This window comes from Ixodes scapularis, unplaced genomic scaffold, assembly GCF_016920785.2.
Source record: "Ixodes scapularis isolate PalLabHiFi unplaced genomic scaffold, ASM1692078v2 PGA_scaffold6__148_contigs__length_123643588, whole genome shotgun sequence".
NCBI classification, from domain to species: domain Eukaryota; kingdom Metazoa; phylum Arthropoda; class Arachnida; order Ixodida; family Ixodidae; genus Ixodes; species Ixodes scapularis.
Window position 1 is genome coordinate 65,953,367 of NW_024609881.1, and position 144,179 is coordinate 66,097,545.

At 45.0% G+C, this 144,179-nt stretch overlaps 1 protein-coding gene across 1 annotated transcript; it reads left to right on the forward strand.

Moving 5' to 3' along the window:
* Positions 1 to 6,184: 6,184 nt before the first annotated feature.
* Positions 6,185 to 55,158, forward strand: LOC121838507 (venom metalloproteinase antarease-like TpachMP_B). The gene is made up of 11 exons (XM_042294794.1): positions 6,185 to 6,233; positions 8,609 to 8,766; positions 9,787 to 9,879; positions 10,268 to 10,385; positions 11,408 to 11,449; positions 11,869 to 11,996; positions 12,136 to 12,207; positions 22,386 to 22,519; positions 53,450 to 53,505; positions 54,644 to 54,755; positions 54,987 to 55,158. Exons 1-11 carry the CDS (start codon positions 6,185 to 6,187, stop codon positions 55,156 to 55,158), a joined length of 1,134 nt encoding a protein of 377 aa, XP_042150728.1.
* The last annotated feature ends 89,021 nt before the right edge of the window (positions 55,159 to 144,179 follow it).

Consider the following 144,179-nt stretch of genomic DNA (forward strand, 5'->3'; position numbering starts at 1 on the left):
TGCGGGCATGTTCTAACTCCAATTCTCACAAACCCTGTCTCCGGATGAATATGACACTGCAATTCTTCGGTCCCGGCAAAAGGGTTTAATCACTCACTCATTGCCTGGGGAGGTTTCGGGATCGGGGGACGGTCATCAGCGAGGCCGGGGGGAAAGTCCGCTGCCACAGCAGCTTCTGCTAGTCCCAGCGGTGGTCGTTCATACCGCGTCACGGGGACGTCGTCGTTCAGGGTCGCTGTCCGGTCCGTTTGTCGAGTCCGCCACTCGACGTAGTTCCCGCGCTTTCCCCGCGCCTGCGTCCGTCTCCCGCAAAACCCCGCGCCAGCGTCTTCGTTTCCTGTCACCGCTGCACCACCCTTCGTGTCCCGCAGTTCGAGCGCGCTGCCGTCCAAGAGAGGCCCTTGCTTTGTCCGGCTTCCGCTTTTCAAGCCTTGGGTCCTTCCTTCTGGGAAGCCAGTCCCGTGACGTCAGACGGCTTAGGGGAGTGGTCCAGCCGGACCTTGTGCTGCGCGAGGCCATGGCCGGTCCCCCGAGGCATGACGCATGTCGGAGGCACCGAGTGCCAGTTGCCGGAAATTGGGGTCCGGAGGTTCGGCGCGGGTTAGGGAGCCAGATCTCCACAAACTATAATAGTTGCGCGTCGCTCTTACGTATACCTGTGGGATAAGTTGCCGTCACAGGATCAATGGGAACTTCAATCAGCTTTACTAATAGCGAGTTCGTTTCACACGCACTGGCACCGTTCGAGTTCTCTCCCAGAATGCATCGCACTCACAGAGTGTTGCACGGAAAACTGGACTCAAACGAACTCGCCAAATGCACCGAGTGCAGAAGACTGATGCTGCCGCCATCTATGTTGTAGAAAAGGTACCGACTTCAAACCGAAACTAGCACCTTTCTGTTCCGAGTGATGCGTGGGAATGCGAGAATGCGGTCGCTACCAACGTTTATCTACAAACGTTGGCAACTGCAACCTGTAGATTATAGTTGCGATGTCTTCAAGCAGCTCGGCTGCCGTAGAGATAGTTACAGTAGGCGTAAATTTCCGCAACCAGCTGTCTACAAAGCAGATGGTTGCGATCTTTCAATCCTTATAACTGTTTACACTGAAGAAAACTGATGCTGTCCGAGAAGAAGCTTGATCGGTTTGAGCATGGTATTATGCGTTAATCACTAAAAGGGTACGGCTTAAAACTAGCCTGTTGGAATATCCAGCAAAACTGTGACTTTCGATTTGGATCGTCAGATTAGATATTAGCCTTGGTGAGGGCGTCGAGAACGAGAGCTTTCTCGAACAAAATACGACGGGGCAAGTTAGCTGACGTAGGTAAATGTTAAACATGATGATGTTGCCCAATCCTCGGGTAAAGTCACCATCTTTAACTTTCTCTGATGCTTATTCGGCAGTCAGAGGTTTCTGCTGGGGGAGTTTTATCGACAAATTTTAAATTTTCCACCCGCACACGGATGGTGATAGGCACCCCGGGGGCCGCAGTTGCGTTTGTTCTGAGCATTTCTTTACACACTGGTATATTTCAGCGTTTGTACGGCAACAGAGCGATTTAAAACCTGCAAATAAAGCACGGGTTGTCACTTGCTTCCTTCGTGAAATAGCAGACGCTCACAATTCAAGCTCGCGTTTGATTTCGTTGCCCGCGGGACGCGATTTCTATCAGAAAATCTTTTTTTTTTTTCCGTTCGGTTCCGCGACACATCGTAGCAGACGAACCCTCGTCGTCTGCTCCCGCCCCTCGCCGGCCCCGCCGGAGCGAGGCATGACGGGATTGCATTTTGGCGCACTCCCGATTTTCTCGGTGCAGCGAGTGCATGCACGCGTGGGGTGTCAGCGCTGAAACGAACTCGGAAAGTGCAACCACTCGTGGAGCGCCGGCCGAAACGAACCCGTTCCACGCTGCGAGTGGGCACGCGTGGGCACGAGTGCCGTGAAACGAACTCGCTATAAGCCAACACATGACGAAAGTATGGTCCTGCTCGAGGAGGCTCGGCGTGAAAGCGACGGAGTTTTGGACTCCGGCAGGGACATGTACCGATGTATCAGTACACCACAGGCGCAAAAAGGTCCCTTTGGATGAAAAGCTGAATGGATGTGCCGGAAAGATTGCGGCGTGCTAAACTTGGTATGACGGAAGCTTTTTTTTAAAATGGACCCTGATGAGTATTGGAAACTGCAGTGGCGACAGCCTGGAACAGTTTCTGCAACTCCATTCGAGCGCGGAACTAAGAGCCGCGCCACAAACCGAACAGAACACAATGATTTGCCAATTTTGTTTTTCCTCAAGAAACAAAAAAACACAATTTGTTTACCTGTACCACACTAAATGCTCCTCAGGAGACTGAAGCGGTTTTGTATTTAAGGAAATTCACCAAAACTGTCTTCATGTGGCCTCCAAGATCACGAATATCGAGATTATTTTTCAATTTGATGCATGGAGGTTGCAGAAATTATTTTTGAAAGTTAATATCAAAGTGCACGGGGCGTGGCGCGATACTAGGAGTTTTCGGAATTCCTGCTGTGACGCATCTTCAGCACCTGTCAAAGCTATGCGCGTGCATTCTTGCTCTCTTCGAAAAGGTCAGAAATAGACGTCACGACTGACGTCAGTGTGGAAAAATACACCTTGCAAGCTTCCGATTGCACGCGCTGCCCAAAGGAGCGACACGCGTTTGGCGGCCCAAAGATCCTAGTACGACGTCACTACTGGCCGGAGGATTTGGAGGTTTTCTCACGTTTAGTATAAATCTTCATGGAAATTAACGTGGTATTTAAAATCACGGGATAAAAATACTCTAGAATTCTCCTCTAACTCGTTTTTATTTTTTTCAAGCATTGTTTTAGCTTCCCTTGAAAGGCTCTCAGCTATTCAGTCTGCAGTAAGGTTGACATTTGGGCTAGTTGGTAGTCTAACATATTGAGGTATTTAGCGCACAAGGTAGAAAGAAGAAGTTGCATGCTGAGGGTACCACAAAACCCACGTGCACCAAGAAGCATGCAAACGAATTCCTACCATGCGCTTCGGGCGTCGTGTATAAGATACCTCTTTCGTGTGGCAAGAGCTACATAGGCCAAACGGGCAGATGCCTCAATGACCGCCTCCGGGAGCATGATTACTCCTTGAAGGCTACAGTGGGCGGAAATCTTCCTCTCCATTGCAGGGAATGCAAATGCAGACCATTATTCCGTGAGACCAACATCTTGGGGAAGAACAAAGACAAATTGACCCGCGAGGTATTGGAGGCCTTCTACATCCTTCGTGAGGACAGGAACTGTATTAGCGTTGAATCCGTTACGCTAACAAACAAGGAAAGGAAATTCCTTGAACAAACAGTGAAGGGCCCGCACGAGCCTGGATGAACTAGCCGCTATCATTCACGGGGCTGTGGCAGGTGCACGAGTCCGCGGCGGATTATTTAGGTGTTTTCTTTCTCTTCCCTTTTTATCAGTAAACGTAGTTGTGAGTAGCGCTCTTTTCTGTCCTGTCCTTCTTCTTTCTACCTTGTGCGCTAAATACCTCAATATGCTATTCAGTCTCTTCACTCCGCGCGACCGCGGACTGAAATAATATTTTATTGTAATGTAGCAATTTGTTATGTCAAGAACATAAATCTTTTGTTCTTACCAAGTAAGGAATAACACGAAATATTTTTTGACAACTTAGGATCAAAAACGAGTACAAGAAGACTCCGTTCATTTCGACCAATCGCCCGACGTGCCTCAATTGATGTCACGGTTCACGGCATTCATAAGCTGGATTTTTCCGCAGTCTCGGGCGTCGCTCTCACCGGTCCCGATGTGATTGTTGCTGGTTCAATTCAATTAATTTGTGTGACGCGCAAGCACTTGGCGTTCATATCAATCGTTTCACTGAACTTTAAAGTTGTCTTCATAGTCCCTTCAAGGTTGTTTTTTTTTTTTTTTAAGAGATTTGCGTTTGAGTAATGACGAATTCCACTCGTCGTTTTGGCGTGTTCCGGCATCCACTTTTTGGGAGGGCGCGTTCGCCACTGGTCGTTTGAGATCAACCCGGATGTCTTTCGCACGTCCTTTAGGGCAGCGCCGAATCTGATTTAGGGTTCGGAACGCCCTCACTCTCAAGAAAAAAGGGTGTCGAAAGGTGTGTCGTTACACCCTTTGTCCCATATAATACAACCCAAAATTTCAATTCGACGTACAGCGCCCTACAGTCAAACTGACGGCCCAAAATGTTACGAGGGTCTTGATAGCCGTGTGGTACAACATTTTAAATAGCTAAAGTACGTAACAAAGACCACATAAAGGAAACACCGAGTTTTTACAGTAGGGCCAAGAAAACCCGAATTATTTTTCTTGTTGTCAGTAAAACGTACATTTTACGTTTTACTTCTCGTAAAATTTCGGGCCGTCTGTTTGACTGTAGGGCGCTGTACGTCAAATTGAAGTTTTGGGGAGTATTATATAGGACAAAGGGTGTAAGAATACACCTTTTGACACCCTCTTTTCTTGAGAGTGCTGATCTCGATCGGCTGATCTTCCCGGAGCCGAGTGGAACCCAATCTCTGGAAGATGAAACTTCCTGCCTCGCCGAGCATGAGGGGAACGGCGATCGACCGACGCGTGATCACGCTTTCCAGAAATGAGGATAGCCCAGCGCTATGGGGAATGCCGGGACGACATTTGGTCACTGCCGGAAGCCTATCGTCTTCCGCAGGTGGAGTCGGAGGCGCGGTGGCTCCGCGCGAATCGGATGCTCCGTAGTGGATTTAGGCTAGTGATCCAAAACGACCAGGCGAATGGTCGTTTTGACACGCCTGCGACCGCTTACAAAGAATGAACACAGTGGCGTCATCTACTGAGCAGCCCTGGATACCTCCCGATCTTCCTACAGTTTTGGGTGTCTTCCCTGGGCATTACTGTATTATCACGGATAAAATAGTAGGTTCATTTAAAAACTGAAAATAAAGGTACAATAAGGTGAACTCGCACCCGTAACTAAAGCAAAAAGAACAGCGTGCATCCCGTGACGGTGACTAGGGACAAGTGACCCAATGTTGCCAAATTCACCTTCTTCTGTACATAGTCTGCATTCTAAAACATTCCGAACATGAACGAGCGATACATTACAAGATAGGAACGTTCTAGAAGAGAGGAGAAAGATAAAGCGAGAAATTTGGCTAGTGGGGCCCTAGCGCCATGCCTTCCCGCGGGAGACGCGCGCGATGCCAACTCGGTCGTTAATGTGTCAATAGAAATCACTTGAGTAAACGTAGCCCTCGAGAGCTGCTCTGACCTTCTCTAGTAGCAAGTCAGATAAAGGTCATACAATGCACGATTGTTTAATCTCGGTTTTACGTGCTATCACTGTTATTCCGTGTATGGAATCGCACTTTTTTCTATCGAAGCGACGAGAGATTTGAGGAAGTCATTTGTTGAAAACAGCTGGTTTATTTTTCCGCGTCTCCGACGGGCCAGTTTCGTGACATTAACATGTCTCGTTAACCGCGGCGTTTATGTGTGTCCGGCATGTGACGTCATATTACATACTTATTTTCATGCAGTAATGCAGAAGCCACGTGCTCAGCAAGCAATGGCCACCAGAATGGCCGCTGATGTGACGTCAATGCAAGCCATGTTTAGTCTCTACCGCAATAACCAAAGCGCAGTTGTCTCCTTTTTGACGCCCGCTTCAATAGACCCGTTTCAATATTTAGTCTCACCTACCACGAGCAGAGCCAAACTCGGCGCTCTAATGGCGGCGCTACGCAGCTTCTGCGACTTTTGAGAAGCGAGCGTCTTTGAAATAATGCCGCAGAGAAGCTGAGAATTTATTTTAAAAGTTTGTCCTTGTAAGTCGTCTTTGATTAACAAAATCGGGAGTGTTTGAAGGTAGACGATCTTGATCTTCTATCACCGTCATTAGTACGGAGAAATTGGAGCTATTGAGACTGCCACGAGATGGCTCTGACGTTGGAAAAAGGTCCATTGCCGGTGTGCAAAAGCTGTCTTTAACAACATAATAAATGCAACTTCCTGTGTGCGTCATTTGACGTATTGTTTTCACTATCTTGCATTTTGTGTAATGTTTTAAAGGGCGCTTAACCTTTTCACCCTTTAAAAAGGCTCCTGACAAAGCCATTCTTACATTTCCAAGTGTGTTTCTCTCCTTCACGTACGTTTTTATGACAGAAAATGTATTCCGCTACACTCACCATTTTCATCGTTGCTACTGCTCACGCCGGTGATGTATTGATTCTATTTATGTAGACGCTTCCGCATGGGGTTTTACTAAGAAATGTAAAATCGAATTTCACGTTTCTCCTAGGCATAAGCCTCCGAGCTTTTGGCCCGATAAACAGTTATCATGGAAAATCCGCACACAATATTGCAGACGAGAAATAATTTGTATTACGGCATGCAACATACCCCCGAAAGGCGTAGGGTTTAAATAGGCTTCGGTAGACATAGTGCATTGATCGTATTCATAGATTCCTTCATAGTCGCTAACAAATAAGACGCGCAGCGTGTGGCTTAATATTATAGTCTTGATTCTTACGTCGTGATGGCTTCTTCTGTGTTCTTATCCTCTAATACCGCGATCCTACTGGATGAGAAGAAATAACGAGATGCTCGTCAGTCAGCACGTCCTTCACTTAGGTTGCCAATGATTGTAGGAGCGGCCTCATATAAATATATGCCGCTATATCTCCCCGATAAAAGTACGGGTTGATTCGGATACTTTAATACGTTGATATCCTATTGGGTGTTTCAAATAGCGGCCAGGCTATTTAAATCGACCGCAAAATTCGGTTTCTTAACCCCTCGCGCTATGATTTTGTGCTGCGTTTCCCACAGGCGGCGCATATGTTTCTATAAAATTTGCAAAGAGTGAACTTACCTGAGGAAAAAGTAAAAAAAGCAATAGTCGTAATACCTGTGGAAACCTAGCCAAACCACCGGTCTTCAATCAATATGGCACACTATTAACTTAAAACTGGTGACATCGCTACGTTTTCATAGGAGTTAAGCCTTTCTTTACATTTCCCTCAGGTAAGTTCGCTTTTTGCAAATTTTATAGAACAAATGCACCACCTGTGGGCAAAACTGCGAAACATCGAAGCGCGATAGGTTAAGAAACCGAATTATGCGGTTGATTTAAAGAGTTTTGCCGCTAGTTGAGACACCCGGTACTACATCCAAATGTCTTCAAAAACACAAGCAAAATAAAATTGCGACTAGGTTAACGCAAACCTAGTGATTATATAATTTTTCTTTTTTTATATCTGTGACATAGAAGTTGCGAACGAAATTCTTGTACTCTTAACCAAATATGGTCATTCTTTTCTTTTTTTTTTTATAGAGATTTGTCAAAGCAACGTAGCTTAAGCAGCGTTCTTAAGTACAGCTGGCTCCAAAGAATGGTGTGTAGCGAGCAGCGCCGTTAGCCGCGTTCCGCGTTCTAAAAAAGTTGTCCGTCTATTTCCGCACTTTGACGTAATATATGTTCCATGCCGTCTGCCAGCATTCTGGCGGTGTCGCAGCGGTGGTGGTACGAGCCAAAAGTACGAGCTTTCCATCGTAATTTTGGCGAGAAATTCTAGCACCAAGCGCAAGGGTCGTGACATCTGAGAGCATGACACTTTGGCTCCTGTGAGGTCGTTTGTGGAATCCTCGGGATTACTTTTAATGTATGGTGCGATAGGATCCTGAACGCACAAGTCACAGACGATTTCTAAAGGCATCGTACTCCACAGCTCAGCGAGCCAAAGGGCGTCACACATAGGTACAAAGCGACACCGAGGTCATCTTACCGGAAGCAGTTCGCGTATTCAAGGTCTGACGTACGTCAGGTCTTCGTAAAGACCATGCACTTGGTTCCTCCTATTACACCTACAAATTAAGAGAGGATGCAAATGTGGCTTATTAATGCATAGTACGTGCACAGAATGTACAATCACGTAATGTTTGTGTTTTACGGAGTTCCAAACTGCCAGGAATCATTCCGCGTTGTTGGGCATTTAAGAAAATTAGACTTCGCGCTTTTCTTAGCCTCTGTTTGTTCAGATTACGTGTACAATCGGAGTTACCAAACGTCTGTCACCGTCACGAAACGATGTTCCATTCATCATGGTGCCGTAAAATTAGAGCGCTGAAAAGCGAAAAGTTTGACAGATATCCAAAACTTTTTCGCAAGAACAGGAACGTAGGCGTGGTACAAAAGATAAAGATTATAACCATTATTAATAAAAACTTGGCAACAAGGTAATCTAGATTGTTCAGTTCCTTTGTTTTATGTGGAATGGCACTCTAATAGATTTTTCAAGTTTAGAAATCTGATCCGTTCGAACTATTCACATGAGTATAGGCTTGCTTCCCGTGGTTTCTTTTATTGCATTACGTTTCCAACGTCTTGTCATTGCAGAAGGGCTTTCTTATTTTTGTTGAGTTAATTGTCCTTTGTGATAGGGAACATTGCTGGGAGATCTAGGTACGATTTTTTTTTATATGAAAAACACAATGACTTATTTGTGACAAACGCTTTGTTTTGGTTCCTCTGTACCCAGAAGATTGTTGCGAGTTTGGAACGGTCGAATAACAGGAGCAGTTACGTTCCAGGTGTCGTGTATCCGGTTCTGATTCAAAGCAGAAGCGGCAACTCAAGAGGCGCTGTTCAACTTTCTGAAGACTACGTCATAGACTTGGAAGAATCTAGCGTTTTAGGGGAGAGTCTCTATTTTTCAGAGACTAGTTATGGAGACGTGATTCACGAATTGGTAAGGAAACATTACCTTGCACAAGAAAGCATGCTTCCGCCTCATTGTTGGAAATTCACTTAATTTAATTAGAAAATAAACATTCCCCCTGTTTAATCGCTCAGAAGTTATTTGATGTGTCCGCTAGTGTCTTTGGAGGTTTTCGTACATTTCAAAATACCGTTCAAGTTGAATTGTCTCCGCTAAAAATAACGCAAATAACACAGATTTGTTTAACTGACGTGCTGACTCCCACGATTTCTTTTTTGCAACCTTAGAGAAAGTTTTACTTCCTCGATAAGTCATGCAATTATTCACCGCGATATTCGTTCTGCGTCTTGTTGAAATTCATTGAATGTAATCGTTCACTGAGTTTTTATAAATTGCCATAGTTTGCAAAAAAAAAGGCATGAGCAATTCCACTCTGTAAATGTGATTGACCAGAGAAGCTGTTTAGCACACGACACTAACGTGTCAAAGCATTTTGAACAGAGGTACGACCAGATTTATTGTCTTGATCGGTGGTCGTCGTGACGAGCCGGAGGAAAAAAGACAACCGCAACGGGACCGCCGCCCGGCGGAAAGTAGACACGCGCGACGAGACCGCCAATCCGTGAGAGCGGAAGGAACGGAAACTAGGCTCGCAAGTGCTTGGGGCGACTACTAGGAGAGGGGAGAGCGAGAGTAGACATATCCGACGCGGGTCGCACAACGCCAAATCTATGAGAAACCTTTATTATGTAGGTGAGAGTGTACTGATCTTGAGAATGGAGCCTATTGATAACTACTCTACTGAAAATGGAGCCTATTGATAAATATTCTACTGAAAACGCGTATCCAGGTGATGAGACATAAGCTTTTTCATAAAATAAAGAGATTTTGCACCATATTCGTGAACTCAGTTTTTATTGACGCACACGAAAAACCCACAAAACCTTAGCCATAAATAGCATGGCTATAAAAATAACCATTTAGCATTTCAGCTGCCACTATTATGAATATCACTTCGCAGTTATTTTACTCATAATATGTTCTTTTTAGATGGATACTACAGATATACGTAATAGTGTTTATGAAAATTCGGAACACAAAGCTTCCTTTACAATTACAGAAACAAATGCGGGAATTGAAATGGTATGTACAAATATTTTTTAAAGTATATATTGGCATGGGAACCAAAAATATGGTTATACAAATGTACAGGAGGTTATGCAATCGTTATTTATAAATCTTTTATTTGTTGACTACATAGATTTTCGCGGACATTTTATAAACCTGTAGTGCTTTTTTAAGTTTCGTAAAAATGAATGTGTATTAAGCATATTGGAAGTTCACGTCGCCACAGCGTATATAGAACATTATTTATGGGAACTTTAAAATAATTATTAAGAATAAGTTCTTCATAAATTGCTTCCTAACCAATTGAATTTTTAATGAGGATGAAATGTTTGGTTAGCGATTCACAAACAGTCTGCAACGGGCAATGCTTGCAATATTCAGAAATCTTTCACTTTTTTAACAGGAAGGCTACCTAAACTTTACACATGGAATTGAGCCATTGCGAATACATGACAAATCCGGCCGAATCCCTCACAGAATATTTCCGCTCCCGACGCCTGAGGAGGCAATCCACTTGGAAAGTAAGTGGCTGAATCAATCGCTACACTAGATATTTATTGAAAATTCGACCTTTAAAGGCTAGGCTTCCAGAAGCGAAAATGCTTAGAAATTTTAAAAGTACGACCGAATTCCTCACTTCAGCGTTCGCGTCGCGTGCGGTGTCAATACCCTCTCACTTATTTGCCATTTATTCTCTCGATCAATAAGTTCACCTTCTGTTTTTGTCTAACCACGCATTCTGTTTTATACATGGCGAAATGTGCGCATTTATTGATTATCATTGGAAAATGAAGAGGAGGAGTGCTTGCAAAGGCGACGGCCCGTCAGTATTTCTTTATTTTTTTTTACTTGCATCATTTCAACGGCCCCTGTATAAGTGATCTGAGTAAGTAATCCGATGTTCAGAGTATTCAGTGTATTAGAGCATGTATGATCTTAAATCTTACCAATAATTAGCACTTTCTGAGTCAACGGAAGAGGTCTGTGGTTTGGCAATCAGAAAAGAAGTTCTTACATACATACAATGAAGATAACACACTTTAAGAGCGTTCAAAGTTGCCGTTCTGTTTTTTCTGAATAATTTAATTGGTAGACTTAGGAGTGCCGAGAAAATATGTTTCTACAAATTATATTTATGACGCGGAATACCCTGAAACTTGAACATTCCTTATATCATTTTGCTTAATTATACTTTCTTTTTAGGTAACATGTGCAAAAATATCACTTCGTCGTCTTTTTTTTTAAACAAGAAGAGTTATCTACTTTATTCCGGCATGGTTCAATTTTGAGGCGATGGTATTTAGATAAAAACATATGCACTGACATCGGATATTGTAACAATTTGAGAAAATTATCTTGAAGATATCTTAACGACTAAAAACCGCAAAAACGGGCCAGCAAAAAGGAAAATACAAACAAAAGCTAATTGACAGCAAAACACGAACTGTCCCTCTATAATTTTGCTGAAGAAGAATGCCTTTGAAAAGTTATAACCTTTGACTGTGATTATTTATTACATTAAGTATCACTATGATATTTACAGTTCCCATTGAAGAACGTTCCCATGAAAGTCTACCGTCAAAAAGTAAGCCTATTTTTTTTTGTAAACCATTTAACATTTCTCAGCAGTCCTCTCAACCAATTGTACAAACACCAAGGAGCAGGCTGCAATTCCAGTTACATGCGCGGCATACATACTGGCCATTTGATAACGTTGATGCAATTTTCTGTACACAGTAGAAACCCTAATTTTTCTTCTTTAGGTTTTTGCTTTGAAATAATTCCGTAGACGTCAGCTGGTGCTGCACGTGTAACTACAATTCGAGACCGCACTTTGATGATATAATGAATTCGAAAACTTTCAATGGGAAAGACAGTTTCACTATCTTGCACAGAAAACAAGCTAAAATTTTTCTCGCATCGTGCATATTAAAAAAAATGATTACACAGTTAATTCTAAACTTGCGACGCACTGAGGACATTTCATGATTTGAAACCTTCTAGGTTACCCTGCAGAGCCACCCACCGTGTGGCGACCTGAAATGTACGTCATGTTGGACAGTGTAATACACAAGTCCCTCCAGGAAAGCAAATATCTACAGGCTCGATACATCATAAGGCTAATGAACATCGTGCGTATGGTTTGCATTTGTTCTTGTTCAGAAATAATATAGTAATGCTAGTGTCCATTGACCAAACAAAATGTGCTTATTGAGGCTTTCATGCTCCGATTGCTGACATCCGTTCGAATCCCTTATTTCTTCCACGAAGGTGAATGCAATCTTCAAGACGGTTCGCAAGCCCCGAATAAACCTCCAGCTTGTTGGAATATACCGGTTTCAGGTGCGTATTCATTGTCCAAGCCTAACACATTGGTATCTTTCAATTTGAAAGTCTTGTTATGGCCGCCAAGAGTGCAAGACAATTGTAAACTGAAATTTTTTAGAAGAAAACAAAATTTTTGTCATATAAAGTCGACTTTTTTATTCCAAACCTTTTGGATCAGATTGCGCTTTTCTAAGGGGACTCGAGTGAGCGGGATACAATAATTATTTGTTTAACTATAAATTATAGGATGCCTATGATTTAAATCAGATTCATTTGCGTTCTACCAGATTAATTTATTTTGCATTAGTATAGCTATAAATTACTGCATTTGATCACTAGATGTATTTCTGATCACGACTGGTTGACTAATAAATCTACCCGACCACTGAAAATATTCCGGAAGAAATAATTACTGTAAATTTAAAGTTCGGCTTAATTAGCTTTTTTTTTAGTAAAATTTGACTTTGTAGAACACAAAAATAGCTAAATATGTGGGGCTGCGATTTGCTCTGACGACTGCTTTATGCTTGATTTGAGTGCGTTATGAGATTTTTTGTTTTGTTTAGCGATTCCTTGATGTAAAAAGAAAACAATGAATATACAATGCATCGAGAGATAGAAAGTTGGTAAATAATAAAACCAGGGTGTCGAACCGGAACCGAACCGAACCGAAAACCGGAACCCAACCGGTATTTTTTCCGGAACTGAACCCGAACCCGAACCGTTATATTGCTATCGCGATGAACCCGAACCGGAACTGAACCGGAAAAAAATAACGGTTACCGGCTCATGTTAAAACGGTTCGGCCACGCGCTGTTGACAATGAATGTGCTATCAATGCCATTTGTTTTTTAAGTGCCGTCAACTGACACACACCTCGCTTACATATTTTTCTTCTCCACTCAGTCTTAGGAATATAAACGCTGCATCCATGAATCCTGACAAACGCTGAATCCATGAATCTTGACATAGGAACCAGTATTGCGCTGGTCGCGGCTTGCACGGAAGAAAAAGAATTGGAAGGCTATGCAAAGAAAAAAAAATCGCATCACGGGATTTCATTTTCCTACAATCTCGAAAATCCTAAATGCTGCTGTGTGCTCATTTCATAACACGTTTCTAGAACGTGATGTTGCAATTTTTATTTATTTTGATGTTATTTTGATGTTATTTTGATTTTGTTATTTTGATGTTGCAATTTGTCATTTATAATTTCCGAACCGGTTCGCGAACCGGTTCAGCGCACCGAACCGGTTCGCGGATCATATTAATCAAACCGGAACTCAACCGGAACAAAATAAATTTACCTGAACCTGAACCGTAACCGAACCCGTATTTTTTGCGGTTCGACACACTGTATAAAACTATTTTGGGATTACTTTTGTGGAAATGTTTTTATTCAAATTATTGTAGTGAAACAGGTTTGATTTAAAGCACTATTGAAACCTTGATAGAAATCACGATTTTAAATCGTCCTGACTTTTATTCTCCACCATGCTGTTAACGCTCGTGTTTTCTGGGTTTGAAGAATTTTGTATCGGTCAGCTCGATACAATGTTGTGTTTTTTATATGATAGTGCTGCAGAGCAGGTTTACACAATTGTACCGGATGCAAAAATACGTTCAGCATAGTTATTTATAGAAAAGCTAAATAATGAAAATAATTTTTAGTTAATATAAAAACTACCAGAGGTTTAGAAATTTGTATAAAATGACGATGGCAGTAAAATAGATAAAAATATTCGCAAGTTATTTACCCTTCCCACTTAGACGACTTTTTTCTGAATTCAAGTGTAGGTCACGAGTCACAAAGTCACGTGGCGTCAATTTTCCGCTAGCGGAGAAATAATATTGTTCTAGAGGTCACGTGACATGAAGTCATGTGACGTAATTTTCCCGCTAAATTCAGAGGGGAAATAGCACAGGTCGAGCAAAAGTCGAGATTCGGATATCAGTTGTTCTGTTTTCTGAGATGCATCGTGGGCACTGCAGCAGTATTGCAGGCGTTACCGAGAAAAACTAACGAAATACGTTACTCATTGCAGCAGATTATATCAAGGCCATACCAATCAGAGCTGTCGCCCATCTTTTGTGTTCTCCTCTACAGCATATATGTCACAATGCATTAGCAACTAATACTTTTCCCCATGGCATGACAATTCCAAGAGTTGCTGTTTTGCACAAAGCCCAGGTTCTTCCGACAACATCACTAACTATAGGCCCATATCCGTACTTCCTTTGTGTTCGAAGGTATTAGAACATCTGATAAAGAAACGCTTGTGCACATTTTTGAATGATAGAGATGCCTTTGTAATGAGCAATACGGTTTTCAAGAAAAAAAGTCAACAGAAATGGCGCTACTTAATATCAAAGGAAAATTAATCAACAATTTTAAAATAAACTATTTACCACTGGAATATTTTTAGACTATACAAAAGCGTTTGATTTCAATTAACATGATGTTTTGTTCTATAAACTATAGTTTTATGGAATTCGAGGTGTTGCTTTAGATTTGGTACGTAGTTACTTATCTTGTCGGTCACAATATACGTGCTTTAATGGATACCACTCCATGCGAGAACAAATTTCGCATGGGGTTCCACAGGGGTCTGTTTTGCGTCTTCTTTCTTATTATTTCTATTAAAGACATTGTACCTATCCTAAACACTCCTGAAATAGTTGTGTATGCCGACGATACAAGCTTATTTTTTCTGTTCCATTTTTAAGTCATCTAGTAGTTACTGCTCACACGTGGCTCAACGATTTATCGGACTGGCTTAACAATAACCAACTTCAGTTAAATGTTACGAAAACAAAATACGTAATCTTTAGGCCCCGAGGTAAACCTGACGATTGTGATTTTTTTTTAATTCCAAGACTCTGTGATTGAGCCCGTAAACGTTTATAAATTGTTAGGAGAAATTTAAGCTGGACACCTCATATACATAAAATCCATGCAAGCATCCTGAGATCTATTGGTATTTTATACAAAATTAGATTGATGGTTCCATGCTCGTTAAAACGTCAAATGTACTATACTTTAGTGTACTTTCACCTCAATTACTCTTTATTAGTTTGGGGTTCAACAACAAAACAAATATTGATAGGTTGTTTCTTTTGCGAATACAAAAGCAATACGTTGTACAGAAAACCTTCAGCATACTGACCACACAGCACTGTTCCTTTGGAGCGTAGATCTTATGGTACGTTTACACCTGATAAGTAATCCCCTGCCGCGGGAGCGGTTCCGCTCCCTGCGGCTGCGGCGACGAGCGGGTTGCGTTTACATCTATTTCCTTCGAGCGGCGGTGGCGGCGCCGGCTGCGGTAGCTGACCTTAACATTCGCTCAAATATGACGAGGAGGCGCGAGAGTTCCCACCTCGACTGTCTCTCCCAGCCAATCCGCGGCGTTGCAGCACCCGGAAGAACGCCTAGTCATGACGTAGACAGGGTCGCGCTGAACAAGAGTGCCACCTCCGGTAAGCGAAACGCCTCGTTCGGCGGCACAAAAGACACCGGACCTAAACGGCTCGCCGGCGCGTTTTCCCACCAGCGTTTCGCCCCAGCGGCAGAAGCTGGGCGGTTTTGCTGGCGGATCCGCAAGTGTAAACGTACCATTAGGCGCCCGTTTCTGGCTTGAGCGGCGTCGGCGTCGCAGTCGCCGTCGGCGTAATGGTGAGGTCACGTGACTCCCGTGATGTCACTTGACCCCGGTGACATCACGTGACCTCACGGAGGTCACGTGACACCGATGACGTCACGTGACCTTCGTGAGGTCAGGTGACCCCGTGAAGCCACGTGATCCCTGTGACGTCATGTGGCCCCGGCAACGTCACGTCATCCTTGTGAGGTAACATGTCCCCCTTGAGCTCATGTCACGTGACCTCATGGTTACGCCGATGGCGTCGGCGTCGCCATCGCCATCGGCGTAGTCGTGAGGTCGCGTGACCCTCGGCGCCTCGGTGTTGCCGTCGCCATCGGCATTCGCTGAGCTGCCTCCGCAAGTTGCGGTGATTGGCTCTCCAAGTGTTGTGCAAGAAAGTAGACGTACGGGATTTTCTTAGAGTGTAAGCGGCTTTCATTTTTTAAACACAGTTTTCTTACCACTCGAAATAATTAGTGACCCCACCCATTTTTTTATGCACTTCTTCCTAGTAATACACAATACAATCTTCGACACGGCTCCTATAGCGTACCTTGGTCTAGTAAGAATTATGGACATCACCAATTAGCATACTTGATACCTCATTTCTTAAATAAACATCCAGCCATTAGGAAAATAATCTCAGATTGCGGAACAAAACACAGCTTTAAAATTAGCCTACAGCGGTACCTTCTCTCATGTCATGTTGAGTAAATACATTTAGCTTATATTTTCATTGTGTATGAATTGCATTAGCTGTCTCATTTATTTCCAAAGCATTAAGTGCACTAACGATTGTATAAGCTCTGTACAAAACATGCTGTGTTGATGGTTGCTGATGTGCTATTGTGTCTTCTTGTAACCTTTAATGATTATTGTTGTTGATCTTCGCGTGCTGAGCATTGTAATCGGGTGATTGGCCCACGTCAGAAAGAGCTCATCTATCTGCCTTTTGTCTTTTACCATAGGCCTAGTGTCTACATAAAGCTAATTCAATTCAATTACTTGCAAATGAAAGGAACGCGTTACAGTTACCCATGTCAAGTAACGCACGTTATCTTGGCGTTACTTTTTTGTTATGAATTGACATGTTTTGATGTTTGCACTTTGCAGGTATACTTAATCGCCATATTTCTAGTAACATTATGTATATGCAGACACTGAACATAATTACTTTATCCTTTTTATGGGTTCACCCAAATACTCACAAAAAATGCAAACCCCCCCCCCCCCCCAAAAAAAAAAAAAATCCCTTAACTTGGCGCCTAGAAGCACGAAAAAAATTTTGTGTAATTCTGTTTTAAGGTTTAGGAAGTAAAAGTAATTAGTAACGTAAATCCGTCACCCGTTACTCGAACTGCGTAACGTAAGTACCTTACCCGTTACGGTTTTGAAGGAAGTAACAGGTACGTTACGAAAATAAGTAACGCGTTACCGGTAACGTCGTTACTTGTAACTAGGGATGCCGCGAACTTTTTTCGAATCGAAGTTTCGATGATCGAATCAAGCGGTTCGAAAGGTTCGAAAGATTTCGATTTTTCGAATTGTCTATATCGTAAAATTCGACGGAGGTCAAATTTTCGAACTTGTTAAGCTAAGAAGTTCGACGCGTTTCGAACCGTCGAACTTATTACGCTAAAAAATTCGATCTTTTTCGAACTTTCGAACTTATTGCGCTGCAAGGTTCGATGCTTGTCGAACTTTCGAACTTGACTAACCAAAAAATTCGATGAATTTCGAACTTTCGAACTTATTTATCAAGAAAATTCGAAAAGTTTCGAACTTTCGAATTCTGAAAAGTCAGAAGTTCGACGAACTTCGAACTTTTAGGGTAAAAGTTCGACGTTCGTCGAACTTCGAAAGACCGGCGGCCGGTTTCATTTGATTTCAAGGAGTGGGGTACATTCGTAATTTTTTTTTTCTCGAACTTTTACACGCGGTGCTGCGTTCCTTACGAAAGACAATGTCATTTATTTCAATGTTCTGGCATGCTTAGGTTTAAAGAAATAAATCCCCGAAGGGGCGAGGACGGACGACACGACGGGTTTTTGACGATTATCTTTTGTGCCAGATTTGAAGCACGCTGCAGCCGGAGCTATTTATGGTAGATATGTTATACTTTTTTAAGAATGATCTATGTATAGCTACAGGTAAGTGCCGTCTTAAGATGTGATTATTGTTATTCAACGTGAGTTTCGAAGAAATGTCCAAACATGTATCTGCATGCAATTATGACCTAAACTTGATATTTATTTTCGTCTAAGTTGTTTGAGGTATCGCATTTAAATTAGCACCACAGACAGTACATATCGTTGCCATCTTCAGAATACAAAATAATATATTTATTCTTTTTTCACGTTAAGGAATAAATTAGCTCATTGCAGAAGATTTCTAGTAGTGCTCAAGTTCAGCACGTCATTAAAAGAAAACTTTTTTTTTTTCGCTTCACGTTCCTGGGACGTGTTTCTTTTAGCCTGTACACATTTTGGTAAAAGAAACTTGTTTCGAAGTTCTGAACCTCTGAATATGCACAAATAGAACACTTCCGACGAATTCTTGATAGTTTTTTTTTTTTTCTCCTGCTTTTTATTCCCGCATTTATTCTTTTTTTTTTTTCTTTTGTTACTATCGGCACAGGTGTTTAGGTCGAAAAGACAGCTTTGAACTTCCGAACCACTAAGCATGTGACGAGCAGTGCCTTCTGACAACGAGTTTCTAACAGTGACCATCTACGCAACCTTTTATGTAGTGAAGAGCGACAGTAGCTATACATATGCATAAATAATTTCAGATTAAAATAAGCTCGACCACGCCCTCTTTCCCCGTATTGTTTTCTTTAACAGTCCGAAATACCTGCAAGGGAAAAAAGGAGGCTGAAGCCCCCCCCCCCCCCCCCCCCCCCCGCTACCCTCCTTCCCCCGTTTTTCCTCTTCCGACGCCACTTGTATGGTAGAACGCTCCTCGACCTCGAGTTGTGTCGGCTTTTGTGCTTTTTGCGAAGCGATTCCTCCGTCCCAGAAAATAAACCTCCAGGACAATTATAAACTTCACCGGATCGGATTACTACCAGCGTGCAAGGGGTGGCGAGCTAGTTTGCCAGGTCGCTTCAAGGTTTTTCTGAGCCTCAACCTCCTGCTCGCCCCTGGCCGTTTCGAACTGGATGAGTCTCGTAAAACAGTGTTTTCGTGCAATCACTACTGCGTGATAAAGACCCCCCCCCCCCCCCGGGGGGGGCTGGCGGTCACAATTCTGCACTGGCAAATATTCTAGCACGTCCGGGACACTCGTCGTCTCATTTAATTGCCTTACCAACTTCGCAGAATCTAGGTATCACACCCTAACTTTTCTAAACTTGATTTTGTGAAAACAAGCGAGTCGTGAAAACGTTATTTGCAACTGAAACTGTAGAAAAACTTGAAAATCAGACTTCAAACTTTGAAAACTTGGATTAGAAAAAAATTCAAAATCTTCGAAGTTTTTTTTTTTTTTTTTTTTTTTTTTTTTTTAATGTAGCGTTAAAAGAGAATCTAAACTTTCGAACTTTTCGAACTTTAAGCCAAAAGAAATTCGAAATCTTCGAATTGTTCGAACTTCATGTCTATAAAAATTCAAAGCGTTCGAAGTTTTCGAATTTTTTTTACAAAGAATTTCGAAATCTTCGAATTTATCGAACCTGAAGTAAAAAAATATTCGAAATATTCGAATTCGAAATTTTAGAAACCGTGAAAGCTTCGAAATTTTCGAATTCGAAACTCCGCTGTGGACAAAAGTGGCGAATTTTTCGAAATCGAACCTCGGTCGGTACGAAAATATCGAAATTTTTCGAAATCGAACCTTAGTTCGCTTCGCAAATATCGAAACCTTTCGAAATCGAACCTAGGGTGGTTCGCGACATCCCTACTTGTAACGCGTTACCCCAACACTGGCGCTGAGTCATAAAATGCTGAACCGTCTTTGTGTCAAAACACGGAACTGTATGCCCCCCTCGCACTCAAAAAAAAAAACAAAAACGTTGCACTCCGATATACAAAACGAGCCAATAAACAGTGAGACATCAGACACGGGCGATGTCCGCGTTTGTATAGAGGAAACGCAGAGAAGAAAAGCGCCTTTACTTTGAAGGTTACATCTGTCACTAAGAGCGGCAGAAAGCAAACGGAATCGTTTCGTCTCGTTGCCGTTACAATTCATCAGAATGCGCGGCTTCGATTTTGACTGAAGAGGACAACGTGAAAAGCAGATCCCGTAAGTTGCTCTGTCCGATTTGTTTGTGACGGTCTGTTTATGCATAATAGAAACCCAAGCTATTTGTTTCGTTTCTTACTTACTCTTACTAGCGCCACTAGGTACATGCTTAAGGGCCGTTAACATGCCATTGCACATTTACGCTCCTTTTACAGATAGGTGACCATAACCATGCAATTGGCGAGCCGAGTCTTGTGAGGGACCAGCTGCGCTTGGCGTTGAAGAGGTCAGCAGCACCGAACCCGAATACGCCCATGCCAAAGTTGTTTAACGAGGAAATTCTTCAAACCTGCTCTGCAGTTTCCTTCCAAAATATTATAACTATCACGCATATGAAGTGTCATACAAACTTTGCTAAACGAAATCACTAAATTTATTTTAGGTGCCAGATGAAGATGCAGCAGATGTACCCACGTTTGCCAGCCTGAAGGATTCGATATATGAAGAAAGGCGCTCAGCACAGCCACCGGTTCCTTCATCACCCGACACTCCCCAAGACAACGACGCCCACGAAAAGACAAAAATAGCAGAGCCCTTCTTCATCAACCATGACCGCAGAGACCCTCGTGTTGAATAGTTGCCTTAGCAACACGAAATGGCATACAACGGCTGTCGTCAGTTAAAAATATTTTTTTTCCGGACGGGACTTTTTTTTTTTTTTGTTGTACCTTACATGTGTGACCAACATGCAACTCTGCAGGCTGTAACTGACGGAGTGCCTTGCGCAGCCGTTTGCTTTTGTTGTCGGGTCGGTTCACTACAAATTTATGCACGTGCGTTTGAAGGGCGATAATTACATTCACATCTGCTGGGATCCCTTCCTCGACCCCTGAAGGTTTTATGATGTATTTTGAGCAGGCGCTTTTTGGTGGTCTGCGCGTCGTGTTTCCCAAAGCTGCTCATCGCGGGTGCCACTTTCATTTCTGCGCAAAAAGTTTGGGCTTCCCTTCAAGGGGCTTCGCTCTAAAGCGCATATTCAAGATACAGCCAGCTAAAGGCGCTCATTCGTAAGCTCGTGGTGCTTTTCTTTGTTTCGCCTCCTGACATCCCTCGCCTCTGGGCGTTAATGCGTCGGGGCGTATATTGCTCGGTAATCAGGAGCTTATTGGATTATTTGATTACTTTGACGCGACTTGGATGAGGGCATTTTCCAACTGGAACGGTAGAACCATTACGGAAATAGGGGATCCAGAACCAACAACTATATGGAGGCATGGCTGCGAAAAATTAAAGCCATGTCGGGAAGATCGCACCCGAACCCCTTCGCATTCATTGATTTATTCGAGAGAGACGAGGCCAAAACAAGAGTCATCTTGCTTCAAGCTGGGAACGGGGCAGCCATACGTGCGCGAGGCCCGAAGTGGGCTAAAAAAAGGAAAAAAAACTGACGGAGATTAAACTACGTTCTCTCACAGACGTCATTTCGCTTTTTTTAATTTTTGAACTATGCTAAAGCTTCTTTGAAAGTATAGGCATTGCTGAGAGCTTTAGCCGGAAAAATAAGTGTGTGAAAAAAGCTGCAGTCGATTCGTTGTACCAGTGTGTGATGTTTGAGAAATAAAACCAAGATACATTTGCTGCTAGCAGATGGAATCTTTCTAATCGAATGCAGAAAAATAGTTTCGAACAAGGCTGAAAGGAGGGAGGGGAAGGGGGGGGGGGGTGGTGCTAGTGCGTGCCTGCACACATATCTTATATCTGATGGTACGTTGGTGCCCCGAACAAGGTAAGAAAGGAGCGTCGGTCTGTGTTGCGAAGAAGGGTTCCTATGGTTCGGTGAGGGTTACAAAGACACCAGTTATTTCCGCCACGACCTTGCACTATTTTAATGTCGCGATTACATAACACCGTGTAAATGAATAAGAAAACGAAGACATATTTCTCAAAGTGATAGTGCCAATCAAGAGGAATTGGGGATTTATCTGTCTAAATCAAAGTCACTAAATCACTTCTGTTCGCGCAGTCAGAGCCGTCGGTGTTATTTCAAAGTAACCATTCGTTTTCTATTTTCATTTTATACAATTTTTATTTTTGTCGGGATTGATGGCGCTCTCAGAACAAAACTAGCTCCTTTCTAATTCGTTTTCGCAAAGGTCCGTACATTTCATTTAGCTTATTTTACTTAGGAGACTCAATGCCAAGTATTTTACAATTTGATAAACAATAATACCTAGAAACATAATCGCATCTAGAAAGTACTACTTTTCGATGATAACCAAGCACCCTTTTCAACGGCGGTCAAATTTGTGATTGAAAAAAACTTATAAAATATAAATATTTTCGTTTCATTCTTTATGTTTACAGACGAAAGAAGATGAGTATTTTGTTGTGGAGGAAGATAATGTAGTCGAAGCGTATGAGTCAATATATTTATTTGGACAATTCACCAAAAACACCACGTTCGCAAGGCCTGCCGATTTCTACCTGATGCTCTTTGGGTAAGTGAGATCACGTAATTCAGCCTGAGGTTGAGTTGTGCCGTTGAGGCGGAGATAACGCATTCTAGTTCCTTATGGCGATTCGATTCTCCCGAAATATATGTGATAGATTAAGCCTGTCGTGCGACAATTTTCGGGCTTGCAATAAATTACGCACTGCTTAGATCAAATCTTTGACTTCCATAACCCCCCAAAACACGGATTAGCTTTAATTTCAACTCAAAGGCAGTCGTAGAAGTTTTTTTTTTTTTTTTTTTTTTTTTTTTGCATAAACGAGCATAGTTAGCTTCTTCAACTCGTTGCGGGAACAAGTGGCCACATGATCTTCTATTACGGATTCTAGGCAGGCGAGTGGCAACATGTCCTTCTCGAAGGACATGTTGCCACTCCTTGCTGGCAACATGCCCTACTCGAAGGACGTGTGCTCGGTGTGTTCCGAAATGTTCATCGGCCGGATGCAATTCCTGCGATGTTTGGGTTCTTGCGGTACCCGCTTTCACTGCAAGTGCACCGCCGTTGTGGGAGATGACTACGATTACTTCATGCAGAGTGGTGTCAGCACTTACAACTGTAAAGCCTGCACGAGGCGCAATGACTCCGATGAAGTTAGTGCTATCAGGAAACAACGTCCTCCTGATGATTTTGACGTGGCATCGGTGAGCACCATTGTGGGAAACTGCAGTGCGTGTGGCTGTCTGAAAGACTTGTTGGTGGCACTGCATGACAAGGTCGATTCTCTCGTCAATGAAGTTCTCTCGTTGAAGGCGGAAAACGCGTCTCCGCTTCTGCATCTGTCAAGGAACAGGGAAATGCTACGTCGTTTTACTGCCCGAGCCGTTGAGCCACGGCCGACAATAACACCGTCTGCGCAACGGGGTCCTGAGTCCGCAAGCTTCGCGGAGCTTTTTGGGAAAGATTCATCAGGCCGGTACGCTGCATTAACCGCCCTAGAGGCGTCCGGAAGTCGTTTTACTTCCGCCCATCCGGGTAAAGCGCGATCCAAACCAACGCTTCTTTTTGCGCCTGTAGGTCGTGCGGCTGCGGATGTGACGTATTTTCGTGACGTCGCGCCACTTCTTCGCTTCTTCCGGGCGCGCACAAAAAAGTTGGATAATTTCAACTTCTTTCTCAACGCGCACAAAAGCGCGCGGTGACGTATAGGGCACTCCAGTGTCCCGGCCAATCGGTGGAGGGCAAGCTAGTTCCGGCTCCGCGTTTCTTCCCCGCCTTCTCAGAGCAAGTGACAAAAGCGCCTGGTGCGCATCCACAATTGGTCCTCTCCTCCCCCCACTTTTATTCTCTTCCAACATAACAACGCGATTTCTATCTCTCTCTCTCGCCGCCCTCTAGCTGCGACAGACTGGCCTGGCCGGCCAGTCTTGCGCGCGTGCGCGCTCGCCCGAAGCTGGCCCGTCCAAACCAAAGCGCACGGTTCTGACTCTGAAAGCGCGCCCGGAAACAGCAAAAACGTCAGGAAATGCGTCACATCCGCAGCCGCACGACCTACAGGCGCAAAAAGAAGCGTTGGTTTGGATCGCGCTTAATGCATCTACATCTGTTGCGGCTGCTGTGTCCTCCGTACTGCCGCCCGTGGTGACCGTGCCGAAGGCATCCAGAGATGCCGATTGCTTTACGCTCATCGAAAGGAAAAAAAAAGTCAAGCCATCCTCAGGTACCTGCACAAGCAGTAGGCTATCGTCAGCCCCTAGAGCACCAAGGCTCAAGGCGCTTTTTGTATTGCGTCTCAATCCTGACACTACGTGTATTGATGTTGGGGAGGTGCTGAAGGCAGTTTTGGAAGGAAGATCTTTTACATGCACCAAGTTAAAAACTAGACACGAAAGCTACTAGTCATTTTGCATTGTTGTGAATGAGGATAATTTCGACAGAGTGAACAATGCAGATGTTTTGCATGGACTCTCTTTTTAGGCCATTTTTCGATGTTGCACGGCGCAATGATGTTCGTGACACAGCAACGCCCAACTAGCTTGTCGAAGGAATTGTTCAGTGTTTTATCGAAACGTCCGCGAACTACGTACGAAGGCTCCTATTTTTTTAAATAACGTTGTTCTAGGTGATTACGATATAATTTCTTTAAGCGAAATTTGGTTAAATAGCTCATTAACATCCCTGGACTATTTCCCCTAAAGAATACACAGTGTTTTGTCGGGATCGAGATTACGAAAACTTTGCGTTAAATTCGGTCGTGGAGTACTAATAGCAGTTAAGAAACATTTACGGGCTGTTCCCCGGTTTAATCTCCAATTCGAGTGCGAGTCCCCTTGGATATGTCTTCGTTATAACAATACCTTACTTATAGGCACTTTTTATTTTCCTCCTAATGTCGACGGATCTAAGTTTTGTGACCAATTAGATATGCTAGGGGATAAATTGGATGTGGATCAACATCGTATACTCATACTTGGTGATTTCAATAATCCTAAAATAAACTAGAATTCGGTACATCCTGCGCTGTCTGCTCAGAGTGCATCATTTAAAGCGAATGCGTTTTTTTTTCATTTGTTAACCTTTTCGGATTTACCCAAATGACAGGTCTTCATAACTCAGTTGGACATGTGCTTGATCAGGCCTTGGCCAACTTTCCTATCGAGAGCCTGATGTCTGTTTTCAATCCGCTTGTTTTACCGGATGTTCGGCACGCTCCTTTTTCTGTTTCGTTAATGATTTCTCTGAGTAAAGCACAAAAACCGTGAGTCGCTTGCTTTCTCAAAGGCGATTAATTTGGCCTTTATCAACATTTAGATAATGCAGATTGGGGTTCTATGTATAGTATGACCGATGTAAATTGTGGCGTTGAAGTGTTCACAACCTATATCGTGGATGCACTTTAAAGGTACGTTCCCAAAAAGCGTCCTTACACAAGTCGTTATCCGCACTGCTACTCCAATGAGCTTAGATAAGTTCTATAAAAGAAATTGCATCATCATAGGAAATATAAGATTGCGAATTCCGCTCTTTGGTACCTAAACTTTTCTGAGTCGCGTGCGCTAGCTAAGACATTGTTGAAGCGATATAAAATATTACACCATGAGTCAGTAGAGCGCAGCTTAAATAGTGACCCAATGCTTTTCTGGCGATATGTAAAGGATCGCACAACTACAACTTCGTCATCAATAAACATAGCTGACTCGTTAGGTGATATGCTGTCTGAGCCCGAAAATGTGTCAAATGCATTCGCGAGTTTTTTTTCTTCGGTTTATTCTTGCTGCCAAACTGAACTGCCTGTGCATGGCGTCAGCGATAATGCCAGTGATCAACTGACACTTCTATCTTTTGAAATTACTGATATTGAACTTGCTATCAGGAAACTGAAGCCAAAGTTATAAGTTGCATTTGACGTCATTCCAAGCTTTATTGTTGCAGGATGCTCCTCTATTTTGGCGCCTGTCTTAACGCATATTTTTAACATGCCGCTGCAGAGCCTTACATTTCCTCCCCTGTGGAAGTACTCTAGTACTGTGCAAGTACATAAGAACGGCAGAACGGATGACGTAAAAAATTACAGACCTGTGTCTTTACTATCTCCCCTTGCTAAGGTCTATGAAATTGATTTATTTGAGCGCAATTCAAACCTTTTTTAAGCATAAGATAAGCCGTTCACAACACGGCTTCATGCGTGGAAGGTCTGTTGAGACAAATCTGGTGTCTTTTATTAAATTTCGTTTCGCCTACTGTGTGTCAACGTCGACAGGTAGACGTTGTATATATTGATCTCTCTAAGGCTTAGACACAATATTGTTCGTGTTCTTGGACATCACTCCTGGCCTTATGTTTCTTCTTCGGGTGTGCCGCAAGGTTCCATACTGGGGCCGATATTTTTCAATGTTTTTAGTAATGATTTGAGCTTGATTGTTTGCAATTCAGTCGTCTTGCAATATGCAGATGATGTCAAGTTGTTTAGGCAGATCATATTCTTGGAAGACTGTGAAAGACGTATGGAGGATGTTAGGAGTGTGTGCAATTGGTGTCGCCAGAACGTGCTAACGCTCAATTCTTCTAAAACCGCTGATATGTCTTTGTCTAGAAATGTAGAAAAAATTAACTTCTGTTACCAGATTGGCAATGATCCTCTGCGAAGAGTCGAGTTCACGCGTGATCTTGGTGAATACATAGACTCTCCGTTATACTTTACTGTACATATTAACAACCTTATAAATGCCTCTTTTGAAGCTGGGAGTACTTTCTGGAATCACGCGTGAGTTCTCCACATCAACCTGTATTCTTCGGCTATATTTTGTATTAATTCGGACCAAGTTGGAGTTTTCCTCTGTAGTCTGCAATTGTATTAGTTCTACGAGACAAGAGATGATTGAAAATGTTCAAAAGCGTTTTTTTCTTCGAATTGTTTACTATCGTTACATTGGTCGTACTTTTTATCATTCTTATGCGAGACTCTTGGAACGATGCAAATGCCCTATTTTGAGTTCCAGACGGCGTGAGCGCGATCTTGTTTTCCTGTATAAATGTATTCATGGATTAATTGATTGCCCAGATCTCACATCTGCTATTAATATTCACGTTCCGAGTCGAGTTTTGCGGGTTTCTCCAACTTTCCATGTTAATCACATCAGCCAAACCAGTCCCTTGACCCATATTCAACACTTCTAAAATACCCTCAGGGGAGCAGATATTGATGTTTTTAACCCAAATTTCGTAGCTTTTAAGGCTTTTGTAACTAACCTGTGAACATTATGTTTTGCATCATTACCGAGGCGTCAAGCTGTTCATGAGCACAGAAAATAAACAAATAAATGAATGAAAATGAAAGAATGGAAAACCCTGGCGGAGGCCGGAGGGGTATTACTACTGGGTGATTCAAGGAGAGGCCAGGCTCTTAAAATCGACCGCCAAATTCGGTTTCTTAACCCATCGCGGTACGATTTTGTGCAGCGTTGCCCACAGATGGTGCATTATTTTTGTTGTAAATTTTGCAAAGAGCGAACTTACCTGAGAAAAAAAAATAAAGAAAGAAAAAGGCTTAGATGCTATAGAAACGCAGCGAAGCCACCGGTCTTCAAACAACCCGGCGCCGTTTCGCTCGGGAGACAAGAGACGGCGCAAGTGGTCGCGACGCCAACTGCCACCAACTGCCGCCAACTGCCGCCAACGAACGAGCATACGACGTCTTTAACAGACAAGGAATTGCAGTTCCATGCTGTTACCGCGCAAGTTTCTGTTTCTGCGACTGTCGCCGCCTGCGGAACGCGCGCCGCTTTTGAGGTGAAAAGATCGTCTGCTAAAGACGCCGGCTCTCGGCGCCGTATGCTCGTTCATTGGGGGCGTTCGTTGCGCCATCTCTTGTCTCCCGTGCGAAACGCCGCCGTGTTATTTGAAGACTGATGGCTTCGCTGCGTTTCCGTAGGAACTAAGCCTTTTTCTTCCTTTACTTTTTCCCCAGTTCGCTTTTTGCAAAGTTTGCAAAAAAAAAAAAAAAAAAGCATCATCTGTGGATAACGCTGCACAAAATTGTAGCGCGATAGGTTAAGAAACCGAATTTTGCGGTCAATTTAAAGAGCCTGGCCTCTCCCTGAATCACCCTGTACAGTTGGGCTCTTCACTGCACCATAGTGATTAGAGGCAAACTACTACTGCAATTTTCGTGTAGCTGTTTTTTCTCACGAGCCTAACTCAAGTGATTACGCAGTGCTCGTGTCAAATACTCGAGCCGCTTTGACACTTTAGCCCATATGGTGTGATCCCCGTAACTACGTTGTTAATTTTTACGAAGCAGAATAATCTTTTACAATGACAGGGAAGCTCCTGTGCTAGATAGTGTTTCCTGGGAGTACAGTAGCATATATCGAAACGTTTCCGAAATGAATATGAAATGAAAACGGAACCAATTCCAGCTATGGTATTTGAAAACAGAATCCCCTCGAAAATGAACGCACTTGATGCAAGGTCTTTCCAGCTTTTCTATTCACCCTAGGAAAGGAATTGCTTCGAGACCCTCAAATCCGCAATTGAATTCCTCTGTTGCCTTTTCATTCGACCGAAATCTCTTTCTAGCCAAGACATAATGAGTTTCGGGAAAAATATAAAGTGGGAGGGAATTCAAACTTCCATTCTGTTATTTTTTTTCTAATCGGAGAAAATATCGAATGCAGATCATTTGCTACGCATTAAGAAAATGCGACACCCATCTTACGGAAAGTTTCTGTTTTCAATTCGATTCATTAAGTAAAATATTATTTACTGGGTGACGAGAAATGCCAACGGCTTCCTCTATTTTACGCACTTTCATTCGGCGACATGCAGAATGTTTCCTCTACATTGTCTGATGTGCTGACCGTTTCACTGTGCAGCGAACCTGATTCTTCGCTTAATGTGTGCCACAATGCTGGAGCGTCGAAACCCCCAAAACTCACTGTTGAAAACGAAGGCGATAAATCTCAAGGGCATCAAAGCTGAATTTATTTTTGTTTATGTCTTATATATATATATATATATATATATATATATAGAGAGAGAGAGAGAGAGAGAGAGAGAGAGAAGACAAAAACGAAAATAAATTCAGCTTTGATGCCCCTTGAGATATATATATATTTATATATATATATAATATATATTATGACCACTGAGGCTTTGATTTTAGTTTTGATTAAAAATGCACAAGGTTGTTTCACTTAAACTATTGTCAAAACTAAACTATTGGATAAATCGATTTGATATTTGCATTAAATTCATTTGAAAGAGATGGATTCCGAAAAGTTTTCACTCTATCCATGCACAAGAGAAGGTAAAGACAGAGCACAAACGAATAGCATGAAAAACCCAGGACGAGCGCTAGAACAACGAACCTTAACAAAACGCCGACAAAAAAAAAAGCCGACTCAATCATAAACAACCTTCCCATATTCTAAAATTGGGCGTAGTAAATTCTTGTAAGCAGGCAGTTTTTAGCTAGGTGAAAAACACATGAGGAGTTGTTTTAACCTCCAAGCCGTGACCTGTAAAGCTTTGATATCCTTTTCTCAGGTCATCTGTATCATTCGTACTACTGGCAGATAAGTGTTCCACTCACACTCTGCAAACACCATCTAGATTACGGAGTCAAAGCAAAAATATATTTCCATGCTTTCTGAAAAAAATACACCTTTATTTTTATTTTGGAATAGTTATTAGGAGAAGGTATCTATTTACACAGATATGTGCTCATATGTGTCTAACCGATATGTGTTCAAGAGAGGGCGCATATGCGCTGATATCTGTCTCCTCTTAGTCTTCGTCTTTCTCTGTGCTGTATTTACCTTACCTAGTGATGAACAAACTCGCCTGCATCGCCACTTTTGCTACCCTCGTACTTCGGTTTGACTCGTGCCAGCAAGCTTGTGGAAAGAGCGTTTCAATCCAAATTTGTAGCATGCCCTCTTTTTTATGTGCACCTTTACTTTACTTTACGGCAAGGCAACAAGAGATGTGTAAAAAAGCTTTGTTGCCCCTCAAAACGAGGGGTAGAGGTACATAATTGCGGCTAATACGCACCGCATGGTAAATGTTATTCATGTATCATTTCCGAGGATAACAAACACCTTTATTTATGCTAATCCTAGTGATCTGAAATTGTCAGTATTAGGCTGTCGCAAGCGTACACTGTAAAAAAAATCCCGTCAAATTACGGAAATTGCAAGTTAATTTTTGATGCCGGTACAATTTCCGTTGTCTTGCATAACGGTCACAGCATTAACTAGGTATTACGTGCATGACAGTAATGAGGCCATACGGTTTTTGCCCGTAACTTGACCCGTAGAAGCATGGCAGAAAACCGTAACTCTCATGTACGTGATCCACAGATACGGGAATTGTTCCGGCATCGAAAATTAGCTGGCGTGTTGTCCGTAACTTGCAACGGCAAAAACCCGTAACAGTTAATGACTGAGCTGCACGTGATGTGCAACGACTGAAATCGTTCTGGCATCGAAAATTAGCTGGCGTGTTGTCCGTAACTTGCAGCGGCAAAAAACCGTAATTCTCAATCACTGAGCTGTATGTGATGTGCGAAAACAGGAATCGTTCCTGCCTACAAAATTAGCAGGTGTGTTCTCCACACCTTGCAGCGTCGGCCACAGCCTGTTGAACTGCTAGCTGCAGTGACTTAACAAAATGGATGTCTAAGTGAACAATGCATATAGCATTCTACTGCTTATTTATTGTTCACTGAGATATCGGTTTTGTTAAATCACTGCAGCTAACATTTTAACAGGCTCTGGCCATTGCTGCAATGTGCGGACAACACGCCAGCTAATTTTCAATGTCGGAACGATTCCCGTCGTCACTCATGATGTGCAGCTCAGTGATTCAGAGTTACAGCTTTCTGCCGCTGCAAGTTACAGACAACACGTAAACCAATTTTTGACGCGGGAACAATCCAAATTAAATATCTAATGCCCAGGGAATGTGACAAGGCTGCGGGTCCAAGTTCTTTCAGGAGTTAATGCCAGCTGCGCATCCCAGAGATTAACAGCTGCTTAAACACTGTGTTAGAAATTTCGAGGAACTGCACACAAGATACAATATTAAGTAAAACATGTGCATACCTTTATTCTTAAAAAAATAATTAGTGGGCCATGTCCAGCTTTCCTGTGAAAGGCTAACTCTAATTTTCTGAGCAATCAAGTCCATAGGAAGAATTACAGAACCTGGAAAACAAAACAAAAAATGTGGAATGTGGTTAGGTTATGAACAGAATGTGATGACAGAATAAACCTCCCAATTTCCGCAAACTATGAGCTACGTGTAAGGGCATTGAAGGAGCCTCAGCTGAATTCTGGCGGGCACTAAACAGTGAAACCAACTTGTGACCTGTGATATGAAACCATTTTAATAAGGGAAGTTAGAAAAATTCCTTTGAAGACAGAATTTCTGCATCCAATGAGTTACTTCAAGTTTGTTGTCACGAGTTAATTTCAGAAGTTACTGCCAGCTGTGCCTCCCAGACATAATTAAACACGGTGCTAGTGGGGTTGTGCGAATATTGGGAATTTCGAACTGTAGTTTCAAATAATACACTATTCTATATTAACTTTGAGAAGAACTGTGCTGTTTGTGTTTTTCGAAGTGTTATTTGCGGCGGGCTAGTCTCGTTGAGTGCGCTTCTTACCGAGCTTCGTTGCACTGCGGAGAAGATATACCTGCGGAAGCGAGCTCCGCGGGTGTTGCTTCTCCGCAGTGCAACGGTGCTCGGTAAGAAGCGAACTCAACAGGATAACCCACCACGATAAGCACTTGGGGAAGTAGAAATATCGCAATTGCGTGCTTGGAAGAAAAGCATACATTGAACGCGGGGTGGTGCACGTGTGCCAGCTGTATTTGAAAATAAATGGAAACTTTGTGAATGTGCATATCTACTTTGTAGTAAAAGTTTCAAAATTAAACTGACTGTTATGCAAGAGTATACTATGTTAGGCATAGATGCCCTTACAACCTGCGTTCCTCATGCGCGATTCATTCTTTTAGAGCACAGCTCTTAGGCGCCCGTTTCCGGCTTGAGCGGCGTCGCCGTAATCGCGCTTTGCATTATGGGAAGTTTCCCATAATGACGTCATGAAGGTTACCCTCGTGAGGGTTACGAGGGTTAGGGTCACGAGGGTTCTTCTCACGAGGGTCAGAAGCGTTACCCTCACAAGGGTTGCAAGAATTAGTTACCCTCGAAAGGGTTACCCTCACGAGGGTCACGAGGGTTACTCTCACGAGGATCACCCTCACAAGGGTCATGAGGGTTATGAGAGTTACACTCACGAGGGTCACACCCCTGAAGTCCCGTGACCTGCCCCCACGAGGTCGCGCAACCACAGGGGGTCACCTATCCCTCAGTACCCTTCCATCCTCCTCCTCAAGAGCTGCGCTCTTATCCGGCGTTACAGGGAGTCGTAAACGGCTTTCATTTTTTAACTCAAATTAACGAAAGATTATTTTATATAGCAAGATTTGTAAATTCACCTAATTGGGCATCTCTATAGGATTCATTTTATGTCAAATTTATCGTTTACTTGCCATTCCAAGACATCAGAACTTCTGAAGTCACAGTTCATAAATATAGATAGATTAAACTTAGCTTATAAACAAACAAGTGGAACAATGTTCACAAGTTTAGCTGGGTTTTCGTCTAAGGATTATGCAGTGATAGTAAAAAGCATGGAAAAACTATTCAATATTCAAATCGAAAATATTCGGCCAATACCTCTAATCGCTTCTAACTCAAAATCATCTATTTGCACAAGACTATGTGTTAGTAAGAAATTTCAAGCAAGTGCACGTAAGATGCAGTATGAAGTGAAACACGTTCATACCTTTATTCTTGAGAAATAATTAGTGGGCTACGTCCAGCTTTCATCTGGAAGGCAATCTACATCCAGATCAATCAAGTCCACATGGAGAACTACAGAACCTGGAAAACAAAAACAAAAAAATGTGGAATGTGTTAGGTTATGAACAGAATGCGATGACACAATAAACCTTCCAATTTCAGCAAACTACGAGTTACATCTAAGCGCATTACAGGAGCCTCATCTTAACTCTGGCGAGCACTACAGTGAAACCAACTTGTACCTTATGATCCGAAACCATTTCAAAAAGGGAGGTTAGAAAAATTCCTTTGAAGACAGAATTTCCATATCCAATAAGTTACTTCAAGTTTGTTGTCACGAGTTAATTTCAGAAGTTACTGCCAACTGTGCCTTCCAGAGATAATTAAACACCGTGTTAGTAAGAAATTTCAAGCAAGAGCACATAAGATGCAGTACAAAGTAAAACATGTTCAAACCTCTATTCTTAAAATAATTAGTGGGCTTGCTTTCCAGCTTTCACATGGGAAGCAATCTCTAACTTCCTGAACAATCAAGTTCATAGGGAGAACTACAGAACCTGGAAAACAAAACAAAATGGTGGTATGTGATTAGGTTCTGAACAGAATGTGATGACAGAACGAACCTCCCATTTGCTGCAAACTATGAGTTACACATAAGCAGAGCTTGAAGTCTCCCTTAGGTTGAGGGGGGTCCCTAAAAGAAGGGAGGAGGGTGGGAGGGGGGTTCTGACGAAATGTATTAGATGCACATAAAATAAGACCGACTGCTGACTCTGTCCCCACCGTACCTGCAACCCTCAAAATGCTAATCCCCAAATGTCACATTCCTGAAAACAAGCTATTTTATTGCAAGATATGATTTTGATTTCACTAATGCTGGGGCTGTGGAGGAGGGTCCCAAACCATCCATTAAAATCAGTGGGGGACCCCCTGAGACGACCCAGACTTTAAGCGCTGCACATATGTGCGGTGCAGGAACCTCAGCTTAATTCTGGCAGACGTTAGACAGTGAAACCAACTTGTGACTTATTGCTACGAAACCATTTTAGCAAGGGAAGTTTGAAAAATGCCTTCGAAGATAAAGTTGCCACATTCACAGAGTTTCTTCAAGCCTGCTGTCGCAAGTTAATTTCAGATGTTACTGCCAAGTGCACGTCCCAGAGATGAACAGGTGCTTGAAAACCATGTTAGTAAGAAATTTCGAGGAAGTGCAAACAAGATGCAGTAGGAAGTAAAACACGTGCATACCTTCATTCTTGAAAATTAATTCATGGGTCAGGTCCAGCTTTCATGTGGAAGGCAATCTTCATAACTTCCAGAGCAATCAAGTCCATATGAACAACTACAGAACCTGGAAAAAAAAAGTGGAATGTGGTTAGGGTCTGAATAGAATGCGATGACAAACAAAACCTCCCGATATCTGCAAGCTATGAGTTGCACGTAAGTGCACAGCAGGTGCCAGTGTAATTTAAGAAAGTGCACCTCCCAGAGATAAACAGGTGCTTGAACACCGTGTTAGGAATTTCGAGGAAGTGCACACAAGATGCAGCAGGGAATAAAGCACGTGCATACCTTTATTCTTGAGAATTAATTAGAGGGTCACGTCCAGCCTTCATGTGGAAGGCAATCATCATAACCTCCAGAGCAATCAAGTCCATATGAACAACTACAGAACCTGGAAAACAAAAAAAAACAAAAAAAAAATGCGGGATGTGGTTAGGCTTTGAATAAAATGCGACGACAAACTAAACCTCCCGATATCTGCAAACTATGAGTTACACGTAAGTGCACTGCAGGTGCCAGTGTGATTTAAGAAAGCTGTGAACCCCAAATGAAGCTACTTGAAAGGGGCATGGACACAAAAAATAGGCAAGTTAGAGTATTTGTTACATGACAACACCTATTGGACATACACAAAACATTTCAGAATATTTAAAACTCCAATAATTACAAAATTATTTTTTTTAATGTTCATCATTTTTATCTGGGGACCAGGATACCTTGACACAACTCCTACTGTGGCGACGGCAGCTCGTCGATAAACCACGTGACTCTGATTGAGACGTTAAACAATCTCTCTCGTTGTTTTATACCCGCGTTCGCCACGCCACGCCTGTCTGTTACTCGGGCTCTGTACCTCTTTCTTCTTCTTCCGTCTCCCTTAATAAGTGAGGTTGAATTCGAAGGAGCAAGCTGTGCCAGATATTCCAACTTCCCAAAACTTGGGAGGGAAAGGTGGGAAAAAGGAGCTTAGTTAAGGCGAGGGACGCCTGGGCGCCTTCTGATTCATGCCTGAAAGTGCATACAAGAGATCTACGAGTGACACCGCCCCGCAGCTTTTGACTGAATAGGGACACTAAAGGGACAAGGCAGATGTCGTCACCAAGGCCTGGCTCGCTGAGTAGGTGGACCCGAGGGTCCCGCAACTAATTATAATTGTTTGTGTGAAACTAATGCATTTTTTGATAAACAAATTTGGCAGCTTTATAGTAACATGTAATGGGCTTCGGTGACAAACTTAGATTTCATTTTTTGCATTCCTGAAAAATCCAGAACCATTTGAATGCTAAAATAATACCTACAGCTGTTGTTTTGTTTTACACATACACATAAACAATTGTTTATGTGTACGTGAAATTAATGCTTAATCTATTTAGAATGTTGTTATTGCCGCTACAAATTCTTGTTCCCCCCCCCCCCCCCAATGCATTCCACGAGAATGCCCTTAAGGTAATGAACTTGAACTTGAGCTGAAGTAACTCCCATGAAACATAGCGTGGATTTTAATGGTACTCCAACAACCAAAACAGAGCCACACGTGATCCTACTCGTCAATATAATTAGGATAAAATGCATGGCGACAAAAATTGCAGACTGGCTTCTTGATATGTCACAAAGGAAACATAAAAAAACAGAAACAGATAGAAGTGACTCGGAAAACAAAAGGATACCTCAGTGGAGGTTGCTACCAGGAATTACAGATAAAACAAAACATAAAAGATAACTTAAATCATATGGCACCACCTACCCCCCATGGATATCAGTTTGTGTATCGAACAGAGAAGAGGAGCAAAAAAAAATGTTGGAAGAGGAGACACCTCCAGGTGCATTGCATGGTGGGAACAATATGTGATCCTCTTTTGCATAGCCTATGCAGGTCAAGCAAAGAACTATATCAAAGACAGCCCTCGGTGTCGTGTGAACATTGGGCAGTACAGTTACGAGATGCGGTTGCATGACTGAGTTCAATAAGATCAGATAACTGCAGGCTCTCAGGATAGAATCGAAAGGATATGTGGAAGCTGGTGAAATTTTCGCTCGTGAGAACCACAACTGCTTCCTCATCCGGTCCATCCCTTTGTTAAAAAAGGATCTTGATCACCTTCAACCAATAAACAAAAGCAAGCACCCTCAGCATTCAGATAAGGTAGGTGGCACAGGGTGATTCCTTGCTGTGTAGTATGTACCATAGAAATAAACCAGAGATGCAAATGGTGAACTATGAGCCTAGAAATAATGTGTCACTTGTCTTTTTTTTTCTGTTTTTTTGGGAATCAAATTATTTACAATCTTTCTTATCTGTGCCACTTATATATAATTGAAAATGGAGGGAACCAGATTTGTGAACATATGAAGAAAAACTATTTTCCTTGTACCGAACGACACTCCAAGTACAACTCTTAGCTACCGTAGAATACCATGCATCCGCCCATTCCACATTAAGCGCCGATATTCAAATTTTTAAGATCTGAGAAAATATGCATAGTACATTTATATGTAAATTTGATGACCAGGCAAGTCCCCATTCCCCATTTTTTCACGATTATCTCTAAATTTTGAGTGCGCGCTTGCCTGGTATTTTACAGTAATACAATAGCCTACAATTGAAATAAAGTGGTGTTGTATCCTGCATGCCAAAAGATGCACAAAGGCTTGCCCAGTGTGATGCAAATGGACGCTGCGGGAAGCTCTTTGAGTTGAACATTGGAGATGCGTGTTACATTCTAAAAGTAAACAATGAAGCTTCCGCACCCCCCGCCCCCCCAGTTGAACTTCAAACCATATAATTATCTGAGCATGTCTAAAAGGCAAGAAAGCGCAAGTGGCTAATTTTTTCATGCATTAACAGACAAAATGTAATCATCAGTGGTGAAACTTACAAAAGAACTGCTTGTAGCAGCTTCTACGGCAAAAACATGGCTTTTGTAGCACATATTTCATTTAATTTATTTCACACTGCAAACTTAAGGACATGACGTCCCGAAACAAAGACCACACGCAACGAAAACAGCACAACCAAGCACCGGGGCAGGATACCACTAGCAGACAATAGCTGCTTGAACGACGGCAAGTTAAAGTATTCAAATAACGAAGCTGCAGCAAAAAGATGTCCGAGCGTTCCTTCATGGCTGTGGTAGCGTGCCTTGAATGACTGGCGTGGGATAGCGGCTTCTGTAGAGGCATCGTATCTGAAGACCAGTGCTGGCAGGCTCCTAATGCTCCCAACTTGAAATCCACCAAGATGGGTCCCAGGAACCACTGTTTTCCCGTGGTTGGCTCGAGAACAATCAATTTCGTGGCGTCCTGTGGTTCGTCCAGCATATGGGCCCCATCATTGCTGGCGATGCTCAGAAGTATAATCTGCAGCAAAAAGATGCGTGAGCGCTTCGTCACAGCTGTGGTAGCGTGTCCCCCAGATTAGAGCTTTTGGAGCAGGCGATTCCGGTTTATCACATTGTAAAAAGTAATACAAGCACTATAGAAATTCCCGCAGTTCCTCAAAGTGTCATAAAAACTATTATAACTGCAATTAAGATACACAATTATTCACAGCAAAAAGATTGCTGTTGGAAAAGGGAATAGAAAGCAAAAACACAGAACTTTGGCAATGACCTCATTGCCTATAAAGCTTGATGCAATAACTAAATCAGTCCCATCTTCGACAACTGCAAAGCAACAAACCTATTTAAACATAGCGAATAAACCACACGTCACAACAAGCATTTTTCCCTCAAATGAAAATAATGGGAGGAAGATTCATACGAGTGTTCCTCAAGTAATTGGTGCCACCGAAACAATGGCTGACACCGCTCTTCCTCCCACGCAAGGCATCAATAATATTCCAGCCAAGGAGAAGCTACTACAACAGGGAAACTAAGGGTTGGACACTCTTCTCGGAAAGTGGCCACTTTTTGCTTGAGCATATATTTTAATAGTCGCTTTTACGTAGGCAAATATAAGCGAGTAACTTGGGGTTCCCCAATTTCATGAAAGAAAAAAATTGTTTTCGTCTATGGAAGCTCACCGTGGGACGGAAGTGGTTTGTGTACCTCAGTCCTGTTTATTATCGAATGGTAATTCATCATATCTGCTGAAAGTATTTAATGAATCATAGCGGCCGAAGCAGGTGGCATGTCGTCATTTGCTTCCAGCCAGCATCTAGTTAAGAGCCTCAAGTAAAAGTGTGTTCAACTGCTAGATCAAGGCATGTGTTCATGGGCGCCATTAAATTGCAAAATTTTGCTGTTGGTTACGGGAATACGGGTAGTTTTTCAACGTAAATCCGGTTAAAAACAGATGCTTGAAGATTTTACGCGAAGAATAAAATAACACTTTTCTATAGACACCATTTTTGTTCCAATAGTTTAAGCATTTTTTACACGCAGAAAACTGTATAATCCGTCATCTTTAACGCTGCCATTAAATTGCAAACACACTCCATGGTTTAAGTTGAATGCACTCTTACTTGAGGCTCTCTAGCATTTTATGACGTCAGTGGTGCCATCCCGTGGTACCACCGGCGTCATGCACGCACGACCGTCTTTCGCCCGGTAGGCCTGCCTCACTGATCTCTAATATAGGGGCCTGGAAGACGCTTAGCCTAGCTCGGAGTCAGGCACGAGTGAAGCCATCGAAAGTTTGATGCTTGTCCCAGAAGTCGAGTGTTTGCTGGGTTTTATAATGGATTGAGTTAATGTTTTGGTTCATGCTTTCTTGCATTTTTACGTGGGTTTTAATAATCCCTTTTAGGAATCAATTTTGAGAATGAGGCACTGGAACTTGGGGAGTGTACACTTAATCAACTAGAATCTCGAAATTCTCAGACATGAAATGGCTTCCAAGAAGACATCTCGGGCCTGCATGAACTGTTATGGCGCGACAAGCAGGCTCTATTGTTATAACAAAATCAAATCAAGCGCATTGGACACTGTTTTGATCACCGCTCGTAAGAGTGGGAACGCCTGTCAAGCGCTCACTTCCGGGACAAGCTGCTTACTTCAGGTGGCTTTATACCTGTTCGCTCAATGCGCCATCCAGCCCTCTAGTGGAGATTATTGGCCCACCTCAAAGCAAACTGCCATAGACAAGAACTTTTTTTACACATAAACTCACTGATCTCTATGACAATTGTTCAATCGCACATCCCCGCTCCGCGAGTGCGGCCACCAGACGGCAATGTTGCACGTCGAAAAATCGTGTTTTTGGAGCGTTGCGGAGGCTGGCCGCAGCGTGCTAGAGACACGTTTTCTACTTGTTCGTCGTCATTCGCCAAAAACGTTTTTTAAAACCCTGTGTAAGCCGGATACTTGCTAATGAGAACACCTGTGAGTTTTTACGGAAGCGCAGTGCTGCAAGAAAAAAGCAAAACTCGTTGAAAGCAAGTTTCGACGGTCTTGCGGCTTGATCAAAGCTTCCTTGGCATACCGAAGCGCTGAGACTCTGTGCCTTCGCACGCTAGATTTGTGAACATATGAAGAAAAACTATTTTTCTCGTACCGAACGACACTCCAAGTACAACTCTTAGCTACCGTAGAATACCATGCATCCGCCTATTCCACATGAAGTGCCGATATCCAAATTTCTAAGATCTGACAAAATATGCACAGTACGTTTATATGTAAATTTGATGACCAGGCAAGCGCCCATTCCCCATTTTTTCGCGATTATGTCTAAATTATGAGTGGGCGCTTGCCCGGTATTTTACGGTAATGCAGTAGCCTACAATTGAAATAAAGTAGTGTTGTATCCTGCATGCCAAAAGATGCACAAAGGCTTGCCCAGTGTGATGTAGATGGACGCTGCGGGAAGCTCGTTGAAGTTGAACATTGGAGATGCGTGTTACATTCTAAAAGTAAACAATGAAGCTTCCGCACCCCCCCCCCCCCCCAGTTGAACTTCAAACCATATAATTATCTGAGCATGTCTAAAAGGCAAGAAAGCACAAGTGGCTAATGTTTCCATGCATTAACAGACAAAATGGAATCATCAGTGGTGAAGCTTATAAAAGAACTGCTTGTAACAGCTTCTGCAGCAAAAACATGGCTTTTGTAGCACATATTTCATTTAATTTATTTCACACTGCAAACTTAAGGACATGACGTCCCGAAACCAAGACCACACGCAACGAAAACAGCACAACCAAGCACCGGGGCAGGATACCACTAGCAGACAATAGCTGCTTGAACGACGGCAAGTTAAAGTATTCAAATAACGAACCTGCAGCAAAAAGATGTCCGAGCGCTCCTTCATGGCTGTGGTAGCGTGCCTTGAATGACTGGCGTGGGATAGCGGCTTCTGTAGAGGCATCGTAGCTGAAGACCAGTGCTGGCAGGCTCCTAATGCTCCCAACTTGAAATCCACCAAGATGGGTCCCAGGAACCACTGTTTTCCCGTGGTTGGCTCGAGAACAATCAATTTCGTGGCGTCCTGTGGTTCGTCCAGCATATGGGCCCCATCATTGCTGGCGATGCTCAGAAGTATAATCTGCAGCAAAAAGATGCGTGAGCGCTTCATCACAGCTGTGGTAGCGTGTCCCCCAGATTAGAGCTTTTGGAGCAGGCGATTCCGGTTTATCACATTGTAAAAAGTAATACAAGCACTATAGAAATTCCCGCAGTTCCTCAAAGTGTCATAAAAACTATTATAACTGCAATTAAGACACACAATTATTCACAGCAAAAAGATTGCTGTTGGAAAAGGGAATAGAAAGCAAAAACACAGAACTTTGGCAATGACCTCATTGCCTATAAAGCTTGATGCAATAACTAAATCAGTCCCATCTTCGACAACTGCAAAGCAACAAACCTATTTAAACATAGCGAATAAACCACACGTCACAACAAGCATTTTTCCCTAAAATGAAAATAATGGGAGGAAGATTCATACGAGTGTTCCTCAAGTAATCGGTGCCACCGAAACAATGACTGACACCGCTCTTCCTCCCACGCAAGGCATCAATAATATTCCAGCCGAGGCGAAGCTACTACAACAGGGAAACTAAGGGTTGGACACTCTTCTCGGAAAGTGGCCACTTTTTGCTTGAGCATATATTTTAATAGTCGCTTTTACGTAGGCAAATATAAGCGAGTAACTTGGGGTTCCCCAATTTCATGAAAGAAAAAAATTGTTTTCGTCTATGGAAGCTCACCGTGGGACGGAAGTGGTTTGTGTACCTCAGTCCTGTTTATTATCGAATGGTAATTCATCATATCTGCTGAAAGTATTTAATGAATCATAGCGACCGAAGCAGGTGGCATGTCGTCATTTGCTTCCAGCCAGCATCTAGTTAAGAGCCTCAAGTAAAAGTGTGTTCAACTGCTAGATCAAGGCATGTGTTCATGGGCGCCATTATATTGCAAAATTTTGCTGTTGGTTACGGGAATACGGGTAGTTTTTCAACGTAAATCCGGTTAAAAACAGATGCTTGAAGATTTTACGCGAAGAATAAAATAACACTTTTCTATAGACACCATTTTTGTTCCAATAGTTTAAGCATTTTTTACACGCAGAAAACTGTATAATCCGTCATCTTTAACGCTGCCATTAAATTGCAAACACACTCCATGGTTTAAGTTGAATGCACTCTTACTTGAGGCTCTCTAGCATTTTATGACGTCAGTGGTGCCATCCCGTGGTACCACCGGCGTCATGCACGCACGACCGTCGTTCGCGCGGTAGGCCTGCCTCACTGATCTCTAATATAGGGGCCTGGAAGACGCTTAGCCTAGCTCGGAGTCAGGCACAAGTGAAGCCATCGAAAGTTTGATGCTTGTCCCAGAAGTCGAGTGTTTGCTGGGTTTTATAATGGATTGAGTTAATGTTTTGGTTCATGCTTTCTTGCATTTTTACGTGGGTTTTAATAATCCCTTTTAGGAATCAATTTTGAGAATGAGGCACTGGAACTTGGGGAGTGTACACTTACTCAACTAGAATCTCGAAATTCTCAGACATGAAATGGCTTCCAAGAAGACATCTCGGGCCTGCATGAACTGTTATGGCGCGACAAGCAGGCTCTATTGTTATAACAAAATCAAATCAAGCGCCTTGGACACTGTTTTGATCACCGCTCGTAAGAGTGGGAACGCCTGTCAAGCGCTCACTTCCGGGACAAGCTGCTTACTTCAGGTGGCTTTATACCTGTTCGCTCAATGCGCCATCCAGCCCTCTAGTGGAGATTATTGGCCCACCTCAAAGCAAACTGCCATAGACAAGAACTTTTTTTACAGATAAACTCACTGATCTCTATGACAATTGTTCAATCGCACATCCCCGCTCCGCGAGTGCGGCCACCAGACGGCAATGTTGCACGTCGAAAAATCGAGTTTTCGGAGCGTTGCGGAGGCTGGCCGCAGCGTGCTAGAGACACGTTTTCTACTTGTTCGTCGTCATTCGCCAAAAACGTTTTTTTAAAACCCTGTGTAAGCCGGATACTTGCTAATGAGAACACCTGTGAGTTTTTACGGAAGCGCAGTGCTGCAAGAAAAAAGCAAAACTCGTTGAAAGCAAGTTTCGACGGTCTTGCGGCTTGATCAAAGCTTCCTTGGCATACCGAAGCGCTGAGTCTCTGTGCCTTCGCACGCTAGATTTGTGAACATATGAAGAAAAACTATTTTTCTCGTACCGAACGACACTCCAAGTACAACTCTTAGCTACCGTAGAATACCATGCATCCGCCTATTCCACATGAAGTGCCGATATCCAAATTTCTAAGATCTGACAAAATATGCACAGTACATTTATATGTAAATTTGATGACCAGGCAAGCGCCCATTCCCCATTTTTTCGCGATTATGTCTAAATTATGAGTGGGCGCTTGCCTGGTATTTTACGGTAATGCAGTAGCCTGCAATTGAAATAAAGTAGTGTTGTATCCTGCATGCCAAAGATGCACAAAGGCTTGCCCAGTGTGATGTAGATGGACGCTGCGGGAAGCTCGTTGAAGTTGAACATTGGAGATGCGTGTTACATTCTAAAAGTAAACAATGAAGCTTCCGCAATCCCCCCCCCCCCCCCCCCCAGTTGAACTTCAAACCATATAATTATCTGTGCATGTCTAAAAGGCAAGAAAGCACAAGTGGCTAATGTTTCCATGCATTAACAGACAAAATGGAATCATCAGTGGTGAAGCTTATAAAAGAACTGCTTGTAACAGCTTCTGCAGCAAAAACATGGCTTTTGTAGCACATATTTCATTTAATTTATTTCACACTGCAAACTTAAGGACATGACGTCCCGAAACCAAGACCACACGCAACGAAAACAGCACAACCAAGCACCGGGGCAGGATACCACTAGCAGACAATAGCTGCTTGAACGACGGCAAGTTAAAGTATTTAAATAACGAACCTGCAGCAAAAAGATGTCCGAGCGCTCCTTCATGGCTGTGGTAGCGTGCCTTGAATGACTGGCGTGGGAGAGCGGCTTCTGTAGAGGCATCGTAGCTGAAGACCATTGCTGGCAGGCTCCTAATGCTCCTAACTTGAAATCCACCAAGATGGATCCCAGGAACCACTGTTTTCCCGTGGTTTGCTCAAGAACAATCAATTTCGTGGCGTCCTGTGGTTCGTCCAACATATGGGCCCCGTCATTGCTGGCGATGCTAAGAAGTATAATCTGCAGCAAAAAGATGCTTGAGTGCTTCATCACGGCTGTGATAGCGTGTCCCCCACATTTGAGCTTTTGGAGCAGGCGATTCCGGTTTATCACATTGTAAAAAGTAATACAAGCACTATAGAAATTCCCGCAGTTCCTCAAAGTGTCATAAAAACTATTATAACTGCAATTAAGATACACAAGTATTCACAGCAAAAAGATTGCTGTTGGAAAAGGGAATAGAAAGCAAAAACACAGAACTTTGGCAATGACCTCATTGCCTATAAAGCTTGATGCAATAACTAAATCAGTCCCACCTTCGACAACTGCAAAGCAACAAAACTATTTAAACATAGCGAATAAACCACACGTCAGAACACGCATTTTTCCCTAAAATGAAAATAATGGGAGGAAGATTCATACGAGTGTTTCTCAAGTAATCGGTGCAACCGAAACAAAGATTGACACCGCTCTTCCCCCCACGCAAGGTATCAATAATCGTTCCAGCCAAGGAGAAGCTACTACAACAGGGAAACTAAGGGTTGGACACTCTTCTCCGAAAGTGGCCACTTTTTGCTTGAATATATATTTTAATAGTCGCTTTTACGTAGGTAAATATAAGCGAGTAACATGTGTGAATTTTTACGGAAGCGCAGTGCCGCAAGAGAAAGGCACAACTCGTCGAAAGCAAGTTTCGACGGTCTGGTGGCATGATCAAAGCTTCCTTGGCATGCCGAAGCGCTGAGTCTCTGTGTCTTCGCACGCTAGGATACCGATCAAGAATTGGTGCCGCGAAAATGTTTTGAAGGTGTGTCGTGCATAGATGCCTGTGCATCTTATATCGGCTAAAGAGTTCTCGAGCATCTAGATGTGCAGGCGAGTTGCTATCAATAAAGGAGGAAAAGCAATCCGCACAGTTGCTCTTATGCACTATTAACCATGGCAGTGTTCCAAATCTACTCTAATAGATCACATAGCAGCACAAATAGAGCAACGCTGTAGAGCAAGGACGGTTTTCGATGGCAAAAGTACAAGACGGCGAGAATGAAGATCTTTGAAGCGCGGTCCATATGGTCGTGTGCAGTCTGTTGACCAATCACAATTAGGCGAGCCGTGCTCAAACGTCAAGTGAAATTAAGTAGGTTGATAATGAGACACCACTGATCACTGATGAGGAGCTGTTGTGCGCGGTATTCTTTGAACCGTCTAACAAAAAAAACAAAAAAAAGAAGTACTTTCCCCCCCTCTTCCGTCGCCACTTAGTTACAAATACAGTCGTCAGAGGAAAGTAAACCGCTGCTCCAGAAGCACATACGGCTACAGGCACATTGCACTCGCAAAACACATTCACACGGTGTCGATTCTTGACCGGCATCCAAGCGTGCGAAGGCATAGAGACGCAGCGCTTCGGGGTGCCAAGGAAGCTTTGAACATGCCGCGAGACCGGCGAAACTTGCTTTCGACGAGTTGTGCCTTTTTTCTGCTGCACTGCGCCTCCGTAAAAATTGTCACGTGTTTTCATCGGCAAGTTTCACGTCGAGTTTTAAAGAACTTCTTCGGTGAATGACGACGAACGAGTAAAACAGTGTCTTCAGCACGCTGCCGCCAGCCTCCGCAACGCTCCAAAAGCGCTTTCTCAACATGCAAGATTGCCGTCCGGGGGCCGCACTCGGGCTGCAGCGATCAAGGAGGGGTACGCGATCCAGCAATTGTCCTGAACATCAGTGTATAAACTAGAGAAAACATGACATGCTCTTAAATTCAGTACGCGACAGCGCTCATTATGATTATTCAACGAGCGCGCTTCAGTCTTTCATGTTAAAATCTGATTTCTCCGGTTCTTACCGCGCCCGAAAGCGAAAGGGTGACGGCGCCCGAAAGCAAAAAAGGTACGAACAGAAGGAGTTCGGGAGAGCCCACTCAGGCCAGAGCAAACCAAACACTCATGGCGATGAGCCCTGCGTCTGCACACGTCCATCAAGTCGAGTCTGATGCGTGGATAGCTAGGTTTCCCTCGCGCAACTGAGTCGGGAAGCTAAAGCAAAAAATATGGCGCGTTTTCTGACTCAGCCCGCGCTATTGCGTTAAGTTACGCGTCTTTGATTCCTTCTGCACTTCGGTTATCTCGCAAGGCGCATGCGAAAATGAGTGAACTTACCTTCTTAGTCCGGTTGAATGGTGAAAGATGATCGCGGAGACGACGAAGAGTGCTACCGCCAAGGAGGATAGAAGGGTAGGAGAGGGCATGACGTCGGCCGCGTAGCCTCCACAAGCCATGCTCCCTTGACGCCTCGCCTCTTTCTCATTTTCCTCCTTACTCTCCTCACTTACTATGCCAACGTGATCACATCACGTGACCGGAGCTAGCCTTCGTCTTGCTATGGGGTACTAGAATACACCACAGTCCAGCCTTCGGTCTGATAAAACCTACCGGAAGCAGCGCGCGCAAGCCTGCAAGGAGTCCTTCTACAATCAACCATCCATCTCACACGTGACATGTCACGCGCACCAATAGCTAGACAGATCTGCGGTCACGCTGGGCACAAAATCGTTTAAACTTTTTATGACTAGGCTTCACCAATATTGCAACGTGCCCCCTCCTAGTACTTCTAACCTCCTTGGCTGCCGCCGTCCCCGCCCGTGGTGGTTCACGCGCGAGCGAGCATACGGACCGGGAAGTAAACATCACGTGATGGAGGGCGCTCCTCGCTCGGTCGTCGTCGTCCGCGAGCTGAGTGCGCCGGCCTTTGGGTGGGTCTCCCTCCGCCGTTCGAAAGAGATTTTAGCATTGGCACGAATGGCAAGTAACATGAGACATCTGCCAACAAGAAAACTATCTCTAGAGCAAACGTGGTGTGTGTTATGTGTTTTTACTTGAAAGAAAAGGGAACACAGACCTGAACTAAGAAATATGTGAAGCCGTACATTTACGGACTCGTGCCGTCATGTCGCCTCTACGGCGTTTTGTCCGTGCACGCCTCTCACGGCGCTTTCCAGTTTTCAAAAAGGCTGTTAACTTACGGTTTTTTTTACAGTGTAGCAGTTGTAGGCTTTAAAATGTTCTGTCAGCAGACATTGAGAAACAATTTCCTGTAAACGATATTGTCACGGGTGGTGACCAAAAACAATATATGAACAGGAAGAAATAAATGTTTAATGTGGCGAACTTGTGCCAAAAATAAAAGAGTACAAAAGATAATAATAGAGCGTCGCGGGCGTCGAAGTCGGCGTGGCAGCAGAGTCGAACGCTGGGGCGAGACTGAATGCGCTCGCCTGGCGGAATCCCTTATGTACCCTCGTGGGTTTCTGGATCGTTCGGCGTAGAAGGTTCGGCGCGTAGAACATTCTAACCGCGAATCAACAAGACGGTTCTCGAATTCACCAGAACATCAAATTACACTGTCAACAAAAATGTGTAGCCGCTGCCAGGAATCGAACCCTGGCCTTCTGCTTGAGAGGCAAGCGCGATAACCGTTAGGCCACGCGCGCGCTGCCTACTTGGCCAGCTGCGCGCGCGGCATTACTCCCCCCTTTAAAAAGTGCATCGTCCCGATGCAACCCAAAAACAAAACAAAGCAAATAAAAGGAACGGTAAACTAAAGAGTATTTGGAATACGTAAGGTCCACTGTCCTATCGAGCGTAGTACGGCTTCATGCGCACGACGTGGACGACTTCTGGTCGTGGAGGGCGGCGTGATGAAGTCCGTGTTCCGTCGGGCATCACCTCGTAGTTCAGATCCCCGAGTCGACGAAGCACTTTGTAGGGTCCAAAGTAACGTTTCAGGAGCTTCTCGCTGAGACCGCGGCGGCGAATCGGTGTCCACACCCACACCCTGTCTCCGGGCTCGAAGTGGACGTCCCGACGACGAAGGTTGTAGCGGCCAGTGTCGACACGTTGTTGAGCCTGAATCCGAAGTCTGGCGAGCTGACGAACTTCTTCTGCCCTTTGGGCAACCACCTGGGCGTCGTCGCTTGCGTCGAGAGCCGCTTCGTGGGGTAACATAGCGTCCAGCATTGTCGTTACCTTGCGCCCATGCACCAGCTGAAAGGGTGTCATTCCGGTGGTCTCTTGTACGGCCGTGTTGTAGGCAAATGTGACGTACGGCAGCACCTCGTCCCATGTCTTGTGCTCCACGTCGACGTACATGGAGATCATGTCTGCGATGGTCTTGTTGAGTCTCTCTGTTAGCCCGTTGGTCTGCGGGTGGTACGCCGTGGTGCGGCGACGGCTGGTGTGGCTGAGACGAAGGACTTCTTGCGTCAGCTGGGCCATGAATGATGATCCACGGTCTGAGATCAGGACTTCGGGAGCGCCGTGCCGGAGGACGATGGATTCAATGAAAAACTTGGCAACTTCCACAGCAGTTCCGGAAGGAAGGGCTTTCGTTTCGGCATACCGCGTGAGATAATCTGTGGCGACGATGATCCAGTGATTTCCCGACGTCGACGGCGGAAAAGGGCCAAGTAGATCCATTCCGATCTGCTGGAAGGGTGCTGTTGGCGGAGGAATTGACAGCAAGAGTCCGGCCGGCCTCGTCGGAGGTTTCTTTCGTCGCTGGCATTCATGACATGATCGTGTGTACAGGTGGACGGTTTTGGGGAGCTTGGGCCAGTAATACTTTTCACGAATACGGGCCAGGGTCCGGCTGTAACCAAGGTGTCCGGACGTCGGGTCGTCGTGGCAGGCTTGAAAGATCTCCTCCCGAAGGTCGGTCGGGATTAGCAGCAGCCATGGCGAGTTGTTGTTCCCGAAGTTCTCTTTGTAGAGTACACCTTGTCTAATGGCGAAGGTTGGCAGCGCTCGTGAAAAAACACGTGGCATGGCACTCCCGCGCCCTTCCAGGTGCTCTATTAGTGCGCGCAGCTCAGGATCGTCTCGTTGACGCCGGGCCATGTCGTCGATGTTCACTGCGCCCAGAAAATACTCGTCGTCATCGTCGTCGCTGCTGCCGGAAGGTGTTGCGACGGGAGCTCTGGACAGGCAGTCGGCGTCGCTGTGCTTGTGGCCTGACTTGTAGACGACGGTCATGTTGAACTCTTGTAGTCGGAGACTCCACCGCGCGAGGCGTCCTGACGGGTCCTTGTGGTTCGCAAGCCAGGAGAGCGAGTGGTGGTCCGTGACTACCCGGAACGGGCTCCCGTATAAGTACGGACGAAACTTCGTGATTGCCCAGACGACCGCAAGGCATTCTTTCTCAGTCGTGGAGTAATTTCTCTCCGCCTTGGTCAATGTCCGACTTGCATAGGCGATGACTCGCTCGGTGCCTTGTTGTACTTGAACCAAAACCGCGCCAAGCCCTGCGTTACTTGCGTCCGTGTGAATCTCGGTTTCCGCATCCTGGTCGAAATGTCCAAGGACAGGAGGAGTCTGCAGTCGTCGCTTCAGCTCGTCAAATGCCTGCTGCTGTTCATCGGCCCATTCGAACTTCTCGGCGTCCTTCGTGAGGTGTGTGAGCGGTGCGGAAATTCTTGCGAAATCTCGAACGAAGCGCCGATAGTAGGCACATAGCCCAAGGAACCTTCGGACGGCCTTCTTGTCTCTTGGCGCTGGAAATGCTGCGACGGCACGAGTCTTCTCGGGGTTTGGGCGGACACCTTCGTTACTAACCACATGGCCGAGGAACTTCAGTTCGTCATAAGCGAACCGACACTTTGACGGCTTCAGGGTGAGCCCGGCGGTCCGTATGGCTTGGAGAACTGCTCGGAGTCGTCGCAAGTGCTCGTCGAAGTCGCTGGAAAACACGACGACGTCGTCGAGGTAGACGAGACAGCTCTGCCACTTCAGTCCTGCCAGTACGGTGTCCATGACACGTTGGAAAGTTGCTGGCGCCGTGCACAGTCCGAAGGGCATCACTTTGAACTCGTACAGTCCATCCGGCGTGACGAAGGCTGTCTTTTCTCGGTCCCTTTCGTCGACTTCGATCTGCCAGTAGCCGCAATTCAGATCCATCGATGAGAAATATCGAGAGTGCCGCAGCCGGTCTAGAGTGTCGTCGATGCGGGGGAGTGGGTAGACGTCTTTCTTCGTCACCGTGTTCAGCTGCCGGTAGTCTACACAGAACCTAAGCGTCCCGTCTTTCTCCTTAACCAGTACGACTGGAGAGGCCCAAGGACTGCTTGAAGGTTGAATTATGTCGTCGTTCAGCATTTCTTGCACTTGCTCCTGGATCGCCTGCCTTTCTTTAACGGAGACTCTGTATGGCGATCGATGCACAGGGCGCGCGTCGTCCTCGGTAACGATGCGGTGCTTCGCAACGGTGGTTTGGCGCACCTTCGACGACGTGGCAAAGCGGTCGCGGTATTCGGCGAGAAGGTTAATCAACTGTCGTCGTTTCGTGCCCGGGAGTTTAGGGTCAATGTCGAGCTGTGCTGGCGACGCACTGTCTTGCTGAGGTGGCGAGAATTCGTCAGTAATGGCGGCGACTGCGGCGGAGTTTTGGAGTTCCTCGACCTGTCCCACGGCTGCACCTTTTGTGAGGTGTTGCGCTTCATTTCGGAAGTTCGTGACGAGGACCACAGTGCGGCCATCCTGAAGTTCAGCAACGCCTCTTGCGACGCCTATTCCTCTTCCCAGAAGCAACTGGAGGCTTCCTTCGAGCAGAACTTCGCCGCAGAAATCTTCGGTGATCCCGACGGGTACGAAAACACTCGACCGGGGCGGTAAGTTCACGTGGCTGGCGAGGACTCGGACCGCAGATGACGTCGCTTTGGGTTCCTCCGGTGGCGAAACAGGCTTTCGCAGCGTCAACCGGTTTGCTCCGAGGTCGATGACGGCGCCATACTCGTAGAGGAAGTCCATTCCGAGGATAACGTCCCTCGAACAGTCTTGCAGAACGACGAACTTTACAGGGCACGTCTTACCGTGGATCTCGACGCGAGCGGTGCATCGCCCGAGTGGTGTGATGAGGTGCCCACCGGCGGTTCGTATTTGAGGGCCCTCCCACGGCGTTGTCACTTTTCGCAGGCGACGGGAGAGCCTCCCACTCAAGGCTGAGTAGTCTGCTCCGGTGTCCACGAGCGCTGATGCGTCGTGGCCGTCGATGATGACGTTTAGGTTATTGGACACCGTTGCAGGGGCGTGCTTTTGATCTCTGGTAGCGTTCGAGTGGGGGCCCTCCGACGTTCGTGGAGGATCTTGGCGTCGGTCGTCTTCGGCAACTCCACCTCCAGGGGTTGCCGCGCCTAGTTTCCCCGGCGAGGAGCGAGGGGCGACAGGCTTTCACGTCGGGGTCGGTGCATCGGCGAAGCTGGACGTCGTGGCGACGGCGACCGGAACTCTCGGCGGGACGTAGGCTCGGGGGACTGAGGTCGTCGCAGGTACTCGTCGATCTCCCGAGGGCGTTCACCATATCGGGGTCGCGGGTCGTTCGGGTGTAACCCGCGCAGCCCGAGTCGACGGTATGGGCATCGGCGGTAGGTGTGGTCTGCTTCCCCGCAGTGGAAGCACAGAGGGCGTCGGTCGGGCGTTCGCCACACATCGGTCTTCCGGGGTGCACGGGGCTCCTGACTGGCGTACTGGAGCTGGTCGTCGCGGCGTCGTTCGTGCTGCGGCGCAGGAGAGTGACGTCGGGGGTACTGCGGCGTTGGGGCGTCTCTTCGGGGTGGCGCCGTGGCTTGGCGGGAAGTTTGCGGCGGTCGTCGGGCCATGGCGGCGTAGCTCAACGTCGGTTCCTCCGGTGCCACCCTGGTGACGGGAACCTCTGGTTGGAGCGCTCGATGCACTTCTTCTCGGACAGCCTCGGTGATGGAAATGGTTGGCGGACGGCTGGTGGTTGGCAGCAACCTTCGCAGTTCCTCCCGGACAACCTCCCGGATGATTTCGCGGATGTCCGAACCAGGAGCGTTCTCGCCGCCAAGCAGCGCGGTTGCAGCGACACTTGGATGTCGCTGGTAGTGGGAAGCGCGCGCTTGGAGGGCGCGCTCGATGTTTGTCGCCTCGGTGACGAAGGCTTTGGTGGTGACCGGCGGGTTGCGCACGAGGCCTCCAAAGATGTCGTCTCTCACCCCGCGCATGAGGACCCGCAGCTTCTTGTCGTCTGTGGCTCGTGGGTCGGCACGGGCGCTCAGGCGGAGGACATCTTCTACGAAGCTTGTGATGCTTTCGTCGGGGCCCTGCGTTCGAATTCGGAGGAGATCTTCTGCCTTCTCCCGTCGGTGTAGGGTGGCGAACGTCCGCTGCAACTCGGCCACACAGATCTCCCACGACGTAAGCGAAGCCTCGTGATTCTCGAACCAATGCCTCGCAGTACCTTCCAGCGAAAAGTAGAGGTCCTCTAGGCACTGCTCCGCAGTCCATCCGTTGTGCCGCGCCACACGCTCGTAGTGCTTGATCCAGTCTTCGACATCCTCATGGATCTCGCCGTAGAAGGGAGTCGGCGTACGGGGAGCGGCGGGCAGGTAGACGACGGGAGGAGCGGCGGGGGTCGGCGACTCGTCGGCCATCGTCGGCTTCGTTGGCTGCTTGGTCCTGGGCGGCAGAACTCCGAATTCCGGGTGTAGGCCTTGGGTGCGACGACTGAACCGGATCTCGGTAGTGCCTTCGTCGGTTCTTCGTGGGCTTGGCGTCGGACTTGCACTGCGAACCCTCGGAGGGGAACGCTGCACGGGCATGCGTTACCCCGCACCTCCACCAATATGTCACGGGTGGTGACCAAAAACAATACATGAACAGGAAGAAATAAATGATTAATGTGGCGAACTTGTGCCAAAAATAAAAGGGTACAAAAGATAATAATAGAGCGTCGCGGGCGTCGAAGTCGGCGTGGCAGCAGAGTCGAACGCTGGGGCGAGACTGAATGCGCTCGCCTGGCGGAATCCCTTATGTACCCCGTGGGTTTCTGGATCGTTCGGCGTAGAAGGTTCGGCGCGTAGAACATTCTAACCGCGAATCAACAAGACGGTTCTCGAATTCACCAGAACATCAAATTACACTGTCAACAAAAATGTGTAGCCGCTGCCAGGAATCGAAACCTGGCCTTCTGCGTGCGAGGCAAGCGCGATAGCCGTTAGGCCACGCGCGCGCTGCCTACTTGGCCAGCTGCGCGCGCGGCAATATTTCTTTTGCGAAGGTCAAGAGAAGTCTTCGATTTTCTCGATTGTTTATGTATGGTAAGTGAGTTTAGGGGATATTTAGTATTTATTGCAGTATGTTAAGGTTCTAAATACAAAAAAGCTTATGCTTTTCTTGATGCACAATCATTTTCTCTATCTCTACGTTTTGTTCAAAGCGATGGCCTAGAGAAAGGCGTGGTAAGGGCCGCGGGTAAATATAACATACAAAATCGAATTTTTTTTTAGATTGGCAGGGCAGGTGATAAGTAAACGCAGACGATTATATTCTCATCTGAGTTTTTGCATCACCAACCGTGCACCGATTTCACGGGTGGTAACGTCAGCGGGACATAACCCTTCCCAAATGTTCTAAAATTTTCTGAAATCGACTAGTTTAGTGCTTTTTGACGACGCTCAACTACGTTCTAGTTAGAATGGTATGTTTTTTCTTACAAACTAGAACGTTCATTTATTACTTATCGTGACAGCTCCTCTGTTACGTCTCCATCGCCGTGTAACCCACCTGCCGAGACTTGATATGTGTAGCTTTCATGACTTTCTTAAGAAAGGAAATATAAAGCCTAAAAAGCACAAACTATACGAACATACACCGTTTCACGTGACTAATGTTCATAGCAGCAGGAATGCGCATAATTAGTATTTTCATAATTGCATTTCAGGCGCCGCTTAGGGAGACGTAACGAGAAGACTATCAAAGTATCTCCTGGTCTTCAAGGTAAGAGAGCGGGGTCACAAGATGCTCCGGACCACACATTAGTGCTGAATCTTGATGACATCGGAGTGTAACCAGTTATTTCTGAGAGGTGTCTAACGAATAACGAATGATATACGCCGTTTCTGCTAGTTGGTAACACGAATTACTGAGTGTGATTTGTAAGTTGGTGGCCGTTATCACGGAAGATGGCCTTTACTAAACAAAATTAACATTGTATGCTTTGAAGCATTTGGAGAAAGCCAAGTTCAAAATGTTCTTAAAGCATGCTTTGGCCACTTAGTTCGCAAATAAAATTTGACGGCAAGAGTTGTCGTCAGATGATGATCATAAAAATCACAAGCAAGGAATATCTCTTGAAAATTTCACTTATATTCGTGGTGAGATTTCTGCAACACAAAACGCGAGACTCAACAAATTATGATTGTACATTTTTATTCTACGTAAAATTGTAAGGCCGCAAGTGTACGCGTGTTCGCAAAAAATAGTGTTTTTCATGACAAGACAGCCTACGCATTGCCCAACGCTTAGTGCCCTTTAAACGGAGCTCTAACCGTACAACCTGGTGCCAAAGTTTTAAAACTCGCTGTTTGCAAACTCATAAGCTAGAAGCAATTTTTTTTTTTATTTTACACTGGCAAAATGAGTCCTCTTTTTGGTAGCCGACGTCACTCATTTTCATGCGTTGCTGGACCTCGTCAACTGCCCTCGTCTTATTCTGAATTTCCTAAAACTGTTCATAACCATTGAGTCAGCAAGTTCTGAAACTTTGGCATCAGGTTTGAGCACAAAGCGCTACATTTGGCCGAAGACTGAGCGTTTAGTTATTCGTAACTTAGCCTTGCGCTGAAAAAAGTAACTCTAGATGTTTGTTTGCGTGTATGTTTTGCTTGTATCTCTCTGAAAACAAATTTTCCCTCTAAGCACACCGCCCAACCTCTAGATACGGTTTGTATCCTTGGCATTCGGTCACGCCGCGGTCACGCCTCGGCTAAATTTTATTTTTAAGTGGCTGAACGTCTCATAATTCTAAATACCTGTTTTTCAAGACAGGGGGATTTCACATCGCAGCTTATTCTTACAGGTTAAAAAAACGTTATGGAATGTATTTGGCAAGCAACAGATGTATTATTATTCATAGGTCTCGCCAGTCCCGGATTGGTCTGTGTGAAAGGCTGGAATGTTGGAATTTCCGTGGGCGCACCCCCTCTTTACCATGGATTCACCACAATAGCCCACGAAATTGGGCATTTGTAAGTATCTTGTCACTTCCTTTATAAACGCATATGCTCAGCGTATCACCCGGGAAAAGCTTTTTTTGTAACCGTTAATGAATCCATTGGCTTTTATCATCGCTGCGGACAACGTGATATGGGCCGATAAGAAGCGTGACCATAATGAGCCTTGCTTTGCGTTTGTTAATTTGTCCCTGATTATAGTGTTGAATATTAGATTTTTTTTTACGATGAACAATATTTTCGCAGGCTCGGGTGCACGCACGATGGAAGTGGTCCCTTGGAATATATCCCGAATCATCCTGGTGCTGTTGACTGCAAGTACAAAGAGAAATACATTATGGAAGCTGTAGGGCATCGTGGACCCCCTTTCGCGTTTTCGAATTGCAGTGAGGTGCAGATGCAATTTGTTTTGAAGTAAGTATTTGCTTGAACTTTGCTAGGCACTGGCATCATCGAACCTTTACTCTTGTTTTGACCCGTAACATTTCCTATGCTATTATTTCACCCTTATTTTGAATGTATCGTTTGTCAGTTGACAGGGATGTTACTTCCAATCGTAGTTACTTAAATCGTAGTTCACTTAAAAGCTAGCTGAATCCACCAACCGAATGACGACGCTAAAAGCGTTACCACAATACGCACCACGTTCCTTAAGCTGTCAGCGATAGTTGAAAGGAACTTGCTGCTCACCTGTCATTGGAGAGGCAACGAAGCTGCAAGTTCACAACGAAAATGCGTAGTATTGTGTTGTGCTGTTATTGTCAATATAAACAAATGATGGTCGTATATCGACTTTAAGAAACATCAAAAAGTCTACCAAAAGGTAGCTAAATCCATTTAACGTTACAAATCATTTTTCTTTTTATAGGCCTAGTAAGTCCTTTGGTTGTTTTTGTAAACGAACTGAACCGAAAGAAACATTACAACGTTGATTCATTTGACGCCCTTAAGGCCCGGTTACACTCAGGCAGCAGTCGGACAACTCTATTCGGCAACACGAGAAAGACGCGTTTTCGGTGACCCTTTCACATCGCGGCAACAAGAACAGCAGGGCAACATGTCGCTGTCGCCCGGAATCCGCGTTGGCCGATTTGTTGTCCGACCACCCTATCACACCACGCTGACGGCGGGCCTAACGCTTGCAACACTCCGCCATCTTGATTGTTTACCTTCGTTTGTGTGTGGCGACGCGTCGCTGGAAATGCGACTCTTCAATGTGCTAGAACATTCGAAGGGCCGGAAATTGCCACGGGACGACATCAGCTAGTGACTGTGGTTAGAAACCTTGACACGGGGGGGGGGGGGATTTTCCACCCTTTATTTTACGAAGATGTTCCTTCATTCGGTGACAACGATATAGCCCTATACGAGGAAAATGAAATTGCCGATATTTCTTTCATGCAATTCCTAGTTCTATAGCAAAATTGAGTTAGCACCTGCAGTTTCCTAAAGCGTTTTTTGTGGCATGGCGTTGAGCTGAACTGACAGTGCTTAAAAACTGCGACACCGACACGATCGGCCTTCATAACAATAGGTGAAATAAATATTGCTCCACGCTGTATACTTGCTTCCGGCTGCTATGTGATTGCTTCATTCCCCAAGACGTCCTGGGGATTTTACAATCAATTCAGGTGTCTGGTAACGGCTGTGTCCTAGTGCCAAGCAAGCAGGCTAAAATATCGCGTCCTTTGATTGCATTTGCAAGGTCCGTCGAAATTTCCCAAATGTGTGTATAGGAAATAAAAAAACCGAAAAATTAGATCTTTATTGGAGGCCTACGCGGCCTTATAAAAACTAACTCGAAATAATTTGGAATGCACTTAGCCCCAAGCGCATTTCCAACCCCTTTCGCTTGACTGATTTTTCGGGAAACGAGCCGGTTTGTTGAAGTGTGTCAACGATTTCGCCATTTCTTTAGTGAAGTGTTTTCTGATGAGACCTTTCCCTTGGCAGCTTCTTTACCTGGTGATAGTATATTAACTCATATGGTTCTAATTACTATGTGTGCGACTGGTATTCACAAACTAATAGAAAATCTTCGACCAAGTTCAGCTCCAGTACATTATATTATTTCAACGAAAGGGCTCTCCAAATAAGAAGCTTAATCCTCTTCTGTGTTTATTTTTACAACAATCCTTACGTACTGGTAAAATTCCTGCAAATTAAAAAGAAGCAAATGTCATCCCACTTTTTAAGACCGATCGAAGGAATGAGTTGACGAATTATAGACCAATCTCTCTGACAAGTGTACCTAGTAAGCTGCTGGGGCATGTAATTTTCAGGAATATTATGGATCATTTGTCGGACAACTTGCTCTTTGTAAACCAGTATGGTTTCCGGCGGTATCATTCTTGCGAAACCCAGCTCTTTGAATTTGTCACGGACCTTCATTAGAACCTTCACTCTAAAACAGAAACCAATGCAGTTTTATGGACTTTAAAAAAAGCATTTGACTAGGTACTACATCAACGACTTTTTCTTAAATTACGCGCTTTGCAAACAGAACCATCTGTCATAAAGTGTTATTGAACCTCCTCGTCGACCGCTCGCAAAGTGTCTGCTATGAACGCGAATCCTCATGTCATCGAAAAGTAAAATCAGCAGTACCACAGAGAACCGTGCTGCGCCCACCACTTTTCTTTTTGTACGTAAACGACTTGTCCGCTACTATCCAGTCCACCATCCGTTTTTATGAGGATGATTGTGTGATCTATAGAAAACCATCTAGCATTCGTGATTGTATTGAATTTCAGAACGACTTAATTACAATTAATACATGGTGTCTAATGTGGCAAATGAAGATAAATATTTCCAAAAACAAAATGTCAAAATTTTAATACTAAGCGAAATCCAGCAGAGTTTAACACACACTCTCTTCGATTGGGTTCTTGAACTTGTGCATACATATAAATATCTTGGTGTTCATTTCACATCAAACTTGTCTTGAAAAGCCCACGTACATCAATCACATAAGTGTAAAGGCAAGTCAAAACCTCGGTTTTCTAAGTCTAACCGCCGAATTCAGAAACCTCACTCAAACTATACTCAAACTGAAGGGCCACTCCACTTCCCCGAGGAAGGCGCGAGGGCCGGCGCTGGCCAATCGCTACGGCGGATCCGTCCTCGCGATTGGCAAGCGCCGGGCCTCGTGCCTTCCTCGGTGATGTGGACGGGCCTTCAGTTTGAGTGTAGTTTGAGTGAGGTTTCTGAATTCGGTGGTAAATCTCACATGGCCAACTGGGAAAGAAAGCTTGTAGCATATACTGCCCTCATTTGATCTGAACTTGATTACGCTTCTTTAATATAAGAACCACATCAGTTTTATTTGGCACAAAAACTAGAATTAGTGCAAAATAGAGCTACACGCTTCATTCTTGAAAACTGCACGTGCGCAACCATCACCTCACTAAAGAAAAAACTGGGACTACCAACTCTTGCACACAAGAATAAAATCTCAAGACTTGCATCATTGCATACTTTGTACTACCACTGCCCATCGAAGAGAGAACTGTATTGCCGGGCTGCACCAAATATTTCCACGCGTACTGAAAATTTCCAAAAACTTCATTTGGGCACTCCACGAACAAACCTTTTTTTTAAATTATCCCCATTACAGTTGACTACATACGAATGCAACTCCCTTTTTGATAATATTGTAATCATCCAAGAATCCTCTGGTTTCAGGGCTTTTCTTGCTCCTTACTTAAAGGGGTCCTGAAACGATTTTCCTACTTCTTCCTCCGTAGCTTTAATCCTCAACTCAAATGCGAATTGTGAAATCGCGTGGTCGTGACATTCCTTCGGCACCGGTTCGATGACTTCTAGGTTCCACCGTGCTTTTTTTTGCACACCAGAGAACTTCTCATTCCCCAGTGACAATAAGTTCCGGCAGAGCACTCATTGGCCACGAAGGCGAATCCAAATATTCATCGACGGATTGATTGTTGACGAGCGCATACGTCCGAGTGACGCAGTTCTCGTGTCCAATGCGAGAGCTGGGCTCTGCTGACGTCAGCTTGGCGCCGGTGACGCGCTTTTGGAACCGCGGATGTATCATAGTGAAAAGGCGGAGAGCTTTAGAAGGCAAGAAGGCACAAAATAGTCCGCTATATATTCAAATGTTCTTACCGAAAAGCTGGCTTTTGACTTTCTACCCTCTTTCTTTTGGCCAACTAAACGATATGCGATTAGTAAAGTCCGAATTTAAAATCATTCATCAAAACCCAAAATTCGTTCCATGGCCCCTTTAAACGCATACCAACCGTAACACCTGTTTTCTTAATTTATTTCTTTTCTGTTTGTGTTCTGAATAATGTTGTACTTCCGCCCTTTATGTAGGACCCTATGGGCGCCTTCAGGGTATAATAAATTAAATGAAATGAAATGAAATCAAGAAGCATTATCATAGCGGTCGTTTTAATGCTTTTATTTTTTTACCTTTGCTTTCTAGCCTTATTTTAATAATACTTTATCAGCAGGCGAGTATAGACATGCCATTTTATTTCACTAGCAGTAATGTGAGGTGGTATCTCGGTAGTTCAAATTTCAACACCACTCTGAACGTTCACGACCGTAGCTGTGACCATTTCGACAAGCACTTGCCATAATTATGCAGTAAAAACATTCATAAAATTATTTTTGCTGCACGTCAGCCTTAAGTATTGTTGAATAACGTTTTCCGAGCCTTTATTTCAGTAAGCTCATCAGAAAAGGACGTTAATAGAAAACTAGCTCTGTCTTAAAGCAGCACACGTTGTCCAGCACAAGTTGCTTGCGTTTTTGTTGCCGAAAGCTGTCATACCAAGGTAACTTTTTCGTTGTCATCCATGTTGTGCATGGATGATGTGACAGGGTTGTCGGTGACAACCCTGTCACATCATCCACACATCATGTGACAGACATGTGACATGTGACACATCATGTTGCAGGGTTGTCGAACTACATGGGAAGTGAGCAACAAGTTGCACGATTCCTGGACAACATACTGTGTTGCTGTCGGGTTGCCTCGGTGTGACAGGGCCCTTAGAATTTTCGTAGGCACGCATTTTGGATAATCACTCCAATTAAAGAGGCATTCGTATATCGGCTGCCTTATGCTAGTGGAAGGATACTTCTCTCTCTTTCTTCGTGTGTGTTCATTAAAAATCTAAATGTTGTATTATTAATTTAATCTCATGAATCAGAAAAACATCCGTTATGAAAATATTCCCTGCAGAAGAAGAACATGGGGGGCAAAGGACAGACACATATCTCCCAACACAGCTATTTCCCCTAGCTGTGTTGAGATTTGTGTTTGTCCCCTTGTTCTTCTTCTACAGCGATTATTTTCATCATTCTTTTCCAGCTCGCTTGCACCTTTGCATTAATTTCATTATCATAATAACCTTAATTTGCAGGCCACTTACACTTCCGTATTGAAGAATCTCATTTGTATGAGAAATTTCTGCGTGCAATAAACACATATAAATCAGACAAGATCTATAAGAACATGCCAAAATACTCCAAAAGCCGGGAGATGTCATAATTAAAATGAGAACACCGACTTGACATAACAGAAAATACAATTTCATAAGACGTTTCGCCTCCCATGCGGGAGGCATCATCAGTAGTTACACGGCAAATGCAAGATTCAACCTCAAGTCAACGCTATTTTTCACGAATGTCCGTGTAAGCTTCGTGGAGAGGGCCGCGGTTTTTGTTGCACACGGATGTGTCCCTGCGAACAAACCACGATTCTAGGAGTTTTCGGGGCCCCCATCTGTCCTCCCTCGCCAAGGTCGTCGCGGTCAGAAAGTCGAAAGAATGCCCCATTGTCCACGCATGGTCCACCAATTCAGTCTTCAGTCGCGTCGCGTGGGATGCGTAAGGGACACCCGCTTGTGTTCTTTAAAGGCTAGCCCACATGGTGCGCTTTTCTCCGCGTCTGCGTCGCGTCTGCGCCTGCGCTTTGACGTCACTTCGGCGCCGGGACGAAACGCGGCGTTTTTCGGCGCATTCCGGCGTATCTGGAGGAGCCAGATATTTTGCGTCCACGCGTTGCGTCTCGCGCTGCGTCCAGAAGACAACAACCAATGAATTGCCGTGTCCCCTAGTTGCAAGGAGCGTTTGAATTTTCTCTACTGTTTTCGCCACTGTAGGACTGTAGTTTTCGCCACGGACCTCGCGGCAAAGGCGATAATAATAATAATAATAATAATTTTATTTGCACATATTGCGGTACCCACTCGGCAGCGTGCGAGGCTAGGCAAAAAGGTTGAGACACTTACGCAAGTGGGCCTGCTAGCCCGCCGCCAAATAGGGAAAGGGATACGGGAAAAGAAAATAAATAAAAAGCGTGCGCTCTGCCATTCCAAGGCAGAGCGCACGCACACACACACACCCGCGCGCGCGGAGTTTACAAAATTTGCACGCTCGCGGCCTTAAATAAAAACGGCTTTTAGGCCCCGCCGACGCTAGCAGCAGGGCGAACATGGGTAGTTACGTCCTTCCCCCCGAGGATATCAGTTTGTCATACCTTTTACACAAGTCCAGGGAATCCTCTCTGCTCCGCGGGAGAGGCTGACGCTGCTTCAGCGGAACAGAGAGGACCTAGCGAAGTACAAAAGCGTCCTGCACTCTGGCAGGCCAAATTTAAGGAATACAAGGACACCGAGAGACAAAGGTACAAAATTGATACTACCGGTAACAACCGGAACAACGTAACCTATGTAGCGGCCAGCGGCCAGCTGTAAATGTTTTGGCGCGGGCGATGGTGATGCCAATGGCGTATCGAAACGTGGATGAGGCGTACGCACTAAAAAGGATGAAAATTAGTGAAATTGAGCTTCATTGCGATTGCTGTAATAAGAATGAGTGCTTACTATTACTAACATTAAATATTACGACATGTAGCCATCATTTACCGCGCGATTTCTATTTAATATTTGCTTTTGTTTCTTAAGCGCGTCTGGCTACGTTGGGCAGACGCTTCGGAAACGCAGACGCGAAGCGCTGCACGGTAGCGCTGCGTGTGGTTTGACTGGGCGCACGCGTCCTGCTTAGCGCGCGCGCCAAGCCGAGACGCGCGTCTTGACGCACTAAAAAAACGCGCCATGTGGGCTAGCCTTAAGTCTGGTATCTCTCCTTCGTCCGGTTTCACCAATGTAGGACGCTGGGCAGTCACTGCAGGGTATCTTGTAGATAACGCCTCTTTGGACGTTCGCCGGGGTTGGGTTCTTTGGTTTGGAAACGGAATTTCCAATTGTTCTGTATGGCTTGAAAACAGTTCGAATGCCAAGGGGCCTCAGAGCGCGACTAAGAGGTTCGGAGACTCCTTTGACATAGGGCATGCACACTACATTCTTATCTCTTTCCCTTTCGCGCGGTTTCACATTTTGTTTAATTTTGTTTTTGACCTCGTCAGCAAAATGCTTTGAATAGTGACGTTTCACCAAAGCTCCCTTTAAATGAGTCATCTCATTTGCGCCATGGAGCTCGTTAGATGACAGGGTATTTGATCTCTGTACAAACGATCGCACTACTGACTTCTTGTGTTGCACTGGGTGATGGGACAAAAAATTAAAAAAATTATCTGTTTCACATGGTTTGCGGTACACGAATCCCGGAGAAAAGCTCACCGGAGAAAAGCTCACCGGAGAAAAGCTCACCGGAGATAAGCTCACCGGAGAAAAGCTCACCGCGAAACCGGCGGATGCGGAGAAAAGCTCACCGGCCATTGAGCGTATGCGAAGAAAAGGTCACCGATTTTTTTTTCTTCATATTATATGGAGGCTGTTGGATCATGCGTAACATATATCAATTTATTATCATTAAAATTCATCAGCTTTGTAGAAAAGAAAGTGTCTTTTTTGTAATATTTGTTAAGCTTATTGTGTACATTGCCTCCAATTTAATAAGTGCGGGACAGTGTTTTTTGTGGCTTAATCTGTAGGCAACGAATCCGAGCTGAAAATTTTATGGACTTGAAGAACAGGGAAAAGTTCGGAAACATAATAATGCCTGCCTAAAACCTAAAAATAAAAATTCTAAATGCCGAAAATCCGAAAGTGCATGCGCAACAACGCGGTGCCTGAAATTCTCTTTGAAGCTTCTGTTAACCTTTGAAAACTGGATAAAACAGTCAGTAGGATGTGGAGACTTTTTCTTCTACGGACATGAACGTTTTGTAGCCGTTCGTGTTGGTGTTCCACATGTTGCCTTTGTGTTATTTTGAAGCTTTTGTTAACCTTTGAAAACTGGATAAAACAGTCAGTAGGATGTCGAGACTTTTTCTTCTACGGGCATGAACGTTTTGTAGCCGTTCGTGCTGGTGTTTCCACGCGTTGCCTTTGTGTTATTTTCAAGCTTTTGTTAACCTTTGAAAACTGGATAAAACAGTCAGTAGGATGTCGAGACTTTTTTCTTCTACGGACATGAACGTTTTGTAGCCGTTCGTGCTGGTGTTTCCACACGTTGCCTTTGTGTTATTTTGCCCTTCTACGGCGAGCCACCCATGACCTTCAGAGCTGCACAGTGGCACCGTTGTTTCTCGTGACCTATATAAGAATTGGTCTTCTGTAATATAACGAATTAATATAGCGAATTGGACGAGTTGGTAAACGTTATAGATGTTGAAAATCGCTCAAACGACGACGACGGAGTGAAGACAACAAACACGACAGGCAAGCTGTTCACTAACTAAAGTTTCTTAGTAAAATTAACAGAAAGAAAACAGCGTAGCTGACACTGGTTACGTCAGCAAACACCTACTTATATATTAGGCACTGTACAATATTTGGAGCTGAAACTGTTCACACATCGCTACTCATATTAGGTCGAAAAGTACAAACCTCTTTATCTGACAGAGCTACCGACGGCGCACTTTCAGCTATATATAAATTGTTGTATTTTTTACCGGTGTACAATGTTCTGATTTTATACTTGCGGCTTCAAAAATAGGGAGTTTTCGTAGACCGCGTTTCCCCTTCCGCTAAGCCCTTCGCAACGAAGCAGCCGCTATTGCGCCGGCGCGCCGATGGCCTTGACTACAGAGTTCCGGCTAGCGTAGCTGGTTGCGGAGGGCATTGCGGGACAGCGGAAACGATCTACGCATACGAATTTCTGAGGAATTAGTAATTATGCCCAATGAACTTCAAGAGTATTGCAAAAAGAGGATATATTTTTAATAAAGTGACGAGTGCGGATTGTGTTAAATTGACACGTTTAATACAAAATACTCTAAGTTAAAAAAAAAAAAATCGGCGAGTTTTTCTTTGCATTCGATCAGAGGCCGGTGAGCTTTTCTCCGCATATGCCGGTTTTGCGGCGAGCTTTTCTCCGGTGAGCTTATCTCCGGTGAGCTTATCTCCGGTGAGCTTATCTCCGGTGAGCTTTTCTCCGGTGAGCTTTTCTCCGCCGCCCGCGGTACACACCCGTTTCAATCCTGTGGTTCGGTTCGCCTGTCCTCATTACAGATACATCAAAGAAGGGCAGCTTGCCCTGCTGTTCTGCCTCGCAAGAAAACTGCATCGCGTGGTGAACACTGTTTAACTCCCGGTGAAAACCATTAGCATGACTTTTATCTAAAATGACGAAAGTGTCATCCACATATCGGCGGTAAAGTTTGACGGGGAACAGAACTTTTTTCAGCACTTTCTCCTCAATACGCTCCGTAACGAGATTGGCAACAATGACAGATAAAAAGCTTCCCATCGGACAGCCGTTCACATGATGATACGTCTCCCCACGAAAGGCGAAAAAACTTTGGTTTAAGCGAAAATGCAAAAGTAAAATTATATCATCAACGTGAAGTGACGTGTGTGCTCTTAGGCTTTGATCGTCAAGTAGACGCTCGCGTGCGTCATCAATGGCAACATGGTTAGGAGCATTAGTGAAAAGGGAAACTACATCAAAAGAAAACATGCCTTCATTCGGAAGGAGGATCTGGACGCGGAGTAACTGAACGAATTCTTGCGAATTATGCACACAAAGACCATGTTTGCCTGTCATTGGCGCCAATAGCTCTACCAAATATGTTGAAAGGTCGTACGTGGGGCTACCGATAAAGGATACAATCCGGCGCAGAGGACATTCTGGTTTGTGCACTTTAGGTAGGCCGTACATTTTAGGTGTGCATCCGTCGGAGGAAAAAAAGCGGCGGTACAGTGAATCATTCATCCTACCCTTCTTTTGAAGTTCCCGGAGATGATCAACTATCGAACGTTCGGTTTTCCCAGTTGGGTCGGGAGCTAGTTTTACAAAGTGTGCGGGATTACTAGGAACGTTATACATTTTCTAGTCGTAGTCGGTCTTGTCGAGAATCACCGTTCCCCCACCTTTATCAGCACGCACAATGACGACCGACTCATCATCTCTCAACTCCTGCAACGCCTTGCGTTCATGCTGGTCCAGGTTTGGCTGCGGCGGCTTGGCATTGTCCGAAATGGACAGCACCCGACTTCGGGCAAGGTTGACACCAGTCTCGCTAGATATGTGGCGGAGTTTCTCCTCGATTTCGACAATGAAGTCACGCTTGGGGACGTAACGAGGTGCCATTGCAAAGTTGAGACCTTTTAAAAGAAGATCGACTCACGTGGTGGGCCGTCAATTCCTTAGAAGAGTAGTTGAACATAGTCCTTTTCTCGTTCTGGAAAGTTGGTTCCGGGGCATTAACCGTGCAAGCTTCTTGTTGTGCAGTTCTGACTGTTTGTTCTTTTTCATGTCCTCGGCCTGTTTCCCTGCGACGAAAATACTGCGGAGGTCATCATACTGCAGCACGTGTCAAAGGTTCCGTTCCGCCGTCGCCTGTCGTTTTTTGGAGTGGTTGATCCGTTGCTTTTTATCCTGAACACGGGTCTTGACACAGTTCAGGCTGAAATCTCGAGCGAGCTTGCGTCCGTGGGGGGAATCCACGAGCGGCTTGCAGCGCAGCCCTTGAGGAATGAGGCCACGTTGAATGCATCGACGGTTGAAGTCCTGATGGCACTCCAGTCGTACGATAGTCGTTGACAAGTTCAGGTATTCCCTCACATTGCTGAGGGCCACAGAACCGTAAGTGCTACGGATAAAAGTCATGCTAATGATTTTCACCGGGCGTTAAACGGTGTTCACCCCGCGATAGAGTTTTCTTGCGAGGCAGAAAACCAGGGCAAGCTGCCCTTCTTTGATGTATCTGTAATGAGGACAGGCGAACCGAACCACAGGATTGAAACGGGTGTGTACCGCAAACCATGTGAAACAGATTTTTTTTTTTGATTTTTTGTCCCATCACCCAGTGCAACACAGGAAATCAGTAGTGCGACCGTTTGTACAGAGATCAAATACCGTGTCATCTAACGAGCTCCATGGCGCAAATGAGATGACTCGTTTACAGGGAGCTTTGGTGAAACGTCACTACCCAAAGCGTTTTGTTGACGAGGTCAAAAACAAAATTAAACAAAATGTGCAACCGTGCGAAAGGGAAAGAGATAAGAATGTAGTGTGCATCCCCTATGTCAAGGAGTCTCCGAACCTCTTAGTCGCGCTTTGCGGCCCCTTGGCATTCGAACTGTTTTCAAGCCATACAGAACAATTCGAAATTCCTTTTCCAAACCAAAGAACCCAACCCCGGCGAACGTCCAAAGAGGCGTTATCTACAAGATCCCCTGCAGTGACTGCGCAACGTCCTACACTGGTGAAACCGGACTCAGGAGAGACACCAGACTCAAAGGACACAAGCCTGACGTCACGTACGCATCCCACGCGACGCGACTGAAGACTGAACTGGTGGACCATGCGTGGACAATAGGGTATTCTTTCGACTTTCCGGCCGCGACGACCTTGGCGAGGGAGGACAGATGGGGGCCCCGATAGCTCCTAGAATCGTGGTTTGGTTCGCAGGAACACATCCGTGTGCAACAAAAACCGCGGCCCTCTCCACGAAGCTTACATGGACATTCGTGATAAATAGCCTTGACTTGAGATTGAATCTTGCATTTGCTGCGTAACTACTGATGATTCCTCCCGCATGGGAGGCGAAACGTCTAATGAAATTGTTCTTTTCTGTTATGTCAAGTCGGTGTTCATAATTCAACTATAAGAACTACATAAGAAATATAAGAAACTTGTGAAAAGATTCTTATATGTTATTGTGTGTCTTATATAGTTCTTTCTATGGTTTTTGTACGGTTCTTATGTGTTCTTATATATCTTGCATGATTTATATGTGTTTATTGGGTACAAGAAATTTCTCATACAAACGGTATTTTCACTAGGGTTGTTGGTGTTCGACCACCGGCGGCTGAAAAAACCCATTAGCACTACTCACGCCTAACTTTTGATTAGCTCGGTAGGTAAAGAGCTCCACTGGAAAGAGAGAGGTCCCTGCTTCGATACCAGGACCAGGCGGATGTTTTCTGTCTCGCAAAATTCACCTAGATGTGTTTCGAGATTGGTGTTTGTCCTTTGTCCCCGTTGTTTCTCTTCTCCGGGGAAAATTTTCATCATTCAGGTGCAGCCCACTTGCACCTTTGAATTAATTGCATTATCATAAAACATCCGTATTTCTCCCATTGCACACACCCAGATTTCGATATATTGTTATTTTAAAACGTATAATGATCGATTCTTGTTTATTTGCAGGCTACATGGAGAGAAATGCTGGAAAACACAATCGGACTATGACTTTTTTAACGTCACCAAGGAGGTTGCGGGCCGTAGGCTCACACCGGAGATGTTGTGTCGTAGCATTAATCCGGAGCAGTACTTTTCGGCCGTGAGCATCACTCCCCTTCCGCTTTGTATGCCTTTTCTCTCCCTGAAATCCGCTCCCGTACCTCTCGTCAATGCGCGCAGCGTGCTGAAGGTCTGTACAAAGAGGACACGTTTTGTTCAGCCACAGCATTTGCTGTCCCTGGAAATAAATTGTTTCCTTCCGTTCCGGTTCGCTTCCGAATGTTTTTTTTTTTTTTCTTTTTCGCTAGGGGAATGCTTTTCACGACTTGGGTTCTCGGAGAGAGGCTTGAAGGGTGCTCATCACGTGGATCCGGAGTCACACGCTCCGCGTGCTGTCGTGAAGACCTCACTGTTGTTGTCAATCGCCAATCTTCCAAAAAAAAAAGAAAGAGGAGGGGACGATAGTGGGGTGGCGAGGAGGAAAGGCGTTCTGTTTGTATGGTTGAAGCCCTCACTGAAAACGTAGCCGCCCACAACACTACTTCACGCTTTTTAGAAGCGTGCACACTCGTTTCTGAGTGTGTTTTTTTTTTTTTTTTTTTTTGCCCTGCACATTTTTTTGTTTTTTTTGTTGGGGCAACCCTTGAGTCCTGCTCTAATGAACATGTTTTGAATAACAAAAGTTACCTTTCAAGTAATGCCGATTATGTCTGTGCTGTGTCATGAACATACGTCACAGTGCGGACTCGCATAGAGCTACGTTCTTTAGGGTTGGAAAAGTTCAATCTCGATTTTTTTTTATAAGAAAGAACAAAGACTTCTTTTAAATTTGTTTTTTCACATTACCTCAAACGCCTCTTAGGTATTGCACATAAAAGGACTAGACCGTTGGATATGAAACCTGGAGATAAACGGACGTGAAATCGCTAAACATGTACCGGAAATAGAACCTACTGCACAACAGATTATCTTCCATAAAAAAATAACACAAGTACGGCCAAAGTTTAATGTTATCACCAGGTTAGGGATCCCACAGGCCGATAGGCATAAAATATGTCAACACCTCTTTATTCGCTCACCATCTATCTCAATTAAAAAAGCCATCGCTTTCGGAGACCCTTGGAGATTTGCTGTAGTGTCTGTGGCTATGCGCACATATAATCTACACAATTTGAGATTTAAATTAATATTGAAAGCGTAATCAAACACGTGTCCCACAGCATATACTTCAAGTTAACTGCCTTTCTTGCTACAAATATTTTCAGAGTATGAAGAACTGCGTCATAACGTGCCGTAATTTGGTATCCGGTTTGTATGGAACGGAGGAAACCTACCTCGCTCCATTTGGCTACCCATGCGGGAATAATGGAGAGGTAGGACATCCTAAAATACCTTTTTTTTAAGTTTTCAAGTAGCTTGGGAAGCATGGGTGTTTCTGATGAGTGCAGAGAAGAGAACCTGTCAGTTAGAGGAGTCAGAGTACCAACAATTTAAGAAACGCGTTAGGTGCCGGGTACTGAACATCTTACCATTACTCGGTAGCCAATAAGGTCTCGGCGTCCGTGGATAAGAACGTCGTAGAGCCGTTCACGCTCTGAGAGTCAAGATCATAATGGTCCACACCCTGCGATATTTCAACTGACAGCGACTCTATGTGTAATATCCGGCACCCATGAACCCTCAGTGATACACAGCCTGCTCTTTTAGGCTTTCTAGATTTTTTTTCGAAAAATCCGTGATTTCTACACTAATACAGTCCGCCATCTTTAATGGTGCGAAAAGATGTCGCTCCCAGCGACCCCTATTGGAACTAGAAGCCAACTACCATGCTTGACCAAATACATTTTAATTAAATAAATGCTGTGACGGTGCGTCGCAAATTGTCCTACCAAGTACGACTGAGTCACCCACGGTGGATAGATTGGAGAAAAAAGCTGAACTTCTGTTTGTTGCACCATGAGAGGAAGTTAAGCTCCTCTACTCTCGGTGATTCGAGGTTTCCTTTTTCCCACTTTCTTCTTCTCTGGAGTTCCCTCTGGCATTCTGGAAAGAGGGAGGGAGTTCGTGAGAGGAGCTTATTGTGCAATTTTCAAAATCTACTTTTCTCCGAACTTTTTTTAAGATATAATGTAGGCCTTTTTTTGCTAAAGGGTCATGGGGCGGTTCACCAAAAAGATGGTTTTTCAATTTATGGTAAAAATCGGACAGTTTAAATTCGGCATCGAATGTAACGAGATAACTAAGCCTCTCACAGTTTTGCAATACAAGCGGTATATCGATATCTTTTTTTTAGAACTGAGATACAAATTCAAATTTCACGCGTAGCTTGAAAGAAAGATACAGATACTCAACAGTTTCTCTGAGACACTATCGGGATACACGTGTACTGCGACACTGGCCAGTTCTGTCTATCTCCGATTTCACATTGAAGAGAGAGGATTGCCAGCAAGAGCAGTCTTTCGAACTGCGTAGAAGATAAAAAAAAAAGACAGCAGATTGACCAAGCGCCGCTTACCCATTTCAAGCATTCTTAGTCTCATGTTAATTAAAGAATACCACTCTTTGAAGTGAAACTCAAATAATTAGAACTGTACTATCTGATGACTCGTTCAAAGCAACGAAACCCATTCGGCATGCCATATGTTGTTAAAACAGAAGTTCGGGCGAGTTGGTAGTTCATGACGCACGAGGACACAGCGCACCCGTAACAAACACTCAACGGTCACAGTCACACCAAAAGAAAGGGACACTTACACAGCGCTGACTTCAACTCTTTGTATATTCCCGCCTTTTCTCTTCTTTCACGTCTTTTTTCACGCACGAGAACATTGCCAGACAAAACGGCAGGTGTATTAGTAATCCATCTATAGCGCTGTCACAAAAGAGCTGGATTACTTAGCTTTGCATCATTGATCTACAGTAATTTCAATTTGAATTTTTCATTTAATTTTTCCATTTAATTTTTAATCTTCAATTTCTGGCTTAAAACTTTTACAGTTAACCTTTAGCAAAGAAAGAAAAAGATGAGGCCTAGGTTATGCATTAGACGTGAAAGAAGAGAAAAGGCGGGAATATACAAAGAGTTGAAGTCAGCGCTGTGTAAGTGTCCCTTTCTTTTGGTGTGACTGTGACCGTTGAGTGTTTGTTACGGGTGCGCTGTGTCCTCGTGCGCCATATGTTGCTCGCACACACATTATAACCGGACGGAAAACAAATGAGGAGAGTTTGTTACAAATTGCAAACAGCTCAGTCCTACATAAAAGTGATATTGACGTAGCAGCCGCTTTTTCTATATAAGTATATAGTGCGTATAGGTGTATGTTTGTTTTGTCTAAAGTTGTTCGCACATGTATACACACCTGTATTACTCCTATATGAATTCAGACATATCTTCTTGCTTACCTTGTCCGATTTTTGTTGAATGCTTATTTTTAACGTATATCATGCTCCAAAAACCGAAACCAGAGAGATAAAGAGATCCTACGTTAAAACTTCTGAATGGTACTTAGAATCGCGTACCAAGCATTAGTCGACGGCTGGCTAACATTCCTCGGTGTCTTGCCACGACAAATTTGAGAAATCTGAGACGAAAATTGTTTCCTTTTCAGCGGTGCTGGTTCGGAAACTGCACAAATATTGACCATGTGGTCTCTTAAAGAGTTAAAAGGTGGAAAATTGAGGTCTCAAGTATCCATGCCTCTGAAGAAGTATAAATAAAAGCGTTTCTTTTTGCCTTTCGCATTGAGTGTTGTATGAAAAATAATCATAATAAAGATATGTATTTACAATATATTTTTACGATAAAATACCTATTCGAATGTTTTATGAATTTCATTTAGCTTTAGCTGCAAAAATAACACAAAAAACGAAATAGACGCTTGACCTAACGGGTGGTTTTGCTATAATTTTGCTAGAATTTAAAAGATTTTTCGCGGCAGTCATTAGTCCAGGTTCTGATATCTGCCGTGCTACAAAGCAATGAAGATCGAGAGCACTGTAGCAACTTGAATCAGATCCAATCGATGCAAATCCATTTTATTTGTCAATTGCCACACAATACACAACAGCATCCTCATATAGACTCGGTAGCGCAGGATAGCTTTCTGGTTATCGCGTATCTTCTCGCACGTGTCAGCTTATTCCGTCGCCATTGCAACCCAACGTCTTCATCATGTGACAAAAAAAATAAAGTTAGCAAGAAGTAAATCAATCGAAATACTGTCTCATTTGAAGGAGTCATGGGTAAATTTAAAATAAGTTAGTTCTAGAAAATAAAACGGGTTTTACTTTTTGCACAATAAAACTACGTATATCAGAACTCTATAACTTCGTGTATAAAGCGAATTCAGACGCATTCAAACGCCGCTGTGTCTAGGAACCTTCTTTTTTGTCGACACCGTTTATTTCCAATCGCGTTGTGAGCGGCGCTGTCACATTACGAAGATCACTAATCGTTGCGTGTCGTTGTGGCGCACCAAGTGAGACAGAACACTGTGAGAGACTGAACGCAGAGTTCAATCAGCTTTGCTAACCCAAGTCATGACACAATGTGGTCCTGCTCGAGGAGGCTCGGCGTGAAAGCAACGCAGTCTTAGGCTCGCGCAGGGACGTGTACCGATGTTTCAGTACACCCCAGGCGCAAAAGGGTCTCAAATGAAAAGCTGGATGGATGTGCAGGAAAGATCGCGGCGTGCTAGACGAGGCCTGACAGAAGTTTTTTGACATGAACACGGAGGAGTACCGGAAAATGAGGCGTCAGCCTAGAACCGTTTCTGCAGCTCCGTTTACGCATGGAACCAAGAATTCCGCGAGAAACCGGGCAAAACACAATAATTCCCCAGTTTTGTTTTTCTCAACAGAAAACAAAAACAACAACAACACGATCTTATCTTGATACCAAACTAAACGCTTTTCAAGTTACACGCCTCTCGGCTGTTTAGTCTTTTCCTTCTGCGCGCCCGTGTACTAAAATAATATTTTATTTTTATAGTGGTAACTCCTTTTGCCAAAGATATAAACTTTTCGTTGCTGCTAAATAAAATAGATACGAAAATGTTTAACAAACTTCTAATCAAAAAAAGGAGGAGCGGACTACGCTCATTTCGGCCAATCACCGGACGAGCCACAGTTGATGTCATGGTCCACCCATAAGCTGGATTTTTTCGGAGTCTAGGGCACCAATCTGATGGTTCCCGGTGTGATTGTTGCTGGTTTTGTTATCTGATTTGTGCGACACGCAAGAGCGACATCGAGGTAAAACTTCGTTAAAATTACCTGCAAGACACCTGACACCTATATCAATCATTACCCTGTTGGAAAATTTTGACAATGGAAAGATGATGGAAAAAGCCTCATACTGTCGTATTATGGGACGTCCTATACTAATAAAAAAGGCGGCTCCGGCTCCGGCGGAACCATGCAAGCGTGTTGTGTTTTTAGACATCCTATACCAGCCTAGTGGATTATGTCGGAACCATGCAGGCGCACGGAACTATGAAGGGGACGAACTATACAAGCTTAACGTAATCAAATAAAAATTTCTGGAGGACACTTGTCAATGCAATCCCTGTAGGCAGAGACTAACATTTTGAACTATTCAACCCTTCATCCTCTCGGTTCTCTCTTCTCATATTCATTAGGCACCTCATGAGATCATTTTATCCGTTAATCCTTTCCCCTGTGCAGAGTAGCCAGCTAGGACAAAAGTCCAGGCTTACTTCTCTGCCTTTCACTCCCATAACTTTAATAATAATAAAAAAACACGTAATATGGGACACCCTATACCAGCGAAAAGGCGAGGCCTGCATTATGCACCTATGTGGGAGAATTCACCTTTATGGCTCCACCATGCTGGTATCGCGTTTTTTAAAGCAAAAGCATTAAGTCTCTTATGGAGCGACCCGACGTCATTAGCTTTGAAACCATGCAAAATGGCACCTTAATGAAACCGCGCGCAAAGCCAGCCAGAGGCCTCTTTTACACTTCCGTCCCATTGGCTGGCGCGCGTTGACGAGGCTCCCATTGGCCACTGCACTTCAGTTTGTTTGATGTCATCCTGACTGTGTCATCACACTGTTGTGTTATCACAGATCACCGCGTTCGCTCGCTTATTATCGGTTCTACGGCACGTGGCAATATATACGGCGCATGGAATAAACCAAGGGGTTCGATCTGCTGGGAACTACGTTACTGTCTGGTTCATCGACGCGCTGCAAGGCACACAACAGTTTGAACGATCGCTCACCCGATGGTGCTGCGTGTCTGCGAGGCAGCGGCTTCACCGTTCCACGCCCAAGGTCAGCGCGTTGTACGCCGCAGATTAAAGAGGGGAGCGAAAAGCGGCGTGTGTGCTTTCGCATTCACAACTCATAAGAAATGCTTAGGTGCACCTCTACCATTTTTCATTGATATACAAGGCGATTTTTAAAGCTTTACATAATTGTTTAAGAAGGTTGTGAGAGCTGCACTTATCTGGTTTGTGCCGGTGAGTTATACGGCCAGGGGCACGTTGGATAGCGGCATAATGGATAGCGGCAAAAATAATGTCATTTCTTTAGATCTTGGTAATCTAGAAGCAAACGAGTCTGTATATCCATCGCGACGTAGGCCCCCCGGGCGTATTCCCTTTTCAAGGACAAATTTTGGTCTACAAAGATATCGCCACCAGTTACCACTTTTATTAAACACCCTGTTTTCCCGTGATATTGAAATGCACTCCATTAGTCATTGTTCCATTCAAGAAGCTTTATAATAAGTAACCACCACTTTTTTGTATACTGTTCATTGCGAAGTTGAATTCTTTAGGTTTTTCTCGTGTTTATCCTCTGTATATGTGTATGCCTATGTATGTGTGCACATATTCGTTCTTTTTGTCTGTATGTGCCGGTGCCGCTCTTACCTTGTTCTGGGGCGGTGGGACTCGTCAAGCTGCAGACCTGCAGCTTTTTTTCCAGCGCCCTTGTCACAAACGTACCGTTTGTGGCAAAAATAAACGAATTCGAATTCGAATAATTGTAACGATCAGTGGGATAATTACATACTACTTGTTATTAACTTTCTAATTAGAGAAAAGAACATATGGTTTTAATTAGAAACTTGCTGAGAGTTATCTAAAACCACTATATCAACTCTTTTTAGAATGATATAACGCAGGGGTAGTATTTTACGCGTTCTGTAAAACAAAAATGGAAGCATCTCCACGTGTTGAATGATGTTGATTGGGGCGAAGCTCAGGTGGTGCTGATGATAGTGATTTTATTGTTCATAGGCAGTGCTGATGGTGCAGATTTTTTTTATCGGTCATAGGTAGTGCTGAGTTCAGGGTTGCGTTTCGACCTCATTCTTACTGCTTTACGGTCGGTGAAATGCAGAGCCAGCGGTCCTTCTAGCGGATCAGCTTCTAGCGAATCAGCGTGGGAACGCATCTCTACCACTTAAGTCAACGGTACATGTCAGAAAGAGAATGTGTGGTATGAATCGTGGTGATATAAGCCGTTGAGCATTTGACCGCAGCGCCCTCTCGACTATAAACGTTGAGCCCATGCATGCAAAGTTTCACGCGATTATATGCGCATTTGACCGCAGCGCCTTCTCCTGTATAGACGTTGAGCGGCTACATCCTACCTTGGAATGTAGCCTAGTGGTTAAGACGTCTACCTCGTAATCAAGCGGTCCTGAGTTCGAACCTCGGGGGGGGGTGTACTTTTTTTTTACAAAGTGGGCCGATTCCGGCGGCAGTGAAATCGATGCGAGCCCGCACGCCGGACAAGGCTAGACCCTAAAGAGTTTCGCCCTTTGGAACGCTTCATTTGCACGCGTTTCCAGGTTTCGGTTTCTTATCGGAGCGAATTTCTGCGCCCACGGTCCTGTTCCTCAGAGCCGGTTTGCTGATCTCGCGGGCAGGGCCGCGGTTCCGGCCAACAGGGATTCCTTTGTCACGTGACCAGCTCCATGGGGACAAGAAGTACCTAGCGTCCCTGCCTAATGACTGAGAAATACGTGTCGCTTCGAGTACAAAAGTTTAAATTCGCCACTAGAAACTCACCGCAGAGGCTTTCAACTTGAGTCCAATTAACCGCCCCTTTATACTTCTGGAACGCCAGGTAACGTTACGGCCAGGGAAGGTAAATATGAGCCAAAATAAAGAAAAAGTCACGCAAGGTGAAAGTGGAGGCAGTATATTTATATACCTACGCCAGCGTCGGACGCCTTAGCCTTCCGCTGTATGAGCCTTGCAGGTGGGCGCAATTCGGTCTTCTGCGCATGGGAAAGGAGGTGTGAAGGTGGGGGAGGAGGTAATACTAAAGGTCCTCTTATGCCAAAAGGTCCTCTTATGACGTCACTACATGTCCGATGTTTTTTTGTGCTTTCTCTCATTTAGTTGTTATATCTTTGGGGAAAACGAACGTGATATTTAGATTCACGAGATAAAGCTACGCTACGGTCAACCTCTATCTAGTCTTTTTTTCAAAGAAGAGTTACGCTTCCCTTTAATAAGCTGACTCAGCATTACAGTTAGCCCTTTATACTATGCCCCCCTGGCCATAAAACGTACCTCCGCACACCGCGCAATTGTAGCTTTCACGTTGTTATTTTTCATGAAATCTGTAAAGCACAAAACAAAAAACACACCATAGAATCTCTCTTAGTACTATATGATTATATGGTTCCTTCGCCGCTTGCATCGTTTGGGAGAGACTCGCGGACAATGTCAGCGAGTTTCTACGTCAGCGAGTAGTTTCACACAAGTATGATGTTTGCATACTCATAAGCTCTTATCCGAGGCCCTCGAACCTTTCCAGAGTCCTTTCCTTCGCAGCGTGCAATCCTTTCTAGAAGATTTGCACGCAGCAAAGCTTAACTTTTCTCGAAAGATGGTAAATACAAATTCAATACTGAACAAAGGTGTCCCTTGAGCTGTCATACCGAACTCCCACTCTTGCCGTTGAGGAGTTCTTAACTTGTGCGTAGAGGATCAGCACAACCCAGATTTGCCCTGGGAGCACGCCTCCGAAATGAAATTTGAATGAACATGAGATGAAAAATGAAAGGCGTTTGTTTACAATTCTCTGCATTGCGAAATCAGAGCGCAGCTCTTGAGGAGGAGGATGGGGGGTACGGAAGGGAGGGTATGCCCCCGGGCTTCTCTTCTGCTCCCTCTCATTTTGAGGGAAATTTCCCAGAGTTTCGCATAAAAATTGACACGCTAAATTTAGTGGGAAAATTTACCCGCTTAAATTAGCTGGAAAGCTTTCGCTAAATTTCACGCTGAATTTAGTGAAAAAATGTTCGCTAAATTTCCGGCTAGATATATTAGGAAAATTTGTCCACTAAATTCAACGGGTTAATTGACCTCACTTAATTTAGCGGGGAAATTGACATTGCGTGACAACACCATATTCAGTTTCCCCACTAAATGTAGCGGGGAAAATGACGTCACATGACTTGGTGTCACGTCACCCATGAACGAATTCAGTTTCTCAGCCAGATCTAGTGAAAAAATTAACCTCAACATTTAGTAGACCGTTTTCATCTTCCGCTCCGCTCTGAGGGTGCCAAACTGCGCATTCGCGGCCCGCTTCGCCATAATGGAAAGCGGAGGTCCAAAAACGCGTTTTAGTAGAGCATTTTTCTTCAGCGTAAGAGCGTCTTGGGCGGGTTCGAAAAATTTGCTTGCGTAGCCCCACAAGTGGACGTTTATAGTACTAGTAAGACAAAAAAAACCTAAGCGTTAACACCAAGAGAGTAAAAGGGAGCGTGATTGTAGAGTAAGTAAAAACGAAGGCGACAATAATGAACACAAAAGAGTAGGCACACACCTGAAGAAATATTGAGCTATAAAATATAAATATAATCGTTCCACCTTGTGTGCGAGTGAAGCCGAACGTATATGCATGAGCATGTTGCTCTAAACGGTACTTGCACTGCAGGAGCGCGCGTGCTTATCAAGGACGCTGTAAGGCCGGCACTCGCTCTTGTAGCTTCTGCTCCACTCGAATTAAAACTGAAACATATTTACTTATTCGAAGTAGAAAAATAAGAGAAAACGACGAAGTTTGCGCATTGCGAGTACATCCTTTTGCGTAGTACGAGTACAGTGTTGCTGAAGGCTAGCAAGGCATCTGCACGATGAATCCCCGCTGTTGTCAAGGAAGGAGACTTCTACTAACGAGATTAAGCTGGCGAGACATCGAATCTATGATTCGTATCCCTCGTGCCATCAAGCGCCGAAGATTCATTTCCGAACGCGGTTTGCTGGATATTTCCAACGTAGAAAAGAAACCCTTTAGGAAGCTATCCTGCTTTAAGAAGGACCTGGCTGTTCTGCATGCGGGCCTCTAAATACCAGCACCCGACAGATCGGCGCAAGGTGTTGTCAATCTGGCGAGACGCTTTGCATGGTTCTTCCTCGACTGGCATATCCCAACCGTCTGTTCGTACTTGGATGAGCGTTTGGCCGGAACTTGTCGGTGTTCTTCAGTTCTGTGAACCTCACCGTGGGTCACATAAATGAGAGGTTTGGCCACCTGCTTGCTGACATGAACAAACATAGTTGGCTGACCCTGGCGAAACTAGAGCTGTGCTCACAGGTGAGACCCTGCACGCTTTGTGTAAATTTCGCGTTCCCATTGTTTCTAGCACAGCTGCTCTGTCTGGTGAAAAGTTAATTTTTTCTATACGCCAAAGGTGTACATGGTCAGTGTCAGGACAAGTCACGACGAGCGCGTTCGTAGTCTATGAGAATTAGTCGGCCACTTTTATGAGCCCTCTTTGCTCTACTTTACGCTCTGCGAGAAGCATCGTCCCCACCGCGCATGCGTGGCCCGCTCTGAGTTGGAGCGTATAGTTAGCGGAGTGAGCGTGCGCATCGCTTCACAAGTTGTAGAGCGGACTGCCCTTAGCGTCCTTAGCGTGATCGCTTAGATCTCAAGATGGCTGCACTTACTCAATACGCATCGATGTTTTTGACCGTGACCTCAGCTTGAAGGAGGTCGAATCAAGAAGTTAAGCATACGCCCCGCGCGTAAAAAGTAAACCATTCGATTTGAGTTCTATGTAACACAAAACAGCATAATCAAACGAAGTGAACGAGTATCACTTTGCAACCACCACGGCGTCGGTAAGTCGTCGCATTTTGTGGACGTCCTATGGCTATGCAGTCAGATGTACGGGTGCGCGTGCTTGAACGCCGATTATATCTGTGCATGCGCCCTCCTGTCGAAAATGCCACTGAAAGCTGACCACAAGCATAGCGCTCGCAAGTGCACCAAAGAAACCATTCCCTCTCAGCTTTATTTATTCACACTCGCTCGCAAATTTTGAATTGTTTAACTTTTCTCAAGAAATGTTTGTATTGGATTTCCTTGGTAGATTTAGAAAATAATAGAAACTTGAATGCAGCCTTTTTAAAAGTGCAACGCATGGTGCCGCTAGTCTTCGAGGCCGCCTTATTTTGGCCAAGTGTCTAGGGCGCAAGAGAGCTACGTCGTTGTTTGTCGCGGATGCGAGTCTAAATGTATTGACACGAATGCTGCGTCAATACTGAATATGAAATGGGTTCTAGTCACAAGTCTCGCACTAAAAGCGATGCCCAAAATATGGCGGCCGAACATGTTACCCGGTGGTGTTTCGAAAAGAGTTACCAATAACGGTCGAAAGAATATACCCCGTCAATTCTTTGTCTGGTGAAAACCAGACAGGCATAAACAATGCAAAATTTTGCAAACACAACCCTGGACTTCTAAGCAATAGTGGTAGATTAGAACAGTTTTCAGAAGTTTCGTTTTGAATTCCGGCGTAGCGGGCCTCGCATGCACAGTTTGACGGCCTCAAACCTTAGGAGAATTAAGGAACAACTATATATTTATATATATATATTAATTTACGATACCCAGTTTTTAACAACCCTACAATGGAAATACGCTTTATCTTAGAGGAGTAACAAGTTCCATATCACATGTTTTGGTGGTGTTTAAATACTGCCGTGTTGTAAGAGTGTTTTTCTTTGTCTTTTTTATTAGGCCGTCAAGGACAAGGGAACACCCCTGAACAACTGTTGGGGTTTTGTTGACCGCACAGCATGCCCATATGCCGTCCGTCAAAAAAAAATTAGAAGACCACAAGAGGGTGCTCCTCGTGAAGCACCAGGCAGTGATGTGCGCAGACGGTATAATTTGACGGCTGGACGAAACCTACAAAGACCATGGGCATTTTTTTGTTTGTTTAATATTAGAATGCATAAAATTATCACAGTAAATCATGTTCAAGCTTTTGCACTGAGCGAAATACCTGTCCAACTGGGCTGAAAGGCATCTAGATATATTTTAATAAAAAAACATTTACTAACGACTCCCATTTTACTTTTCAGATGTGCGTGTGAATATTGCATCTAACCAAATTACAGTGTTACTGTTGAATTCAGCATTGTAAGAGTGCACTATGTTGCGTGGCCTTCTATTGCAAGAAACGACCGTAGCACAAGTGAGGCAGAAACTGGGCAGGAGCTTAAGCTGAAAAACGCACTTTCATAAACACACAAAAGAAATAAAAAGAAGTGTATAGTCAAGGAAAATGGTTTCATGTCACCCCCCAAGGCAGATGCATACACTGCACTCCACTGTTAATACGAACACAAAAAAAATCGCTTTTATTTGCAGTTTATTTCTTTGACAGCTATTGAAAAAGCCGAAAATTTGTCGCTCAAATTAGTGTCCTAAATAGCGCTTTATTCCACACCAAAAGGCGAATGTCAGCCCCTCGAATTTAAGGTGAAAAATGAAAACAGGATATTGAATGCTCCCGCTAACAGTGTCGCGCAATGTACATAAACACCAAGGCACCATATCACAAACCGAAGCATACGAAGAAGAAAATACTCATTTCACTGGGGAAAAAAAGTAGAGATATAAATGGAGCACTTGCTTTCGCTAATTTTCACTGTCTTGCTGCCTGAAGTAACCAAACAAAATATCTGTCCGTTTGCCCACTGCTTTAGTCTTTGGTCTTTAACGTTTAATGTTTGGCTTTGGAGAGCCGCGGCACCGCGGAAAGCAGCAGCCTATACCACCGAGGCCCGCGGTGCCGCGTCTATGGAACATAGTAATGTGATGAGTATATACGTGCAAGATGACGACGACATGGGATGTTGGTACTGGGGAGGGTGGCAGTCCGATTCGCAGAAGTCCAGACTTCGTTGAGGCGGGTTGGGCGGGTGAGCAGCGAGCTATAAGGATCTTGCACGCCGTTCGATCAGTGCGTGAAGGAGCACCGGGAACATAATGGCGCTATTGCTCACTGGGGTCCACTGGGGTCAAATAATCATGCTCCAAGGTGGTAGTCCAGCCGAAGTAGAAGCTGCCGCCTCCGAGGAACCGAGGTCCAGGGCTCAGATTGAGACACCGCCGTCGCCCGGTGTGTCATCCTCTCGACGTCGTCGTCTTCATCTCGCATAAAAAAATCAAGCCCGCTGGCTTAGACAAGGCAGCACTTGTTCCCACCGTTCAGGGGCCGTAAAAGGATTGCGGCCAGCGATTTCTCGAAGCAGCCAGAGCTTCTTGACCACGTGAAACGTTTTCTGGGGGACGCCTTTTCAAACAAAGTCTGCGCAGCTTCTTAGTGCAGCGAGGTTCATAAGCGTCAAGCGCGCTCCCAGGCATGATTTAAAATAGCGAGCACCCACCTTTCCAGAAAAACACCATCTAGTGAACCTTTACTGAGAGTGGAACGTACTTCTTAAAATGGCGACGATAGCGGAGCTGACGCTACACGCTCAAATCCCAGAGCGGGTGGCGCATGCGCGATGGCGACTCCGCTTTCCATAGAGCGGAGCGGGAAACCGAAAACGGTCTACTAAAACTCTCTAATGTACCGTGCATCCACGCAACACCTCCTAAATAACAATTGGGGTGTGGGTATGTTTATGCAGCATGAACTTCGTCTGCCTCAACAGGCGACTTGTCTCTCAGCTGTAAATGAGCAATTTAGCCAATGCAGTACAACCGCTAGCCTGGGGTCTTTAACGTGCACCACGCAGTAGTGAAACACGACCGCACGCCGGTACGATGCTCATCCAGATCGAAACGGGCAGGGGTTGGCATTGGAGAGTTTTAAGATAGAAGGCCCCAAAGCTTGGGGCCTCAAAGAAATAGGGGCTCACCACTCCGCATGCGCAGAATTCGAGAATTCTGCGCATGCGGAGTGGTGAGCCCCTATTTGGGGTTTGGGGTTGGCGCTCCCTCCCAACGCAAAATTCGAGAAATGGCGTGGGGCAAACATGGCGAAGTCCTTTCTGATCGCTTCGGAGCAAATTCGTCATGGTCGCTGCAGTATTAGCCTTCGTTGCCACTGCATGGTGCAACCGGCTTTTACTTTGCTTTATATCGCTCACATCACAAATAATGAGCGGTGGGCTCGCCCATTTTAGAAATCCTCCCTGAATCTGGCGCTTCCTAAGCCTAAAGAGACGCAGTATCCGTTAACATGGCAACGTATTGCTACTCCGTGGCTCTGAGTGGATTTCGTTCGTAGCACGACACCTGCAGCTCGAAAACAAGTATTTCAAGGCCTTCTGAATCACTCCAGCTCAGATATAAATAAAGCAGCTGCTCCCAGGGTATGCTCGCTTGCGTTCGTCTCAGTTTCAGATAGTTGAAGGCCTAAATCTTTGGCGACAGATGGTCAAAGCGCATACAAATGCCCAAATATTAGGACAACGAGCGTCCAATTAGAGCGCTACGGATTGGATTGTTTCGGCTGACTTCAACCAACAACATTTATACGTATTAAGGTTGTCTCTTGTTTTAGCCGGCTTGATTGGGATTTACCTTAACTATTATTTGTAAATGAAAGGTACTTGCTAAGCCCATATGTTTTACGTTTTTTAGATATATATATATATATACATCTTTTTTTATTATTATGCTCGTTAGCCGCGTTGGCGCTGCAAGCGGGAAACGTAAGCGCGCTGCACTGCGTTGCGAAACCCCTCTTCTATGAGCCGTCAATGCCAACCTTGTTGCGTTTGGGTCCCCCACTTTCTGGGTGAACCCGAACGTTGTGGCCCCCTATTCTAAAACTCTCTATTGTGCTCAGGATCTCTGAGTTCTGCGGCGCGAGCTTTCGCTGCACGTGCTCCGTGCTGGTGTGCGTTAACCCACTCGGCCGCCGATCTTTCTTTTTTTCGTTTTACTGGTTTGGACACGCTCATAAAGCACACAGTCATTCACACCCGTACAAGTTGTTTCAAACCGAATCAGCCACTTAGCAGATATTGCCAGAACATGAAAATATTTTAAACGCAAACTCAAATAGTATTGACAGCCAACCAGGTAGCTCAAAAAGTGCAGAGTATTCGTCGCAAATATATGCCACACATTAAATTAAATTTTATATTACTGTTTTGGTATTCACATCAGCATTATTAACACTCATTCTTGTCCTCCACAGGCTGTGGAGGCCGAGAATCATGAACATACCGTAGAGGACTCCCTCGTTTTTCAGGAGCAACAAACGGATGCCGGGCGCAGTTAAAGGTAGATCCTCCTTCAGCGTGCGCTGAAGAATGTCCCAATGGAGCCTCGCGTCCCAACACTTAGTAAATACCTGCACTATCGTCTCGCTCTTTTTTTTTTTTTCAGAGGATATAATTCACCTAACACTGTACAAAAATATCTTTCTTTTCTAGCCACGGGTCTAGAGGCAGTACACCGTTGGGCACTATAAAGATGAAAGACTTCACCGAAGGTTTTATTGACACTTTTTCACCCTTTGAAGCGCGTCCAGCCCTAGAATATCACAGTACAATTACATATAGAGAGGCATCGGCAGCAGTGCATCTTATAAATCTTGATACAGTCGTTTTCGGGTAAGTGAACGGAGATGCTCTAAAAAAAGCACACCTTGAGTGTTCTAAAAGAAAGCAAAACTTTACCCAAATAACCTTGTACACTGGGACGTATTTGATCACTAGATGACACCGCGAACTCTGGGAGAGCATGAAGTGGGACCGGCACAACAGAACGCAAAAATAACTCTTTATGATCAAGAAAAAACGCAAACCTAGACACAATTTGTCGTAGAATAAATGGGTCAATCTTAGACCACTTTTACCAACAGAACGGAAGAAATTGGTGCGAGCAATCACTCCCAGCTCGAATTCCAGATGAAAACAGCGAAACCTTTGTGCAGTCTCTGCGCGTTGAGGAGCGGCATACAGAACACTTGCAAAATGTACCAAATGTTCGCAGTAAAATATAAAATACAAACGGGAGGGCACGCAAACATGGAGAAGTCCCTACCCTTTCCGCTCTCCGCCTTGGCCCTCACCCTCTCCGTTTCTTCATTCCAAAGTAGCTTACTGTCACTGTAGTGCTCGGATGGCACTCCGAGGTACCTCGCAGGCAATGCTGTCCACTGAACATTCACAAATGTAGCGAGTGTGGTGGCCCAGTTGCCATGCCAGAGAACTACGCATTTGCCCCAGTTGACAACACTACCTGTTTTCTTACGGAAGGAAGCACTGCTGATTACCTCACGAACGCTGTCTTGGTCGACACAAAACACAGCAACGTCGTGTAGATGAGAAATAATTTTTACTTCGCAAAAGTGTAACCTAGAACCTTGTATACTGTCATTGTTGATCAGTTTTAAACAAAGGGGTTCCAAGTAAATCGCAAAGAGCGAGGGATACAGTGGACAGCTTTGCCTAACAGAAGAGTGGACGTGCACACTTTCACTGACGTTTTTATTTACAATATTTACAATATGGAATGTGCTCCCGATGCCTGGAGTAGAACTTTCTTGTTTGCTCCTTTTTTGACACTATCATGTTGATGTAAGGTTCCCATCATCCTTTGTTGTAGAAATTTTTTGTTTGTTAGCACTGTACTGATGATATTTTTTTGTTTTAAATGGCATCTTCTGTATATTTTGCTGTTCTGCGCTATTTTTCATGTACTATCCCCCCCCTTACTGTAATGCCCACTGGGCAAAGTAGGTAATAAATAAATAAATAAATTTGACATCGAACATTTTTTACACACCATTTTTAATCCGTCTAAATTACAGACCCTACATTAGCATTCTCCAAATTACGGAAAAGAATTTCATGCGCCACACAATCAAATGCCTTCTCCACGTCTGGCTGCAACGTAGCAACTGACCCGCAGAAGGCATTGCAACATTCTCGAATGCTCCCTTCTATATTTGTGTTGGTAAACATAGTGCAGTCTTTAAATCACATATCTCATACGGTTCCCCGGTGTCTTTTACAAAACTTTGCAAACGTCTAGCCAGGACTTTTGTGTAAGTTTTGCGGTCGACATTGGTCAAAATTATCGGCCAGTAAGAGGAAATTGACAATACCTTTACAGAGTCACTGCCCTTTAGAATGAGTACAAGATGGCTTTCGAAAAAGAATCGTGGTAACTTATTTATGCAACACTACTTCCAATAGCACCTCGTAAAATGCGTCCGCTGCCTCCCTCTTAAACGTTCTAGTAAATTCGGCACTGAGACCATCCGGACCGGGCGCATTGCACGCAGTTAATTCGTCTATGGCTTCGTCAAGCTGGAGGACGCTCATCGGAGGTTCTAAACTTTCTGGAACGTCCTCTTCAAGCGTGGGCGTGAGCGACAAAAACTCTGCATCGAAACCGTCATCTTTTGATTCGCTGTGACTGAACAAATCGTTATAATATTCAACGAACGCTCGCTCGATCACTTTCTCAGGCTTGTACGTAGTTTAACTACTCTACTCAAGTTACTGTAGTTTAACTACTTTTCTGAGTAGTCTAGCAACTTTCAATTACATTTTTATTTCGGTAATTAGTAGGTTACTTCCATTACTTTTTTGAGTAATTTCTACTAAAGTTACAAATCACTTTCGAATTTTATTGTTTGCTTTGCCTATCAACAAACATTCCTGCACATAGGAGATATGATGTTGGAAGATCAGCTGATATCTGCAAAGAGGGGGAAGCATGTGGCGTGGAAAGAAGGGGGGGGAGAAAACGGTTTGGAGAGTCCGACCCCCCCCTCCCCCCACACACAAACACTGCAATAGGCAATAGCCAATAGCTCGTCAGCGAAACTAAAACAACTACTCTGCGGCGACTTGAGCTTATACAACATTTGCTGTCCTTTACGTAATAAAGTGATGCACCTCCGATTACTCCTGGAGCATTGCATATCAGTTAAAAAAAAAACACTGTATAGAGAATGAAAGGGCATCATGAAAGATTCTGTTAAAAGTGCTTGTACTTTACCTTGAAATACATTGTATTTATAGACGTTACTTCAAGTACATTGCTCCCGGTGTACTTACCAGACTTGTATGTAGTTCAACTACTCGGTAATTAGTAGTTTACTTCAATTATTTTTTTTAGTAATTTCTACTAAGTTGCAAATTACTTTCGAATTTTAGTGGTTGTTTTGCCAATCAACAAACATTCCTGCACAAAGGAAATATGATATTGGAAGATCAGCTGATATGTGCAAGAGGGGGAAGCATGTGGCGTAGGAAGGGGAGATAGAGAAAATGGTTTAAAAAGTCCGAACCCCCCCCCTCCCCCAAAAAAATTTTTTTCACAAGCCCCCTTCTTCCCCCCCCCCCCCCCACACACACACACACACTGCCACAACACTACTACGAGGCGCTGGTAGCGAACAGACACGACGCAAGAGAGGCCGAGTAAATGCGGGATTAGCGTCGAAGACTGGCGTTCTTTGTGTCCCGGAGCTCAAGGCGACTTGACCCTTTTGAAGAAAGGGCTAGTCCCCGCTTCTCACCAACGTAGAAGCTCGCGCCCACGACAGGAGGGGCACACACTGCATCCTCACTCAAAGGAGGCAATAAAATGCAGCAGTTGCTCTGATACTCATCTGGCGCTCCCGTTGTCTGTGCTGTACTCGAAGATTCGCGTGCTAAAGGGCAACGCAAAGATAACCTTTTTGCGTTGCCTTTCCTGCCAACACTCAGAATATGGAGATCTTCAAAGATTCATGGATCGTTCAAGAAACCCGTAGCAATTCCCCCGACGTTTTTATATAAAAAATAATGAACAGGCAGTGTTGGGAAGTACTCTATGTACATGGTACTTAAAGTACTGCTGTTTAGAAAAAATGTACTTTACTTGAAGTAAATTGTCTGGGCAGGTACTTGTCCTTTCCGAGGAAAGTCAAACTCCCGACTACAATGTACATTCCCCGAATTTGAAAAAAAAAGAAAGAAATGGCGGTATCATTGTGTAAAAAGGCGCTCTTCCGAGACGTCATCGGCTCATTTCTTTAAGTGAAGTAATGGCGGCAGTAAGACCGATAGAAATAAGTGTCTTAGAAGTTGATTGTGTCAAATAGCTCGCCAGCGAGTGTAAAACAACTACTCTGTGGCGACTTGACCGTATACAATATTTGCTGCCATTTCCGTAAAAAACGGATGCACCTCCAACTACCCCTGGAGCAATGCATACCAGTTAAAAACACTGCGTAGGGAATGAAAGGGCATCATGAAAGATTGTGTTAAAAGTGCTCGCCCTTTACCTTAAAATATATTGTATTTATATACGTTACTTCAAGTACATTGCACTCGGTGCCCTACTGAAAAAAAAAAACATATATTTTCATACGGGCTGACCCGTTTGGGCCATACGATGTTATGGACATATGGGGCCTGTAGGCAAACAAATCGTTCTATATGTGAACGGGTCGCAAACAAGAGCACCCGACCAGATACGGGTCGACCTGTTATGCGGGTCGACCCGTTATGCAGGTCCACCCGTGATGCAGGTCCACCCGTACAATTCCTCTTTAGAAAAAGGCGAGCTGGCGACCCCCGGTCTGCCTTTCGTATTCCGATGCTCTCTACTGAAATGAAATCCTGACACCCTTCCTGGAAAGCGCATGCAAAGGAACTAAAACAAGGACTCGAAAACAGGTACAGTTGACGAAACAGATATGTTACAGTCATGCCAAAAGCAAATAACCCAGCATTGTCATTACATCCACAGGAAAACTGAGTTTATTCCCAGCAGCAGCTTAAAACTGCAGCTTCTTGTCGATATCTCGAAGTTGCTCCCCGACATACTTGTTCATGAGGCCCTTCCGTATCCTAGGCGACATATCTAAGGGTGCTTGCCCGATGTACATGTCGAATCCATCTGAAAATGAAAAAAATATAAAAATGATCCATGTGCACTGCTGTTAAGTCAAACCCGTTTATATTGAACTCAGAAAAACCCTATATAAAAGTTTTAATGAATTTGACAACGAACAAGCACGCCATATTTAGAAACGTTTGCACTTAAAGGAGCGTCAGTAGGTCATGAGGGACGCTCCATGCGGCTATTCAGTGGCCGCTTCGTTTTTTTAGGTTTCACCGGCTCACCCACTCCCTACGCAAAGCAGATATTTTTTTTCTTCCGGGAAAATAAACCAGTTTCCCAAAAGGGAAAAAAAACAGCTTTCTTCGCAAGCTGGCGTACCCCCAACGACTTGCGGGAACGGGGTAAAGCCAGCTTGCAGAGCAGTTCGATCCATCGGGAGACGCTGCAATTTTCGTTCAATGTAACCGCATTTTTCGCTAAGCATTTTTATTGCAGCTCCTTGTTTGCTCACAAATACTTCAATACAAGGGATAGTTCGAATTAACTGGGTTCAATATAATTGGGTTTCACTGACGTTCTAGAAAAAACGCATCACAATCACAGGTTAATTTGTTGCAATATTGTACTCATTAAGGTGTAACTGAGAACAATTAGCAAGGATCTTATTGGTCTATCAACCCAAAAATAGGTCAGCCAAAATATCTGCCACCTTAAATCTGACCACCTTCTAAATGACAACATTGTTTCGAAATCGGCACACCTAGCCTGCTCTGCCTACACAACGTTCACCCTAAACTGAGTGCCTTTCGCCGAACCAATCAAAGGCCTGTATCTGATTGCTTGACTTCACTCTCTGCACGCGAGTCTGCAGGGGGTGAGGGGGTTGATCATGTTGTTTAAAATTGACAGTTGACTGAACCAACGAATATGCAGCTTCTGCGGCCCAGTCAGACTAGGGGTGAATGGAGCAATGACGACTTGTGAAATCAACGGCACCTCGTGGCCAGGAGTCAAAACTGTCAGGGTGGGTTCGATCGAATGTTTACATGAGCATCTGGTGGTCTAAAAGGAGAGCCGTGAAAGCAGGTTCGAAAACGGCTCATGGATATGCCAATAGCTGAGGCCCACCTCCAGGTTGACCCCACAGTACGGCGACAGAGGTGATCTATTCCAAAATTTCAAGAACATTAGTCCTTACTAAATATAATAAATCAGGGCACTTAAGTTTAGGCATATTCCTATAAATTCTCAAAACTCTCACTGTAGTGTTTGCTCGCCTTATTTAGAATTTCATTTCGAAATTGCCGTTTAACCTTCCTCATACCAATGTATGTGAATTTGGCACTTCGATCTGCTTTCCCCGAATTCCCCGCGCTCTATTTTTAATTATTGTATACCTACAGTCGCTAAAAATGTTTTGTTGTTATGCACACAAAACCAACGACGGATATCAATGATGATCGCCTCCGCCGCTTGCTTTATTAGATCTTCCTCAAATTAACAAAAGGGTTCTATAATACCCTTCGGAATAGATGGGAGAACAGGGTCTGTCATGACATTTGTAAAGTTTAAACATGACTGTGGGAAACAGGAGAACACTGCCGCATGGTAGGAGCATTGCTCACAGAAATACGGGAAAGAATTGCTTTATGGAGCCTGTCACCGTACTTGGGAGCTGAGCTAGCCGTGAATTAAGCATTAAAAATAGGGAGAAATCATGTGTCAAAAATGAGAAGTTATTTTATATTCCTGCAAAGAGGGGCTTAGAAGAACAAAGATTTAAACCTTGTTAGATGTCTAAGTCGAAGCCGATTTGCCCTTCTGCTAACATGACAAAGGAAGCCTCAAAAGCGGTTTGGTGCAGGCGATGAGTTGCAGTCTGAAGATGAGTTCTCAACCAGGGGAAGTGTTCTCTTTAACAAGGCATGAAACGTTAGTTTACGATGCTTCTTTAAGAACTGCTGTTTCTTGACATCAGGTGGTATCGCGGCCGGTATGAGCTGAAACGGCACGTGTGGCGCTATCCGCGCCACCTCCCTAATGGAAAAACGTACAAGAAACAAACCTGCTGCTTGTACAGTTCTGGTATGACACAATCCTAATTTCTTTGTGTTATGGATGCAGCTAGTTTGGTTTGGCGTTCTGCATAACTGGAGATACCGGCACCGCTGTGGCTGCAGGTCTGTCTATAGACCGACACGCTGTTTACAAGCAAGCCCGCGTTTGCCCACACCAGGTGTGGGCACTGCGCGTGCGCACAAACCGAACTCGGGAGGAGTGAAGCGTCTGCGCACGCGCAGTGCCGTCGACGGCGCCACCGCAGCTGCGTGACGTCAGGGCCGCGTGTTGGTCCATACTGGCAGCCAGTTTGCTTGCCGATATGATACGGTGTGGCAGGTAGGATTTTGCGTCCGATGACGTAGGGGACCGCGATCTTTCCAACAAAAACGCTTATACCACAGGACCACCGGTATAACCAAATCATACATGCAGAAAGACGACCGCCATCTTCCAACAAAAACCTCCATCGTTCACCACCGGTATCGTTACATACACCATACATGTGGAAAAAAAACATAAGCCGCGTTTACATGAATGCGACTTAGTCGCATTGAATCCATTTGCCGTATTCAATATGCGGTCATGTAAACGGCATAATGCACAAAGCGCATCGCATTTTGGAACGGGGAGGATTATCGGAAGGCGCTCGCTGCGGGAGCGAGTGAACAGCTGAGAACATGGCGGCGGCCAACCTCGTCGGCGGCGCGGAGAGCGGTCCCGCAATTTTGTTTCCCGAGAACAAGCGAAAGCTTTTATTGCGATCATAAGTAAGCCCAATATAGCGGAGCTGCTCGGTGAGGGCGGCCCCGTCCAAACCTTTGCGAAGTACGACTTGCGCGTCCGAAGGGGTCACAAAGGCTTCAGTGTAAGCACGAATGACACCGAGAGCTCCGAGCACAGTAGAGCACTGCATAGTAGCGCAGAACGAGCAGCTCCTACTTCGGTGCCGTTCCTGGCTGCGCAAGAGCCTCTCGGACTCGGGGTCCGGTTGGTCCGGTCGCGATAGGCGAGGTCTGGGGCGGCGAAACACAGAGGCTTCCTCACAGCGTGCACACACACGTCGCCTCTCTTCCAGAGTGAACCGGCGGCCCGGCCTGGAGTCCTAAACGCCATGGTTTTGATGCTTCTTTCGTGTCCCAACTTCTTCCACAGCACCGAAGACAGTGGGCACAATCTTTACGTTCACCGAATGCGTCGAAAGGCCTCCACGTGCGATGCACCGGGAAATGTGGTGCGGCTGGTGCCGGAACGGAACTGCATAACTTCGAGCTTTGAGTCAACGTGCACGGCAACACTCCGATCGTGACACCAAGCCGCGGATACCGCGTCGCCGGTCGACAGCGGCAAACGGCCCGTTGCTCGTAGCATGGGCCGTGACTCGTACTCGGCCACCTCGGCGTCTTCTCGTGGCCCCTCGCGTCGTCGCAACCAGCCGCAAACCCACCAGCCCGCAGCCGTAGCCGGCGTCGGAGAAAAGCGAAACCGAAACGTAAAGCTTCCGCCCAGTGGCTTCCGCTGCCGCGCCTTTTCTAACTTCCCGGCTTCCACGCTTCCGGTCGTCGCGGAGATGGCGACGTAACGGTTTTGGCATCACTGGCTCGTTCTGCGTTTTACGGGACAGATGTTTTACGGTCCGCTTCTACTGCGTCTCTGGCTCTCAACTCGACGGCCCCTCTCATAGTTCAACCAGGGGTGGTCAGCCTGAGTGCAGGCCGGCTCGACTCGTCCGATCGCCGGACCGCAGGCGACTTCCAAGTTCGGCCGTTAAGCATAGGATAAGAAGGCCTAGGATCCGTGAAGCGGTAAGCGAATCTCGTCCCTTTTTCGTTCTACTTTTAAATTCCGTTAGGTGCGCTACAGTGTAAGCATGCGTGCCAAGTGTTCGTGACAATTTTGAACTAGAATAATTGTGCTTCATTGCGGTTTGTCATTTACCGAAAATGTAAATCGAGCAATGAACGAGGAGCCATGCTTAAAAACGAGGTATGTACGATGTTAACTTCTACCTGTGTGGCTTTAAAAAAAGTCAAGACTGGTTACGGTTGGATGCGAGGCTGGTCCCAATGCAATGGTAAGCACTTAGAGCGCCTTTCCGAACGGCATGTAAGCAATATAGCGATCAACGAGACGAGCGACGGCGAAAAGCTACGAGTGCCGGCGCTGAGTGACGAAGATTTCTCACTCTCGCTGCTTGCGGCGCTCGGTTCTTGGGCTTCTAGAAAATGTCGCTCATCGCCTTGGTCGCTCGCACCAATCGCTTTCATAATGTGTGTCTTGTCCCCGGCTGACTACCATGTTTATTCGAACATAAGTCGACCTTTTTTTTTTTCCGGAAATTGTGACCAAAGAATTTCGACCTACATTCGCGACCAAATTTTGCGACCCTACCGGAGGCATGAAGCTATCGAGTCACCGAGCCGGCGTTGCCGTAGAGCCGCGCCGCTTCTTGTTTCAAAAAGCTTTTGGTAAACAACCGAAATGGCCCGCCGCCCGCGGTGGCCGGTGCCGCTGTCGCGCGCACCCCTCGGGCGTCGGATTTCGCCATCGCGCCTCTAGCGTTCCCCTTGCTGGGCAACGGGGAAGGAGAGGAACGCGATGCGCCATGCACTTTGCCCTCCATCCTCGCAAACGCGCACAAAAAAAAAAAGATGTTACTTTTGTTAGTTGCTTGAGGCGGTTCGGCTCGCGTGTTGCTCATGGCGACACGGCGGCTTTGCTTGCGTCTTTGTAGTCTGTCTTTCCTCGCTTCGCACCTTTTTTAGTTTCTTGTCATTTTATAACGGTGTCAGTGAAGTATAGTTGCGAATTTGCGAGGATGTCTACCAAGCTGACGAAGCTTCGGACGACGATGACATGTCCAGAAGTTCTGACGGTGATTAAGTTTTTAGCATCGCCCCGTGATTTAGCTGAGAGCGATGTAAATAAAGGTTTGTTTCTTTCTTTTGCCCAAAATTTCCCCTGTTTTTAAAAATAAAAAAAGGTCGACCTCTATTTGAATTATTTTTTTTTATTCTCGGTGGGTCCAATAAATAGGGTTCGACCTATTTTCGAGTAAATACGGTAACTTTAATTTTTATTTTGGGTTACGTCGGACGCAACTCGAATGTTTGGCAGTTACGTTGGGCGTAACTTTAATTTTTATTTCGGGTTCCGTCGGACGTAACGTTAGACCCTGAGTTACACTTAAGCAAAATAGGGTCTGCTGGTTCATCCTATAAACCAACCATTTGTGTTTAATTAAAACGCATCACTGACCTCAAAAAAAAAAAATACTGCTATCCTAGAGTTTATGCTATAGGAATGTAGCGCTTCAGATAAATTTGTTAATCTTTACTTTTAGTCCCTGCCCCACCAGATACAACATCTGGCCTAAATCAGTGTTCCGGATCTCCTTCCAAGACCTCAGGCGGGTAGTCATTCAATCCAGGAGGCGGCGGCGTCTTATGGGCGTGTTGCTGGTGCCTCTTACTGGATGGTGCTACCGAGGGAAAAGTGGCCGTGCTTCAGAAAGTTAAGTATGGCCGCAGTAAGTATACATATTGTTTTTACCTTTGCTCGAGTCCACTTTTAAGAAATGCACAGTTCCAATGTGTGCATCTCTCAATGCTTCCACAGCCGGCTGTTTTTTTTTGGAGTGCTCCAACTCTGTCAGCGCTAGTTTCTCTAGATCATGCAAATGGGATGCAGCACTAAACCATATATGCTCTCGCAACAGACAGTGCTGTGCCGAAGCACTGTGGAATTCACTCTAGCGTTATAATGCAGCAGAAAATAGTTGACGCCAAGTATAGCTACTTTTGTGACTCCGTTTTACCAAAAGCTCTGCCGAAACAAACTTGCCGCCTTATAGGTAGTGCAAAAGAACCTCGCGTGCCTAACCTGGAGAAGGGCATTTTTTTTTCATAGGTCATTTTTTTCTTAAGCCAATACATTCAGCCTCCTTGAAATGTTATCATGTGACACACGGAAGAACAGTAAACCCCTTAGTGGTGGCGAACCTTTAATTTTCGCGGCATTTAATTTTGCGGAATTCAGTGGCTGCGATTATGTCCTCTGTGACCGATTCGAGAAGAAATAGGGGCCACGAAGATAAGGCTGTTTTACTGTACATCGGAGGAAAGAGGAAGTCACTTTTGTTTGTATGCAAGAGTAAAACCAACAACAACAATCATGAAGTCGACACTTTGTGAGCCTCTCTGTTTCTATTGATTGATATCAATTTTGTTTTAGTTCGTTAAACATTGTTGCCTGTACATTGTGGGATGTCGTCTTTAACACGAGCAGTGGTTTTCCTCTGAAGCAGGTAGCATGGACGCGTGCCGCAGCACAACATAGTTCATTTGCAGGTGGTACCGCAGGTTGAAGGATGGTTGGAATCACAATTCAATGTTCTACCTCGGGCGTAGACAAGATTTGGTCATTCTAAATCATTTTGTCTAAAAATCGGGGATTTGCGACGAATGTACCCGCGTCGTTGGAAGGGCCAGACAAGCCTTGTGAGCGCTTCGTTTTGTAGCCTCTCAGTCCTGAACCCACTCACGCACCACATGTGTAGATGTTCCGATAGGTGGGAGCACTTATTTGGAAAATGGTGAATGGCCACTGTTATCTTTATCAGAATTCTGTATTATGGTCAAAGTTGGACTCCGTATTTACAATATTTTTTCTCACTTAAAAAATATGTCATACTAAAAATATTATGACTGTAGTACATTGAGGTGCAACGAGCGGGACAAATGGAGGAAAAGAAGAAGAAGTGGGTCGTAGACGGGAGAGAGAGTGAGAGAGAAACTTTATTTTAACTGAAGAGTGGAAGCTCTTCGATCTTAGCCCAGGTCCGAGCCTATGTAGCGGTGCCGGTCTCCGTCACCCATCATAGTTTGAATGTGATGAACGAGGGATGGCCACCACAGCTTCTGGAGTTCTGGAGGGGGGGAGGACCATTCCTCCCAGCCGCTTGGCGTGAGGCCGTGGGGTAACTGGGAGAGGGATTCATGTCGACTCTTGTGGGCTGCTGGGCAGTCCAAGAATGTATGCTGGTTCGAGGGGTATCCACCGCAGTGGGAGCAGCTGGGGTGTCCTGGACCATTGGCGAAGTAATGAATATACTGCTCGGTGAGTAAAGTGTGTGTTTGTGCTTTTCTAATGGGGGTTGCCTCTTCTCTTGAATGTGTATATGATGGTGAGTGTAGAAAATAGGAGATTTTTCGCCTGTCCTTCAGGATTTCTTTCCTAGCTTTATGTAGAGTTTTTCTTTCCACTTTTGGTTCATATTCACACTCTTCAGGCCAGGGTAGAGGGGGTCCCGGATTTGGTTCGCGGGTGAGCTCGTGAGCTCGGCTATTCCCTCTCAGTCCCTGATGTCCTGGAACCCATTGGATCTTGATGTTTAGAAGCGGGTAGCTATGGATGTGTCGTTGTAGAGTGTTGTGAATGTATGTAGGTAAATCGTTATTCAGGATAGCTCTAGAGGCATCTTGGGTATCGGTTCTAATTATAGATTCTTTTTTTTATATTTCATGAGTTCAGTTATGGATGTTGCTATAGCTAGCAACTCGGCGTGCATGGGCGTTGGGGCTGCCTGATACTTGCGGGTCAGTGTTTTATTCCGGCTCCATATCGCAATAGTGCAGTGATCTGTGCTTTAGCTGGCGGCTGTATAATAAAAATACTGCATTTGAGTGTTCCTCCTCGTTCTGGAGGCGTTTGACCCTATCTATTCTTCTCTCTATACCCCTTGTTTGATGCATCTTTTTAGGGATTGGGTCAACTATAATTCTGGGGAGTTGGTCCCAAGAGGGAGCTCCCAAGGGGATGGAGCGAAGGTTTGTTACATCGTAGCCGAGGTTTTGAAGGATTTTCCTGCCTTGGGTTGAGGTTTTTAGCCTTTGTTCTTGTCCAAGTTTGTGTATATCTATTGTATTATTTAGTGAGTTAAAGAGTCATGTGGCTTCCACTTTATGGTTGGCTGGGTATCTGGGTACCCCGAGCGCCAATCGGGTGGCCATTCGGAGTGCTCTTTCTAGTTTGGCGTGCTGTGTTTTGGTTAGTTTAATGTATGGCAAGCGCTATATTACTCTGGAGTATATTAGCGCTTCGATAACTTTACGCAGTTCGTGTTCTTTGATACCTCTCTTTTGTCTGGTAACTCTCCGTAGCATGGCAAGAATTTCCTGTATTTGTCTTGTTAGCTTATTTATGGTAAGATTGAATTTGCCGTCATTTTGTAGTGGGTATCCGAGTATTCTTAAATAATTTCTCCGGGGTAACGGTTTCCCATCTATCGTTAGGTTTATCATTCGGGAACGCGACAGAACAGCACACGACAAAACAGCACGCGACAAAAGAGCACGGTCAAAACAGCACGCGTCAAAACAACACAGCGTCAAAACAGCACGGCGTCAAAAGAGCGCGCGTCGAAATTGCACGCGACAAAACAGCACAGCGTCAAAACGGCTCAGCGACAGAAGACCACGTGCCAAAACAGCGCGGCGTCAAAACAGCACAGCGACAAAACAGCACATACGTAGCAACTTCGAGCGTGCGCTGCAGCGGCTCGTTCGCCTCACGCGAGTAGCCATATTTTTTACACGACGGTGGAGGTAAACTTTGACTTTTTCGCAAGCTGGTCGGCACTTCGTTACCGATTTCTTGTATATTCTTATGACCGACGGGGGTTTAACATTCGCCGTGAAGATGAAATTAGTTTACAGGCTCAATTTTGGAACTAACGTTCGGTTGGCAGCATCGTCGCGAAAAGTTCCCAACTCGTGTAGCAACTTTTTTTTTTCTCATCTATTACACCTTGCCTGGAATAAGGAATGTACTTTTTTTTTTAATTGCTCCGTTTAGATATTTGTGTTGAAGAAAAAAAAACGGGATCGAAATTCGCAGAATTGATTGATATATCGGTTGCTTTTAAAACGTATTTTGGCACCATTAGGCTAACTCCATTAATTCTCTTTATTAGCTGTGGTTGCTGTAATTTATACTGAGCAGTTTGGTGCAAAAGGCGGTAATTATCTTGATCCTTCAGAGTTGAGCGTCAAAAAGTCTGTAATAAGTAGCGGTTTGTGAAAACAAAACAGAACGTAAAGGAAAGGCGTTGGCCATTGCATGGCACAATTCAACAGCTAGTCAATAAAAAAAAATGTACGTTGCTTGCGACGGCATCGCACTCAAGTCAGTGTCCCGAGTGCTGCCGCTGTGGGATTGCTAAATACAAATAAAGTTAGCAGTAGTTACTGCTACTTAACTACGCTGATCTCTGAAGAGATTAGGTAGTTAGAGATGATATCTTCGCGTCGATGTTGGCCGCGTTGTCTGTTCTTTTTGTAGTAGAACCAGCGAAAGAGGAAAAGTTATTGGGAAAAATAAATCCATAAGTTCAAGTTCTGAACCATCTGGTTTGCAGCGGTCCGGTGAGGCTCCGTAGTACTCGTCGTTTCGTAATTACCGCATAAGCACAGAACGCCCCCCCCCAAAAGAAGCGGGAGATCCGCCGATTACAGATGCTGATATAACCGGTAAGAAAATGTGACTTTAATGTCGACCGTATTGAAGGTGTATAATGGGCTCCGATTCTGCGGGTTCATTCGCCGCGAATAAAATGCCCTGGAAACACGCGGCTGCAGCTTGCAGGCGAGAAGTTGTTTTGAGTTAAATTCACAGATTATTGCCGACGAAGGGCCTCGATTGAATGGAAACCGGTGAAGCAGAAACATGCCACAGCCTCAATGCTGTTGCCGTACAGAATGGGCGGAGCACACCGTTGCCACGCACGCTTTTATTTTTTTTAACAACTGACGAGAACACATTGCTGTGCGATTGATTCATTTATTGTAGACGACATCACGAGCAAACTTGCGCGTCAAAATGAGCAGAAATGGTTGAGAGATAGCCAGAATACGCACCAGCGGGGGCTTCAGTAGTGCCTGCGCATCGAGTATACTCCCACTCCGAACTTGCTTCCAAGAGAACGGATTCAACAAATTGGCCGTCGACGAGTTGGCTTTCGACGAATTGGCCTAGACCCTCCAGTCCTTTACTTTACCTAGTTTGAGACATGTGTTTGTTGACTCCATGCGCTCTAGTTAAGGTTCAGCGTTTTCGGCTTAAAGCGAATAAAACCGGTAAAAGTACGCCGAATCCATTTTTCCTAATTCGGTTTGAACTGAAAAGGGTCAGTATTTTCGAGAACGTTTGGAGGTATTGGGGGGGGGGGGGGGGGGGATGTGACTCAATACTGAGAGTATGAACACTTCCTTTCGCAGATTTCAGTTTGTCTCCGAGATCGGTTCAACTTTCAACAAAATCTCCGGGGGCGCAGGGGTCTTCAGGACGAAATCTGGGTTTTTCACCTGATGAAGATTTGTGCGCCGAGTTCTTTTTTCAAGGAAGAGAGTTTAATCATGAACTGAACAATGAAAATCAAGGGCGTGCGTAAATGCCGCACATTTTTTAACACCCCTAGCTTCCGTCTACCAGAGGGGGGGGGGGGGGGGGGGGGGCGGGGGCATAAATATACGATTGTTTTGTTGTCGTTTCTTTGGTCGGCGCGAATTTATACCACCTCTCGCAGTCGTGAAATGGGAAAAAAAGACGCACTGAGTACAATGCTTGCACATTTCTGGATTTTGATATTTGCCTCCCCGACCGAAGTGGTAGTGAAGCTCATGCTAGCCCTGTGTACAAATACGAGCACACAACGATGTCAGATGACGATGCGCCTTGCAGAAAAGGTCGCGTCGGCTGCCATAGACAGCAGCAAATAAGAAAACCAGTACCTGGTTTGCTCACTATACATTTTGAACAAACGCTTTTAAATATTGCGTTTTCGTCAGTACACTGGTTTTCGTAAATAAAGCGAAAAGAACCGTGAAGTTTATGAGCCTACAAATATTCACCTCAATAAACTGAAATCTTCTGTTTGGAATAAAAACTGTAAAAACGTACGCTGAGTTTCAAAATAATAAAAACCCAAAACGCCAAACCCTAGCTATATTGTCAATGCCCTGTTTTGATGCTGTGTTCTTTTGTCGCGGTGCTGTTTTGACGCCGTTCGCTTTGGTCACCGCGTCCTTTTGACGTGGGGCTGTTTTGTGGCTGTGCTGTATTGACGCCGTGCTGTTTTGATGCCGTGCTGTTTTGGCACGTGCTCTTCGGTCGTTGTGCTGTTTTGACGCCGTGCTGTTTTGTCGCGTGCTATTTTGACGCGTGCTGTTTTGTCGCCGTGCTGTTTTGACGCTGAGCTGTTTTGACGCGTGCTGTTTTGACCGTGCTGTTTTGTCGCGTGCTGTTTTGTCGTGTGCTGTTCTGTCGTGGTGCCTTATCATTCCTCTGTACTCGTATGCTCTACTGGTTGTGTCCTGGGTAATCACGACGTATTCAGACTTTTCGGCTGAGCAAGTTAGTCCAATGGAGGATGCATAGTCTTGGATGGTATCTATGCCCTTCTGCATTATTTCTTCTTGTTCTCCAGGAGACCCTGTTCTGGTCCATACTGTGATATCATCTGCGTATATGCTGTGTTCTAGTCCTTGTATGAGGTTCAGCTGTTTAGGTAGGTTTTTCATTACTATGTTAAAGAGTGTTGGGGAGAGTATAGAGCCCTGCGGGGTTCCCCTTGTGATAGGGTGGCTGTCTGAGGTAAAGTCGTCCAGCTTAATCTTGGCCTTCCTGTTCGAGAGAAAATCTTTAATGTAGTTATATATTTTTCGACCGGGATAAATTTCTTTTAGATTGTTTAGTATGGTGGTGTGCAGGACCCCGTCGAACGCTTTGCTCATATCAGTCCCTGCAACCGTCCTTAGTTGCACCGAACTTGGATGATCAAAAATTTGTTGTTTAAGTCGTAACATTGCATCTTGCGTGCTGACATGTTTCCTGAATCCTATCATGGTTTCTGGGAGGATATTCTGGCTTTCCGTGTGCCATTCCAGTCTTCTGAGAACCATCTTTTCCATTACTTTTCCTACGCACGATGTTAGGGATATGGGTCTAAAGTTGTCAATAGAGTTGGGGTGTTTCCGTGGTTTTGGGATAGGGATAATTAGTGCCTCTTTCCATTGAGGCGGTAAACTGCCCTCGTTCCAGACCCTGTTGATTTCCTCAAGTAGGAGACCTAGATATTCATCTGGTAGATTTTTTAACATCCCATACGTTATACCGTCCTCTCCAGGGGTGGTGTTGCGTTTGAAGCTGTTTAAGGCTGCCCGTAGCTCCTCTTCCAAGAATGGTGAATTGATACCCTCAGCATCTTCGTCGCAATTATCCTCTGTCTCGACTGTCGAGGATGGTGCAGCTTTTTGGATAGGATAAAATTTGTTTGCGAATTTTTCAGCTATTTCCTTGGGTTCTTCCTGATAGTGAAGACATAGTTTAGTTGTAGTATGTCTTGTTTTAGGCTGTCCTAGTAGCGTTCTAAGAATCTGCCATACTTTAAGAGTATGCAGTTGGCCATTTAGTTGATCGCATGTTGTTAGCCAATTTTCATTTGCTAGCTTGTTCGCGTATTCGTAGGCTTCCTCCGTCATTATCTGGATGGCTTTTTTCAGGCCTCTATTTGTTTTGTTTTGTTTTTTTAGTTTTTTGCAGAGTTTATTTCTTTTATCCCATAAATTGAGAAGATGGGAATCGACATATGGCGCGTCCTCGTTGCTCAGGACGTCTTTCGTGCTATATTTATAGCTATTACTTATGAAATTTAGTCCTTGGGGCCAGTTCATGTGTGGTTCTTTCTCCAAAGATTCTCTTAGTTCTTTTCTCATTTGATCCCATTTGGTAATTTTTATTTTCGTACCTTTAACATTTTTTCTATTTCTTCTACGGATTTGAATGGTTATGTTCAGAATGTAGAGATCACTACCTAAATTTTATAAGAGGTTCTCCCATTCGCAGTGGAGTTTTCCTTTAAACCAAGCTAAATCTGGAATGGTATCTCTTTCTATGCTGTTACCTTGTCGTGTGGCAGATGTGGTGTCGTTCATGAGGGTTAATTGCCTATTAGACATGACTGATTCTAGCTTCCTACCATTGGACGAGGTGTAGGCGTATCCCCAACTGGCATGAGGACTGTTAAAGTCCCCCGGTATAAGTAAGGGGTGCCTGTTGTTTTCGCGAATGAATCGGTCTAGGTCATTCCATTTCTTATGTGTCTTATTAGGAAGCCAGTATGCGTTTAGTATTACGAGCTCTGAATCTGTGATTTTAATCTTGGTAGCGACGTATTCTTGCTCTTGTGTGTTTAGGCTCGTGGTGTTCATTTGGATAGCGTCTAGGCTCTTGTGTACATATGTAGCGACTTTTCCTTGAGGAGCAGTGTTACCTGGGTTGTTTCCTTTGACTCTTTGTGTGCTAGGCTGCCTGAATAAGTTGTAACCCGGTATGGTCATTAACCCATTGCTCTCCTGTATTAGAATGATATCAGGTGCTCTTGTTGTTTGTTGAATGTATTGTTTGAGTAAGCCGTTTTTCTTTCGTAGTCCTTGACAATTCCACTGCCATATTGATAGCACGTTGTTAGGGTTGCTTTTCTGTGGCTGGTTGAGATTATTCATATCGCATAGTTGTTGGTGTACTCTGGGTGCTGACTTGAGGGATAGTTACTTTGCAGGAACTCTCTACCGAGTCCATATGCGGGTTTGATGGTCTCTTTCTAAGCGAGTTAAGGATTGATTCGAGCCTGCTATATGACTTTTCGAGTTGTGTTTGTCCCGCCGCTAGACTGGCGAATTTCTCTGCTAGGATGATATCTCGTTTTTGGAATTCTTGTTGCATACTCTGCAAAAGGATATCTCTCTTCTGAAGCTCTTGATGAAATATCTCATCTCTTTGCTGTAGCTCTTTTTGGAAAAGGTCTAGCCTGTTGAAAATCTCTGTCATTATCTCGCCCTGTGTTGCGGGAGTTTTGGTTTCCTGAGTTTTTCCTATGCCTGCTTTCATTTCTTTGATAAGGGTGACTTGAGAGGGAGCCTCTTTCGCTGCTTCCAGAGCTAGGTTACAGTGCGTTACGGGGCTTAATATGGGTGCTGGTGTTTCTTGGCTAGGGGTGACGTCAGCGGCTAGGACAGGAAGTTGCCCACTCACCCTCCAGCTCCGCCCGTTCCATGGGTGGATCTGCGACCTCTGTGTGGTTGACGAATCTCTCGAGAAGACTTGTCGGTCCTTGGCATAAGTCTCTGCCTGTTTGCGTGGGCGGCTGTCGTCTTGTTTTTCTGGGTCCTTGCTTTTGCTCCTTGTCCTGTCCGGGCTACGGAGGCTCTAGTACCTGTTGTTTGTTGGTAGGCTTGGCCACTGGATTCCCGTTGCGCTCTCGCTGCCTCTCCTCTGTGACCTGCCACGGTTGCGCGATCTTCCTCTAGTATGTGTTTCATGGTCTTTCTTGGGTAGGGATTGCTGGCGCCGCCCCTTCCTGTTGCGCTCTTCCTCCCTTCGAGCGTGGTCTGCCTCTTGACGTGCTGGGCATTGGGGGTAGTTAGCTGGATGTTCCCCGCCACAGTTTTGACACTGAATCTCGCAGTTGTGGGGCGTGTTTCCCGATGATCCCGGTGGGAGGTTGGTTCCGCAGTTAAGACAGGTTGTGAAATGGGGTTTGTTGGGGCACACATCTGCTCGGTGGCCTATAACGGCGCAGATGTGGCAGAAAAGGCTTCTGGGTCTGTAGGGGTACAGTCTCATGACTACCCTACCGTAAAGAGCATATCGGGGAAGGCGGTTGCCCTCCAGGGTTATCAAAATAGTTTTTGACGATGCGATTCTTCGCGCTTGGAGGATCTTGGCTCCCTGGAGCTCCAGTGAGCGTTGGATTAATTCGTCTGGGACAGACACTTGGATACCATTGATGACTCCTTTGATTGTGTCTTTTCCACTGGCTTGATAGACGATCAAGCTGCGCGTTTGACCATGCATCTGGACTTCTTGGAGACGGAGAATCTTCTCCGCTGCCGACTGGCGGTAGGTGTCTATCGCGATAAGATTTTGGATCGTTCTTATCTTGATAAACGTCTCTTTTCTTTCAGCCGAGTTGAGGCCGGCTGCTTGGAGAACGCTACTGCCGATTGTATCAGGCGGGAGGGTCCCCAGGGCCATGCCGTCAGTGAACTTCATTACGACTGTGATGTTATCTTTCAGGCGTTGGTCGGGTCCGACCAATCGCCACTCCTGTTCCGACGGAGTCTCTTGAGTGTCCATTCTGCAGGGTTTGGTGGTCTCGGGCGAGGACGGATGCAGCGTCCTTGCTTGAAGATATGCCTCTGACCGTGAGCGGTCGATGTCACTGACACGACTGTGGAGTCTTCGGTGGGCCGCTGGGTGGCCGCCCAGTGCCGGGTGGTCTTATGTACCTCCTTAGCACAAATGTAGAGGATCCGTGGTGAGCTTTCGATGAAAAAGGAGAAAAATCGCGGAGCTCGGTGGACTTCCGTGTTGACTTTCACTCGTCTTCGTCTTCCTCCTAGACGGGAGAAGGACGAAGTGGCAGCAGCGGAAAAAAGCGATCTGTAACATTTTGGTGTCAGAAGTGGGATCTGCGAAAAGAAAATGCTCTTCACACGACAACAAGCCCAGTCTGGCGAACTTTCCCCTTCTCCCGAGGACACCAGCAACACTGAAGGTTCCGTTACCTACGCCCAACTGAGGGATCTGTTCGTGGAACAGAGAGAGGGCTTCGAATCAACGGTGGTGGCTATGGTCCAGGCGCAGGTGCAACCCGTTACATCTGCACAAGAAGACCTTCGACAAAGAATCATAGCGCTAGAGGAAAGGAGAGACTCGGAGAACCGGACCGACTCAGCAACGGTACGCACATTTCCTGCCACCTCGAATCCCCTTCGTTTGAAACTGAAGCCCTTCGATGGTAGCGTTCCACTTGACCTTTACCTCGAGCAAGCTAACATTGTTGCTCAAGCAAACCAATGGTCCGTAGATGATACAACTTAAGCTCTTGCTGCACAACTACAGAGACCAGCCATCGCGATACTGGCCGAACTTCAAGGAAGAGCTCTAACCTGCCAAACGTTGGTAGCGGCACTTGAAGACCGCTTTGGCGACAAACATCTACAACACGTACGCTATGGCCAGTTACGTTGCCGTCGACAACAGCCGGGGGAAACACTCCAAGCCCTGGCAACGAAAGTTGAGTGCCTAGCGCGAAAATCATTTGTGGGAGTTTCCGCCGACACTTTTCACCTTCTCAGCACTACTGCCTTCGTCGACGCCATTGCGGACACTGAAGTTAAAAAATTTGTTCGACTTGGAGGGCCAACGACAGTTCGGGAGGCTTTGGCTAAGGCGTTGGAGATCTCAGCCATTCAAAAGGCAACAGCAAACGCCCAGGCTTCTTGCCCGGCACATTTACAGCCAACTACTCATCTGGAGACGCCCGGAGCACGCCAGCAACCTGAAGGTCACCAACGAGTTAACACCAAGAGGCGCTGTTTTCAATGCGGGCGACAAGGACACTTGGCTGCAGAGTGTTACAGCGCGTCGGGAAACGGATATCCCGGTCCACAGGGGCGGGATCGGGTATAGAGGACCAAGTCCCCCTCGTCTCTCTTCCAAGGAGTTTTACTGGTCTTCCAACTACCAAAGTGGAGATTCAAGGAATTGGAATCCAAGAATGTCTCCTCGATACTGGAGCAGCGGTTAGCATAATCGACGTGACGCTTGCACCGGTTGATTGTAATGACTCCCGGACTGCTCCACAACTTTTTACAGCCAACGGCGTCAAAGCTCACACCGGTGGACAAGTGAAGTTACTGGTCACTGCGCTCGGTGAGACGTCGTTAGTGGACTTCGTAATTTTGTCGAATTCCGTCTCTCCGATCATCCTGGGTTATGAGTGGTGCCAGAAAAACGGATTTTTTTAAGTTGAACCCCGAACAGAACAAGGCCACCAAAACCCCGCATCCACCCATGAAAACATTACACGCCAGGATTCCACGATGCGAAAGTATTTTTGTGTGGCTTGTGTACTTCGTTCGCTCATTTTCCCTCGTCGCCGTGAAAAAGTGGCACCTATTTCTAAAGTTTTTCTCCCAATATACCAACATCATATGTGCTCAAGTACAGCTATCGGATGAATTAAACGTATGCGTTAAAGACTCTGATACAATACCTGCCAAGACTGCTTCAAAGATACGCCTGACTGTAAACAACAAAAAGGTTTACGGTGAAGCTGTTTTCGACTCGTGGCTTTGTGCGAAACCAGGGAAAGAACTAGCTGCACCCCGGACACTCGTGGCTTGTACCAATGGAGAATTTGTCGCTCTTGTCGTTAATCTAGGTGCCAACGACATCACTCTCAATCCAGGGAAACAGATTGGTGTACTCCAACCGTTGGCGAAGGACAAGATCTCAATACTTGCCAGTATTTCTCTAGAGTCAGATAACGAGTGCCATTTTTAAAGTCAGGATAATGCTTTACCGTGGGAACAATTTTAGTTTGGACCAAAATTGAGCTGCGAGCAGAAAACGAAAATCAAGAGGGTATTGTTGTCACATCGAAACTGCATCGCCCTGAGCCCGGACGAACTTGGATGCACACCGTATGCAACACATACCATTGACGCCGGTGACAGCTGACCAATACATCAGCCACTACGACGCCTAGCCCCAACAGAGCGTGAAACCATCAAACAGCAAGTGACTGAGATGCTCGACCACGGTGTGGTGAGTCCGTCAACGAGCCCATGGTCTTCACCAGTGGTGTTAGTGAGAAAAAAAGATGGCACTGTGCGGTTTTGTGTAGATTACAGGAAGCTTAATAGTACAACCAAGCTTGATGTCTACCGTCTTCCACGTCTTGATGATACCCTTGACCGACTGCAGGGAGCGGAATACTTTACAACACTGGATTTTATGTCGGGATACTGGAAGGTGCCACTCGATAAAAGGGACGCTGAAAAGTCAGCCTTGATCATACCAGATGGTCTCTACCAATTCAACCGTCTTCCCTTTGGCGTTTGCAATGCCCCAGCGACATTTCAAAGACTCATGAACCGAGTTTTGGGCAATCCGAAGTGGACAATGGTGCTGGTGTATTTGGACGAGGTTGTAATCTACGCAAGCCCTTTTGAAGAACATCTTCGAAGACTCTCACTCATACTTGACGTCATAAGTGATGCCAACCTTCGTCTGAAGCCCCAAAAGTGTTTTTTTGGCTTCAAAGAGATCACATACTTGGGACATGTGGTAAACAAAAACGGCGTTAAACCTTATCCCTCGAAGCTCGAGGCTTTGTTTGAATATCCGCCGCCAACAACTATCAAAGACTTCAGAAGTGCCCCGGGACCGGAGGTGATGCGGTGTCCCCGCGCGCCGCGCGGGGACACCGCATCACCTCCGGTCCCGGGGCACTGTCGCATTCCATGCGCTTGATTCATCTGGGGGTGCGGGAGTTTTCCCGCGCTTTTCCAAGGTCACGTGGGAGGCTCTCCGCCTCCGGCACTTGCGCTGGAGTCGGCTTCTCCGTGCAAGACAGAGTAGATAAAGGCCGCGGTAAAAAGCGAGAAAGTTACAGAGTTCGAGTTCGACCAATTTCGACAGTTTGATTTCCAATTTGTCTGGTACAATTCCACTCCAACCAGTTCATTTCGGGTTTGGCCTGTTCACATCCAAACTGTTTTCAAATAGCTTTTTTCTTTTCAATGGGGTAAATGCGTTCTTTTTTATGTCTCTAGCTAAAACAGACTTCCTGCACTGAAACGTCGCTTTCTAGTCTGAGGGCTCGTGCCACATAGCACCAAAAATATGTTAACAGAACGCTCATACGAATTTTTTTTTTTTAAAGTAAAAAAGTTGAATGAGCTATAGAGTAACAGTGACTTTCAGCGGGAATTCTGGGTCCAATGAAATACGAGCTTGAGCCAAGGAACATTGCATAGCGGCAATCCCCTGCCATTCCTTGCCTCGCCCTACCTTTGATCTGGTAACATTCCCGAACACTGGCTGTTGCTTGTATTGAGTGGACCAGGTAATTTCTATGAACCACTATGGAACTTCAAAACTTGGCAGAGGCGTTGCTACCTTGGCCATCTCTGACCGAGGAAAATCAATAGACAGCCAGGCTACATCAAATACTGGCAGCGGCCTGTTTACCCTGGCCATCAATGACCAAGGAAATTGATGGTCAATCAAAAAAGACGTTCCCTGGTAGTTCCGTGGCTTTCTGGGGCAAGGAAAGACTGTGAAACACCAGGCTGGCATAAAGACGTAAATGGCTGGGCAGTCGTGGCCAAGCTATCGCGGCTAAGTGCCAATCCTGGCCCCAGCTAAACCAAGCAAGTGTGCTACCTGGGTTTGCTACCCGCGCTGCCCCCTTGAATTACTTACTCCGGAAGAACGTACCATGGCGATGGGGCAACGAAGAGCAGTCCTCGTTTCAAGACCTAAAAATGGCCCTTCTAAACACCCCACTGCTTGCTCACTTCGACCCCTCCTTGTCAAAGACAATTCTCCACACGGATGCTAGCGGACAAGGACTTGGAGCTGTACTACTTCAAGAATTTCCAGACGGTACTCAAAGAGTAATTTCGTACGCAAGTCGCAGGCTTAAACAACAAGAAGAGAGCAATCATTCATCTGAATTAGAATGTCTGGCCCTTGTCTGGTTGGTGCAGACATTTTGCCCTTACCTTTATGGCCGCCATTTTACTGTTGTGACGGATAATTCAGCATTGACCTGGCTTCAGAGCAAACGAGACTTGACGGCCAAACTGGCACGCTGGGCGATTCTACTGCAAGAGTAATATTTTGAAATCATACATCGTAGCGGACGTAGTCATCAGGACGCTGACTTTCTATCCCGCAACCCCCTAGACAAGATCCCTGAGGCTCCGTAGTGTGACACTTGTTTTTGTGGTGCGACTTTCGACCTACGTCACAGTCAATGTCAAGATAACGAAGTACAAGATATTGTACAGCGCCTCGCATTATCCGGTTCGACAGACATTTTACGGCGACTGCGTCGAGCATACCGGGTGGAAAATGGCCTACTCTGTTACAGAAATCCCGGTCAACAACAATGGCTACCGGTGATTCCAGCTTCTCTGAGGGCTACCATGTTGAATATCTGCCATGATGACCCCACAGCGGGTCACCTCGGTCGAGATAAGACTCTGGCCAAACTTTCTGAACGATATTGGTGGCACGGATTCCGGAAAGATGTTTCCAGGTATGTCGCTTGCTGTGAATCATGTCAAAAGAGGAAATTGCCCAGTATTTCACCTTTCACCGAGATTCGTCCAACTCAACCACCGCAAGCCGCTTTCGAACTTACTGGACTTGATCATTTAGGACCATTTTCGAAATCACAAAAGGGTAACCGCTTAATTATTGTTGCTGTTGACCACCTTACCAAGTGGATTGAGCTACGTGCCGTGCCTACAACGTCCACGAATCACATTGTAGAGTTTCTACGTGAGCAAGTAGTACTTCGCCACGGCGTGCCCCGCACCGTACTCACTGACCGGGGACCTCCATTCAGCTCTCGTATTTTTAAACACGAGATGGTAACTCATGGAATACACCACGCCCAGCCAGCACCCTACCATCCCCACACCAACGGACTCGTTGAGCGTGCTAATCGAACTATCGCCGATATATTGTACGCTTATGTTAATGCTTCGCATGACAATTGCGATGTGTACGTACCATACGCTTCGTTTGCTTTGAACACGTCGCAACAAGCAAGTACCACGACGACCCCTTTTAAACAGGTGTACGGTAGAACTCCGGTTCTGCCGCAGGAATCAACGTTATCCACCACGTGGAACCATAGAACGCAAGAAATGAGCGATCATTTTGAGGACAGACTCAATGAGGCTCGCGGCGGGCTCGCGTCGCCATAACCACAGCCCAACAGCGGATGCTAACCAATCACCGACAGGATGACCGAATGTCCCCCATCGTGCCAGGGGACCTTGTTCTTGTACGGCGTCCCGTTAGAAGGAAAGGAAAGGCAACCAAGCTACTTCCAAAATACAAAGGACCCTGTGAAGTGCTTCGACAAGCAGGACCCGTGAGCTACCGGCTACGAGACCTCAATGCACCTCGAGAAGCATCCTGGACTTTCCCGGCTCACCGCAGTCAACTGAACCTGTACCTGTCAAGACATACATTCAGTCAAGACCAGCATGGGACACAGACTGCCGAGGACGGACAGTCAACCAGGAGGGGGCAAAATCTGAGAGTAGGACATTGAGGTCCAACGAGCGGGACAAATGGAGGAAAAGAAGAAGTTGGTCGTAGACGGGAGAAGGACGAAGTGGCAGCAGGGGAAAAAAGCGATCTGTAACATTATGTAGAATAGCCGATGACAAAAAGAGAATGGCTGGGCGTCCTCCGGCACGTGCTTGTGCTTTTCACCCCACTTTGGACAGATGTGCTCGCTCCAGGCTCATGAGGCGCTGAAACGTCATCGAAGGTAGCAGACGGGCTGGTGGTGGAACAACGGAGACTTCTCACTGCCTTTTTCATGCTGTCAGTGAGTGTGTACTTCTATACTCTAACTTAGCTTAACCTGCACAGAGCTGAGGAGAATAGGGTTGGCGAGTGCCCTTACTGCATATGCATTTGTGCAGCTGAGGCACTTTCTGAATCAAGAACATTGTGTATCTTACCTTCAAAAACACATCATTTTGGGGGTGCAAAAGGAATTGTGAGGCTTATTTTTGTTTGTATTGTCCTATTACGCATCGCAGGCACGTAGCCAGGGGGAGGCCCATGGGGCCGGGCCCCCTCGAAATCTTCCATTTTGCATGGGTCCTCCTCTCCCCCCTCCCCCTCATACAGCATTTTGTCATGAGTGGGCCCCCCCCTGAAATAAAATTCTGGCTGCGTGCCTGACGCATCGACTCCTTCAACTTAATGCGGAGTTGACCCACCCTGTTGAAAAATTTAATGCCTGCCAGGTAATTGTTTTGCATATAGTTAATATTGCCGCCCGCAGAGCCGAAAAGGCAACGCTTGGTCACGGTCTTCTAGAAGATTTCCAGTCATTCTCGCAGTAGACGTAACTTTCCCTCTGCTTTGTTATTCTCGAAAGTGCCAGTTCATCCTCGCCCCGAGCGCGCGACGCTCGAACATTCTTTGCCGAACTTTCGAGATAGTGATGCACGGTAGATAAGCAGCTGCCCGCGACCTTGTCGAGTCAGTTAGAAATCTCACGAATTAAAGCGACGAGAAGACGAAGAGTGAACTGAAAGATAAAGGTTTAATTGGCGAACTTGTGCCAAACAAAAATAAGTAACGGAGGAGCGTCGAGGCAGGAGAAAAGCTGGCGGCAATTCGGCGGCACTGCAGAGCGCTAGCGAGACTGAGACTGACTCGACAAGGTCGCGGGCAGCTGCTTATGTACCGTGCGTAACTATCTCGAAAGTACGGTTCGGCAAAGAAGGTTCGAGCGTCGCGCGCTCGGGCGAGGATGAACTGGCACTTTCGAGAATAAAAAGCAGAGGGAAAGTTAGGTCTGCTGCGAGAATGACCGGGCATCTTCTAGAAGACCGTGACCAAGCGTTGCCTTTTCGGCTCTGGGGCGGCAATATATCAGTATTCACTATTCAGTTAGGTATCCCAAGTCATTAATCGTTGAGATGCAGTCTCTCTGTAAGTCAGTCATGTTTAACATTCATAAAACTGCTTGTCAAATAGCGGCACTGTCGAGGACATGTGCTCGGCTCGGCTCGAACAATCGCTGTGCACAAGCTGGTCGTGTGGTTACAGGCAGCAAACATCCCGGATGGAACGTCCAACCTTGCAATGTAACTGAAGGCTAGGTCAGGGCCCCACTCACAAACGTCTATACTTTGCACCTCTTTAAGCTGGACCACTTTTGACACTACAAGCCATTGCAGCAAAAACAGTGTGACACATAATTATAAGCTCGACGTACCATGGCATCCAACTAGAAGGTCACATGGCTTGCAGCTTCTGCCGTGGTCAACTTTAAACTGAGATGGTTTGGAATAATGCTCTCGGTTTTTAGTGTTGCCCGGCACGGTTAACAGTTTGGTGATAGAGTGCTGCATTGAAAAATCTGGATTCGTGACTGTATCACCTTATGAATGCATACTAGCTATTAAACTCTTCATTCTGCAGAGAAATGAAATGCACTTTGCTTCCAATTGCAGCTACTTCTGGAACTTCATGGTATGAAGCACCTTATGGCTGCAAGCTCTGACCGATATTGTTCCGTGGTCAGCGCAGGCCCATTGCAGGGAGTCACTCCGAGAGCCTCAGCAGAGGTTCCTGCCCGCGGTCGTTCTAAATTTTTTTTGTGGTATGTATGCATCCTTTCTGTTGTTCCCTTAATTGTACTCAGGCGTTTTCTTTTCATTGTCGCAGATTTGCCTCAAAATATGTTCAGCACACAAATGGACGCTGTACAACCGTATCCCACATATTTTGTTCAAGATAACTTTTCTTTGCGAAAGTTAGAATTTTTCATGAAGTTTAGTCTTTTTTGTTCTTATTTACAAATTTATTTGAGTTTCCATGGGCAACACTGAAACGTTATGCCAGCGGCAAGGACAAGTTCACTGCTCTAACTTGTTCTCAAATGATTGCAAGAAATTGTGTTAATGTCGTGAAACCTCTTTCCAGCACTTGCTTTGCAGCATATAAACAAATTATACATAGGAGATACTCTTTTTTAGACTGCTTGCTCATTCTGCAGGTCTGTCTTCTATAGATGTCGTGCTACTGGAGAGCAGGCGAATTCGATTGTTGGTTTTGCCATTCCTTTTTTTCTTAGCCGATGTCCTTAAGGGCCGTGAAACGGATCTCTGGTTGAGATAAATCATTTTCGACTGGGATTTTACAGATAGCACATCGTTCAATGGGCCAAAAGAAAAAAAGGTGGAAAGACAAAAGCTTGACTTTCAGTGCGAAAATTTGAAAACACAGCGGACTATTTCATACCTCCTCCCCTTCGTAAGCTCGCTGCCTTTTCACTGTGATACATCCGCGGGCCCAAAAGCGCGTCATCGGGTCCAAACGCACGTCACACAAAACCGGACCTCACTCAGTCCCTTCACCCCTAAGCTGACATTGTGGTGGAAGCTACGCGCTTGTCGAACCAATCAGCCGCCTCCCTTTCATCACCTGACCCCAATCTCTGCGCGTGGGTATGCGCGGAGGAGCGTGATCATGTGGCAAAAGTGTGGCTGGCCCAACGAGCAAGTAGCTTCCACAGCACTGTCAGCTCCGGGGTGAATGGGTTAGGGAAAGCAACTTTTTTTTTCTGAATTTTGAGCGACGGGCTAATCTTCTAGGGCTCTATGGCTCTATCGGGTACATAAACCAGATTCCGAGCAAGAGGGGCCTCCCCTCTTTTCGTCTTCTTGAACTGTTTGGTTGAATGCGCGATTTATGAGTTGAGGAAAAAAGCAATAGAGGAAAAAGTTGGAAAAGCGTTTCATGACCCCTTTAATAGTTCTTGTAAACTCGTAAATTCGGGAAGAATATTTACCGCCGTATTCTTAAACGCTACTCGACTCGAAACTCGACTCGAAACTCGACTTGAGGGTGGTTTTGTGATTCATAAACAAATCTCCACTCGAAACTCCACTCGACTCCAAAATCTCCACTCGAAACTCCAAAATTTACTCGAGATCTCGAGTCTGCGCCGGAGCTACCTTGAACGGCCACTCGAGTCACTCGAGTGCGTTCAGTGTCATGGCGGCCGACGCATCGTTCGCCGACTTCGTCGACTTCGTGTTGAGAACGGACGAAATTCTTCATGACGACCGAGACCCCGACCAGGACGTCGATGTGCCGAGACAACGTTGCCGGGACCGGCTCAATCCGCTGGAGCATTTCAACTAATGGGAGTTTCTGGTGCACTATTGTTTTACAAAATCGACAGTCGTAAGCCTCCTGCAGTGCCTGCCGCTGGAAGCAAACGAGAGCAGTCGCGGCCTGCCACTGTTCCCGATGCTCCAGCTCCTCGTAGCGCTGAGATTTTATGGCGCCGGGACTTTTCAAGTAGTCACGGGCGACCTCGTGAACGTGTCGCAGCCGACGGTGTGCCGCGTAATCGAGCGCGTCTCCCGGGTCCTCGCCGAGACTCTCTTCCGCCGCCTCGTGGATTTCCCGGAGGGCGACTGCGACGAGTTCATGCGGGATTTCTACAACATCGGGAAGTTCCCCAGTTTGACTGGGTGCATCGACTGCACCCACGTCAAAATAAAGGGACCTGGCGGTCCCAATGGGGAAGTCTTCAGGAACATTAAGGGGTTCCTCTCCCTCAACGTGCAGGTAAGTCCACTTCTCTTTGTGCTGTTAGCGACAGCGAAAAAGTTGAAAACAACGGCACGCCAAGACGCGGCGTCGCACGTGAAAGCTCGGCGATATTGTGACTGATATATACTAGAACTTGTGAAGAGATCTGCACTCTGCGACAGTGCAGAGTGGTAGTGGGCCAGCTAGAGAGGGTTCAAGACCAAGAATTATGCATTGTGTGTTTGGAAACATAATTTGATTGGGTGCCGAGATGGCTTTTGTTATTTTATAGCAAACGCTCATGCTTCATAGTATTTTCCCCTTGAATTATACTTTTGGAAGAAAATATTTGGGAGATTTTATCCTGTGCTCAAATTCTGTTCTATTATACCGTCTGAAAAAACATAGGAATTAAGCCACATTGAAGCTTACGTCGCATAAAACTGCGAGAACTCAAATTCTAGTTAATTTCCAAAGCTTGCAGATGCACTTTGTCAACAATATACTAATCATAGTAAAAATTTCAGCTTGAGCACTTCTGTGTTCATATCATGGCAACCTGCTCATCCCTGCACTGTTCCTTCCTATCCACAGGCCATCACAGGACTCCAGCTGCAGTTTTTTTACATTGTTGCTAGGTGGCCGGGCTCTGTGCATGACAGCAGGATATTCGACAACAGTCGTGCAAGGGTCCTGTACGAGAATCGGCGCACCCCTGCCCTGCTGCTCGGAGATGCAGGCTATCCCTCCATGTCATTTCTTCTTACGACCCTGACCAATCCAGGTGTCTCCAACAGCCCAAAGGGCAGGTATGTACTAGTTTGTTGGAAGAAATAATGGCATGAAATTCAGAAGAACTGACAAGAAGGGATGCAGTACCCACAGTGTTGCTATTGGTTACTATTACTTCTCCAAATCTTTGTTACAGCTAGATTCATGACCTTTGGGCCTCTGTATGGCAAAAAAAGCTGGCATTATTCACTCTCTGTAGACAATTTTTTTTTTTTTCAAAAGTATGTAGCATACAACATTTCAGTTTTTTCTTTCTTTTTTCCTCGAGAACATTTGTTGTTCTTCACAGTTAGTCAGTGTCAATTGTTGCTTTTTGTCACTAGAATTGAACTTGAATTAAGACGGTAATGTAGAACACACCAGCCAAAACTACACTGTATGCTGAACAGTAGCCTCTGGCAAGCAATAGAAAATGCCAAAAATGCAGCTAGCACGGATAGGCCGCACTGTACAGGTTACGGATACAGTGGGCACGGCGAGGCCGTCAACAGCATGTGGCTTACCATGATTTTCGTTTCGCCTGTTGGGAGCAGCGCCAACAATCAACGTTTCAGAAATCCCGGCCTTCCAGGTTCCGGCATCTGACAGTCATCGCCCGGATTACGGAAGTCATCGGCTGCAACCAAGTGTTATCGTCTTCACAACGCCCCCTGCTTCATCCGGGTTAGTGACGTCAAGTTGTGCACCGTCTATAAAGGAGGATCCTCAAGAGTTCTTCACCAGTGGGCACGGCGAGGCCATCAACAGCATGTGGCTTACCATGATTTTTTTACAGGCACTGCCTTGCCTGTTGGGAGCAGCGCCAACAATCAACGTTGCCGAAATCCCGGCCTTCCAGGTTCCGGCATCTGACAGTCATCGCTCGGATTACGGAAGTCATCGGCTGCAACCAAGTGTTATCGTCTTCACAACGCCCCGTGCTTCATCCGGGTTAGTGACGTCAAGTTGTGCAGCGTCTATAAAGGAGGATCCTCAAGAATTCTTCACCAGTGGGCACGGCGAGGCCATCAACAGCATGTGGCTTACCATGATTTTCGTACAGGCTAGTCACCCTGTATCATGCTTTAAGAGCGATTTTGTTTCTCTAATTGTTGTGCCGTGCCCACGGTCACTATGTGAAATTGCAGTTGATTGCTTCGAAGTATGTAAGCTGTTATTATGCGGTGATGTTGAGACTAACCCGGGACCGACAACTGAAGAGATGTTTCATTCGATAATCGAGGGTCAAGCCGAAATTAAAAAGGAAGTTTCCGATATAGTTATAAAACAATCCGGTACCGACAAATCGATTGCCGAAGTCTTATCGAAAATTGCAGGTGTTGACAAAGTATTACTTGAGTTACGAGCTAAATCCCTTGAGGTCGACGCTCTTAAACTATCAGCGCACTCGAGCTGACAATAGCCAAACAAACTTCTCGGTTGGCCAATTTGGAAGATCGGGGTCGACGTTCAAATCTTGTCATCTTTGGAATTCCAGACGAATCAGAGGAGACCGAGCGAGATTTGAGGGGAAAAGTAATTGATAATATTTTCTTAAGGCGGCTGGACGTTACTTGCACTTCTGTAGCGAGGATTCATCGCTTTGGTAAACACGTGGGAAGGCGGCCGATCATTCTTTATCTTCAGGACTACAATGAAAAGTTAGAAATCCTGCGAAATACAAAGAAACTTAAAGGCACAAACATTTACATTCAAAACGATTATTCCCAAGAAACCCTTAACAAAAGGAGGCTACTATGGAACAGTTCAAGCGAAGATTGAAAGAGCAAACTAAAGGTTTTCCTTGTGAATGACAAACTTCGAGTTGCCAATGATCTGTATGAATGGAATGAATCTACAAACGAGCGCGTCAAGTTATCCCCTTCCAATGAACAGCCTGTAAATGTTTGACAAGAATTACCTCCTGTAAACAAACAGTTCCGTCTACTAAACATGAACGCACAAAGCATTGTCAATAAAGCTGAGTGGTTCGAATTAGTTCTTTTGAATCATGACCCCCATGTCACGGTCATTACAGAAACGTGGCTGAATAAAAATGTGCCAGATAATGAAGGTTTTCCTGAATCCCACCAAGTTTTTCGTCGGGACCGCCCCTCTCGTGGTGGCGGAATTGCAGTCGTAATCAAGTCATCCATTTGTGTAACAACATTAGAACAGATTAGTAATCATGAAAGTTTAATTTTACGTCTCGATATCTGGGGTCGAAAAGTTCTCCTTTGTGCTGTGTATAGGCCTCCTTCTGCTAGTCCAGATTATTTAAATCGACTTTATGATTGTTTAATAAAATACAAGGGTAAATCGATTCTTCTGGTTGGGGACTTTAATCTCCCCCATATCGACTGGTTGCGATTATCTAGCCCATGTGATGACGAGATTATTTTTGACATAATGTTCACATGTGATATTTCCCAGGTTGTTAAGGAATTTACACGTGAGCAGGGCTCGAGCCGCTCAATTCTTGACCTTATATTTGTTAGTACTGAATTCGCTGATTATAGCGTAAGACTTGAGGAAAGCAAGTCTGATCACAAACTTGTACTATTTGTTTGCTATCTTAACCGACCTTCGCCAAAGAAAAAAGTAGTTACTATGGTAAAGGATTTTTCGAAGTCTAATGACGAGAGCGCTTTGGATTATCTCGACTACTGTTTCAGCGACTTCGTTGAAGATGATGTGATTTTGCTATGGGACAAGTTCGTTTCTATATGTAACTATTGCTTGGAGAACTTTATTCCTAGTCGACGTAAATGCACGGGACGAAGAAATCCTTGGATTAACCGAAATATAATTCATCTTACACGCAAAATAAAAAGGTATAAAAAGAACAGTTCCAACAAGGGAGCTGTACATCCCCTACAAGCTGAACTGGCTAGTCAAGTCAAAGAAGCAAGAGATAAATATTTTTCGTGCACCCTTTTAAACTTCATAAAACATGATCCTGCAAAGTTTTGGAACTATCTTTCAGAAAAAGCTAAACCGGTCGACCAGCTAAAAGTTAACAATATCACAATCAGTGACAAAAAACAAATCGCCGAAGAATTTAACCTATATTTTCAATCTGTGTTCTCATGTACAGATATGTACACTCCAGTTGCCACCGCTGTAGCTACACTGAACGCCGATTTTATCTCCTTTCGTGGTGTCTTTGTCATGTTATTAAATCAGAATACAAAATTGAGCAGTGGGCCTGATAAGATACCGAACGCCTTCCTCCGTAGATATGCCGAATCTATTTAACGCTTTTTAACAGTCATGTTTCGTGCTTCTTTTCGTTCAAGTGTGCTTCCGAATGACTGGCGAACAGCGCGTGTAGTGCCAATTCATAAGAAGGATGATTATTCTGTTGTAAGCAATTTTCGTCCTATTTCTATCACTAGCAACTCATGCAAACTTATGGAACATAACGTTAGTAGTTATATTCGAAATTTCTTGGAAGAGAGGAGTTTGCTGACTTCTTTTCAACATGGTTTCCGGAGGGGGTACTCCACAATTACGCAACTAGTTACCACAGTCCATGACTTTGCTGCTACCCTAGACAAGTCTGGACAGGTCGATATTATTTTTTTAGATTTTTGTAAACCATTCGATAAGGTCCCTCATGGTAAACTTATTTTTAAACTAGAGCGTCTTGGGCTACCACCAGAGATAGTTAACAGGATAGGATCCTATTTGTTCAATCGTAGCCAGTTTGTTGAAGTTGGTGGCCATTTTTCCGGTACCCTCGATGTTTCTTCTGGTGTTCCCCAGGGTAGTGTAATAGTTCCCCTGCTATTTCTGGTCTATATAAATGACATTTTATCAACTGTGAGTACTAACATTAATATCCGCTTATTTGCAGATGATTGTGTTTTGTTTAAAACCATACCCTCTGTTGGTGACCAAAAAACGCTTAATTCTTCTCTTTCTCTAGTCGACGATTGGTGTAACGAATGGGAAATGCAACTGAATTCCGCGAAGACTGTTCACTTACGCATGACGAGGAAAATTAAACCTTTGAAATTCACATATCAAGTAAATAGTGTAGCAGTAACCGAAGTGAGTGAATACAAATATCTTGGAGTAACCCTAACAAGCGATCTACGATGGTCAACGCATATCCAAAACATCAGTTCCTCGGTTTTTCGAAAATTAGGTTTCCTACGACGCAAGTTAAAAAATGCTCCAACCTCCGTTATCCAAGCTTATAACTCCTTGGTAAGGTCAAAAATAGAATATGCTAATATAATCTGGGATCCAAACACGAAAAAAGATGCATCAAAACTTGAGATGGTCCAAAGGAGAGCAGTTCGTTTTATTTAAGGAATGTACAAGAGACTTAACTCCCCATCCTCCTTAATAGCGGCAAACAATATCACGTCCCTGGAACAGCGTAGGAAAATTGCAAGACTGAAGTTCTTGTATTTACTTTATAACAACGAGCTGTGCGTCGTCTGAAGTTTATATATAACCTCCTTATCTTCCAGAGCCACTAGGAACCACCATCAGTTTTCTCTTCAACCAATATTTGCTCCAACCAACATTTTTAAGTTTTCATATTTTCCACGCACCATATCAGATTGGAACGCCCTCCCTTACAATATATTCCTAGCCCCTAATTTTAATAAAGCACTTGATGATCATCCTTTTTAGGTATTGCCATTGTGCTCTTGTGTTGTGAACCTTTTTGAACAAATGTACAAACGTTTTTCCCTGTTGATTGTTAGTTATGAAAGTGTTAGTTACTAAACATTATGAAAGCCATGTGTAATGATGGTTTACAAGTCTTTTGTACCCCACACCTGCAAGGGCCTATCAAAAGGCTTGCAGTATGTAATAAATAAATACAAAAAAAATACTGAACCATACTTATGATTGCAGCAGTGGCGATTTTTACACCTGAAGACCCTTATCTTGCGACGTTGCTTCCATTACCAATGCTGCACCATATAGGTACCAAGCAGCTCACCAAAAACAAGGAACTCGGTCGAACGGGCATTTGGAGTTTTCAAGCGATGCTTCCCATGCCTGGACATGCGGCTGCAGTACAAGGCAGAACGGTCAGCCCTCATCATCACCGCCTATGCTGCACTGCACAACCTGGCCCGGCTGCGAAAAGAGCCATGCCCACCCGCTCTACCCTCTCCATCAGTCCCCCGACGCCGGAGGCGGCTGCGTCCTCATGTACTGCCATCACCTCCAGACCCTGTCGACACAATCAACGGCTCGCTGAAACGCACACAGATCATCGCACTGTGTTTCCAATAAGGATATTCAAGCAGAAGCACATGTTCATAGTCAATGACGGGTCAAGAATAGTGTACAAGCTGGAGAGGAGGAAGCAGAGAGAAGATTGAGATGGAGAGGAGAAACCTCCTCTCCACTTAAAGCTTCCGTCCTATTTCTCCTCTCCAGCTTGTACTCTGTTCTTGACCCATCACTGACTCGTGCAAATACTCGGACACGAATCCAGTAGTAAGCTCTCCAATAAATTGATTCTTAAATCAGATTCCGGGTATTCGGTCACTTAAACATATTCTGGGAAAGACTGGCCAGCACAGAGCTAACGAAAGACCTGCCCTTTCCTTCAATTCGAGTGTGCTGTTTCATTCAACTTCCGAATATGCAAAACACATTTGGTTCTACCGTTTCACTACAATGTAGCGCACATAACTAAAATAAATAAGTAAATCCTCAGAATGCTGCTAAACTTCAAGAACCCAAATTTCATTGTGATTCCCACACCCTTGTTGCTTGCAGCGCAGGGCTGGCAGCTGTTCCACCTTTATCTCTTTCTCCAGCTGGAGCAGCTGGAACTCTGCGCGTCCGCGTCGTCGCTGCTCAAAAAGCTTGTTGCGCAGTATGCGCATTTGCATTAAATGTTGCGCCTCCTTCCGCCGATCTTCCCTCTCGAGGATGTCAACACGGGCCTCCTTTTCAGGAGCCATGATCCGCTCCAGTGCTGCGATGCGGTTTCCAACTCTTCTGGATGCCCCGCTTGGCAGCTCAGCACGGGGGCAGGTAATGCCCCTTGCTGGCGGAGTCGCACAAGCAGCTCCAACGCTGCTGTCTTGGAGTGGTGAGGCGGTCGGCTCAGGAGCATCTGGGCATGCAGAACACATTGGCACTGTGAGTGCTAGGGGAAGAGAAAGTACATAGGGGAAGAGGCCCAACAGCCACATGGGCCTTTCGCAGAAATGTTCAAAGCTAGGCGTTGGCAAACTATAGAGTGTGTCCGATTGGTTATGTTCTGCACCACTTCTAGCACTGTGGATGGTTTACGGTTGCATTATCATATAATTTGTGTCCCTCTGCTTCAATCTTCACGTTGTGCTTTGACTACATACGATTTTGCCCCGATAGCATGTTTTGTTAAGTTGGTTAACGACAGACCTTGCCATGTCAGACTGCTGATGGGATCAAATTCCTATCCGAGAAGCAAACAAGAGTAACTGCACTACATAAACTTTCCTCAAAGGGGACACCACAACATGTGTACACTCAGACGGTTGTTATGGCAGACACTTTGTTAAGAGCAAATGTGCGCAAGCTTGTCGCTAACTTGCAGCAGCGAACAAAAGTTGGGGCACAAACACGCTGGTGAAAGTCTAACAAAAATTTAGGCGAAAACCCCGAGACTGCGGAAAACAGTGACAGCAGAACACGCAAGTCTCAAACACAGCTGAAATTTATTGCGCAGAGGTTCGTGTGTATATAGGGTCTCCAAGCCCCTACAGCTGTGTTGACACTCGTGTGTTGTGCTGTTGTGCTGTTCCCGTCCCTGGGTTGTTGCCTTAAATCATGTTACAACAAAGGTGGTCTGGTCAGATTGTATCTCCAGGAAAACAAAATAAATCTATCTTAGCTTTTGGATGTAAACACATCTTTAGCAGAAAATCTTAAAGGGACACTGACACCCCCCAAATTTTTTTTTTTCATTTTTTGCCAGGGGTTTCAATATGGTGTCGGAGGACTACCCAATTAATATTTAGCAACAGAGTAGCGTATTTTTGTAATACAGCCGAAAGACGCAACTGCTCGAAACCGAAACCGAAACCCGACGGAGGTCGGAGAAGTGGAGAGAAGAGACTGGGTGGCGGAAGTCACGTGGCTACACCCGACCGTGCGTTTTTTTCCTCCTCTTCGTAGCAGACGACACGACATGCGGCGTGCGATACGGCGTGCGGGAACTGCTCGCCGGGCGATTCTTTTGCAGTTATGTTTGTTCCGCTCGTTGTTCTGTACTCCAAGATGAGTTGCTTTGTACATTGAGGAGTCGGAGATGAGTAGCGAGTGCCCATGGTGAATTTCCATGATCGGCTCCGAAAAGAATACACCAAAGATGTTGCGTGAATAGCTGGCTCACATGTCCTGCGTCCGAAAAAAAGTGGCATTGTGCGACAGTTTCCGAAAGATCAACGGGATCGGGACCATTGGCTGGCTGCAATTGCTGTAGAACATATATGGGCACCTCGGAAAGCGGACGCTACCTGATTTATATGCTCCTTGCATTTTGTGGAAAGTGATTACATTGAGTTCGCAGGTGTCAAAAAGGAAATCACATACCATTTAATTCAGCGAAGTATCGTCCGCAACATTTGTTTCAGGGTGTCGAACCGAATTTTTATCGGTTCGGTTCCAGTTCGGGTTCGCGGCTTTCGGTTCGGTTCCGGTTCAGTTCCGGGGAGCAAAAATAACGGTTCAAACCTGTTCGCACCGGTTTGAACCGGTTTGAACCACTAAATTGAGAATATATTTTCCGCGTTGTTCTAGCAATATACACTATTTACGCCGTCAAGCGATTAACTAATAGTTTCTTCGATCGTCCGTGCAATTTACTTTTGTTTTTAGGTACCATTCAGTTATTTAATTTCCATGCAAAAGTAGAAGAAAATCTACATTAACATACATGACGTCGTGTTCTTACATCCCTTTGTTTACGAGTAAAATATATTTTACCTGAATCGAAATGTTTAAGTACAAGAGCAAAAAGTTCGAGCTTGTTGGTACATACCTGCAAATAGATCAGCTTCTAATTTAGAACTATACTATATTTTCTTGTCATTTCTTCGTGTTTAAACACAATTCTAAAGTTCAAGCTGATCCATTTACACGGTATAAAATGTGGTCGCGAAGTGTGGTAGGTCGTCTAAGACACCCGTGATTGGTACAACTTTGTGTCGCAGTATTAAAAGTGAAATCGTGTCCTTGAACTAAGGAATTAATTACATCACATAAAATTATGAAATGAGCACCTCGGTGGCCATATATATCCTAAAATGAGGTTTGCGAAATACACTTCAGAATATATATGTATATGATGACGACCCTACTGAGCTAAAAGCAATGAAATTTTCAAAATGTAACGAAAGTTTTAGGATAATTCCTTTCATACTATTTTTATAGAAACACCGAGCGGCAATCCAAATGCCTGTTGTTCTAACCAAACATTGTTTACACTGAGCACCGCATGCATGCGACTAATCATGCAGCAAGAAGTAATCGCAATTGTTCACTCTATTTCTATACGCACCTTCGAACTCATCAAATCTGGCCCAAAACAGCGCTTGCCCAAGTGAACATTTTCTTATACAGAATAAGCTGGCATAGCCTGCCTGTGGAGGGTTGTTCTTGACAAGATGCCGGACAATTTAAGTTGCAAATGAGCATCACCCTTGGTAATTGATAACTTTTACACGATAGCGTTAAGGAGCTCATGTCGCAGGAAATCCGATGCCGGTGGCGTCACTAGAAAATCTTGATTGAACGATAGGTTCATGACGTCAGAGCTACATATCCTCGCGCAAGATTTTCAAACAGCCCACAATGCTTACGTGAAACGTGATATCACGCGTGGAATAAGTGATTAGAACATGACATGTAATGCGAATTAAAGGTCGCCGTATGTTTCAAATGATTTTACCTTTGAAAATAATTCCTTTGCCTTAAAGAAAGAATAAAGAATTTTAGGCGGGATTGGAACTTACGACCCTTTAGTTGTGAGTCAGACGCCACGCGAGGCACGCTTGCGCGGCAAATGAGAGTGCGATGCAGACGAGACCCGTTGACGCTATCGCGTTCCACTTTAAGGACGAAGCTTGAGCGTCCTTTAAGATTCTTTTTTGATAAGTAAAACGAAGTAGTATATCACGTTCTACTCGACATGGCAGCTACTTAATTGGACACTTTCTGACGGTTTGCGTGCGTAATCGTCATAGTTCCGACGCGCGCCCCTGTTTACTTTGTGTTTGTCCAGCACACAGACCCATAAAAGTAATCTTCACCACATAAAAGAGGCAATAACAGAATTCTATATGTTTGAGAAGTTAGATGTGTGAGGAACAGATAGTTGTTTAAATTAGCTTCAATATCAGAAATGTATGTAAGGCCGCCCAATATCACTTACAACGAGCCTGTCGAGGATAAAAAACGCCGGAAAAGATTGGCGGGACACCTTTCAAATAATTTGGGTCGCATTGCGTTAGAGTGGTCGGCCATCTGTTTATTTCGTCAAATATTCAGTTAGTAATTAAATATATTTTATATTGATCAATACATTTTACTTTATAAAGTTCTCATGAGCGCTTGAGACCGATGCTGAAGGACGACACTCGAAACTACGCGAGCTGTGGAGTCTGCGTAAAAGTGTTTTTCTGCTTGGCTGATTGGCAGTTGTGGAACATCGGATTGCAGGGTTCGCTAAAAAGACTCTGTGCTCACATAATGGATTGGAAGTCAAATACACGAAATGCTTAAAAAGAGGGAGAGAATTAATCTTATTTTTTTTCCAAATAATTCCTTGCAGAACGCCTCACTGCAAAAAGAAATCCGTAAAGATGCGCGCAATGAAATTCATGATTTTGCATAAATATCCCGAAGGACAGACAAAGCATCTCAAAATCTTTGTAAAATCACATTTAATCAGCTTGCATCAGCTCGAAACTTCGCGAAATACTGCCTCGGGAGGCTAATGTTATATTCGGTTTTACCTAATTAAAATGAGAACGCCGACTTGACATAACAGAAAAAACAACTTCATTAGACGTTTCGCCTCCCATGCGGGAGGCGAAACGTCTAGGTATTCGGTTTTACCTGCACTTGTTTTAAGCCCTCACTTTACACACTATGCTAGAGTAGTCATGCGCTCTAACATTCCTCTAGGCCACCATATATTATGGCGAGACTGCTATAAATACTGCACAACTTTACATTTAGAAAATTTATGGCTAGTGTTGCGAGCATCTTATTTCACCAGAAAGCTGAACTATTTAGCATGGTATGCACGTGATGTCATCACACTATAGGCTAGTGGTCATTCTGATTTCTTCTTGCTGAGAAAATCGAATTCGATGGTGCAAAAGGCACGCTGCAGGAGGTTCAAGCTCAGTGAAAGCAAAGTATTCGAAAGGCACGTATTAGTATTCGTAGTGCATCGTCGTGAGGAACTGCGCAAGCGTCCGGCACGACAAAAACGTGCTTTTCGTCAAGAGCGTTTTTGCAAACAAAGTAGTTTCCGGGGTCACGCTTTTTGGACTGCGCCAAAGATGGCAGTAAAGAGGAACCTTTACAACACAGTATGCTTTTAAAACTCCCCCCTTCCCCCCTCCACACATACACACAGACGCACTTCTTTATACAGCGGTGCTGTTAAAGGCTAGTTTCCCAGTGTCGTGTCCGTCAACAAACGAATGATGACACTAAACTCCGCCATCTATAAATGACGACGGCAAGCAGACAACCCGCTTGCCGGTTGTCTGGTTGCCGCCGCCGTTCGTAGAGGGTGGCAACCCCTTCAGCCTTTTCATTCTGGCTTACCGACTTGCGGCCGGCCATTACTTTATTCCCACCATAGTACAGCTTTATTGGTCGTCACCAGAGTGGAAAGACTGAAAGCATTCCTGAAGAATTACCTCCTTCGTTTGTGTCTGTTAATTTGACAATTTTATTTGACACTTGTTAACCGCAACCCTTCATTACTTTTATTTTGCACCCTGTGAAGTTCCAAGGGGTCATATGAAACGATATCGGGTTGGAATGTTCATGACCTTTCCGAGGCGTACTGGTCCTCTGGCCCAAGCGTACTCGCACAGGCCGCCACTGATTCAGAAGCTTCTTCGTCGTGGTGAAATTGCGAAGATTAAACGAGATTATTTCCTCTTGCCGTCCCAAAGATTGATGACGTAATTGTGGGATTGAAACCACCTGCCTGGTCGACAGTCGAGCGCGGCTCATGGATTGGACACGAGAACTGCGTCAGCACTGGACATCGGCTCGTAACAATGAATGTCTCGGCTGAAACTTGGCTAGTGGCTCGTGTCTAACCACTGCGGTGATGAGAATAGCCCAACTCTAACAATGCTTGGAGCTCAGCACGCGTTTTCGTCCTTTAAAACCCCAGCGCGGTGGTATGATCAAGGTTGGCGGCATAAGACAGGCACCAGGCCACGTGGCCGCTTCTGGCTCCGAGTTGAGGGGATGAACGATGCTCACATTTCTTTAACTGTTTGGCGACTGCCATGACCTAGAAAAATAAGCAAAGCCAAGTTCAATCAGTTATTAGCGTTAGGGAGTGATCCTGAGTAGTGTTTAGTAATGTATAGAAATATTCTTATAGCTCATTTAAGCAAAATACAGAGGGGGTCGAAACTTTGGCAATATCTTGAGAACAACGCTCGTGTGAGATTTACCGCGACTGCCAACCTTCGGCTGTTCCTCTGAGGTCGCTAAAATATCTTATTTTTTGTTTAGGTATTCCTTCCGTACACACGTGTAGTTCTATGTAACGTCATATTAATAAGTCGCATTTAGTCATTTCAGAACTTCTATTCTCAAGGACATTTCTCGGCTGCAGTACAGCAACAACGAAAAAATGTTTCGGTGCCTCAATAATGTAAAATTGGTCTTGCAACATTTTTTTTTGTACTTTCAATAAATAGTGTTAAGAAATAACCCCCGGCGTTGGTAGCTTGCGGAAACATCCATTAGTTTTCCCCTAATAACAGATGCAGGAAAATAAAGGACAGAGACAGCTGTCGATATCTCCTCAACTCGCAATTTGAACAAGCGGCCACGTGATCTGACGCTAATTATACACCACCTGTGTTTGTCAGTCATGCCCTCGGCGGCTAGGGTTTGGAAAGCAAAAGCTTGGGCAGAGCTTCAGATATTGTTGAAGTTGTGCTATTAATTATCATATTTAATTGACACAAGCCGTTACCTGAATGTTTGGCGACGCTGATTGTAACGAACCCGAGCACTCGACTCCGGGTTATAAAAATCGCCTACGTCATGGTGTCACGTGACCCTCGGTGCGAAATCGTGATGTCATGTTACGTCGTGCTGTCAACAAGGTTAATACATCTAATGACTTCCTGAAATTAAATCGAGTTGATGCAGTGAGTCACGTGACGTTACGAGGCCACGTGACATTACTTGACAACATGAATTGACACCATGACGTGACGTGACCACGCGACACTTGGTTAATCATAGTGCCAATACAAAGGTGCCACGAAAACCCACAATTTCATACATTGGAATTCTGTATATGACGATTTGATCAATAGATAGAAATACAGCCGCCAATTTTTTATTCCCATATGTTCATTTTGTGATACTAACAAAAAAGGAAATAAAAAGAAATATTTCCTTGAACCGTTTTGAACCGGTTACCGTTATATTTTTTTTCGGTTCGGTTCCGCTTCAGTTTCAAGATGGCGGCGAAGATTTCGGTTCGGTTCATTTCCGGTTCGGCTAAAAATAACGGTTCAGTTCCGGTTTTCGGTTCGGTTCGGTTCCGGTTCGACACCCTGATTTGTTTGTTATTTTTTGTTCGTTTTTTCAGTGATGATTGTAAAAAAAAAGAAAAAAAGATATGTAAACATCGGAGCATGTTTGAACAAAAAAAAAAACTTCGCGGGGGATCGAACCCGGTCCTACCGCGTGTGAACCGGATGTCTTTCCCACTGCGGTACTGGGGGATCTCTTTCCTGGTGGATCTCTTTCCTTCGTAATAATTCAGCCGGTAAACTAAGTTGGAAAGTTTGCTGTCGATTTTTCTCTAGCAAAAGCACTCCCGAGTCGAAGTCGGGAAGCACCACGCTTTGGGGACATTCGCACCTAGTAAAGAAATCGTACGCGTGCATATTCAACTCGAAGTAGACACGTCGTGCTTGACGTTTGCACGAGCGATGTCTTCAGCCACGAGAAGGGAGCGACGGCTCGGCGACGTCTTCGTGCAAATCGGCTTGGTGGCCGGTCGTGTCTTACGGGATGAATACCAATTCTTTTGATCAGTCCCAAATTGCTCTTTTGAAGGTAGACAGAATTCGCCGGTACCGCGAACGACAGTTCTGAAATGGAGGTCCTACGCCCGTCGTCCGCTGCCATCGCCGTCCCCGCGAGTCCCACGATACGCGAAACGACGAACGCACAGAATGCTTCCGGTTGTCTGTGGAACTTTTTTTTTTCAATCAACGTATTTACAGCTTTTTAGAAGCCACAAAAAATGGGTTTCATATTTTTTTCTATTTTTAATATTGAGTGTGTGCCTTCAGTGACCCACGACTTTGATTAAATTTGGTGGTCGCATCGATACCTTAGAAAACGGCCCGTGACCTAGAAAAAGAGAGTGAGCGAGACTCGAACCGGCCAGTTCTTGATTGGCGGTTTTCGGGCGGAAAGAAACCGAATTTCGAGCCGCAAATTCTGTTCTGGGTAGTTGAGCTCTCATATGACGCGTACAACTAAAAACCTCGGCGAGCATAAATACCCTGTCAGTGTCCCTTTAATATTTCATACTTCCCTGAATGAGTAATTGAATTTTAAACAATTTAAACTGCTCCTTGAATGAGCAGTGTTTACATGTTGCCATTGCCCTGTTGGAAAATTTCGATGATGGAAAGATGTCGGAAAAGGCCGATACGAGCGTAACCGTAATATGGGACATCCTATACAAGCGAATCAGCGGATCCAGTATAGTGGATTAGTGCGGAACGATACAGGTAGGCGGAACCATACAAGCGTGTCGTATTATGGGACATCCTATACCAGCGTAGTGGAATATGGCGGAACAATGTGGAACCATACATGCATAACGTAATATGGGACAACCTATACCAGCGAAAAGGCGATACCAGCACGGTGGAGCCAAAATGCTGGTTTCGCCTTTTCACTGTTGTACAGGGCGATTTAGTTTTAAGCTTTACATATATGTTTAGAAAGGTCGTGAAAGCTAAATTAATGCGGTTTATGCGGGCGAGTTATACGGCCAGGCGTACGTAGTATATGGACCTAATCGTAACAATCAGTCAGATAATTAAATACAATTTGTTAATTAACTTTTAAATTAGTGAAAATGAAAATATGGTTTCAATTAGAAACTTGCTGAGTCATTGAAAACCACAAAATCAACTCTTTTTAGAAGGATATAATGCAGGGGTAGCCTTTTACGCGTTCTGTAAAAACGCTTTATTTGGACAAGTTTCTAGGATTCAGTTTCTTATCATAGATCATCTCTGCGCCCAAGGTCCTGTTCCCCCTTAGACACGCAACGCACGTGCGCCTTGCTTCCCTCCATCCTACGAGGGAGGCGAGGGGCGGCTTCGCACTGTGGCCACCGGGCAGCAGGACCGCAAGTGCAAAGATGCGCTCTGGTAAGAAACCAAAGTCTGGAAACGCGTCCAAATTGACCATTTTTTTAGAACGCCATAAAATGCTGCTCTTGTTTTATATCTTTACAAAGAAAGTTGATTTAGTGTGTGTTGATGATGCTTAGCAAGTTTCTAATTGGAACCATGGGTCTATTTTCACTGATTAAAAATTTCAGGAACATACTATACTTAGAGAGAGGCTGAAGTGGGTTTGTATTTGAGAAAACACTTTTAAATCTTCTTCATATGACCTCCAGAATCTCAAATATCAAAATTATTTGGTAATTTTATGAATTGAGGCTACATAGAGTCATTTTTAAAGCGCTGTGAAAGCACTTCCCTGGAGAGCGACGTCACAAAAGTGGCTTTCGAAATCTTTGCTCATGCATCTTCAGCACCTATCAAAGCTATGCACGCACGTGCTATTTTTTAAAAGGGCAGAAAAATGTGTCGCGCCTGGTGCCAATGCGGGAGAATACACCTAGAAAACTTGAGATTGGACGCGCGGCCCTTAAGCGCCACGCTTGGCGGCCGAAAGGTCTTCATACGATGTCACTATTGGTAGGATGTTTTTTGTTTTCTCACGTTTAGTTATATCTTTGTGGAAAACGAACGGGATATTCAGATTTGCGAGATAAAACTATGCTAGAATGAACCTCCATCTAGTTTTCTGAAAGAAGACTGGCACATCTCTGTAATAAGCTGACTGATCATTACAAATTAGCCTTTTATACTATGCCGCCCTGGCCATATAACTCACGTGCACAGACCGCGTAAACGTAGATTTTACGGCTTTTTTTTAAAATCTGTAAAACATACAAAAAAACACTCTCTAGAATGTCCCCCAATACGATACGATTGTATGGTTCTTTTCCCGCTTGCATTGTTCAAGAAAGACCTGTGGACATCCAGCGTTTCATTGGAATGCTGGATGTCAGCGAGTCTACATCAGTGAGTGGATTCAAACAAGCATGATGTTTGCACACCAGTAAGCTCTTATCCGAGGATGACCAGGAGCACTAAGAGCAGAGGCAGAATGTCGTGACGTGGTAAATTTGGTTGCAGGTATTTATTTTTAGAAGAACTGCAAGCAGCAAAGCTTAACTTTGCTCAAAAGAAGATAATTAAAAATTCAATACTGAACAATGGTGTCCCTTGAGCTGTCAGACCAAACTCCCACTCTTGCCACTCAGGAGTTCCTTACTTGTGCGTAGAAGATCAGCACAATCCAGATTTGTGCTGCAAGAGCACCTGCAATATAAAAGTTGAATAAACATGAGATGAAATATGAGACGTTTACAATTCTCTGTAATTTGAAATTATAGCACAGATCTTGAAGAGGAGGATGGGAGGGTATGACCCCCCACCCCCTAACCCTCCTACTCTTCTGCTCCCTCCCATTTAGCGAAAAATTTCCCTGAATTTAGCGGGTTAAGTTTTCCACAAAATTTAGCGCGGAAATTGATGTCACATGACCTCAACACAAATGCAGATTCCTCGCTAAAAGTAGCGGGGAAAATGACGTTGCATGACCGTGTCATGTCATCCATAAAAAATTTAGTTTCTCAGCTAGACTTAGCGGAAATATTAACGTCACATGACCGCAAACTTAATTCAATTTCCTGCCAAGTTTAGTTGGGCGGTTACGCCGAGGGTGACGCCGCGAAACGCGGAAACGGGTGCTAAGAGCTGCGCTAAAAAAACTAAATGCATCAGGTGAAATAAGGTGAAAATTAGAGATAAGAAAAAGAGAAAAGAATCTAAGATACCGTTCTCAGATCCTTCCTTTTGTCCGTTCTCAAATGTTTTGATTTCAAGAGATGTTTATATCTTTATTCATACCCAGAGAACCCCTCCCAGTTTCAGCATGAATGCTATAAATCAATGCAGACTAGACCTTGTAAACTATAATGCATATGAAAATGAATGTTCGCCACATAGTCATGTATGAGTCAGTGGCTCAGATCTCTAAATACATTTGTATTGAGGAACATTCTTGAATAAAACTTCTGGGCTTTGAATTCGACAGTTTGTACTTCCATAAGGCACACTGTATGGCACTGATTTTCTTTGTGACACATCAGAAACAGCAGTGTCATCCTTGCATACCCAACAAGAATTTGTATTTCTTTTTTTTAGCATGGCATGTGCTATTTTAATGGTTATACAGCCTCCTTTAACAAAATTTCCTTTGTAGAGCTTTTTATTGGTTCTTATTTAACTCGCACGACAGATTCGGGACCTCGAATTCTCACTCGGCATCAACAGTTTTATATATTAATGTAATAGTGAAAGACAAGAATAATGGTCTTGAGTACGGCTCAAGAAGCACAGATGCTGAGAAAAGTACTGAAAAAAACTCAAATGTCAAAATAAAAATAAGCTGGAATGTGGATACAATTAAGGACATGGTCATGAATACAGTAGCAGATTCAATATGAAGAATACGTGTTAGACGCACACTCAAAGAAACCTGTTGCATCTATATTCATGCAAATTACTTCGCAGAACCCAGCGCTGCAGTCTCGGGTGCGAGTTCGCTGAATGTGTCCACTGAAAATGAGTGCAGACGGAAAAAGCAGTTTGATCTGCGACAATGAGCATTACATAGGCAAGTGACATATCATTGTTACTGTTACAGTGCCGAATGTTTAAAACTGCCAGCTGCATCATTCTGTGAGTTCCATCCGTATATTACAGGGTTTGCCTCTCTCGAATTCTTTCCGAGAAAAATTATGAACTGGAAATGTCTAGCGTAGTTCTAGAAAAACTACTTCCAGAATCCTAACTCAGCATCGTAAAGAATATAAAAAGTTTCTAGAGATAAGGTTAGTGCAGGAGCTGAATAAACTAAATACTTAGTTTTGTGAAACCATCTTGCCGTAGTAAACGTATAAAGTTCCCCTAGGTAGAGCTAGTCATTACGGTTGATTGTGCCCATTGCATACCATAAAAATTTAATTTGCGACCTACAATATTTACAGACTCAACCAACTCTGAATAAGTGGAACACTTGGCACTAAAGATTGGTCTCACCATGACGGTCTGCAAACATCCACATAATAATTTCCATAAACCTATGCATTTCAAGAAAATATTTGGAGCGAGCTGTTTAAACTGCCATAACACTTTTTAACACTAATAGAAAGCCTGTAGTGGGCCACAACTTAAGCAGTTTTTACTTCATTATGAAGGGCATTAACAAATATGTGAAGCTTAAAACTAGGCCTGCACTGAATTGCTTTTTTAAGTTGAACGTGCTATGCTCGGTTCAATATATTTTCTTTGCAGAGCTGACAATGTGCAAGTTTCCATTTTTTTTATACTTCACATCTCCCGACTGCTGGGTGGGGTAGGTACATAAGATTAATGACACCAACGTAACACAATGATTATTTTAAGAATTTGTTTGGGTATGGCACTAGCGAAGCCATCTGTGGGAAATTATTTCTGTGACTCCGTCGAACCTACATCCGTGGGCTTTAAGTTCACATGTGAATCATGTCTGCAGCCGCCTTTTTGTAATTGGAACTCCATCCAACCCGAGATTTGAATGTTTTTTGCATTTTAGGCTTAGTAGTGCTTTTGCTGTTTCACTTAAGAATAGGTAAGAATGCTTATTTCGAGTAGCATACCTAACACTTGGTGGCACAAGGACTCCCTTGTCGTGATGCTAATCGAAAGTCACAGGCAGGGAGACACTGTGATGCTCTTGTTGCTGGGATTACCTCCCCCATGGTCCTGGCCGGACCACAGAAGAAGATTGAGTCCAAGCTTGTGGCCACTGGGATCTCCAGATCTTGAGGCAACCAAGTAGCTGGAAATAAAAACAAATCACAATCAAGTACTTGGCAGAGCTACATTAGAATGGCTAGCATATTCTTTCATGATCAGCACATAGATCCTTTTGTTTTTATACTTTGTACTTGTACCTATTAAAAAACTGCTCCTTCACAGCCACAGTCACACCCCAGGACAAGGCCACACAGGCCTTGAAATGATGGGTACCGAATTAAGGCGAATGATCAAATGCATTCATTTAACCCTCTTTCACCCCAACCTGGGAGATTTCTGTCAAATATTCACATTTAACTCTAAAGACTATAAAAAAAACCTACTACTGCAATGCAGAGCCGTATAGTGGGAGAGTTTAGCCAGTGGGTGTGGTGACAAAGGTGCCGGAGAGGAGGAAAGGGAGGAGAGCGCCGAAGAAAAGAGAGAGAAGGCAGCAAAAAGGAGACGACCGCTATTTTGACGCAACGTTGTTGGCGCGGAGCACTGCTGAGGCTATGTGTCGTCTGCTACTGGCTTAATTCATTTTTGCCTTTATAAAAGTTTGCGTTTAAACACGGAGAAACTTCTTTCTTTAGGTTTTTAAGCCACCGAGGAATAACACTATATTATTTTATTGCCAGAGCCTGCCAAATAAAAGCAAAGGGCAGGTGTCTGGATAGAAAGAGTTTAGTTGGCGCACCAAGAGGCTAACCAATAAAAATGGGTACCACTCTGCGCAAAATGCCTAAAAAGCGTGCATCTCTACTTGACACTAACAGCGGCACACACTATCTATTTTACTGACTAAAGGGTACTAGATCATTATTTCCAGCTAACTAGTCAAAATAGATATTCTTGCCGACTTGCTTTTTAGGAAAATTTTTTAAATTTACAAGAACTATTAAGACAACGGCTAAAAAAAAGCAATGGCAAAACCAAGAATCGAATTCGCCTGCTCTCCAGTAACACGACATCTATAGAAGGCAGACCTGCAGAATGAACAAGCAGTCTAAAGAAGAGTATGTCCCATGTATAATTTGTTTCCATGCTGCAAAGCAAGTGCTGGAAAGAGGTTTCACGAATTAACAAAATTTCTTGCAATCAGTTGAGAACAAGTTAGAGCAGTGAACTTGTCCTTGCCCTTGGCATAACATTTTAGTGTTGCCCATGGAAACTCAAACAAATTTGTGAATAAAAACAAAAAAGACTAACCTTCATAAAACAAAAATCTAACTTTCGCAAAGAAGAAGTTATCTTGAACAAAATATGCGGGATACAGTTGTACAGCATCCATTTTTTTGCTTAACTAATTTTGAGGCAAATCTGCGACAATGAAAACAAAAACCCTGAGTACAATAGGGAAAGACAGAAAGGATGCATACCTACAACAAAAAAATTTAGAACGACCACGGGCAGGAACCTCTGGTGAGGCTCTCGGAGTGACTCCCTACAATGGGCCTGAGCAGACCAGAGAACAAGATCGGTCAGAGCTTGCAGCCATAAGGTGCTTCATACCATGAAGTTCCAGAAGTAGCTGCAATTGGAAGCAAAGTGCATTTCATTTCTCTGCAGAATGGAGAGTTTAATAGCTAGTATGCATTCGTAAGGTGATACAGTCACGAATACAGATTTTTCAATGCAGCACTATATCACCAAATTGTTAACCGTGCCGGGCAACACTAAAAACCGGGAGCATTATTCCAAACTATCTCAGTTTAAAGTTAATTACGGCAGAAGCTGCAAGCCATGTGACCTAGTTGGATGCCATGGTACGTCGAGCTTATAATCATGTCTCACACTGTTTTTGCTGCAATGGCTTGTAGTGTCAAAAGTGGTCCAGCTTAAAGAGATGCAAAGTATAGACGTTTGTGAGTGTGGCCCTGACCTAGTCTTGAGCTACATTTCGAGGAAGGACGTTTCAACCGGGATGTTTGCTGTCTGCATCCACACGACCAGCTTGTGCACAGCGATTGCTCGAGCCGAGTACATGTCCTCGACAGTGCCATTATTTGACAAGCAGTTTTATGAATGTTAAACATGACTGACTTGCAGAGAGACTGTATCTCAACGACTAATGACTTGGGATACCTAACTGAATACTGATATATTAACTGAATGCAAAACAAATTACCTGGCAGGCATTAAATTTATCAACAGGGTGGGTCAACTCCGCATTAAGTTGGAGTCGATGCGTCAGGAACGTAGCCAGGATTTTGTTTCAGGGGGGCCCCCTCATAACAAAACGCTGTATGAGGGGGAGGGGGGAGAGGAGGACCCATGCAAAATGGAAGATATCGGGGGGGAGGGGGGGGGCGGGCCTCATAAGCCTCCCCCTGGCTACGTGCCTGCGATGCGTAATAGGACAATACAAACAAAGATATGCCTTACAATTCCTTTTGCACCCCAAAAATGATGTGTTTTTGAAGGTAAGATACACAATGTTTTTGATTCAGAAAGTGCCTCAGCTGGACAAATGCATATGCAGTAAGGGCACTCGCCAAGCCTATTCTCCTCAGCTCTGTGCAGGTTAAGCTAAGTTAGAGTATAGAGGTACACGCTCACTGACAGCATGAGAAAGGCAGGGAGAGGTCTCCGTTGTTCCACCACCAGCCCGTCTGCTACCTTCGATGACGTTTCAGCGCCTCATGAGCCTGGAGCAAGCACATCTGTCCAAAGTGGGGTGAAAAGCACAAGCACGTGCTGGAGGACGCCCAGCCATTCTCTTTTTGTCATCGGCTATTTTACATATTTTAGTATGACATATTTTTAAGTGAGAAAAAGTATTGCAAATATGCAGTCCAACTTTGACCATAATACAGAAGTCTGATAAAGATAACAGTTGCCATTCACCATTTTCCAAATAAGTGCTCCCACCTATCGGAACATCTACACATGTGGTGCGTGAGTGGGTTCAGGACTGAGACGCTAGAAAATGAAGCGCTCACAAGGCTTGTCTGGCCCTTCCAACCATGCGGCTACATTCATCGCAAATCCCAGATTTTTAGACAAAATTATTTAGAATAAGCAAATATTGTCTACGCCTGAGGTAGAACATTGAATTGTGATTCCCCCATATTGTGCCAACCATCCTTCAACCTGCGGTACCACCTGCAAATGAACTATGTTGTGCTGCGGCACGCGTCCATGCTGCCTGCTTGAGAAGAAAACCACTGCTCGTGTTGAAGACGACATCCCACAATGTAGAGGCAACAATGTTTAACGAACTAAAACAAAATTGATATCATTCAATACACACAGATAGGCTACAAAGTGTCGACACCATGATTGCTGTTGTTGGTTTTACTCCTGCATACAAACATAAGTGACTTCCTCTTTCCTCTGATGTACAGTAAAACCCCCTTATCTTCGTGGCCCCTATTTCTTCTCGAATCGGTCACAGAGGACATAATCGGAGCCACTGAATTCTGCAAGATTGAAGGTCGCGAAAATTACAGGTTCGAAACATTAAAGAGTTTACTGTTCTTCCGTGTGTCACATGATGTTAACATTTCAAGGAGGCTGAAGGTATTGGTTTAAGAAAAAATTGCAACATGAAAAAAAATGACCTTCTCCAGGTTAGGCACGCGAGGTTCTTTTGCACTACCTATAAGGTGGAAAGTTTGTTTCGGCAGAGCTTTTGGTTAAACGGAGTCACAAAATTAGCTATACTTGGAGTCAACTATTTTGTGCTGCATTATAAAGCTAGAGTAAATTCCACTGTGCTTCTGCACAACACTGTTTGTTGCGAGAACATATGTGGTTTAGTGTTGCATCCCATTTGCATCATCTAGAGAAACTAGCGCTGACAGAGTTGGAGCACTCAAAAAAAAAAACAGCTGACTGTGGAAACATTGAGAGATGCACACATGCGAACTGTGCATTTCTTAAAAGTGGATTCAAGCAAAGGTAAAGACAATATGTATACTTACGGCGGCCATACTTGCCTTTCCCAAGCATGACCACTTTTCCCTCGGTAGCACCATTCAGTAAGCACCAGAAACACGCCCATGAGACGCCGCCGACTCATGGATTGAATGACGACCCGCCTGAGGTCTTGGAAGGAGATCCGGAACACTGCTTTGGGCCAGATGTTGTATCTGGAGGGGGCAGGGACTCAAAGTAAAATTAACAAATTTATATGAAGCGCTACATTCCTATAGCATAAACTCTAGGATAGCAGTATTTTTTTTTTGAGGTCAGTGATGCATTTTAATTAAACACAAATGGTTAATTTATATGATGAACCAGCAGCCCCTATTTTCCTTAAGTGTAACGGAGTGTCTAACGTTACGTCCGACGGAACCCGAAATAAAAATTAAAGTTACGCCCAACGTAACTGTCAAGCATTCGGGTTGCGTCCGACGTAACCCAAAATAAAAATTAAAGTTACCGTATTTACTCGAAAATAGGTCGAACCCTATTCATTGGATCCACCAAGAAAAAAAAATCAAGTATAGGTCGACCTTTTTTTTTATTTTTAAGAACAGGGGAAATTTTGGGCAAAAGAAAGGAAAAACCCTTTATTTACATCACTCTCAGCTAAATCACGGGGCGATGCCAAAAACTTCATCACCGTCAGAACTTCTGGACATGTTATCATCGTCCGAAGCTTCGTCAGCTGGGTAGACATCCTCGCAAATTCGCAGCAATACTTCACTGACACCGTTGTAAAATAACGACAAGAAACGAAAAAAGGTGCGAAGCGACGGAAGACAAACTACAAAGACGCAAGCAAAGCCGCCATGTCGCCATGAGCAACACGCGAGCCGAGCCGCCTCAAGCAACTAACAAAAATAACATCTTTTTTTTTTTCTTTTTTTTTGTGCGCGTTTGCGAGTATGGAGGGTAAAGTGCATGGCGCATCGCGTTCCTCTCCTTACCCGTTGCCCAGCAAGGGGAACGCTAGAGGCGCGATGCCGAAATCCGACGCCCGAGGGGTGCACGCGATATCGGCACCGGCCACCGCGGGCGGCGAGCCATTTCGGCAACCAAAAGCTTTTTGAAACAAGAAGCGGCGCGGCTCTACGGCAACGCCGGCTCGGTGACTCGATAGCTTCATGCATCCGGTAGGGTCGCAAAATTTGGTCGCGAATGTAGGTGTCGAAATTCTTTAATCACAATTTCCGAGAAGAAAAAAAAAAAAATGTCGACTTATATTCGAATAAACACGGCAGTCAGCCGCGCGACGAGACACACATTATGAAAGCGATTGTTGCGAGCGACCAAGGCGATGAGCGACGTCTTCTAGAAGCCCAAGAACCGAGCGGCGCAAGCAGCGAGAGTGAGAAATCTTCGGCGCTCGGCGCCGGCTCTCGTAGCTTCTCGCCGTCGCTCGTCTCGTTGATCGCTATATTGCTAACATGCCGTTCAGAAAGGCGCTCTAAGTGCTTACCATTGCATTGGGACCAGCCTCGCATCCAAGCGTAACCAGTCTTGACTTTTTTTTTTTTTAGCCGCCCAGGTAGAAGTTAACATCGTACATACACCGCTTTCAAGCATGGGTCCTCGTTCATTGCTCGATTTACATTTTCGGCAAATGACCGCAATGAAGCACAATTATTCTAGTTCAAAATTGTCACGAACACTTGGCACGCATGCTTATACTGTAGCGCACCTAACGTAATTTAAAAGTAGAACGAAAACGGGACGAGATTCGCTTACCGCTTCACGGATCCTAGGCCTTCGGATCCTAGGCCTAACGGCCGTACTTGGAAGTCGCCTGCGGTCCGGCGATCAGACGAGTCGAGCCGGCCTGACGCAGGCTGACCACGCCTGGTTGAACTATGAGAGGCGCCGTCCAGTTGAGAGCCAGAGACGCAGTAGAAACGGACCGCAAAACATCTGTCCCGTAACCGTAAACGAGCCAACGACCCCCCACACCGCTCTATCTTCGCCATCTCCGCGACGACCGGAAGTGGAAGCCGCGAAGTTAGAAAAGCCGCGGCAGCGGAAGCCACTGGGCGGTAGCTTTAAGTTTCGGTTTCGCTTTTCTCCAACGCAGGCTACGGTCGCTACGGTTTCGGGCTGGTGGGTTTGTCGGGTATGTGGCTGGTTGCGACGACGCGAGGGGCCACGAAAAGACGCCAAGTTGGCCGAGTACGAGTCACGGCCCACGATACGAGCAACGGGCCGTTTGCCGCTGTCGACCGGCGATGCGGTATCCGCGGCTTGGTGTCACGATCGGTTTGTTGCCGTGCACGTTGATTCAAAGCTCGAAGTTATGCAGTTCCTTTCCGGCACCAGCCGCACCACGTTTTCCGGTGCATCGCACGTGGAGGCCTTTCGACGCATTCAGTGAACGTAAAGATCGTGCCCGCTGTCTTCGGTGCTGTGGAAGAAGTTGGGAGACGGAAGGCGTTTAGGACTCCAGGCCGGGCCGCCGGTTCACCCTGAACGAGAGGCGACGTGTGTGTGCACGCTTTGAGGAAGCCTCCGCGTTTCGCCGCGCTAGACCTCGCCGATCGCGACCGGACCAACCGGACCCCGAGTCCGAGAGGCTCTTGCGGAGTCAGGAACTGCACCGAGGTAGGAGCTGCTCGTTCTGCGCTACCATGCAGTGCTCTACAGTGCTCGGAGCTCTCGGTGTCATTCGTGCTTGCACTGAAGCCTTTGTGACCCCTTCGGACGCGCAAGTCGTACTTCGCAAAGGTTTGGACGGGGCCGCCCTCACCGAGCAGCTTCGCTATATTCCGCTTACTTATGATCGCAATAAAAGCTTGCGTTCTCGCGAAAAAAATTGCGGGACCGCTCTCCGCGCCGCCGACGAGGTTGGGCGCCGCCATGTTCTCAGCTGTTCACTCGCTCCCGCAGCGAGCGCGTTCCGATAATCCTCCCCGTTCCAAAATGCGATGCGCTTTGCGCATTATGCCGTTTACATGACCGCATATTGAATGCGGCAACTGGATTCAATGCGACTAAGTCGCATTCGTGTAAACGTGGCTTATGTTCTTTTTCGACATGTATGGTGTATGTAACGATAGCGGTAGTGAACGATGGACGTTTTTGTTGGAAGATGGCGGTCGTCTTTCTGCATGTATGATTTGGTTATACCGTTGGTCCTGTGGTATAAGCGTTTTGTTGGAAAGACGGCAGTCACCTACGTCATCGGACGCAAAATCATACCAGCCACACCGAATCATATCGGCAAGCAAAGTGGCTGCGAGTATAGACAGACCCGGAGCCATAGCGGTGCCGGTATCTCCAGTTATGCAGAACGCCAAACCAAACTAGCTGCATGCATAACACAAAGAAATTATGGTGGTGTCATACCAGAACTGTACAAGCAGCAGGTTTGTTTCTTGTACGTTTTTCCAATAGGGTGACAACAGCAGAGGCTCTATAGTAGCAGAATGCAAAGGGATTTATTTCTGTCCCTCCATTTTTTTCTTGCCCGTAAGAGCAGTGCAAGTGTTACGATGTGGTTCATTGACGTGCTAGATATTTTTCGAGAATGGGAGGAGACTTGTGGTTGTCACCTTTCATACTTTTCCATGAAATATGTAGCAGCTGTAAAATGGATTAGTGCAATGCGTCGCAAGCACTAGATTTACATAAAAGAATTTTGGGGAAAAAGACATACAATCTCAGATCAATGCTTGACAGAAAAAATATCTCGATAAACAAATTTCTGAACTAGAAGCGCTCCAATGGGAGAGGTGCCCCGCAATGCTTTCTCGATACCAATAGACCCTTTGCAAAAATCCCATAAGCCCGCGCGCGCCACGGGACGAATAATGAGAGTCCTAGGTATGTCCCTCCCATCGTCCTTCCTCCCGCTGCCCCTTTCTCATCCCTCTCCTTTCCACCGGCTCCGTCGATTGCTACACAAACGCTTTGTTGAACCAGGTCAACTGTGCCACGGTTGCGGTGCAAAATAAGTGGATTTGGTGACATTGCAAGACATGAAGGTAAGTTGCGATGAATAAAGTATTTAAATAGGTGAATAGCTTCACCTGTCCAGATGCGCTTACACTGGGCGCGTTAAGTCCATGCTTTGGGGTGCGAGAGTTTGGCACTCCTTTCACTAAACGGACAGGAGTGCCACCGGAGTGACACCGAGCGCGCTCTTCATGCACCGAAAATTTCTTGGAGCGTGAGTGACTTCTTCGCGCTCCGTGACGTCACGTAAACAAACAAGATCGCTGCGCTGCATCTGAGACCGTTGAGACGAGAGGCGTAGCCGGACCGCTGCCCCTTTTCAGTTGATTAAAGCTTAATCCAGCAAGTAAAAACAATTTGAGTTGAAAGCCAAGACAGCAATTAGCCTTCCGAAAAAGGTTTGTTCGTGCATCTCGCTTAAAAAAGAAATTCATCTGTCAAAAGTGCCGACAGCACAGCGACAGAAAGTTGTCGAGATGAGACATTTGGACCGCTCTGTCCCTTTTATAATGCTTAGCCCAGCGAATAAAGATTCTTCGATTTGAAAGCCGAAACATCAGCGAGCGTTGAGGAAAAGGGTTGTTCGTGCGTCTTGCCTGAAAACGAATTGATCAATTGACTGAGGTGCCAATAGCTCAGCGACAGGACAGTTATGAAAAGACAGTCAGGCTGCTGCCCTGCTTAGAATCGTTAGCCCAGCCGCAGCGAATAAAGATACCTAGATGGAAAGCCGAAACACCAGTTTGCATTGCGGGAAAGGTTTGCTCGTGCATACTGCCTAAAAACGAATTGACGTGCTATCAAATGACCGTGTGCCGGTATCGGCGTGGCTTCCGTCTCGCGCAGCGAGACGGAACGGGCGGAACTAGAGAATCTCTGACAAATTTAAGGATTTCCTGCGTCGATGAGCGGGTGCAAGAATGTTGTCTTTAATTTGAAATCGGAACAGAATGTATGGTCAATAAATAAGATCGGTCAAGGCAACCTTCCAGCTTCCACATAATGTGCACGAAACGAGTCTTCAAACCTTTCAAGAATATTAAAAAGTTTGTAGGAACTTCATAACGTAGCCATCTCTCTTGCTTTAGACTATGCTGCTTTACACAGGCCTCAATATTTATCTTCAAAATATTTTCAGCTTCCGCCACCCGCATTCACGATCGGCAGGAGCTTGTGTGGCTCGTTGATAGTTTCTGGCCGTGTTCCAAAACTTACTCTATCTAACTCTAGGGTAAAGGTGGTTGTCGAAAACCTACTCGCGTCCAGCGTTTCTCTATTTTTGATGTTGCGTGACACAACCTGCAAGGGTAACTCGGATCCATTCGAGTAGATTTGGAACGCAGCCTCGGTGTGTCGCACTCCTGTACGCTATGCGCCGTTTAGTTGCTGCACTCGGAGTATCAAGCTCGGAGCGTCGGAGTAGGAGGAAAAGAGCGCCGACTTAACGCGCCCACTGCCACAGATACGGTACACCGCCAACGTCGGTTTGGAGGGATGGCGAATGGCTGCGACTGCTGCTGGCGGCAGCTGCCACGACTCGCTCGCTGTCGCGGAAGCGCAACGAGGAGGCACGTGATCTGTACCGAGTCTTCCCAAAATTCTCTGCCGTCGTGGCGCTGTACGCTTTGCAACAGGACTATTAACCACTAGTTTTGGTTTCAATTCACAGTACTATGTCACGACCCACTGCTCGCATTTTCAATTTTGGAACTTCGAAGATATGTACAATAATGTAGATGTTGCCGAGCAATAAAAAAAAAAGACTTGGGTGCCTTTTTTTTTGTTTTTTTTTTGTTCCGGGTTTGGTGTTAAAAAGATACAAGTCGCAAATACAAGTAGACATGTTACAGCTCACGGTACCCATCTTCGACATGTTGGTGCAAATTTGTCGCAATCCAAAAGCCCCCAGTTACCTGGCACGTTGTTCCAGCAGGCGTGATTGTCATTGCCTTCAGTGCCTCGCACCATTGCTTCAAACATTGCAGCCAGAGGCAGCGACATCACTGGCCGGTCTCTTGCCCTGTCGCTGTCGCAGAGATTTGTGACCAATGTCTCCATGTGGTCTGCCGCCGCTCCCACAAGAATGAGTGAGGGGCTCATCGGCCGGCTTGTTCGTGGTCCACCTCCTGTGACAGAAACCAAAGAATTTGAAGCTCAGATTGGAGAGAGTGAACAATGTATGGGACGAACAATTCAAAGAGCACACTGAATTTTCGAAACGCCTCTGCGCGAGATAAAAACAATTGTTAGGGGGGCTAGAGCGAACCCAACGAAGAGAGAATCTGGCACAACTTAGTGGAGGCCCACCTGGAACCTTCGTATGGGCAATTGAATGCTGGGCACTTTGCTAGAATAGGCTTCCAACAAGATGCGGGGACCTCATTTGCTTTCAGTGGCGAATGTAAAAAAAAAAAGAAATGTGAATAACGCCAAATGTTTTACAAAAATAATATGTCAAGAAAAAAGCAAAGAAGAAGTAGGCCCAGTTTGGATCGAACCTGGATCCGCTGCATGCGTATGAAGCGGACTTTACTACGCTACAGCTTTGAACAACTCGTTTTGACAATTCGTTTTATACGAGACCCGGAAAGGAGTACGACGTCGTGCACATAGCATTGTTCTGGTCGAAAGGACTTCTCTCCGATGTTTACATTTACACATCGGGAACGGTTTACCAAATATGCAAATTGTCGACTTACCCGTGGCGTGGATGTCTCTAGTCTCGTCGGACTTGGTTTTTTTTGTATCTGGATTTTTCGTTCTCCCAACGCTTCTTAAGTTGCTTAGCGCTTCGTGGGCGGACGTTTGGCTGGGTGCTGAGTTTCTCCCAAGCTTTAAGTTTAGCCTCCTTCGAGTAGTTATTTGTCTTCTTGTTTTCAAGAACTCGCGCATGTTTCGTTACGAGCGCTTGGAGGAGCGCCTTCTCCTCCGCAGTATAAATAAACCGAGCCCCTGCCCGCTCTTCGGTATCGGCCATTTCCGAGTCGTTGCCGTTGGGGTCCTCCATGATTGGTCGTGCATGGCGGCGAGGCGACGAAGCAGGGCTGCACGGAAGACAACGGGCGGCAAAGCAAGAAAGACCGAGACGAAATCGACAAACCGTGAGATGGACGACTGTCGACGACAGAAGAAGACGCAGCCAGGGAATGCGCTTGTTGCCAGACAAGGTAACGACTTTGTCCGTTTTGTCGCTCAAACACGTCTAAACTTTACGCTGCCTTAATAAAACTTCGTAATTCACTAATTACGAATACACTTTTTTAGATAACACGAATGAATATATTTAATTTTCACGTGAAAATGGTGTTTTGAATAAAACCTTTGGCTATAATCTCGCTCCCAGACGTCCTCAAGCTTGTTGGAGTGGAGAACGGAATCTCGAGTTCGAGTGAGTGGCGATTCGCGTCTGTGAATACCAATGGCACTTCGAGTGAAGTCACGCGTTCATACTCCACTCAAGTCGAGTCGAGTTTGGAGTCGACTAGGGGAATGTTTATGAATACGGCGGTGAATCGCGGGAATTCATGTGCGGGGCCTTGAAAATGATGTTCGATCGGAAAACTGTGCGTGGGCTCAGCCCTTTACATCCCTTGTTCGAGGGAACATGCGATTACGGTTAGATTAATGTTATTCATCAGCTACAAATCGTTTGGTTCCGGGTTTGCATTTCGAATCCCGGCTTGTATTACGACCATTGCATTCCGGCAAAAAAACTTCCTTTGTGTGTGCCTTTTTAACACCCCCCCCCCCCCCCGCACTTTCCCCCGGCTCCGAGTGTTAAGGTTTCCCTGCTCACTATAATATATGCCTATTGAATAAATTGACCTCCTAATCGAACTCCCCAAATAAAATAAAACTAGGCGAAGCACTTGAATTTTCTTTTGTTTTAGGGCTGCTGTAGTTACCCACTCTAATATAAGATATTAAAGATACCATGTAATGATACATGGTTTGAATTTTCCCAGGTGATTTCTGAAAAGATACATGCAAAAAACTAAAAAGGAGAAGTCTTTTTTGAAAGTAAAAATATAGATGCGAAATATAGGTATCGATCGAGAAAGTGAAATCCAGATTTTCGGCTCGGATAGAAAAGCAACGCATTACAGTATACTGAAACTCGGTAAGAATGTGACGCAAGGCAGTCGTGGTGCAATGTCAAATTTTGAGCAGATAGTGTTACCTGAATAAAAGAAAATACTAAAACAGTGTCTTTATGAGCAGACGTCCATTTGTCTAATACTCGACAAACCAAAATTTGAGTCTGTTCGCGAATGTAGCATTTAGGCCAGTTGACAGCAAGAAAAAACATCATTGTCATCCTCATACTGATAAGTTGTTTTCACAGAAATATATGCTAC

Excerpts from the sequence above, each read along its gene's own strand:
- LOC121838507 (XM_042294794.1), top strand. The coding sequence starts at position 6,185 with ATGTATTCCGCTACACTCACCATTTTCATCGTTGCTACTGCTCACGCC. Across the intron at positions 6,234-8,608 it reads CGTTGCTACTGCTCACGCCG|GTGTCGTGTATCCGGTTCTG; the intron begins GTGATGTATTGA and ends GTTACGTTCCAG. Across the intron at positions 11,450-11,868 it reads TGAAAGTCTACCGTCAAAAA|GTTACCCTGCAGAGCCACCC; the intron begins GTAAGCCTATTT and ends GAAACCTTCTAG.